Source organism: Ursus americanus, chromosome 9 (genome assembly GCF_024610735.1).
Source record: "Ursus americanus isolate L20-20 chromosome 9, mUrsAme1.1.p, whole genome shotgun sequence".
Classification (NCBI taxonomy): Eukaryota; Metazoa; Chordata; class Mammalia; order Carnivora; family Ursidae; genus Ursus; species Ursus americanus.
In genome coordinates, this window is record NC_142135.1 from 44,004,412 (window position 1) to 44,122,293 (window position 117,882).

The window sequence follows — 117,882 nt, forward strand, 5'->3', positions numbered from 1 at the left end:
GTTGTATTTTTTGGACAAAAGCACATTTCGCACATTAAACACATAGGAATAATCTTCACTTTTGCAAATAAGTATGCTTTCTCCCATATGCTACCCTCTCAGCTCATCATTCATTTTCCCTCTTTTGATAAAGATACAAATACAAGAAATCATTCATCATCTTCTCTACAAAAGAAAATAGAACTCCAAGGATACATGGCAACTGAAATTATTACATAAACAAAAAGGCAACTATGTTTCATTCTGCGGCTGACACTTCGCTCAAGAAATCCGGCCAGTGATGCCAGTGCTTCTAATTTTTCAATGAAAGGCAAAACCCAAGGATTTTCTGCAAAACTGCCCAATTTTTACTAGTTGAGAACTAGTTCAAACTGTTTTTAAAACATTGTTCAGTCCAAACAACAAAATAGCCAGGGCTGCAACTAGCCCATGGCTGGTTTGTGGTCTCTGGGCTGAGTCAGGTCTTTTATCACATGAATTCAGACCCTTATCCAACCACCCTATATCTTCCTAACCTTACATTTTGCCTGCAGAACCTGATCTCATAAATTCTTAAGCAAATCAATTATGCATAGCCATTATCCATCAAAAACACTGCTTGGCATTTAAAGAAATGGTGAAACAATGGATACATCCAGTAACTTATCTACATTATATGAATGTATCACCATCAACAGACACTGAAATATTTCAATGTGTAAAGGAATTTTAATAAGGAACAGTGTTTCAGTAATGGCCTATATAACCTGTCTCACAAATGGATAGAAAATCAACATACTGTTCTTCCTCCATTAAAACTAATAGTACTTTTTTTGGGGGGCGCCTGGGTAGCGCAGTCGTTAAGCGTCTGCCTTCGGCTCAGGGCGTGATCCTGGCGTTTCGGGATCGAGTCCCACATCGGGCTCCTCGGCTGGGAGCCTGCTTCTTCCTCTCCCTCTCCCCTGCTGTGTTCCCTCTCTCACTGGCCGTCTCTCTGTCACATAAATAAATAAAATCTTAAAAAAAAAAAAAAACTAATAGTACTTTTTTTTCATCACATGCCATCAAAAACAACTTGAAGAGTTTTCATTATCAGTCTGCACAGTTCTTACACATCCATATAGATGCACAAAGAATATCAGACTTTTATATCCCATGAGAAACCAGTGTGCCAGGAATTGGCCACCTGAAGTTCTTCTCCAAATAGAAAACTAAGTTAGCAAGTTTATTATGATTCAATAATTTAGTAAGGTCATCAACCTTAACTATAATTTAACATGTAAGTATCTGGGCCAGTGTGGTCCAGGAGAGAAAATCTTAAGGAAAGACCAGGTAATTGAGCTTAGAGAATGAAAAGATAAGGAGTAAGAAATAGCCGATAGTATATGTTATATAACATTAACTGTTTGTCTCAAAGACAGAGCACATTAAGTAGTATATAAAATATAGGTCTTGAAAAGTTACATTTCCCATTAACTACTAGGATCTAACAATATCTTCTCTTACATCATTAAATATTTAGTCTCTAGGGAGACATAGTGTCATACAATAAGAACCGACCAATGTGATAATCCCTTCCTTCTAAGACAATACTTTATCCTTGGGTTCATGGATGGGCAACAAAGAGATTCATGACATCCCTGAAATTATATATAAATGTTCAAAGTAATTAATAACACCAATTAGTTAAAACCTATTATTATGCTAGGAACTAGAATCAAAGGAAGAATTTGATTAGTAATTCTGAGTCTAAACAAATCCTATTTTTTTTAAAAAAAATTACTTTCAAGTAAGTCATTAGTAATTATTTGGCTAGGTCCTCATTAAATATGCAGTAAAGAATTATGGCAGTTCAATAAATTCATTAGAAAAGGTAGGGCAATGTTGGAAAAAAATATATGTGTTAAGGAGTCAGACAGATCTATGTTCTGTCCAAGTCCTGCCACTAACTAGTTACATGAAAAAGAACAAGGTGCTTAAACTGTCTGAGCTCCTGTTCCTTCCTCTGTCAAAGATAATAACAATCCCTACTTCCAAATGACTACCTTTGGGTTTTAGAAAAATCTGAAGAACATAGCACTTCCTGGCACCTAGTAGGTACTAATAGTAAGTTTCCTTCCTCCTCTCTTTCCTACTGAAGAAATGCTACTAATTGCCTAAAATATTCAGACCATTCATTCCTGGTAACTATGAAGGCCAGAGGTAAGTAACCTGTAAATATCCACAGGATACACAAACTCCTCAACGATATCAACCAAAAAGAACCTAATAGACTTTAACCCATACTTAAGCCAAGAAAGGCCCCAATTTCATATGACAACTTTAAAACTTTAAAATATAGTAGCAAAGAAGAATAAAAACTTCACCAAACCTAAGGTGTAAATTCCACTTCACAAGCACAGAGCTGAGCCACAATGGTAAATGGAGAACATTCTGAAGGGTAGTACTAATTTCCCCTAGGACTAGTTTGTGGTGCTGGGAAAAAAAAAAAGTCATGAAATCAAGAGAGTATCTTTTCTGACCTAAATAGGCTTGAAGAACCACTAAAAAGAATAACTAACAGGGGCGCCTGGGTGGTGCAGTCGTTAAGTGTCTGCCTTCGTCCCAGCATTCTGGGATCGAGCCCCACATCAGGCTCCTCTGCTGGGAAACTGCTTCTTCCTCTCCCACTCCCCCTACTTGTGTTCCCTCTCTCGCTGGCTGTCTCTCTCTCTCAAATAAATAAATAAAATCTTTAAAAAAAAAAAAAAAAAAAGAACAACTAACAGATTTTGGGAAACCCACCAAGGCCCTCAGGTAAAGAATGTGACCACAGCATTTGTACCCAGGCTTCACTTAATTATGTGCACCTGAATAAAATAGAGCTTTGCCACCTGAAAATATCCTCCACTACTCATGGCGTAGACAACCCTAAGGGAGGCCTGAGGATGAAACTGCGAACACAATAGCTCCCAGTCCCTACCTCTTGAGAGAGAAAACTCCCACTGAACTATGAAGAGAGAAAATAAAGATCAGTGTCGTAAGAATGTATATGACAAAATTCGCACTATTTAAGAGACTCTATAGCTTTCCTACTTCAGAGGAATTAAAATATCCTTTCTTTTATAAAACTGTAATAGTGGATAATAGCTTTTCAATTAACTTATGTATTAAATATAAAAATTAACAACACTATGTCTTCCCCCAGTTTTTAAAATTGGATCTTCCATGGAAAGCTCTGGAACTACTAATCTACCTGCTAAAATTAATTATGAATCTAAGTTAATCATTTTCATCATTATCAATATGACAACAGAAGATACTTTGGAAAAGAAAATCAGAAGCCAAAAAAAAAAAAAAAAGTGGTCGAGCTGGGGGATTAGAACAAATAACTACCAGTGAATATGTAACTTTGGTAACAGGAGAGAAATTTTTAAGAATTCTAAGTAGAATTCTCAATGGAATGTAAGAATATTGGATTGTATTTGGTTTTCTGGGTAAACATCTATTTTTAAAAAACAGCACGAGAGAAGGGCAGACATTTCAGTAATCTAAAAAAATGATTGGCTAAATAGATAAATCAATAGAAGTAATGATTTTTCAGAAGAGTATTGCTCTGAAAACCCAGTCTATGAATCAGACCTTGAGAAATTCTTCGAGAAAAGGATTATGATCCTAGAATTATGTACCAGTAAACTATTATTCTTATGTGAAAGCAAACATTTGTTCATTGAAGGAATGAATTAATACAAGATGAAAGAATTCTTTAAAAGGTACAAAGTATCACAAACATAACAGTTGTGAACACTTGTAGCAAATGCTGTTTCTCTTCACTCTTACTTAGGAGTGACTTCCAACTGCGGACAACTGAATTTTATTTGTTTCTTTTCTTAACGCTGGTTTTCTCTGGTTATCAGAGCCCACATTGATTGCAGACAAAGCAGGCCAGAAATTCTGGAGGATTAATGCCTGCCAATCCTGGAGTAGGCCTCAAGTAATAACTGACAAGTGGATGGATAAATATCCCAGCTCCCTCACCAACTTGGCAAAGATAACTCTGAAGTTAATTTTCTACACTGGCTCCTGGGAGTTCCCAGAGGCAGTAAGCTACAGTTGCTCCCAATGGTAAATTGCTTGCTAATGCACCCTTTAGTGGCCTCCCTAGTTTCTCTACCCAAAATCCCCACTCTCTTACCTATACTTTCTAGAAACTGCTTGCCTTTGAATCCAAGCTAAAATAACATTCCTGCTCCAAATAACTAGTCAAAATTTATAAAGAAAACTATAATACATGAAAGGAGATCACAAGCATAATTGGAAACTGAAAACTTCCTCAGAAGTTGATAGGCCAAGTAGGCATAAAATAACAAACAAGGAGACTTGAATAACAAATTACAGTTTTGATATAATGAATTATAAAGAGGAGAACATTATCAAACATCTACCTTTCCCCTACAGCACCAGACCAAGATGATACCCCAGACAAATTCAAAGAACAGACTAATTCTAAGTCATTTAAATTGTTATAGAAAATAGAGGTTTTCACTGTTGATTTTACGAAGCTAGTATAACTTTAATAAAAAACTAATTGACTTTGTATACCCACCTGTGAGCTCACAGCCACCCACATACTCAATAACTACAAAGAGATCTCATTTGGGAGTATAATGGGAAAAAAAATCCTAATTAAAATATTAGCAATCAACTCCACCATTAAATCTAAAGCATATTGACACATGACCAAGTCGACTTTATTCCTGGAAACCAAAGATAACTGAACTTAAGAAATTCAATTCTGTAGTTCATTATTGTTGACAGAGCCATAGATTAAAACCATGTATTTCTGAAAATGATTTTAAAAAGCATTACATGTAATTTATCTATTCCTATATTATGAATAAAAATTCCTTAATGTGATTCAGTCTAACAGGAAAAAAATTAGCATCATCGTACTTAATAGTGAAAAACTTAAAAGCACTTCTACTAAAGTCATAGATAAACAAGGATATTTGCTGTCATTTCCATTATTTGATATTGCTCTGAAGCTTCTAGTCAATACAATGAAACAAGAAAAAGACAGGTACATATAGATAAGCAAGAAAGCAAACAAATTATTATGATTTGCAAATGATATAATTTTCTACCCAAAAAAAGGCAAGAGTAAAAATTTTGAAATCCATAACAAAATTAGTGACTAAAGTACAATATTAATACAGAAACTTAGTAAATCCTAAACATCAGTAATAATTATTCATGTTTGAATGCAATCGTTGAATCCACAGTCCTATTGAAATATAAGCTACATTCATAGAAATAAACCTAAAAAGAACCATATAAAACCCCTGTGAAGAAAACTATAAAACTTTACTGATACACGTAAAAAGACTTTCTAAATAAAATTTAATAAAGACTTTCTAAATAAAGTGGATGATATGTCAGATTCTTAGATAGGAGAACTCAGTACTGTAAAGGTTTCAGTTTTCTCCAGTACAATCTATAAATTCAATGCACTTTTAATTAAATTCCTGAAGAACTAATAGAAATGGAATGTAGTAATGGTACTCAATATACCAAAACTATGGTTAATTTCATAAAAAAGTAAATTTATGAGCATAAGAAATTCTTTTTTGAGAGAGAGAGAGAGAGAGAGGGGCAGGAGAAGGGCAGAGAGAGGGACAAAGAGAATCTTAAGCAGGCTTCATGCCCAGCATGGAGCCCGACATGGGTCTCAATCTCACAACCCTGAGATGATGACCTGAGCTGAAATCAAGAGTCAGATGCTTAAAGAACTGAGCTACCCAGCAGGCCTGAGGATAAGAAATTTTCAAAAAAGAAAAATAAGGAGGATCCGTTCTACTGGGCAAAATTTATTAAAAGCTACAATTATTAAAACAATATATCATTGGAATAGGAATAAACAGAGAAATGAAAAAGACCAAATAAGATCCAAATCCATAAATACATGAAAACTTTCATATTATAGTGTGGCATTTCAAATCAGCTAGAAAAAGGATGAATAAAAATAATAAATAATTTTGCACAGCTGGGTAAACACTTGGAAAAATACTGAGTCTCTGCCTTAGACAAAATCCAGATGTATTATTTAAGTTCTTTTTAACATAAAACTATTATAGTCAAACAGAGGAGTATATTATTTTAATATGTAAGAAAAAATATGAGATCTTTCTTAGGTATAAGAAATCTAAAACTATAAAGTTATGTAACTATACATTAATTTAAAAGCTTTTAAGTCAAAAGCATTATGAACAAAATTAAAAGATAGCAGAAATACATCACAATGTATACAATAGACAAGCACTATCCCTGGTATATAAGATTCTAATATTATGTACCTCAGTAGTATGTTATATTAATACAGAACAGATTGGTGGTCAAAAGGTATAAACTTTCAAGAGGGTCAAAACGTATAAACTTCCAGATTTAAAAAAAAAAATAAGAGAAATGTAATGCATAGCATGATAATTATAGTTCATAATAATGGATTGCATATCTGAAGGTTGCTAAGAGAATAAATCTTAAAAGTTCTCATCACAAGAAAAAAATGTGTAACTGTGTATGGTGACAGGTATTGACTAGACTTATTGTGATTTCATAATATGCACAAATATTGAATCATTATGTTACACATATGAAAGTAATATTAATTTTACCTCAAAAAAATAATAAAATGCTTCTGCATAGCAAAAACAAAACAAAACAAAAAACAATATGATGAAAAAGTAATTTACAGAATGGGAGAAAATATTTGCAAACCATATGTACTATAAAGGGTTAATATCCAAAACATATAAAGAACTCATATAACTAAACAACAAAAAAATCTGATTAATAAATGGGCAAAAAACCTGAACAGATATTTTCCCAAAGATTTACAAATAGCCAATAAGTACCTGAAGAGATGTTCAACATCACTAATCATCAGGGAAATACAAATCAAAAGCACAATGAGATTATCACATCACACCTGTTAGAGTCTGAGATATCTGCACTCCTATGTTTATTGCAGCATTATTCACAATAGCCAAGACATGGAAACAACCTCTGTGTCCATCAACAGATGAATGGATAAAGATATGACTGATATCTCTCTCTCTCTCACACACACACACACATGCGCACGCACATACAATCGAATATTATTCGGCTTTAAGAAAGAAGGAAACTTAGCTATTTGAGAAATGGATGGAACTTGGGGCATCACGCTAAATGAAATAAGCCAAAGACAGACAAATACTGAGTAATATCACTTATATGTAGAATCTAAAAAAGCCAAACTTGTAGAAACAGAGAATGCACTGATCGTTACCAGGGACTGGGGAACAGGGAGGTAGGGAAGATGTTGCTAAAAAGTGCCAACTTAGAGCTAAAAGATAAAGAATTTCTGGAGTTCTAAGGCACTGCATGGTGATTAGAGTCAAAAGTACTCTAACTATATACTTCAAAGATCTTGAGACTTTTATCTTAGTATTATATCTTAAATAATAAAGATTATATCTTATATATCTTAATATCTTAATAAAATATCTTAATATCTTAACAAATATATCTTAATAAAATATCTTAAATATTTCCCACCACAGAAAAGAAATGATAATTATGTCATGTGATAGAAATGTTAGCTAATACCATGGTGGTAAATCATATTGCAATATATAAATGTATCAAATCAACACATCTTATACTTTCAACTTATACAATGTTACATGTCAATTAAATCTCAGAAAAAAATATGAAAAAATCCTTAATTTTAAAAATTCAAATAAAAATAATAAGAGCATATTGTCTTTTAACCTACCAGATTGGGAGTTTTAAAGTTTTAAGATGCATGGTTGTGAGACAATAGACACAGAAATATTTTTGATGGATATGTAGTTTGAAAACATCTTTCAGGAGAGCCATCTCATTACCTTTCAAGATTACATACTATTTGATTCAACAATATATGAGAAAATATTCAAGGAAATAATAGAACAAAGATGTTTATTGAAATGTTACAGTAGTAAAGAAAAAACAGAATGTTCATCATGGAAATAATATTAAATAACTTCTCAAAACAATCACTGTTGTATTAACCTGGAAAGGGGCCCACAAAATACCTTTAAGTGAAATAAGCACATGCATTCTTATATACATATTATGTATAGTTATGATTATATGTATAATTTTAAAGAATGGAAGGAAATACACTAAAACGTTAATAGTAGATAGCTTTATAAGGTGAGATTACAGGGAAACTTCAAATTTTTCTGTTTCATAATTTTTACCATGATTTGTATTACCAGGAAAGTATCTTCCATTTTTGAAACAAAAATGAATAAGAAATATCAAATTTTAATATTTTGGACAGAGTCATTTGACTCACATTTTTATTCCTGTCTTTCCAATGAAATCATTGACCTAAATAAATATTTATATCATCTATGAGCAGCAGTAATATAGGGGACTTTTTAGAGCTTGTGAATAAAATTGTGATTTAAAGCAAAGAAACTTTTAATATTGGAGCCACAATATCGCTGAGTTTTGATGGTTTTAAGAAAAAAATTCTAACAAAGCAACCTCTATAGCTCCAAGGTATCTGAAATTCTACCAAAGAAATTCTACATACAACAGGAAAAAAAATAATCAAGTTTATGTTTTTGATGGATTTGATTATTAATATTGAATAAAAATCAGCAGAAGATAAAATACAATCTGTTACTTAATATGCTATAGATAATGTTACAGGCTTTTCAACTAGTTTGGGCATAACTACTCATTTGCTCATTTACGTCTTCTAGCTACCCATGGAGGTAATTTACAAGATCAAAGGAATGTGAATTTTCATTAGATTGATCAAAAGCAGCTGGATTTGTTCTGTCAAAGACACACAGTTTTAATGGAAAGAATGTATGTAAAGGGGGACCTGCCTGGCTCAGTTGGAAGAGTGTGCAACTCTTGATCTCAGGGTTGTGGGTTCAAGCCCCATAGTGGGAGTAGAGATTACTTAAATAAACTTTTTAAAAAAGAAAGAACACGTGTTTGCCAAGTAACTATATTTTGTTAGTCTGCTCAAACATTATGAAAATACTGTAACATTTTCATTTATAATAAAATTTTACTAACACAACAAAAAGGCATGCACATTTTTTCATACACAAAGGAGTACATTTAACACATTAACCTATATACATTAACCTATATACAATTCTATGAAATCAAACCAAACAGCCAACCAAGTGCATCTTTTAAATAAATGTTCTATGCCTACCAGTGTAAAATATTTTTATGTTCCAAACATATACTTATCTCTTCAAACACAACAGTTAGTGAAAACAGCACTGTCTGCTACATAAATAATGTTTATGGTCTTTGAAAGTTCAGAGTTATATGCTTATCCTTTAAATCAAACTCAGGTTTCATCTTGATAGACTAATAAAAGGGATTTTTGTGAAAAATATAAAAAATATCTACTTGAAACAGTATATTTACAACACATTCTCCAAGAGCAAAAATATTGAGTGGAATATTTTTATCTGGAAGATATGGGACTCTGTGTTTGAATTCATTTTGAGTGACGAATAATTTAGTTCCATAAACAAACTCTTAGTTGATTTCTATTTAGTAAACTAATTTGTAGATGCAACCCCAGGTTACAGAAGCAATATTCCTAACACCTAAGTCTACTCAATAACCAAAGTGCCTATTTGTCATTTTGATTAAATAGTGGAAAAAGCAGCCAACTTGATGAAAAAAATCAGCTAACAGTTACTTGATTTTAAAAGCCAAAGCAATAGGTTTCCTGAGTAAATTTCCACTGTCAAATTTCTCACATTGGTTAACTCTAACTGTCTCAGGATAAAATGATTAATTAGGTTGGATTCTTGAGAAATATTGTAGAGGAATAGAAACCTGCAATAAATGTTCAGTTAGTGGAGTATGACAAAAGGTAGGAGAAGAAGAGAACATTCAGAGGAACACATGAAACTTCTCATTTAAATCTTTCAACAGCTAGATAAATCTTATTATCCCTATAGTACAAATAAGGAAAAAAGCATAAGAGAAGTGGAATAATTTTTCCAAATCCACAAAGGTGATAAATGCTGGGTTCAAGTTTTAAACCCTAGTTTCTAACCCCAAACCAGGCTTTTCCCTCTTCACCATGATGCCTCCACAGAGATCAAACTAGTCAGTAAGTACAACATAGACATTTTCAGCAATATAAATTTATTTTATCTCCAAATTTATTTGAATGCTACGTATGAATTACTCTATGTTAAAAAATTGACAAGGCAAGAAACAACAATTGTTGGAGAGGATGTGGAGAAAGGGGATCCCTCCTACATTGTTGGTGGGAATGCAAGTTGGTACAGACACTCTGGAAAACAGTGTGGAGGTCCCTTAAAAAGTTAAAAATTGAGGGGCGCCTGGGTGGCACAGCGGTTAAGCGTCTGCCTTCGGCTCAGGGCGTGATCCCGGCGTTACGGGATCGAGCCCCACATTAGGCTCCTCCACTGGGAGCCTGCTTCTTCCTCTCCCACTCCCCCTGCTGTGTTCCCTCTCTCGCTGGCTGTCTCTCTTTCTGTCAAATAAATAAATAAAATCTTAAAAAAAAAAAAAAGTTAAAAATTGAGCTACCCTATGCTCCAGCCATTGCACTACTGGGTATTTACCCCAAAGATACAGACGTAGTGAAGAGAAGGGCCATATGCAGTTCATAGCAGCATTGTCCACAATAGCTAAATCGTGGAAGGAGCCTAGATGCCCTTCAACAGATGACTGGATTAAGAAGATGTAGTCCATTTTTACAATGGAATATTACTCAGCTATCAAAAACGAGTTCTCAACATTTGGTGCAACATGGACGGCACTGGAGGAGATAATGCTAAGTGAAATAAGTCAAGCAGAGAAAGACAATCATCATATGGTTTCTCTCATCTATGGAACATAAGAACTAGGAAAATCGGTAGGAGAAGAAAAGGATAAAGAAAGGAGGGGTAATCAAAAGGGGAAATGAAGCATGAGAGACTATGGACTCTGAGTAACAAACTGAGGACTTCAGAGGGGAGGGGATGGGGGAATGGGATAGGCTGGTGATGGGTAGTAAGGAGGACACGTATTGCATGGTGCACTGGGTGTTATACACAACTAATGAATCATCGAACCTTACATCAAAAACCAAGGATGTACTGTATGGTGACTAACATAATATAATAAAAAAATATTATTAATAAAAAAACAACTAGTACAAGTAGGCAGAGCCCTACTTGTACTTTTTTAAAAGATTTTATTTATTTGAGAGAGAGAGAAAGAGAGAGAGGGAGAGAGAGAAAGCGAGCACGGGCAGGGGAAGCTGCAGGCAGAGGGAGAAGCAGACTCACTGCTGAGCAGGGACCCTGATGTGGGACTCTATCCCAAGACCCAGGGATCATGACCTGAGCTGAAGGCAGATGCTTAACCGACTGAGCCACCCAGGTGCCCAGAATATAATCTAATATTTGGAAATAATAATCCATCTCTTCCATGCACTTGGCTAATAATCTTTCAAATTCTCTATAGTGACAAAAAAAGAGAACAAAATATTAAGAAAATAAAACTTCCTATTTCAGGTATATCAGGTAGTTGATTCAACTTCAGAGTAGGCTAGGGAAAATTGCTTTATCTGCCTCAGATTCAGTTTTCTCAGCAAGACAGGATATAAAATATTGAGCATTTTATTGCTATCTCTATTTTTGCTAAAGAAACAAGAAGGAACTAAGTTAGACACTGGGAGAAATTATGACACCCAAAATAAAATATCTCCCTCTAAAGAGTTTTTTTTTTTAAACAAAAATAGGAGTTGTTCCTCTCCAACGTCACCAAAACTTGATGGAAGAAAAGGAGAGAAGGTAAAATGCCTGGCTTAACCTGATGCTCTCCCAGAACTAACAATTCCTTTAGGATTCCAGTTACTTCTTTTAGGGCACTATTAATACCCTACTGGCATAAAGAAGCTACTGCATCTTGTTATAGGGAACTATTTTTCCATTACACTGATTACTGCTTCTAGTACATTGGTTTGTTTTTAACTTCTTGTAAAACAGTACTGTAATCTCTATTATTCTAGGTTCCTATGGTTGCAGTATTCTGCCTATTTCCCAGTAAGCAATGTAATCTCAACTTTTTCCCATTAATAAGAAATCACAAGTTGGAGAAACTCACTTGCTAATTTGCACTAATGATGATAGGGAGCATTGACAATTACATTTTGTAGATTAGAAGATATATTAAAAAACATGATTAAAACTCAAAGATACTGTTTCACTAAATGTATTTTTCTCAGCAATTGCTTACTTTATTTACATAAGCATCATTTGCCCTAACAGGGCCACGATAGTGAAACATCACCAGTATTAATGACACTTTAAACCATTTAATCTTTTCTAAGCAATGATGTGAGACACCCTGATTTTAAAGTCTATGTATTTCTTTTCTCCAGCGGAGCAAGAACAGAAGGAAAAAGATCTAAATTCTACTTGTAAGGGAAGTTTCATTTTAAGTAAAGGTCATTAAATGCTGGAATAAGGATAGAAAAAGGTCAAAATAGAACAAAGAGGTGTTTTAACTACAGAATAGACTTTCTATCCCCTGGAAGGATTCAGTTACGGTTCAAGGACCATCATTTCCTATACATTTTAAAAGTCTTAGTCTGCACCAACACATTAAAGAATGGACCGTTCTTACTTCTTCAATTTATAAGCAAGAGAACCGAGGGGACTGAGACAGAGGGATGAAATGACTGCTCAAGACCATACCATTAATTTGGGAATCACCAAAATTAGAATTCATAGGTCAGACTTAAATTTTTTCACCTTGGAAAACACATTTTCACAGTTATAGCTGACAAAAAAATAAACTTGTGGTTTGGGGAACATGGGTTGGAGAGTTGATAAAAAATCACAATGCTATGTCATTCTAGGAAATATTGAAACCACATTTCTGTTTTTACCCTTTTCTCTTTACACAGGTATTACTCCTGTTAGTATTACTATATGAACCTTTATTCTTCGGAGACCTGATTATATGCCACTGGCACAGCTTGTTTGAATTTGGGAGTTTATATTAAATAAAAATGACTTTGAATTCCAAATTTAAAGATATATGAAAGTAACAAGTTTTAAATTTTTACTTCATCAAGTTTTAAAATTAACTTTTAGACCTAAGTCAAAAGAGTTGATTTTGTCTCTAATTTGATGGATGGGTCCCTAAAAGAGTTGGCAATAAGATTCATCTAATCTAAATTTGAATTCGTGCTGTTATTTGGAATAAAGATAAGTCAGACTGCTATCAAGGAATTCATCTAATAAGCGTTTTTTTTTAAGTAAAATTCACAGCAATGACAATGGGAAATAGGGAAAAAAAGTATAAAAGTATGCATTTCTTTACAAGGAGAAAATTATTTTAACATGTAAGACTAAAGTAATAAAAACAACAAGAAAATAGTGCTTTCACTACAAAAGAGAGAAATTAACAGGAAGAAAACTTCAGGTCAAAGTCATATGTATATGTAAAGTTACATATGTATACTGTTAAAAACAAGACAACTAGCCCCAAATGGAGTGCTTATGCTAAGCCCATGTTGCCAAACCAAGACTTAACTTGATCATAGTTTCAACTCTCCTGGAAATGTAATCTTATCAGTCAAGAATCACCCAATCAGCATTAGGTAGCTAATCTGCCTGATAGATTTCTGCCATCCTCTAAAGGAGAGTAACCTTACAATAACCAACCTGCTTTTTTGGTGTGTCGCATAACTTCCTTGTTTCTGCTTCCTTCTGCTTATAAAAGTCTCATTTTGTACAGCAACTCAGAGCTCCTTTCTGTTAGATTGGATGCTGCCTGATTCAAATCAATTTTTGTTCAAATAAATTCTTAACATTTTTAATATACTTCAGTTTATCTTTTAACAGTTCCGATATCAGAGGAGGGAACCAAAGGAGACTCTTGAAGGTCCCCAGGAGCAACAAGCAACCAGATGTAGGTACATGTCGAGCCCCTTGAGCTTGCTACTTTCTCACTGCCTCTGAAAGTCATGCGTAAGTCCCATTCAGATCCTAGCTCCACAACTTTTGCATTATGAGCAATCAGACTTTGAGTATTTCTTTTTCCAAACTGGGTCCGGAAACTGGCTGGAGTCAGACTGGGCCAACTTAGAAATCAGACTGGGTCCAGGGACAGAATGGGTCCAACTTGGAAACCAGACTGGGTCCAGAGATGGACTAGGTCGGACTGGGAAAGTGGACTGGACCTGGAGTCAGACTGGGTTCAACTTAGAAATTGGAATGAGTCCAATTTAAGCTGGACTGTATTCAGTGTGAGGCCTTGGATAAATAAAATTTTAAGGCTAAGCGAGCAAGTTAACCTTACCAAAGAAAATCTTGAATTACAGTGGCCACAGTAGAGAACTTTTAACCTAGATAAGCTTATCCATTTATGAGGTGCCCTAGAGAAAAGGGAGTCTCAGCCAAAGACTCACCAAAAAGTGTGGAAGGAAATTTATTTTTCCTCCTCTTCAGTTTCTGGTAATCAGGATGAGACCCACTGGGACATCCCACTTACTCCAAAGCCTGAAGACAGGATCCTGAGAAAACTGGCAGAAGCTGGCAAAGGGTGAGACTTCTCATCAAAGTCAGCTCTCCCAGATCTGTCTATGGTGCCTGCTTGAGAGAGGAAGGTAAAATTTCACGTTGTCCCTTCCTTTCCAAATTCATATTTTCAGACCATTGGAAGAGGTCATCAAGAAAACTTGACTGCTGGTTGACCTGTGAGCCTCACCCGGGTAATGAGAGTTTCCTCACTTCCTCCCCTGCCCTTGAAATGTATATTCTGCCTACTGTTCCCACGTTCAGAGCCATTTTCAAGGACGCAGACTTGAAAGAACAATGTGTTGGTTAAGACCATCTAGATGGGGACCTGACCGGACTCATGTTAAGTCCTCTGCAGAAACTTTTAAGATTCTGGCACGTGAGTGAGGAGATCTACTTGTCTTGCAGCCACCAAAGATAAGCTTCCTATTTAAGTTCTCTTGCTCATAAACCTACCAATCTGGAGTGCCCTACCTCTTTCTTTGGTCTCTCTTTGCTGTCCATGTATGGCGGCTAGTTTCAGATTTCACCGGGAAAGCTCCTGAGGTTTTAGATCAACAATTGGCAAGCTGCCAGGAGACCAAAGAAATGGGTCTTGGGGAAATGACATTTGCAGGGCACATCCCAAGTTGGCCCTCAGCCTCTCTGTGGAGAGGAGTGGCCTGTATGCTAGATGCTTGTGGACCACCTGAAAATGCCAGCCGGTCTAACGCACTTGTTTAAGGAATTGTACATAGCACACTGTGGCAAGGGAGGGAAATGAATGGTTGCCACAGTGGGCTGGCCTCTACCGTGGGCAGTTTGGTGGCCAGAGATACCCAACTAGAGGCTGAAACTTGAATTAAAATGTTGAAAGAAGAGCTGAGGTAAGAGAAAGACATGCAGAATCCATTGCTCTGCTAGTTTCAGGGCTGGCAGATAAATGGGAGAGCAGGAAAAGCAGTTGGAGACCTTACTGTGTCATTTTGCAAAGCAAGGAGGGTACAAACTACCTTGAATCAAGGTCTGAGCGCCTGTGACAAGGCCTGAATGGGATACTAAAAGATAGAATTCCTGGGAAAATGAGGAGAGCATGGAAGGGGGTATTGTGATGGACAGTGAAATGGACAAAATGCCCCGTGCCATCCAACCACTAATACAAGGGAAAGCAAAAGCACAGTAACGACAACCCCAGCCAGTGGGACAGCTCCAATTCAGGAAACATTCATGATGAGAGAATATATACTCCTGCAAAGCTTATTGATATAACTGCTAAATTCCAGGAAAAGGCCAGGGAAAGTATTCGGGCATGTTTGGTGTGCTATGGGGTGTGGGGAGACAATGGCATTTCTCTGACTGGGCAGGAAGCTGAGAAGATGGGCAACATTATCACATACCCTGCCCTCTGGCAGCAAGTGCATGGCACTCAAGGGACTCAAGAGACTCACTTGCTCATGGACTGGATTATTCTAGCCTGCAGGGAGTCCTGTCCCAATGAAGGGGATCTCCCTGGGCACGTGGGACCCTGAAAATCTATGGAGAAAGTACAATAAATTCTTAGAAAGTTAAGAATGAGAAAAGCATCTATAACCCTGCCTTTGAAGGTGCTGATCCAGCCACATTTACTTCAGGAATGAAAGCCAAGATATTCCAGTTTGCCCTGGCACCTAGTATGGGATGCTGATCCATGCTGAGCCCAGTCATGGAACAAGACATTTATGATATTGGACAACCCACTGCTGATCTGGGAGAAAGTGACAAATTCCAGGAATGGGTACGGGCTGTGGGAAAGATCCAAGACAAAGAGGGAACTTGAAAAACCAAAAGGCTATCCCAAACCCAGACCCTTTAAAGGGTCTGATCAACTCTTAAAAATTTTTAATGCCTCAGTTTATATTTTAACAGTTCACACCCATGTGTATGCGTGTACATTTATGGGTATATTTATATATGTAGATTATATATGGATATATATATTTGTACACATATAAACATACATAGTTCATATATATGTACAGATTAAATAGGTAGATAAATCCTGTTCATTCTAATTTTCATCACATGTCAATCCACTCTCACTGAATCCAAAATTTTATATTATTAGGACACACTTAATAATCAACAAAATTCTTAACCAGGCTATGATTTCTGGTCACTTAATCTTTGCCTGCATAAAACATTACTAATAATTATATAAGGTTCACAGTTTAGGTATAAAGTAATATTGAAAAATCTAGTCTTCTAACTATTAACAAACAAACAAAACTCCTCCAGCAATATTGCTCAGCAAATAAAAAGAAACCTATTTCAGTAGTTTCGCAAGGGCTCTCATTTCACAATTTCTGATCCCTGCAAAAGGAAATAATTCTTCACTATTTATACTTCACACCCACTAATGCTAATGAAAATGCCAAATTTTTCATATTACTGGAGCCCCCCAAAGTGGCCAGCTGAAAATAAGTGTAGGTGATAACATGGTAAATTAATCTCTTGGGGGTAATTCCACAGCTGAGTAACAAATTCTCACTGGCACATTCTAATTACACTAACTAGTTTCCCTATCATCCCAGATGGCAGCACAGACCTAGTTCAAGCTCACAGGGGTCAAGTGATGAACTAGTTAACCTCCTCAGGCTCTGTACTTTAGTTACTGCTTTTTTTCCATGTAACCCTTTATTGAGACGCCAGTCATATAATGTGTTTGCTTTTGAATCACATGTAATTGACCTATCTCCATATCGAAGCATTTGGAATTACACAATCCAGAATTTCCAGTACTCATTTCAGGGCTGTTATTCCTTATTAAAGATCCCTCTAGCGCCAGTGTGTTACTAAAATGACTATTTTTCTCAAGGGATAATTACGACCTCTTGGATACTAACAAATACATTAATGGAATTATATTACGTCCCTGTAAGCAAAACTTCATATTTTATTAGTTGAGATCCAAATGTTCTGAACTTGAAATACTTCTGTTTTAAATTAACAAACACATTTATTTTACATAAAGGCCAATGCCTTCTTTTGTCCTGAGGATTATCTAGTATATACAAAATTTATTTCGGCTAAATATTAGGAGTATTTTTGTAACTAGTCACAGTGATCTCAGTAAGCTGAACATAATGTAAACATGCTGATAATATAGCCCAGTCTTGAGTTCTTAAACACTACTCAAATATATTCATTCTATGTTTATGATGAATGTTCTTCTCTCCCTGTCTCCCTTTCACTCCCCCATCCTCCCCGTTACTCTTACAGGGCCTATGTAGATAAGAAAATTCCATATGTAAGGTCATGGGTTGGATGTTTAAATTGCGTTGCTCCAATGCCACAATCCCCTTCGGTGGGGAAGAATTTCCAAGCTGCTAGTTTCAGAATATCATAGAATTTTGGAGTTGGAGGGGACCTTAAAAGCCAGTTAGCCCAATCCCCCTTTTGTTTCCTGAATTTCATCTTCAATGGCCCATGATACAGAATATCTACCTACCAAGATTCCATTTCTGGAGAGTTTTGACTTTAATCTTTTTCTCACTTTAAAATTCCTAAATTTTCTATCCATTTGGCCTTCTAAAGTGACTTTTTAATAAAAGGCAAGATGGCAGGCAGATACTGTAGGACATTTTAAGGGCTGAAGAATCCAACAATCCAGAAATGCCAATGAGAGCAGAAAAAGAGAAAAGAAAAAAGAAATAAGAGGAAAAAAAGAAAAAAGAAAAGACAACTCTCTCTAGCCAACGGATCAAAAAGGGGCTGCCTAGAAAAACAGTAAACTTTTAGACAATAATCACCGTATTGCATGCAACCAAACATCACAAAGAAAAGAGAAACTTGTGGCCATACTCCACCCCTGCCAGGAAAGGCTAGGTGAGAAATATTGACTTCCATCGTCTACTGACTATAACAAGGTACCCCCTGACTGGGGTGGTGCTCAAGAAGGTGGAGTGGAGAGGTAGAACTTTCGTTCCTGCATGGCAGTGAGCAGCACCCCCCACAGTGCCAGTGCAGGCCTCACGTGCCCCAATGCTAGCCTCTACTTCCCTCACATTCAGCGGTATCAGTGCAGGTTTGGAAGGGAGCTTGAATTCCCACTCATCTTCAGCAACAACAAGGAACTCTACCTGTACCCTAGGCTGTCAACAGAGGCTGAGTGGAGACCTGAACTTCCACCGCCAAGTGCCAATAATGAGGCTACACCCCACTTTGCCCACAGGCACATTGTCAGAAGAGGTCTGTGACATCATCAGACTTAAGTGAGATTTATAGTCTCACTATAATATTTTTTTTACTTTTTTTAAATTATTTTTTATAATAATATTTTTTAATTATATTATGTTAGGCTGAAAAATCAAGATATAGTCTCACTATAATATAACCAAATTGTCCAGGATACAGGTGAATATCCCTTCTCATACCAAGAACCTAGAAAATATCAAAATGAATGAGAAAAGACAATCAACAGACACCACCACAGAGATGACCCAGATGATAGAATTGTCTGACAAGGATTTTAAAGTAGCCACATAAAAAATGTTGAAATTAGCAAAAACACACTGCCTAGGTGAAAAATAGTAAGTCTTGGCAAAGATATAGGAGGTATAAAGTAGAATTAAAAGAAACTTTAAAATCAAAAATAATCATTAAAAAAAAATTTTTTTTAACTCAGTGATAGGCACAATAGCAGAATAGGAAGCCAGAGGAAAGAATTCATGAATTTGAAGCTAGAATAAAAATTACCTAAACTGAGTAATGGGTAAAAAATAGGCTGAAAAAAGTCAAACAGAGCCTTGAGGTCCTGTGAGAATATAACAAAAGAGACTATAACAAAAGAGACCATAATAAGACATAATATTTATGTCATTGGAGTCCTCGAAAGAGGAGAAAGAAGAAAGGCCTGGGGAAGTAATTAAAAAAAAAAAAAAGGTAATAACAGCCTAAAATCCCCAAATCTAGTAAAGGATATAAAACCTATATATTAAAGAAGCTAAACAAGACAAACCCAAAGTAATCCATGCCAAGACATAGTATATTCAAGTTTCTGACAACTACAGAGCAAGAAAAAAATTGAAAACAGAGACAACACCTTACCTAGAGTGGAAAAACTATTGGAATGAGAGCTCATCTCTCGTCAAAATCCATGGAAGCCAGAAGTAGTAGAAAAGCACCTTTCAAGCACTGAAAGAAAAGATCAATCCCAAATTCTATGTCCAGTGAAAGTATTTATAAAAACTGAAGGAGAAAGGACATTCCCAGATGAAGGAAAACTAAGAGAATTTGTCACCCACAGACCTACTCTAAAAGAATAGTTAAATGAAGTTTTTGAAACAGAAAGAAAATGATGGGGGCGCCTGGGTGGCACAGCGGTTAAGCGTCTGCCTTCAGCTCAGGGCGTGATCCCGGCATTATGGGATCGAGCCCCACATCAGGCTCCTCCGCTATGAGCCTGCTTCTTCCTCTCCCACTCCCCCTGCTTGTGTTCCCTCTCTCGCTGGCTGTCTCTCTCTGTCCAATAAATAAATAAAATCTTTAGGGGCGCCTGGGTGGCACAGTGGTTAAGCGTCTGCCTTTGGCTCAGGGCGTGATCCCGGCGTTGTGGGATCGAGCCCCACATCAGGCTCCTCCGCTATGAGCCGGCTTCTTCCTCTCCCACTCCCCCTGCTTGTGTTCCCTCTCTCGCTGGCTGTCTCTATCTCTGTCAAATAAATAAATAAAATCTTTAAAAAAGAAAGAAAGAAAGAAAGAAAGAAAGAAAGAAAGAAAGAAAGAAAGAAAGAAAGAAAGAAAGAAAGAAAGGAAGGAAGGAAGGAAGGAAGGAAGGAAGGAAGGAAGGAAGGAAGGAAGGAAGGAAGGAAGAAAGGAAGAAAGAAAGAAAGAAAGAAAGAAAGAAAGAAAGAAAGAAAGAAAGAAAGAAAGAAAGAAAGAAAGAAAGAAAATAATGTAGGAAACCTGCAACCATAGGAAGGAAGATAGAACAATGGCAAAAGTAGATTTATGAGTACATATAATGAACTTTTCTCCACTTGAGCTTTCTAAATTGTGTTTGACTGTTAAAGTGGGACATTTAACATTGTTTTAAGAATTATTAATTGAACTGAACATGAGTATTTATTGGAAAAGTCCAGCTTTTAAAAAAAAATCAAACTTAGGAAAGAGCTTAACTTGAAAACCTAAAATGAAGTACGAGAACTCTGACACCAATAAAGGATTATATGTAGTTCAGTTGAATCATAAATATTCCAAAAAGGAGTAAAGAACTAAAATTAAGTGACTGACCATGTTGAGAAAATGTAGGGTTTGGAGGATGCTGAAGATGGCTGATGTCTGAGCTGTGAAGGGCTGAAACAGACATATGGGTTATATACCTGGCTCTGCAGCTATTAGTTGTACCCTGGGATTCGGTTTCCTGAAATCTGAAAGAACTATGCCCAACAATTTTAAAGATCCCTAAAAATTCTATGATTCTTAGTTTCGTCCCCCCACAGAACTCAAAACGTCACATAGTAAAATGAGCTGCTGATTCTGTGAGTATATAGTATATATACATTGGTGCTGGGAAGATAGGGTTCAGTTACAACCTACAAAAGGAAAGTTCTTAAAACTACTGATGGATTACAATAGCCAGTGCCTCTGCCTCCCTCACTCTCCAAAGTTTCCATCCTAGTATAAGATCACCAGTCAAGATCTAGTATATAGCAGTTGTGTGTTGGATGGAGTTGGCTCTAACTGGCTATCAAGAGCCAACACTTCAAGATTGAGGAATTTTGCAAGGCAATGGTTAAACCAATAGTAGCATGAAATTGGCTACAGCGGGAGTACTTAGACTACAGAAATGGACAAACAATATAAAACAGAGCATTTTATTCACACAACAGTTTTCCAGCACACCACAAAACAGCAAATCTCCTTCCATAGACTAGATTTATTCATATTCTGGCTCCTCCTTACCTTTCTGGCTTCATCTTTTACCATCAACATCTCTCCATTCCCCCACATTAAACCTTTTAGCAATACTTAAAATGTGCAGGGTCACAAGCACTCTATGCTCCCTCTTGCCTCTATGCCTTCATACATATTATTCCTTCTGCCATCACCAACACCACCATCCCCCTGCATCCACCACCATCACTAGGGCCCTGTATTTACCTTCAATTCTACTTTTACCTAGAGATTTCTTTCGTGTGCTTATATACCATCTCCTCCAGGAATCTTTCTCTGCCCCAACTGACTGAATTGGGTACCCTCTGTACTCTCCCATAGTACTTAACATGATCTTCTCATAACACATATTACATTGTGTTGAAATTCCTCATTTACTTGTCTGTGTCTCTAACTAAAGAATAAACCCCTTGAAAATAGAGATCTTCTGATTTACCATTGCATCCCCAGCTTCTACACAGTGGAGGGCACATAATGATTGTTGAAAAAAGCCTCTATTAACAAATTCCAGACAAGTATTTGCTTTTCAGTTTCATTATCTTCCATGGAAAAACAGTTCCAATTATATGAATGGGATAGATTAGAAAATAGGATTTGCTTCATGGAAAATCATTTTAAATTCAACTTCATTAGCACAAATATATTTCATAAAGAGAAAAATGGCTCTTTCACTACATATGCTTGTACATATATACATACTTAGTGCCTATTTATAGATAAAGCTCTCTCTACTCATCTTCAAATAATTTTTAAACAATGCTCATCATCATTAACATTATGATTATTGGTGGTTTAGTTAATTTGCATTTTCATGGCACCAAATACCATAGTGCTGGGTACAATATCTCTAAGCACATTCTAATTCTTTCCATCTATCTATTAAGATATTTGTTTACTGCTCATCACTGCTCTCCCTGAGCACACACATGATGTTTTAGGGGGAAAAAATTTTTAACAGCATTTTCTTTGAGGAAATTAATACCATAATGTAAAATCTCCTAGTCTGATTTAGCCCTTACTATACCAAAGCTCAATTATTCCAAGAAACAAAATAGAATTCAATTTTTGAATTTTCCCTCTGCTAGAGAACATTCTTAAATGATCTATTTCCAGATCTAGCAAAGGTGCTAGAATAAAATTTGTGTAAGGTGGATTCTTTTTGCTTTTGTTTTGTTTCACTACCCATTATCTTCTTTTATTCTCATTTTTGTAGGGGCCTTAAAACACTTTTTTTTTTTTTTTGTCTCCCATGAAATCATTTTTCCCCAGGAGATTTCCTGATTTTTTTTTTTAGACTACATAAAAGATGATATTTGTTTATTCTGTTTTAGTCCTTAACAGCATCATTAGTAGCACAGCCCCCATATTCACATTGCAAAACTGGTTATTCAGGGACCTTTGCCTCAGCAGATAGTGTGCTGTTAGGCTGCTCGCTTCACTCCCTAGCTTTCTCCTTTTTTATGAGCATGAAGTATGCTCCATGTGGTCCCTGGCTTTCTGGAGGTGGAGGCCCAGAAATCTGTTTATTTCACAAATAACAGAGAGTAATGGGGTTCTTTCTGCTTTTTTAACTCTGGGCCCAAATAATTCTAGTTTCATAAATGACCTTAGTGTCAGAAGACACTGAATTATCATCTACTACATCTTGAAGAGACTATGTACAACTATAGATATAGATGCAGATGTGAATATAGATCTAGAGATTGGTTTTGATGGTAGCAAAACTCATCTAAATGCTGTAAGAGAAAATACTCATAGCTAGTTGGAAGGGGATATCCTCAGAGTCACTGAGACTGCACTCAGTTTTAATAATCACAAAATACCTCAAAAACATAAAGAGCTCTTATCATGATCAGTTGCCCTCACCTCATGGTTTACTTCATGCTGGCATTTTCTGCAAAGCAGAAATCAAAAGATCATTCAAAACAGCACCTCTAGCTAACGAATTGTGACCCATGAATGGAAATTAACAATAACCATCTAATATTCATGCACCAATAAAATTGCCATGGAATTTTGCTATCATAAAGGACATGGGAATGCTTTCCCCAGTCAATTATGATGGATCAGGATTAATGCATCTTAAGATAAGAATCTTGAATCCAATTGAGCACTTTAATATGTTAACCTTAATAGATGCTTATTGTAACTGCTCTAATGACTAACTAGTTGATCTGGCCAGAACCCTACCAGGCTTTTACTTGTGATTCCTTTTTTAAACTCACAACACCATGAGATAGAAGATATCACCATTTTTATATATTTTAGAACTACTCTTAACCAAGGTCACAAAATTAAACAGTAGCAAAATCAGGACTTTAAGCTAGTCTTCCTAACTGTAAAGCCTGTGTTTTTCCTATTATCCTACACTTCCTAAAAAGGAATATGTTATTATATAATGAATAATGGAATAACAGTAAAAAGAAGTTAATTTTTTTTTTAATCTCACCATACACTGGAAGAATTGTCAGACTGGATAAAAAAGCAAAACCCAACAATATGCTGTCCAAAAGAACAATACCTTAGATTCAAAAACTACAGATAGGTTGAACGTAAAAGGATAGAAAACACATATAATGTGCAAAAGAAATCACAAGAGTGGAGTGACATATTAACATCAAATTGACTTTAAAATAAGAAATATTACAAAAGACAAAGAAGGAAGTTTTATAATGATAAAATTATCAATAAATCAGAAATATATAATAATCATAAAGGAATACACATTACGAACAGATTGTCCAACTACATGAAGCAAAAACTGACAAAGTGAAAAGGAAAAAGAGATAACTGAACACAAATAGTTGAATATGTCCATAACCCACTCTCAATGATTGAAAGAACATCTACACAGAAATTCAACAAATATATAGAAGATATGAACAGCAACATCTACTACTTGACCAAACTTACAATGTTAAAGCAGACCATCCAACAACTGTGGAATACATGTTTCTTTTCAAAGGCATATGGAACGTTATTTAGGATAGACTATCTGATGGGCCATAAAACAAGTCTCAATAATTGTCAAAAGACTGAATTTATACAATATATATTCTATGCCCATAACAAATTAGATATCAAAAACAGAACTAAAATAAAACTGAAAATATTTGTAAATTAAACAATGCACTTCTAAGTAATGCATGGGATTTAAAAAAATCACAAATAAAATTTTAAAATATTTTGAACTAAATGAAAACAAAAGTACAACATCAAAACTTTTGGGATGAAGCTAAAGCCGTGTTTAAAGGGGTATATATAGTTCTATTTATTTTTTATTTTTATTTATTTATTTCACAGAGAGAGAGAAAATACAAGCAGCAGGAGCTGCAGGCAGAGGGAGAAGGAGAAGCAGGCTCCCCGCTGAGCAGAGAGCTCAATGTGGGGCTTGATCCCAGGACCCTGAGATCATGACCTGAGCTGAAGGCGGATGCTTAACCAACTGAGCCTATTTATATGCACCCTATTTATAGCTTTAAACACCAATATCAAATTAAACTTCTACCACAACAACCAGAAAAAGCAAATTAAACTCAAAGCAGAAAGAAAATAGTAAAGATTAAATTAGAAACAAATAATAAAAATTAAACTAGAAAATGAAAACCAATAGAGAAATATCGATGAATTCCAATGTTGGTCCTTTGAAAATATCAACCAAATTGGCAAACCCTTACCTACACTAATCTGGAAAATAAGGAAGAAGATCCAAATTACCAAAAATAAAGAATAAAAAGGGGACATTCTTAGCATTCCTACCTAAATTATAAGCATTATAGTAGGGTATTATGAACAATTTTATGCCAACAAATTAAACAATATAGATGAAATAGACAAATTCCTAGAAAAAGACAAATTACCAAAAAAAAAAATTATCAAGGAAAAGCAGAAAATTTGAATAGGCCTATAATAAGTAATGAAGTTGAATTAGTAATGAAAAAGTGCTCCCAAAAGAAAAGTCTTAGAGGGGGCTCTATAGATGAATTGTAGAAAATACTTAAATAAGAAATACCAATCCTTTATAGATTCTTCCAGAATAGAGGAGAAAACACTTCCCAACTCATCTTATAGGGCTAGTAGGACTCTGATACCGAAGGCAAATAAAGGCAGCATAAAAAATATTTTTTTTCATAAATATAGATGCAAAATATTCAGAAAAATATAAAATATTAAAGTTTTAAAAATTAACAAAATATTAGCAAACTGAATTAAAAATATATTAAACAATTATACAATATGACCAAGTTGGTTTGAGCCTAAGAATTTAAGTTTGGTGGGGCACCTGGTTGGCTCAGTCTGTTAAGCATCTGCCTTTGGCTCTGGTCATGATCTCAGGGTCCTGGGATCGAGCCCCACATCAGGCTCCCTACTCAGCTGGGAGTCTGCTTCTCCCCCCTCCCCGTTCCTGTGGGCGTGTGCGCTCTCGCTCTTTCTCTCTCTCTCTTGTGCATGTGCTCTCTAATAAATCTTTAAAAAAAAAAAAAAGAACGTAAAGTTCTTTCCAAAAAATCAATTAACATAAATACCATATTAATGAACAAAGGACTAAGAACCTCATGTGTGGTTTGTGTGTCTATGAGGGTCATCTCAATTGACGGACAAAAAAGTATTTGCCAAAATCCAAAACCAACTCATGATTTTTTACTGCAGTATAGTTGACAATGTTACATTAGTTTCAGTGTACAACAAGGTGATTTGATGACTCTATAAACATTATGCTATGCTCACAAAAAGTGTAGCTACCATCTGTCACTTCACAATACTATTACACTGACCATATTCCCTATGCTGTACCTTTCCATCCCCATGACTTGTTCATTCCATAACAGGAAGCCTGTGCCTCCCACTCACCTCTGATAACCGTCAGTTTGTTCTCCACATTTATGGGTCTGTTCCTGCTTTTGTTTGCTTTTTCATTTGCTTTTTTAGATTCCATGTATAAGTGAAATCAAATGGTATTTGTCTTCCTCGGACTTATTTCACTTAGCATAATGCCCTCTAGGTCCATCCATGGTGTTGCATGGCAAGATACCTTTTTTATGACTAAATAATACTCCAACACATACACACACACACACACACACACACACACACACACACACACACACACACTCCTTCTTTGCCTAATACCAATTCATGATTGTAAAAACTCATATCAGGAATAAAAATGAACTTACTTTAACTGATAAAAGATATCTGTGAAAAAAATCTATAGTTAATGTCATACTTAATGGAGAGGAATACTGAACACTTTTCCCCTAAGGAACAAGGCAAAAATGTCTGCTGTCACCAGATCTATTCAAATTGTGCTGGAGATTCTAAGGAGTGCAACAGAGAGGGGGAGGAATATAAGGGGGAGTGGGAGAAGGAGAGGAAAAGGGAGAGGGAGAAAGGAAGGAGATAGAGGAGAAGGAGAAGAAAGGGGAGGGAGCAAAGGAGCAGGAACTGGAGGAGGAGCAAAGCACATATGCAAATAGCCTAGAGAAAAAGAGTCCCGAAGAACTGAAAAAGATTCGGTACAGATGGGGCACAAAATATAATAGAACAAGTGTACTGGAAAGAAATTTATTCTAGAAAAAAGTCAGATATCAGACATTGTTAATGACTTTGAAATTCTTGAACAGTACAGACTCATTTCATTGATTAACTCGTTATCCATTTTCAATTTCCTAGGACATTTTTTAAAGGCTAATTTTTTAATTCATTGCATCTATTGAGAACTTTCCACCTTGCATACGTTTAAATGTTACAAAGGTCCATTGGGGGCAAAAAAGTACAATTATAAATTCAAAGATATTAACATAATAGCTTTCTTCTAGTCAGGTATTAATTCAGATTAAAATCAAGATGTGATAAATTTCCTGCCTGTTAGTAGCCAAATATAGTTCCTTGAATATAGTTCCTTTTATCTGGGCCTTTAAAACCACTTTATAAATAACTGCTTAATCCAGTTGAAAGGCCAGGCAGAGAAGATAGAGAACAGTAAGCTACTCAAAGTTACTTTACAGACAGAAGTATTATGTCTTGGTGAGAAACCAGTAAAGAGCAGCCCAGCAAGATCTATACCTGTAGGGGAGCTGCTGATGGGGCAGCACTCCAACAGGAAAATACTGAAGAAGGGAAAAGATTTCCCCCTCAAAAAGAGAATAACATGCGCAAAGATATACTCCAAATATGCAGATATTTGTGGCTGGAGAGTTTGGATATTATGGGAATGGTGCTGGAAATAAGACTAAAACTATATTGTATGGGTGTTTGGATTCTAAGCTGAGGGATTTACATTCGATCCTTCTTGTAAATAGGTACCCACTAAAACTGTGTCAAGGAAATTAAATTTCATCAAGTTTAAAATACCTTTAAGATACCTGATTATCATGTCTCAACTTGCCAATTGTGGAATACTAGCAGAGATATTAAAAAGCAGAGATATTAAAATGTGAAACAATATGAAGTTTAGAATTGATGTAAGTTATCAATTGCAGAAGCCTGATGACTTTAGATATCTAAGGAAGACAAAAAACCTTGATAAAATCTGTCTTCTGTGTTTTATACCCTTCCTCTTCATAAATCAAAGGATTCTGTGTCTGAAAAAGTAAAAAGACTGTTAATGAAAATGAAAATATTTGAACGGTATTTACTAGTGTTCGTGGCTCAAGAGGTTAAATAATGGGTTTAATGAGGCCACTGACTTCAGAATTACCCTAAGTAGGCCAGTTAATCACCAAGAAAAATCATTTTTGCTCAAGGCCATAGCCTATACTCCTCACTCAAGTATCTATTTTGCAAATGCATACTACTCTCCAGAAAAACAACAGGCCATGGGGCGCCTGGGTGGCTCAGTAGTTAAGTGTCTGACTTAGGCTCAGGTCATGATCCCAGGTCCTGGGATGAAGCTGCATTGGGCTCCCTGCTCAGTGGGAAGCCTGCTCCTTCCTCTCCCACTCCCCCTGCTTGTGTTCCCTCTCTCACTGTCTCTCTGTCAAATAAATAAATAAAATCTTTAAAAAAAAAAAGAAAGAAAGAAAAGAAAAGAAAAGAAAAGAAAAGAAAAGAAAAGAAAAGAAAAGAAAAATAACAGGCCAAGCAGAATCACAAAATTACAGAATGGAAGAGTTGGGAAAGGTGACAGAAGTTAGAAAGTAAAATCCCCCCAGTGCATGTATCCCCTCAACAACCCTCCTCACAGCCTGCCATTCAGTCTCGACCTCCACATTCTTTCCTACTAAACTGTAACCCTCATGAAGACAGATACCCTGTCTTCTTCACCACTGTAGCCTCTTGAATCATATACTGAGCTCAATAAATATTTCTGAACAAGTGAGTGTCCTTGTGGGGGAATTGTACCACCCACGTAGCAGTGCCCATCTTCGGGGGAGAGCTCAAATCAAAAGAGAAGTCTGTTGAAACTGCACTAAAAGCCACCTCTGGTGCCTTCTGGTAAAGTCTGTCCCCTTTTCCTTATGTAAGTCTTGCAAATACTTATAGGCAACTTCTCCAAACCAAACTTTGCTATTTCATTCCACCCAATTTGCCACATACCATTGTTTCCAAAACTTTCTACTGTCCCCTATATGAACTACTTTCGGTCACTTCTTTTTCTAAACTATGGCACCCAGAATGAAATATAGGTCTTTCCCATTGTTGCCTAGCTAACCCAAAGTACAGAATTCTCCATGACTAAATCTATGCAAAATCCTCCAGTCCTTGGGAAAAGCACATCAAATAGCAAGATGATGCTGATGACATATCCTTCAGAGAATGTAAATGGGTAAAATCATGAACTTCCTCCAAGAAGGTCTAATTAATTTATTAAAGACACTTCCATGAGGGACTGGAATGCAAAGAGAAAGTGATGCACTATATTCCCCTTGCAGTTGGATCCGCACTAAAAGATTTCTGGGAGTTTTCTTTTCTGAATGGAAGCTAAGTGCATTCATTAAACCTGGGAAGTTCTGAGTATTCCAATCTGCATAGTGAATTGGAACTGCAGTAGCCTGAATATGAATGGAGATGAGGTAATTCAGTAACATGAAATGGGAAATGCAGTTTAATTACCCTAGAGAATATTTTTGCAAATAAATTACTTCTACTTTTATGACAATACCAGATTATGAACCCATTCACCTTAATGTTGGTTAATGAAGACTATAAAGCAAGTCATAAAAATGCTCTGTTAGCAATGCTGATTTTAGAAACTCCAATCTTATAGAAAAATCTTTCTTACTACTAAAATCCTTTGTAGTTCAAAAGTCCTAGAAATAAAAGGATTCCCATGCATTTTAGAAGATCCTTCTCACCTTAATTCAGGAACCAAAGAATTTGGGAACAGTAGTGAAAAGTATTTCTCAAGTTGCTTCAATCTACATAGAACATAAGCTTCTTTACTAGCACCATAAAGTAGAATTTAATCTAGAAATGGCTGAAAATAGTCTGAAAAGAGATTATCTTTTGAAGTGATAGCCTGGGACAATAGACCAGTAATAGTTCTGGGAAAAATATTGTCTATGGAATTATATTTCTGCTATTAAGAAAATTCCATATATATAGTGGGTGTGCACATGTACGAGAGGAATTTTTATCCCTTAGAAAGACAGAAGGTACATTTTAATAGTGAATGCAAATAAAGGGAAATAATAATCTATTTTTACTCATTAGATTAGCACAAAGTTTAAAAGGCAGTAACACTCAAAACTAATGAGTCTAAGTCATCCTCAGACTCTGTTCATTTGAATACGAGTTGCTACAAATGGGGAAAAATAATCTGGAAATGTGTGTTAAAATTTTAAATATGCACACTTCACTAATAATGTTACTTTTGGGGACTCTGTCCTGTTGTAATTACAAACACATGTATCTAAGATAAATGGATAAAAGGTGTTCATTGTAACATTATTTGTCACAATAAAAAAACAGAAATAATCTGAATGTCTATAATTACGGTTAATAAAAACATTTGACTCTTAAGAAAGTATGAGTTAGATGCTGATGTTAATATTAGAGGGATGTCCTTGAATTAGTAATAAAATTTAGAGTAATATACAGAATATAGCCTCTTTTCTGTGAAACTGAATAACAATAACAAATCCATATGTGTGTATTTGCATGTCTGTATTAGCATAGGATATTTAATACTGACTACTTCAGGGTAGTGACAGTACTAAGAGGTGATTTAAAAGGGGGCTTTAGATCTCCATAATCTACATTAGTTCCCTTAAAAGCCACTCCACATGAACATAAAAAGTAAAAAGTGTGCTTGCTATTTGTACACAGCTACAAGAAAGACACCCATTCCTTTCTCACCCTCCCACCATGAAATCACCACACCTAAACATTGCCACATGGAATTCTAAAGTCATCATAGCTTCAGAGAAATGAAATGGAAAAGAGATGGCTTTCTCATGTACGTCTTTTTTTTTTTAAGCCCATGTAATATTTTAAAATGAAACTCATAATAAAAAAAAAGTTGTGGTGGAACTATTTAAGAATTTATACTAGAGTGTGTGCCTTTGTGTGCCCATGCACCCATCAGGGGGGTTAAGAAGAGGGTTTCAGGAAGGAAATTAGTCATAATAAATAAAAGTATATAAATGTTTTCTTTTCATTGGCTTGTTTAACTCATGTGGTTTTGTTTTGGGTTTTTTCCTAGCCTTTTTGTCTCAGAACTGTACCCAAAGTCAAGGCATTGTTAGCATTAGGACCAGAAAGTGTCAGAGTGCTTCTTCAAATCATTCCATAGTCAATGCTTTCTCATACTCTTTTCCAAGTTTATCCCCCAGTATTTGCTTCCAAGTTCACATATCATATTTTTCATACAAAGATCATGCTGCTAATATGGTAGCAAACAGGACATTTCTTAGAATTAGTTTTCCAGGAGTTATGAAGAGCTTGCATCAGCTAATTGGTCTTTCACTCCCAAGACCATTTCACCTAATAACCCGAAGTGCCCTCCATGGAACAAAGTTTTCTCCGTGCTTGTTATCTAAGTAAAGCTAGATAACTTAAGCTTCAACTCTCACAGGCAGAAAAAAAAGGAGGCTTGGGGCACCTGGGTGGCACAGAGGTTAAGTGTCTGCCTTCGGCTCAGGGTGTGATCCCGGCGTTATGAGATCAAGCCCCACATCAGGCTCCTCTGCTATGAGCCTGCTTCTCCCTCTCCCACTCCCCCTGCTTGTGTTCCCTCTCTCGCTGGCTGTCTCTATCTCTGTCAAATAAATAAAATCTTAGAAAAAAAGAAAAAAAGGAGGCTTATGCAGGCATATTAACTTATGCATACTTCTATTATATCCACATGTACTGTCATCTGTGTGTATATGACCATATCCCCATAAGTCTAAGCTTCAAGAAGGCAGCCACCATGTCTTTTATTTTCCAATGTCTAGCAGAGTGCTTGACATAGTAAGTATCAATAAGTGTTCACTGGACAAATAGAAATACAAATAACTGAACATTTTATGAACATCTATTTCCTCCAAGAAAGAGTTACATTCTTCTTGTGAAAAATAAGAATAATAGTATTGCTCTGCATAATACTCTCAGGCACTAAATGTGAAAATCAGATAAGGTAACTAAAATGAAAATAATTTGTGTACTGCCAAGTATTATAGAAGAGAGAACTCCATTGAGAAGATTATTAAAAGAAACCAGCTTTCAAATAATGGATCTCTGAAAAGGATACGCATAAAAAACTCCATGAACCCACTACTGGGTAGAGTTGTAGTCTGAGAAACACAAATTTGAGGGTTCTCATACTTAATTACGCAAGACTAAGAAAAAATAGAGCTTGGTGAATTCACTTTATTTCACTTTAAGTCTGTACTGGCTATATTTGGGTTTTCTCTTGTTCCTTCATTTTGCTTTCATACCATTGTAAATCAGATACTTAAGATATGCCTTTAGAGGACCTCAAGGTCTCAAAAGATTCAAAACCAAACACTTTAGAAGTATTTATGTAAATGATAAATTATCTAAATTTATCACGTATTAAAATTGTAACATGTATTCAGTTAGGTGGTTTTTTCCAATTCTGATGGTCACTTCCAGTTCCTGAAAAATTATTCAACAAAGATTGCTTGGCATAGAAAGAAAACACATGTGTTAAGGCCTCCAAATGGGGTGTTGGCCAGGTCACTAACTCACCTACGTATAAATTTGGACCAGATTCTTGGTTTCTCTTTGCTATGGCTTACTCTTTCTAAACTCATAGGAAGTAAACCATAGTATCTCTAAGATCACTTCCTTCTCTAACATTTTAAGATATTTTTTATTTAATTCTATCACTTTACAGTTATAAGTCTACTTCAAGCTGAAAAAAAAAAAACCCACATAATCCTACTTCATCATGTTTGTGGGTCTTGTTCATATAAACCATCTTAAGAAACATTCCTAGGATGACTCTCCAGTACAACATAGAGTGGTTGATATCAATATATTAATTGTACACATTAATCAAAGTAACCTAATACTTGCCAAGCTTTCACCTGACTTTGTTTAAACGAATACTAAATGTCTCAGAGAAGTCTCTCTCCCCATCTCCCCCCCCCACACGCATTATTTAAATGGTTGTATTCTTTATCAGCTTTCCTCTTGCATCTGAAAATCAAAACCTCTTTATGTTATTTCACTATAATATTCAGCAATGAGGATACTTTATGGATTAGGAGAATGTGGGGGGAAAGGTATCTGTTTTCAGCCTTCGGTCTTTCAGCTAAGAATCTCCCACCACCTGCTGCTTCCTACACTCTAAAACTCCTTCTCCAGCTAGCTTTCCTGCGAGGAGAGGCGAAAACTGGGAGGGGAAAAAGGTTGGTGCGAGCTAGAGGCGGGAATGAGGAATGGGAGGCAGGAGGAGGCGTGGCCCAGTTCGGCCGTCAGGATAAATACTGAGAACTGGGTGCGGGGTGTGGAGAGAGAACTCCGGAGGACCGCCTGAGCCGAGCAGCACCGAGGACAGCTCCCGGCAGCGCCTGCCCACGTCTTCCTCCGCAGCCCAGATCGCTTTCACATACACACACATACATACACACACACACACACCCTGAGGTTCTTGCTCACCCCACACTAGCACTGACATACACACACGCATACTCATACACGCAGACACACACTCGGCTGTACGATGGCAGAATCCCACCTGCAATCCTCCCTGATCACAGCCTCACAGTTTTTCGAGATCTGGCTTCATTTCGACGCAGACGGTGATTATCTTCTCTTTTTTTAACTGTTTGAAGACCCCTTGTCCCTGCCCTTTTCCACCCTTTCCCCTCCCCTGAGCCTCCTGATCCTATTATCCCTTCTTTCTTTACTTCTTCCGCCACCCCCCTAATCTTATCTCTCCAGCTGGCTGCCAAACCATCAACTTGAAAGTTTATGTATTTTTTCTAGGTTATCCCAAAACCTTCAACTTTTTTTTCTCTCCAAGAATGTTAATAGTACGAAAGCGGGGGAGGAGGGGAGTGAGAGAGAACGAGCAGAGATTGGGGGACACTGCACCCTAAAGTTTCTATGGTTACACTTAACATCCGTACCATCCTCCTTTGCCCTTAATGGATCCAAACTTTGACACACGAAGAGGGCAGCGCTGCCGCTTCCGCATCCTTTCAGGGTTAATCAGTGTGGAGGCAAGAGAGCCTCGCAGGTGGCCAGACCTATAGCGGTCATGAAATTGAAAGGGGAAGAAACTCAGAATGAGATGTCTGATACCTGGGTGCCTCTTTGTCTTTGCAGGAAGTGGCTACCTGGAAGGAAAGGAGCTGCAGAACTTGATTCAGGAACTCCAGCAAGCACGGAAGAAAGCTGGATTGGTAGGTTTAAGTTTGCAACCAAGGAAAAAGACCTTCAACCTTAAAACATAAATATTCTAGAGTTTTCATAATAAGACAGCGAGATCCAGTGGTTTCCAGGGAATGTAGACTGAGGGAATGTAGATTTATTGACTGAGAAAGGAGAGAAAAAGCACCTTTCCAGATTGTGTAAGGGGAAAGATAAAAGGGGGAGAGAAAGAGATCCCCTAAAGGGAAAAACCTTACACTAGGAAATCAGAGCATTTAAAATATAGATTCTATACCTGTACTTGCTTTAATAATGCTTAAAAGAAAAGTGTGGGTGCATGAAATCTTTTAGCAGATCACCTCCTCTTCGATTGAGTTCTAGTAGGTAATTTTTAACTTCTCTTTAGCTGCGTGAGAAGTGGGGGGGGGGGGTTAGAAATGCATTTCTGCCCCTTGGTGGTCAGGAAACAGATCTGCAGATTATGGATCTCTTGTTTTATTGCTACTTATTGTGAGGTTGATGTGGTCGGACAGATAAGAAAATGTTCTGTCTTGACCTTTCTCACTGAGGGAAAGTTGGACAACTTGCAACATAATAATGAGCAAGAGCTTAAGATGTTCATTTCTGTTGAGAGGGAGAAACCCAAAAGTCAGAGATGTAAAAAGTAAAAACAATTTTAAGAATTTCATGTATTTTTAAAAAGCAAAGCTATACTCTGATTGGAAACAATTAATGGGGTCTTGAAAACAAGCATATTTGTGATTTAAGCCATTAGGGAATTAAGTAAATGACAATTATTACCAATTATGAATGACTTTCTGTGGGCATAAATTTACCTGTTAAGATCTTTTCAGCATAAAAATAAAATATACCTAGCTTTAGAACATAGATGGGATGATCGTACAGAGAAAATAGGATCAGAATTTTGCAGTGCATTGGAGTTTATGTAAGACTACATTTCAGAAGACAGTGTTGGATTTGGGCTAGTTAGAGGTTAAAGATCTTTGGTCTTTTAACTACTGGCTAGGGATTTTACATTACAGATATATATATAACTTTTATGTCTTTAGAGGAAAACATAGGTGTGTGTGATCCTTTAGCAGATCACCACCTTAAGCATTGATATAGATATTTTAAAAATATATGTTACTAATAGTTACCTTTTTGTTCTAAATTGAAAATTGTGTGATATACATCTCTGTACAACATATTCAAAAGACCACCAGAGGACTCTAAAAATGTATTATAATGCATTACAGAACTATCGGTTGCTAAAATCATGGACCAAATGGATTTAAAACCAGATAACACTCTGGGGATTGTTTTACACAGATTTAATATTATATAAACCTGAAAGTATAATAGAATGGGATCAAATAAAATAGAAAATGCTTTATATACTCTCTCTCCACACCCTCTCTCCTTATATATTACCATAAATAAATGCATGCAATATTATAGCTCTATAGATGTTTGACTAATAAAGCAAAAACAATTCCTTATTTCATTTAAAAATATATATTTAAAATCTGTTTGGAAAAATCTTACTTGCCATAAAATTTCAAATTAAAACATTTTAAGCCACTTCCAGTAGCTAAGTGATATTTTAATTTTTCTAGAAGTAATTTTAATATTGTGATTTATTTTCAATTTAGAAATTCAAATATTTAGAAACTACATTTTTTCAGATTTTTCTTTTCTTTTTCCTATTTTAATATTTGTACTTTTTTGTAAACAAATAACTTCATGTTAGAGTTCTAAAGATTTTAAATTTTTTTCTACAGCCCAGGCTCCAATTTTAGGCTATTGGCAATTCTAATTATTAGATATTAATCCAAAAATAGCAGACTTGAGCACAAGTACAAGATTATATCAAGTTGCTTAACACATTGATTGTTGAATATTTTTCTGGGTTATGTGTATAGGCTTTGGAGAGGTAAAAATCTAAATTGAAATCGGGATTGAGAGGTTCCTGTACTGGACAAATATGTCCCTGTACTACTGACCCCATTGTAGTAAACCTTTTACATATTTCTTTTTTTTAGAATATAAAAATTTTCATTTCTGGCCACAGGTAACAAATTTCATTGTATTAAAGGAAGCAGTGTTTGGCTTATTGTATTAATAATGTGAAACTTAAAAAATGTCACTAATATAAGTGAATATAACATTTTTTAAAAAGACTTTGTTTATTTGAGAGTGAGAGAGAGAGCACAAGCAGGGGAAGTGGCAAAGGGAGAGGGAGGAGCAGGCTCCATTGAGCAGGGGGCTTGATCCCAGTTCCCTGGGATCATAACCTGAGCTGAAGGCAGATGCTCAACTGAGCCACCCAGGCACCCCAAATGAATATAACATTAATGAAATATAATAACCCAAAATATTTTCAAAACTATCCTTTTATACTAAACATGGTATTTTGTCTTTAAATTTGCATTTTTATAAAGCTTTATTATTGTCATTGTCTTTACATTTTGTACTGTTTAAAACCTAGATTTTGACATAATTACCATCCAAGAAGCTCACAGACTGAATGTCAAGTCTGCTAGTTAAACTAGTGGTATTACACAATTTTAAGATTTAAAATCAAATTGTTTTTTGTTTACTTTAAGGTATGTGCAAAAATAAAAACTGATGGTCCCACTAATGCCAAGGGGTAAACTCTTTCCTTTTCTTACAGTTATTGCTTTAATAAAATTTACTAAATGCAAATTATGATTAATCCATAGAAGAGTTTTGTTTTAAAGACTACATTATATTATACACAACTAATGAATCATCGAGCCTTACATCGGAAACCGGGGATGTACTGTATGGTGACTAACATAATATAATAAAAAATCATTAAAAAAAATAAATAAATAAAGACTACATTATAATTAAATTGCTTGATTACCATTTGTCACCTCAGTTCTACTATGGATATTTACTTTGGTTCAAAAATGATTCTGCAACAACTAGTAGTAATGATACTCAGCCTCAATATAACTCTTAAACTATATTAACTACCTCTCCCTAAAGCAAACTCATGGGATAGATAATACCATTATCTTGTTAGTTATGATAAAAACTGAGACCTTAATATACTTTCCCAAGGACATAGAATAGGACATTAGTAAAGGCTGACCTATTTTTGCTTCAGTTAATGCAACAGGGCTATCTAAAATGGGCTATGTTGGAGACCCAAGGGTATAAATTCAACATCCTGAATACTAGTTCTATATTCAGATCACTAGTTTACAGTTCATGGCCCTCTAGTCTGTCAATATGTGAAGAGATTATGTAAGCAATAGAATAGATTGGACAAAATAGTTCAAATGAGATGAAAGCATTCGTTTTGTCTCTTAAACATATCTTCTTGTACAAAAATACACAGGAGAGAAAACATCTCAGAAAACAATGAAAACACTACAAAACCACTCCCTAAGTTATTCTGGGAGGCAAAGATCCTAAACATATAACCAATAGCTTACAATAAGGTTATCAAATTGTCTGTCTCTAATGAAAGTACAAATAGGTCATTTTTTTATCTGACTTAATTTTTTTTAATTGTTCAATTTATATATCAGTAAATGCCACTTCTGTGTTGGAAACACGAAGACACTGGAAACACTGAAGAGTGACAATGTGAGGCACTCTTCGACATTCACATTTCTTGCTTGTCCAAATGGAAAACACCTATTATTACTCCCCATGGATAAAACATGTTAAAATAAGGAAAATGTTATAGGGCAATTAGTTGGAGCAATATAAAAGAATCTTTCCTGAAGGAAGAAATGTTTAAAGTACATTATATTTGAATTCACTAACAGTTATGAATTCAGTAACTCTGACTACATTTTCAAAGTTTAGCACATTCTCAAAACTCATAGAAGATAAATCAGTAATTGATTCAGAAATGATAATCATAACCCTTTCATTTGAAACCAGTAAATACTGTGTCAGTTATATCTTCAATTTTCATGAGAATAGTTCATCGGTGTGCATAATTCTAAATGGTTTCAATTCCAGTTTTTCTTCGTAGAAGTTATTAACACCATCAGAAGCATAGTTGGTAGTTTTTTAAATAAACTTATCTTCTTTTACATAATTTTAGGAGTTATCACCAGAGATGAAAACCTTTGTGGATCAATATGGGCAGAGAGATGATGGAAAAATAGGAATTGTAGAGGTAAGGAACTTATGCATTTTTCTGATACACTTTTAATAAATGAGCTGCATTTTGTACTTGAATCCAACTCAAACAGGATATGGCAAGACCAATTTGGAGAGGCTTATTTTGCCTAAGTAAAATATTATCTTCTATTCAAAAGTATAAAATCAAAATGCTCAGAAATGAAAGAGGCCTTAGAGTTTGCTTAATCCAGAGCCTAAATTTAATATATCATGAAACCAAAATGTGGGGAGGTGAAATGATTTGGTCACATACCTGTTTGCTGGCATAGGCACAGTTAGAAGCCCAGGTCCCAGACTTCTGGATGAGCAGCTATGCCGTTACATTACCTTACCTCACTTGGATAAAACACCAACCAAGTACATGGTTCATTGGTACTTCTTATTCAACAGTGTAGAATTTTCTATGTATTTGTAATCCCTAGGACAACGGCAAAAGGCTGCATCCTGCTTCCTGAAATTCTATTTTAGATTGGCAGTTGACCTTAGTTAAAAACAAAGAACTTCACTGAAGTTAATGAATATTTTATGATGTGTTATAGGTAAGGGTTTAAGTCTCTAAAAGACAGAACTGCGGGTGTCCAATCTTATCTTCTGATGAGCACTATTCGTACGGAGGACCACTTTCGTTTATGAATCAAGGAAGCCAGACTTTGAGTATGCTCAGTTCTTAGGCATTCTCAGATTGTGTGCAAGAACTGTTGCTTTCCTTACTTGTACTTTTTGAAACTGGTGTCTCAGCTACTTTATCTCTGCAACCTATTAGAGAAATTGAGTGGACAGCTTTGTCAAGAAAAATAAGGTTTTATTTTTAAATATGCCAAATCAAAAGTATAATTGTATTATTATAATATTCTTAGTGTATTAAGTTGTGATGTATTCTGGCTGTCAACAACATGTAGTCATAATTTACCCTTGATTCAGAGAATTAACCTGGCTTTCAATTAATTGATTTTATAGGACATCTGTCATGTCAATGTGAAATACTTATTTTTACGCAGCTACTACAAAAGGAGTTAAGATAGGACATACTATTATTACCTTTATAATTAAAACATTTCCCCAGAGTATACACTTTCCCTCTGCCTATGTATAACTCATTACAATATAAATAGATAAATTAACAGTACTGGGACTTACAGGTTAACATAGAGGCCAACTAATCAAGATATGAAATCATTAAGGATAAGAAAACTTTTAAATGAACATAAATGAGATGAGGTAAATCTATTCAAAATGAGTTGGAAAATCTAAAAAAAATCAGTGAAATTACAGATGTGGTTATTTCAAAGTTTGGCATACTTTATAATTCCAGTAGAGAAAGGACCATCATCTTATATTTAACATACCTCACCTTAAAGGACTCCAATGGTCTCAGCTATTTTACTTAATTTCTTCAGTGATAGATTAAATAGTATAAAAAAGCATGATCCAATTCACATGCATTTCACACTTTTAAAAGGACTAGATGAATCTGTTTTGATTTTTACTATACATAATATATCACTTATGAATTATAATTTGAAGCCCTATTTGAATGAGAGGCTGGGGGTCACTAGCAGATGCACCGTCCTAAAGTTTGGAGAAAAAAAATTTCTCTAGAAGTTTGAGATAATAAACTATTATAGACAAGTTTTATGTGTGAGAAAAGATAGGTAACAGAAGAGGTTAAAGAAGTTAATGACGGCTAAAATGAAGAACTGAGGAACTTTTCTAGCAATCACAATAAGAAAATTTACATTAGTATGACAATATATAATTTCTAAAATACATTCTCTCATTTGATCCTCATAACAAAATAAAGTAAGCCTAAATATAATATGAGGACCTATTTTTATAGTTGGCTTCAATAGAATTTGACTGAAGTTAAAGAGAAAAAATAAGAAATAAATGGTGAAACAGCCAGTACCCAGCCATGTTCCTCAAACTACTCTGCCTTTTTTAAATAATAAATAATCTGTGCATTTTCTGCATTAAAAGGAAATAGTTTCGAGCTTCAGTTGGTTGATTACTTAGGGCAAGGCTTTGTGCATCCTGTTCAACCAGGCTAAACAAAGTATAGAGAAGTTATCCAGCCAACGCATTTGAAACATGATTCAGGCAAAACTCTCAGATCAGCTGAAGAAGAAAGAGTCTAAAGGGAGAACTTTCTAGTAAATTCTTATGTGTCTCACTTAACTATACCAGGACACAGAATTTTTTGCTGAATGGAACTCCTGGGGAAAAACTAGCTAAAATTCCTCATTTTAAGGATGAAGAAACTGCAACCCAACAGGGCTAAATGATGTGTCTAAGGTCCCAGTTGGCAGGGAGTGACAACACTGTATACAAGTCTAGATCTGAACCTGATTCCAGATTCTTTTCATTAATCTGAGTTACCAGCCACACGCAAGAGGAGAGGTGTTGATTAGTTTGAGAGAAGAGAGTTAGAATAGGAGAACAGAAAGAAGGATCACTGCAGGCATTCATAGGCCTGTTGATTCGGTCTAGGTTGGGTAAGTAGGAGTGAGGACAGTAAAGAGAGGTTCTGAAAATCATTGTAAAGAAGAAATTGAAAGTTACAGATAACATATTGAAAAAGAGGAAAGGAAGAGTGGGAATGCCCAAATTTATAACATGTCGCTAATATCACCAGGAAATTGTATAAAATAAGTCCATCTTTTCTTTTTCCAACTTGACGTGTATCACTTGATAAGAAATCCTATATACAACATGGGAGACAAATAGGCACACGCTAGCCAGCCATGATGGGATGGGAAACCCCATGTTTTCCAAAATTTGTAATAATCTACCTACTCACATCAAGATAATATAGCTTTAGTGTTCAAAGAGGAAAGAGGTTAGTTTTTCCTATATATTTAATAGGTATACTGATGGGCTCCTCAAAATCTAATCAAGGTAAACCAAATGATATTCATGTGGTAGTCTGCTTTCCTATTGGAAATGAGCTGAAGTGATTTGACTTTAATTGAAATAGGTTATTCAAAAGATCAGAAAATATAGTGGTTAATTTTCAAAGTTCTATCCTGAAGTGGACTGACCTTGCCAACAACATGCTTTTGCTATCTAGAAATATATAAAAAGAAGGGTAGTATATCGATGTTGTTCTTCTGAACTTTTAAAATTTCATGTCTTTAGATTTTAAAATTCACATAAATACAGTTCATTTATAAAGAGATTGTTAATATGAACTCAAAACAGGAGCACTGAAATTCTGAAATACTTTAACAAATACCATGACAGTCAAAAAATGTTCTAAATTTATTCAGACTAATAGCTCTATTGCAGAGAGGCTGATTAAAATAATTAGAAAGGAAGACTGAATGATTCAGCAGATAATGTGAGTACCAGAGAAGAAATTTCTAGTAAGTATAGATATTTCCCTTAGTTGGATATCAAATCTCTAAGCTCTTCACCTGATCCCTTGGGCAACATGTGGGAGCCTACCATCCTCTTCAATTTTTTTGTATGTATTTGTCCAGGTCAGTGCATTCACTGGCAGAGGGGGGCGGGAAAGAAGAAGAAAAAAAAAAGATCTAAAAGCTATTTTAATCCTAAAACCATAACATCTCTCCCAGGGAAGCAGACACTACTTTCCCTCTTTTCTTCCACAGTAGGATTTGAGCGTAATAGTTTAGCTATAGTGAATAATTTTTTATGGCAGACTACTTTTCCACCTCAGAATTTGGGGAAATGGACAGTAAAATCAGATCAAAAACATCCCTCTGGATAAATATTTTTAAATGATTAGGAAAAGGTTTTTGAGTAAAGATTTCAATGGAGGGTGATGATTATAGACAAAGGCCTCAAAAGTCCAGAAAGTCAGATGGTCGGATTTCAAATCTGGCTCATATTATAAACTATATGATAGCAGTTCATTTATCCTCTCTGCCTGTTTCTTTGTAAACAGGGATGGTATATAAGTACCAACATCAAATGTGATAAAGCGTATCAAACGAATACATCAATCCTGGCACACTGTAAAAGCTCAATAAATGTATTTGCTACAATTATTTTAAAAAACTGAAAATACTACACCATTCTTCTGAACGCCAAGACTTGTAACTACTTCTTATATAATTGCTCATATTCATATTATTAAACTCAACTAGCCTTAAATTTATATAAGATTATTTGCCTTCCACATTTCCTGGAATCATTTAATTGCCTAGGAAAAATACTTCTCTGGTTCCCAAATGAAAGAAGTGAAAGTTTGTTAGTATGTGTTGAAGGAGGTTAACAGTCAACATGAATGTCTTTAGGAGTTAAGAATTATGCCTCATGTGTGCTTTGACTTATTTAGCTCATTTGTTTCTGGTAAAATTGCCCTGTGTGTGTGCTCTCTTTGCACCTAATACTTAGCTTTTATCACTACATGTCCTTTTTTGAAATTGTTGGGAATAAGGTTTGAAATTCTCTGCCTCCCTATAAGGTTCGTACCCACGGTGACTACGAGTCCCCAGTATCCAGCACAGTGCCTACTAGGTTCTGAATCATAGCTACATGAGCTATAGCAAGGAATTTCAGCCTACTCCAAAACACAGGACAAGGGTTCTACAGTATGCCTGGGAATAGAACAAAGACGGAAAAACCCCTGTGACATGTTCAGTTCCCTGGGAAGCAGATCTAAGTTGAAAATGAGCAATAAGGAAATTTGTTAGGAAGTGCTCTTGGGACCAATACCTGTTGAAGGGAAATGAAAAGAACAGGACTGGGCAGAAGGAGGCAGTGGGCCATGATACGGTCTCAATAGAGGCTTCAGCTCACCCTACAGTGGGCTCTAAAGCTGCAAGGGTCCTTCACAGAAGTCCCAAATTGAGTGACAGGGCTGTGCCTTTTTCTCCTCATGTGGATCAGTCATAGGACACAGTGTCCTTGGGAAAGCAGCTCTCTTCAGCCTAGATATCTCCCAAAGGTGCTCCCAAAGTAACACTCCCAGCACCTAAAGGGAGCTCTGGGAAGAATATTGCAATATCCACCCCAACCCTACCCACAATTCATTAATAAGTTATTTGAATTATCTCCAAAAGAACTTTATTTACAGCTTATGCTGACCCTAGACAATAGTCAATTGCCTACATTCATAAGTTCACTAAGGTATTTACTGACATTTTTGCAGGTACTGGGCAAAGAAACAAGAGTAAGACACAAACCCTATCCTCAAGATGTGTGTAGTCTTCATATATCTAGGGGAGACAGGAACCAGTTCTCAACAGAAGTTCTGAGGGATTCTGGTCACAACTGTCTCTACGTATTGCCTTGCTATTCTTCCCTCTTTCCCAACCCATAATGAAGTTTTGGGAGTTCATAAAAGAACAGGCAGGCAGCCCAAGCATTAAGAAATTACCAAAAACCTTGGATCAGGCAGTATTGAATACTTCCATGGACAGCAGGGACTTAGCAAATCTGAGACTAAAGCAGCCTTACTTGACGCTTTTAATAAAAGACCTCTCCTTCTTTGTACGTATGCTCTAAGACTAGAGCTGGAGAGTTACTGCACCCGGCTCTGAAACTTGGAACACTGATTCCCAATATATTGATGGAAGCGTCAACAGCAGGACCATTACATTGTGAAACACACCTTTAAGAAGATTTCTTTGTGTTCACTATAGTAACATCCTATCCACACGTATTCATCACTTCTCTTTTATTGGCTGACTTGTCTTATTATAATCTTTTACACACTTGAAATGCATTTCTAATGTCTAAAATAGGATGGCTCTATATTCAGTTTAACATTAACAAACTAATAGATTAAAAATGTGCATGTAAATATAATCTCTTTTTTTAAATAATGAAACCAAGTAGGACCGAAATGGCATGAGAAAAGAAGTATACCTTTACATTATACATGCAGAACAATTTTACCATCTCTATATTTGACATTCTAGAGACCTCTAAACTTTATGCAATATGAACTTTAATTTCTGAAACAAAGATGGTTAAGTTTTCCCTTATTTTACATTTAGTAACTGCTTACTAGTTCATTTTTTTTTCTGTTTTCATGTAGTTAGAGGATTTTGGTAAGTGTAATTAAAAAAAAATTTCTTTGTTCAAAACAGTTTTGACATATAGAAATACACAGAGAAATATATAAATGAATATAGAAAATTGCGTGAAGATAGTAAAAACAAATACTATAAGTCATGTTAAGTAAGTAAAATTATCAACCAATCCCCAGCATTTCTACGCGCTGAGCACCACACTGAGTGTTCAGGAGATGCAGACAAAGCATGGTCCCCGCCCTCCCTAAACGCAGGGTCCAACAACAGCTTACAAAGTGGCATCTGACAATTGACATGCCAATAACGAAAGGAATTGGCATTAGCTATTTCCTATTTCCTAAATGAATGCTATGTTAACGCACAACTATACTAGGGACCTTTATTTCAAAATAAGAAAGTGTCTTCTGACTGAGTCCTATTAACATTCTAGTAAGATATATAGCCCTGTTCCTTAGTTTCACCTCCATATGTAGTGTCCATAAGCTGAATGTATCTGATTTGACATATTTTTATAGACCTAAAAACAAGTTAAAGGACATATTATATGGGCATAAAAAAAGCAGAGATTACTTGCATATAAGTTAAAATGATACATTTTCTATTAAAAAATTTTAATATACCTAAATGGATGAAATTTTTTTTAAAGGAGCAGGGGGAAGATAGACTTTCCTATAATTTGGCAGAAATTTTGGAACGGATATTGAACTTAAGGTTGATCCATACCACAGGTCCTCCGTCCACAGTCCAGGGATGAGGGTCCATGCCTGAACTTCAAGGAAATTAGATGAAACCTAGAATGTGTAGGTTTATTCTTTAACAGTGAAGACGTAGTGATTCTAATAGATTCTCAAGGTCATTTTGAAACCAGTGCATTTAAGAGACATTGGTTTCTACTTCAACTCCTTATTTTAGTGATGAGGGTACTAAGTTCCAGAAGTGGCTGAGGGAGTTGCTGGGGACCACAGCTAATTAGCAGCTGAGCCAGGAATAGAACACATGCCTGCACTGGGGCCATCAATCCAGCTCCCTCCCTCCCTGCACGACACAGATTACGGTCATCTTAAAATGGGATCTGGAGCCCTTTTATCCCCTTAAAAAAAAAAAAAGAAAAGAAAAGAAAAAAGGGGGGTACTGAAGTTATGAAGTGAGAGCTCAAGAAACAGGTCATAGGGTCATGAAATAGAGATCATAAACCCAAGGCCTGGATTCTGACAGTGGACATCCTCTTAGCTAAAGCCAACAGTCTGAGAACTGTTTGTTCCTACTACCATTCAGTTTCCACTGTTCATCGTGAGTTGTCTTTCCCACTTCTCCTTCCACTGCCTTACATTTGTCTTCGGTTTTGTTTTTTTGGTTTTTTGGTTTTTTTAAGATTTATTTGAGAGAGAAAGAGAGGCAGAGGGAGAGGACGAAGCAGATTCCCCACTGAGCAGGAAGCCTGACACAGGCAGGATCCTGGGATCATCCCCGAAGCTGAAGGCAGACATTTAACAGACAGAGCCCCCAGGCGTCCCTGTCTTCAGTTTATCTTCCCTGGTTTTCTTAGGCTTTCTCCTCCGATCTGGGAATGCATTTTTTTTTTCCTTCCTTCCTTTCCCCTACATTCACATTTCTCATGGTTTCTTTCCTTCTACATGGCATGTATGTCCCCACATATACCACATTCTGTGCACCCTGAGAAGAGCAACACTGCTCAGTGGCACAGAAGCGATGAAGGGGTCAGGCCACCAGCATGAATCTGCTTGGATGTCCAGCAGATGAGGAGGGGTCAAACCAGGGCTATGGGAGCTTTCTGAGCACACCTGCTGCTGCCCCCTCACTGACCAGACAGCCCCTTCACTCAAGGCCACCCAAGCACTGGAAAAGCCAAGGGCTCTCTGTGGGAACAAAGTATCAGAAAGGGAAGGTCCATCCTAACGTTTTTCCTCTCCTAGTTTTCTAGGCAATAAAACTGCTTCTAATAAATATATTCAAGAAAAATTAAGCACGAAGTAATGACAGAAGCTTGCTTCCCTTACAACTTTTTGGATCTTTTTCAGTTGGCTCATGTATTACCCACAGAAGAGAACTTCCTGCTGCTCTTCCGGTGCCAGCAGCTGAAGTCCTGTGAGGAATTCATGAAGGTAAAACAGCTCTGTCCATGAGGGAGGTTTTCAGAAAGCTACTTAGTGTAGGAAAATTGTTGGCTTTTTTTTTTTTTTAAATGTGTTTGGTTTTCCTTACCCAAAATTATTTACAGACATGGAGAAAATATGATACTGATCACAGTGGCTTCATAGAAACTGAGGAGCTGAAGGTAAGCAAATAAAAACCTAAGTTTTAGAAAAAATACTTTTTTTCCTTTTAAATAGAATTATGAACTCTGTAACTTTTTTAAAAGCCTCCCACAAAAGAAACTTATGTTGAGCAATGGCACATTTTCACCCACTCTTCCACATCGCTAATGAAGTACCAGATTTAAAAAGAGACTTGAAGTACTTCTTCAAATTCTATTTAGCAATGCAAAAAATTAGCATTTTCTGTGATATAAACAAATTGTTATACTAGATAGTCAGATACAACAATATACTAAGCCAAATAAGATGCTCCTTTTCACTGAAATTTGCCATTTTATTTTAGAAATTAAACAACTAACATAAATAGATTTCTCTCTCAAGAGAAAGACAAAGACACCATTGTTGGACACCTACTATATATTATGCACATTATTTTATCCAATCTTCGTGTGAGTTCTGAGATTAGTACTACCCTTGAGGAAAAAGATGAAGAGGAGTTTAGTGACATACTGAGGCCACACAGAAAGACACAGGGCTGCAGTGTTTAAACCCAAACTCCTCTGCCTCCAAATTCCCTACCCATTCCATAAAACCTCCTGCCTCTCAACAAGAACAACAACAAAGTCTTAATATAATCAAACTTCTGAAAAATTGTAACTTTGAAAATGAATTTGTCAATTCATCTCTCCCAGATGGACAGAGGAGCTGGTGGGGGAGGAGAGGATACAAAGGAGAAGGCAAAGAGACCTAAAAATGAAGTTATTCTGTCTGATTTTTTTCATCTTTAAATGGGGGTAATCATGCCTTCCTCTCAGATTTATTGTGAAGCGCAAGTAAAATTCTGTACATGAAAGATTTTGTGAAATACACAAGGCACGATAAATTATATTATTCATGAATCCAATGACTTACTAGTCTTTCAGAAGTATGTCAACATTCTTTCTTGCTTTTCCTTAAATCGACCGAGATTTCTCAGTCCAGAGACCCTATTTTGTCAATCTGCAGGATACAGAGTAACTAAAAGGGAGGCAAATTAATACTTATGTGGCAGGCATAGCATTAGGTGCTTGAAATGTATTTTAAGATTTAATCCTCTCAGAAAACCTGCAAGACAGGTATTATCATTCCCGTTATACAGAGAAACTGAAATTCAGAGAGATTAGATAATTTTTCAAAGTTACATAGCTGCTTACGAAAGACACTAGACTATCTGATAATGCTAGTGATATTTTTTCCGCCACAACACCACATGCTTCCAAGCTTCAGTCATCAAGAGCTACCTCTCCTCTTGTCAAGTGTGGAAAAAGGAATATCAAACCCAGTTTGTTCACCACAGTTTAACATGGCTTGAGTCACATATAATTTTAGAGATGGAACTCGGACATTTGCACCACCATAAAATTGCTAAAATACAGTCAACAGCAGCCTCTCGGAAATATAAACATTTCTAATGTGAAAACATTTTACACAAACTTGCAGCACAACCTAGAGCTCACAAGGTGACAGTTAAGCTATTGGTTTTTATTCCAAAGGACAAAAAATAATCTTTTAAAAATCATTTCAAGTTCATCATGAAAACCTTAGCTCATTTCTAAATACTGACCTTCTTTGTTCTACATTTTATTCTCAGAGATTCTAAATAGAAGTCTTCCTCTCTGGGGAATTTTGAAGATAAGTTGGTATTCTTTTTTAATGGATCTTTCAAGAAAGCTAATTTTAAGATCCATAATAGAGTAAAACATCACTTGCTCTCAGACACGACTTTGAATCTCAGCGTCCCGAGGTTCCTCCCAGGCTATTTTTGTGACCACCATTTTAGTCTCTGATGAGGCTTTTTAACCCAATTAATCTCTGACAAAAGACTCATAAGGCTCAAAAATAAAATTCACCCCCAATAGATAACTTTGAATTTTCCGTGTTTCACTCTGGATTTGAAATGGCATGTTTGAAATGAAAATACATTTAATCAAACCAACAAAAAGGTCTCCTTCCTCAAAAAGAGTAAAGTTAAATCAGCCCAGAACTGGTACATTTGGGAAGAAGATAAACCACTGCAGAACCAAAGAAACCCAATCCTTCAATATATCCAAATACAGTATCTGCTTAGTTTTCCATAACTAAATTCATTTTTGAAAAAAAAATAAAGGAGTCACAAATGAACAGCACTAGACAAAATGAATTTTATATGCCTAAGTGCTAACACTGTCATTTATGTGGCTTTTGTAAAGCTTTTGATTTATTCCTCTGTTTAAAAAAAAAATTAACTCCCTCCTAAACTCCAACTGTCAAAGTAATAATTATCTTTTTTCATCCTTCCCACAATAATCTCTATTTTAATATGATTCACATACCCTTCAAGGATTAGAGAACATCATCTGTGGCCAACTCTCTTAGTCTGAACAGTCAGCTGAAGCATTCTAACCAAGGTGTTTGGGATTGCATTCAGCCCAAAAGCCACCTGACTGACCCTTCAGTGAAACAAACTTCTTACTATCTGTAAGACGATGTGAAAATACAGTTTGTGAGGGCAGAAAATACACTTCAAATTAGAGGTAGCTCTCCATCTGGCTTACTAATAATTTTCATTCATGTTACAACGGCATAGAGGGGGCCCTTGTGTTTCTTACAGAAAAGTCAGATGAGCTTTTGTGAAGATACCATTATGTAGAAATGCATCCATTGGGCTGGCTTGTATATAAACTTGTACTCAGATTCCTACACAGTGCATAATCCAGATACTCATTTAACTGAGGTAATAAAAGCAGTGCAACATAGACTACAACAGATCAGGTCTCAGTAAAAGGCAGATATCATACCTGTCAAAGGCAGCATCATGGCTGGAATGCCAAGTGAACCAAGTGGAATGATCTCCCTTCTAAGGTCCTCTCCTCACTCAGTTCTATCCTCAAAGAGAGGCTTTTTTTGCATTCTTGGGACGTTCCATTTCAAGACACGCTGAAATGGAAACAGATTATAGGTTACATGGGACGTTTATCTGAGTGTTCTTTGTCTTAACAGAACTTTCTAAAGGACCTGCTGGAAAAAGCAAACAAGACTGTTGATGATACAAAACTAGCTGAGTATACAGACCTAATGGTAAGACTGATCTTGGAGAGACAGTAGCCAAGACCCTATGAAATATTACTGTGTTCTTGTTAGTTCTCAAGGCTATGGAGGATGAAATAAATAAACCATATGGGCATCATATGCATTTGGGTAGCATTTCACTTGAAAAGTTAAATCCGTAAGGATGTTTACACCTTGTAAGGCTGAGTGAGTGCTTTAAGACTCAACACATGAGCATTTCCTTTCTTGTGGAAGTAGGTAATTTTTATCTATCAAAAGATCATTCACTTTTCTTACAAAGCCAGTGTAAGTATATTACTAAATTATATAATTTAGACACATGTAAGTTACACTGTAGATATATAAATCAGATAACCAAAAACATTATGGAGGTTCTGAATCGGTTTTGATCACGACTCACAAAATCATAAATTTTGTTAGAATTTAAACAGAACTCAGGCTACTTTATTCATTGAGTGATTAAAAAAAAAATGGGTATTTTAGAATACTGTCTTGGTGCTTGGGTGAGGAGTTCCAAATGTACCCTGAGCCTGATACTGTGATAACTAGTGTAACCAAGATCTCTTACAGAATATTGATAATAAATCCAAGGAAACTCCTTCACACATAGGCCCTTAATGTTTTAGGAATGAACAAATTTATGAAGTTCTAGATAGAATAATCCAGTGCCTATGAAGTTTATTAATTTCAAGTGGGTAGCTTCCGCATTTTGACTCATAGCATAAGGACTATGAGAAAAAGTCTTTGCCAAACTGATTCAGCTATGGGACAATATTTTGGCAACATTTTTGAAATTCGGGCAAAATTTTAAATTGTCCAAATCAGTACATATATTTATACATGCTTTAAGTACTGTAAAGGTACAGTGAATTCTTAGCTTACAGATTTACATAAATAACACACAAAACAAGTGAATATTATAAAAATTATGTTCTATTAGATTGATAGAGGAGTTAGACTTTTTAGTTACCCTGGAAAGTCATCTTATACAAGGTTTGATTATAAACCTCAGTTATGAGGCTTATTTTCAACCTGTCAGCCTACTTTTATGTAGGGGGGGAATAAAACACACTAGAACTTTACTATTATCTTATTCACTATACAATGATATTATAAAGTAGGACTAATCTTTAATTTCAAAATTAAAAATTTTTCATTGCAAGGAAGCATCCTCTTTAATCCACTTATAGCACTAGCATACAAATGTGTCACAGTGGACAGATCTACGCTCCAAATAACTAATGGGAAATGGACAATAACCTACATTTATCAATTTTCTGTTTTGTGCCAGCCTTATGGGATGTCTATTTAAAGTAAAGACTCCTTTCCAGGTAGAAATTTGAAGCAGTCTTTTAAAAACCACTCAGATGGGAGTTTTCCCCCTGTTGGATTGAGTTGGCATATCTGATCCAATGTCATAAACCAGTTCAAATTTGAGAGGCAAATTAATCAAGAGCTAATTAAGATTTAAATATATATGTAGGGAAATATTCCCCTGTGGACACTAAATTGCGTTGTCAGGTGTCCAGTGTCTTGGTAGACAGTTTGATGATATCAGAACTTATGGTCAACAGTTTATAAAATGTATCAGTATCAGACCCTGAAAAAAATCTGCCTCCTACAAAGGATTCTTAGAACATTTCAAACCATAGACTGTTCTTTTTCTCCCAAAAGAGTGTTCACTAAACCTATAACCATTATGACCCTGATCACATTCCTTTTTGAAAAAACAATGTTGCTTTTTCCACATATGTAGCATGCAAACTTTATATATTTTAATGCATCTCATCTATAGTCCCTCCATGTATTATACTACAGCAATAGTTGCTACTTTCTAAAAACATTCATGCTTCCTGAATAAGGGTATGAGTGTATTTATATGGGTCTTGGTGTATGATGTGAATGTAAGTGTGATGAGGAGCTATCTAGTATCCAAGGGAAAATAAAACAAGTGAAAATTAGTCAAAAATTCTATTCTCTAAGAATTTATTCATACTATCTTCCTATTGCTTCTCCTTGTATTTTTAGGCTCTAAAAATATTTACTTTCATATAATTGTTTAGAGAGTTTTAGAGTATGCTATATACTGCCAGACACCAACTCTCCCACATTCTGACACATACACATATTTGCAAGAAAAATAAATTACGGTATTCTAGAATCTAGCTAATATCACTGTTACCCTATTTGACTATTCTATATTGCCCTGATAAACTTTGGCAATTGACCCAACTTATAGAACTGAAAATCTGCACTCAAAGTTTAATAAAAGCTAGTTTCTAGAATTTTGCTGTCTATATGACTGATTGATAACTCAAAGTACTTTACATTGAATTTTCTTCTCCTTCCTGCAATAAATCATTCTTCAGTGGCTACAATAATAACATTCTGTCTTTCAGCTGAAATTATTTGATTCAAATAATGATGGGAAGCTGGAATTAACGGAGATGGCCAGGTGAGTTAGGAAGTACACATATTATAATAAGTTCATCCTCGTCAAAAAAAATCTAATCTATTATTTCTCTCTCAAAAGGTTACTACCTGTACAGGAGAATTTTCTTCTTAAATTTCAGGTATTTCTCTTTTCCCTACCATAAACAGTATTTTCCTTGAAAAGGTAGACAGTGGGAGATTTGCCAAGGGATACACAATGAAATATATAGTAGCACTTTAACCTTTGTTCTCTTCTCTATCATCCAGGGAGTCAAAATGTGTGGGAAAGAGTTCAATAAAGCTTTTGAGTTATATGATCAGGTAAAAGTTCTTATCCATAATCTGATTGCTTAGAAGAACTTGGAAAATGCTCACTTAGGGGGGGTGGGGGGAGCCCTCAAACTCAAGGTCCATTTTAAAGGAACATGAGCTATTAAAATTACTCAGCCAATTTATTCTTGTCCTAGGAAATGTATTCTGGTATGTCCCAATTAGACGAAACTGGATTCAAATCCCAATGCTACAGGGGGCGCCTGGGTGGCACGGTCGTTGGGTGTCCCTTCGGCTCAGGGCGTGATCCTGGCGTTTGGGGATCGAGCCCCACATCAGGGTCCTCCGCTGGGAGCCTGCTTCTTCCTCTCCCACTCCTCTGGCTTGTGTTCCCTCTCTCACTGCCTGTCTCTCTATGTCAAATAAATAAATAAAATCTTAAAAAAAAAAAAAAACAATCCCATGCTACAGTTTATCTATTTTGAGGCTTTGAGTAAGATACCAAGCTCCTCTAAACCTCAATTTCCTCATTTGTAAACAGGAGATCATACCCACTTTACAGGGTGGAATGAGGATTAAGTTAGTTGAAAATATCCAGCAGAATCCTCCTCCATGTAATAGATGGTAATATCATGTATATGAGGAAAGTCATTTGTGATGTCAGTAATTACAGTGGGGGAGACTTTCTGAAGAATCAGTTATTTCCGTTTTATTACATTCCCCATTATTGTGGAGTTGGTTGTATACTGGCTTATTTCTGCTCCCTCAGGATGGCAATGGATACATAGATGAAAATGAATTGGATGCTTTACTGAAAGATCTGTGTGAGAAGAACAAACAGGTAATCTAGTTACCATGCCACTTACTTTTTAAGCAGACTATAAGGATCCATCAAGAAGCACCACACATCCGTTTTTGGAAATCTACTTTAAAGATTTATAGAGCAGAAGTAGGATTCAATTCTTAATCTGATTTGGTACTGGCCTAAAACAGTGTAACGGTGATAAATAGATTTTAAAACAACCTTGAGATTATTCACATTTGTGTCAGAATTTAATCTAGCTCTTAATGGATTGATGTAACAAGCAGTTTTCATCCTACATTTTACCACTTGACAGTGGTTAATTAACTTCCGTATTTAGCTGGATAACAATGCCATCTATATTCTTTACAGGATCTGGATATTAATAATATTCCAACATACAAGAAAAGCATAATGGCTTTATCGGATGGGGGGAAGCTGTACCGAACGGATCTTGCTCTCATTCTCTCTGCTGGAGACAACTAGAGTTGGTGACCATGACCATTTACTAGCGATACATTGTATCTAAAAAATAACTGTGCACTATAAGGGAGTAGGCTGTATTTTCTTTTGTATCTGTAAATTTAACTGCATATAGATGATTACCCAGGATGTGTGGCACATTCTTTTCGGCTTGTTTCTACACCGTTTGTACAATTTTTGTAACTACATGACTGAAAAAGGAGAAAGTCTTAGGCTTAGGCCAGCTGATAGACCCAACTGGAAAAAAAAAGTAACTGAACGTATTCTTGCTTTCATAAATATAGTTGGACAAGATTTCCCTGAAAATTCCACTAGGATTAATCTCTAAAATTCTAGTCTCTGATGTGTAAATGCACATTTGTCACTGAATAGGATAATTATACCTAACAAGTTACCATTTCAGACAATAATAGGTCTGTTCCACAAAATCATCTTAAGCTGTATTTCCGATTATTAGGAAGAATGTGCTTTTGCATCTAAAATACCAAAATATCGATCAATAGTTAGTTATTTGTGGCTCTATGAGGTTAACAGTCTCACTAGACAAGACTTAGTTCATTAATCAACAACACGTCTACTGCTTGAATCCATACCAGGCTAGTGGTTCAAGTTAATCTGATGACAAGGAAAGGTAGCACCAGATGAAACAAATCTGTCTAATTCTACACCTGTTTTTCCAAGAAGCCTACGGTCAGAGTGTATGACCTTAATCCATTTTCTAAACTGTTTCCACGTGTTGCAGATTATAATTATTCTAGTCAACTGCTGTTTTTATGTCATATTGTGTGATCTCTAATTAAATTATATATGCCGAGTATCCTGGTGTCTACTTTGCATACTTCCTGGATTTTCTTTCTATGTAGGACTCTCCATTTCCACCAAGGGTATCCGCTGCCTCTGATATTTTTTTTCTAGCTATAACAACTCTATTTTTTACTACATAATTAAATTTTAATGTAAAATTCATAGCACCCTGATTGTTGAATGTTATATCATCAATAATTTTGTGTATTCTGTGAATTCTATATATTTCGTATTGAGATCAGCATTCAAGATAGCTCTATTTCTATCTGCAAATAGTTTCAAATGAGTTAAAATAACATCTGAAAAGAAATACTAATTTAATCATCTAACTTATTTAGCAAGGGAGATTCTAAAACATTCTTTTGACCTACAACCAAGTCAGTTTCATAGATTTGTAGCTAGTACATCCTGTGCTGGTTACACTTGACTTGTAAAGGGGGGTAATTTGATGCTTGATTGTGAAGCAAAGAGCTAAGAGATATGTGTCTGTATGAAATTTATAAAGTTACCACCAAAGAGTTAATGGCTCTGAGACAGTATAAATGTCCCCAATTCTATAAATTCAGTACTTTTCTCAATTCATAGAAATCACAAACAAAATAAAAATGAAGTATCTCTTTCCCCCAAGGATGAACAGAAGACTTGCCAAAAAATGAAATTTATCAAATGATGTGTTAGATTGGCTTTGCTTCTAGTATGTAAGTGGAAGCACCGACCTTAGGTTGAATTTAAGAATAAATAAAGAGGAAAATAACTTTCATCTCTTGTATTTTTGTTTCTTTCTCAAAAAGTCAGTTGACATGTAACCAGTAATCAACCCAGGTGAAAATGTAGGATGCTCAAGTTATTATGGCCTAAGAAATCTAAATCTGCCTGATGCAGTAAATTATGGGATGCCTTAAGAGGAGCCTCAGACATCAAGATTTACAAAGAAACTTCAAAAAAAAAAAAAATCCAAGTATTTGGGAGTTCTTTGTCTCACTGACATGATCAAATAGTTCTTCGTGAAAGATTTTCTCCAAAGAAATAGGAATATACAGATTTCCTACATTCATCTGTTCATTACAGATGACACAGCTGTTCATTACTAACTGTACACCAAGATAAGAGCAAGTTTGGCACTCTTAAAATTGTAGCACCAAAGAAGAAAGAAAAACAACAGCAACAAACTCTGAGAGGAGTAGGTCTGGGGGACTTCCTAGAGAGCCAATAATAATGGTCATGAATCCAGCACCTGGCCTATTATGGTGAACTTGAACTCCTGAGCATTATCAGGGAAAGGAATTCTTACAGCTCAGCTAAATCAGTCATATTTACCTGTTAAGTGACAGGCCTGCCTCCTGGAGCAGGAAACAGAAGAGTAGAAAGTGAATCTGACAGGACAAAAGTAAAACAGCTCATACCTCATATCACAAGCCAAACTCATTCCGGGTATATTACCAATCCAAACGCAAAGGTATACAGACAACAACGTATCAGGATCTCTTTCCTCTATCATGCATGGGAAGATTGCTTAACAACCAGTTATGAAAACACAGACTGAAAAACTGGATTCCTTAACAACCAATTATGAAAAAACAGATTGGAAAAACTCAAGAACTCTGTTCCCCAAAAGTCACTACTCAGAAAGTGAAAAATCAAACACGAGCGTGTAAAAAGATATTTGGGTTGGTTCAAAACCTCAGGAGTTTTCCAGGTGAGATCTGAAAATTTTCCCCATATGTGGAGAGCAAGGAGAGACTGAAAAGAGAATCAAACCACTCCAACTTGTAGGTACCAGATTAATAAGCAAGCGAACTTACTTAGGAGGTTTGTCTCAGGCAGCCCCACAGGAGTAAACGCACACATCCATCCACCAGAATCTTAAAGCTTATATAGAGGCCTTAACGGGCTTCAGTCACGTGTATACAGGCCAGCTGATTTCAACAACGCATCACTGTCTCCAGGCTGCGTCCTTGAAAACCGGTGGAACCAACATTCCAAGGGTGGGGGAGGGGTGAGAAGCCTCTGTTTGCCCAGGTGCAACTCCCGGGTCAACCAGCGGTCATGTACTCTTGATGACCTCCTCCAACAATTTGTAACACATATAATTGACAAAGGTACATATCCAGAGATATATAAACATTACTCCAAAAGTATATTTTAAAAAGCATAACCCAGTAGATGTGTAGGAAAGTTGAACAAGCATTTCACAAATAAAAAAGATCTCTAAATAGCCAAAATAAATAAAAGGAATCAACTTTACTAGTACTCAGGAGAAATGCAAATTAAAAGAAATGGGATACTGCCATGCACTTTTCAGAAAGGTTAAAATTAAAGAGATTTTGAATGCTAAGTATTGGCGAGGATGCGGCACAATGGAAATTCTTACTGCTGGGTGGGAAGTTACGTTGAGACATTTTGGAAAGCACTTTGGCAGTATCTACTAAATTTGAATATACACACACACCTTATAACCCAGCAATTTTCACTTTTAGATTTTATCAACCTGACTGAGAAAGGCCTGTATTGCCACCAAAAGAAAAGAAGAATGCTTACAGTAGCATTGTATTTGGCATAGCTGAAAACTAGAAACCCAAATGTCTCCAACAGCAGAACGAATATGTAAGTTGTGGTATATTCATTCAGTGGAATGTTATGTAGCAAGGAGAATGCATAAACAATTGGTACACTGGTAAAAACCAGAAACAGGATATATGGTGTGTGATTCTACTTATATAACAATAGTAGTTTAGCTGTGGTGTTAGAAGTCAAGATAGTGCCTAGTTTTATAGAAGGGAAGTCACGATGGGAGACAAGAAAGGCTTCTGGATTCCTGGTGATGTTTTGTTTTTTACATGGGTGGTGGTTACACAAGTGTATTCATTTTGTGATAATTCATGATTTGTGTGCAGTAAGAAATCATACATCAAATAAAAAGTTTAAAAAAATTAATGGTGAGCAGGAATTTAGGGAAGCCTCTCTGAAGAAGCCATCTCTACAAAGATCAGCAAAAGCACATTCCTAGGACAAAGAAGCACATAGTGCAAAGGTTCTAGGTCAAACAACGCCAGGAAACAGAAAGAAAGCACTGCGGCAGAGCCTGGGTCCAGGGGACAGCATGTTTGAAGCAGAGAAGGCAAGAGCTCCTCTGCCAGGGTCAACTGAGATTTTATACCAAGCGCCATTGATTCTGTCTCCAAACATAAGGATTATTTTACCTCACAGTTGAGAAATGAAAGACTTCAGAAGAAAATTCAAGTTAAAGGGTTTGATATTGAGAATGAATTTATGAAAGTCTAATAAATAGTTTTATGTCCAATAAACAAAATAATAAAATTGATCAAGAGCAAAAGAAATTTATAAGCTTTTTCCCTTGAAGGCTTTTGCAATAGAACTATATCTCATAAAGACCCTGTTATTGCCTCTAGGTTTTAAAATATGATCGCAAGAAATAGTCGAATTGGGAAGGAAACGACATCGGCTAATTGAGTGACCTTAGGCAAGTCATAACTTCCCTGAGCTCTCAGTTTCCTCAGTTATAAAATGAAGGGGTAAAGACATATCTTCTAAGGTTTCCCAGCTCTAAAATTCTATTATTCAAAGTCACTTAAATTCTTGCCGCTTTAGTTTTTTCCATAAGAACAATATAACAACAGATGTTACTCCATACCTGAAACATTTCCTGGAGGTGTTTTCATATATTAATTGTAAGATTGGTGATATTGTTACCAACAGTCCTCACTTTAATTTACTGAGGATTAACTCTTCCATTAGGGTATGGAAGTAAGACCCTTCACGAAGATACTAAGTAGTATGACAAAGTAACAATTCTTAAGGTGAAACATTAATGTGGTTACAGCCCCCAAGGTGGTATGTCATTAAATATAGTGACTATTCATCAATACTGTCTCACACTTCCTAAAAACATTTCTTTGTTAGGAAGAAATTTCAATCAATTGATATCCTCATAATTTCTCTTCTCTGGCCTTCTCTTCCATGCTTACAAGCTTTTCTTCCTCATTCATCATTTATAATAGAATATAACAATGAGGGGGCACCTGGGTGGTGCAGTCAGTTAAGCATCCCACTCTTGGTTTCAGCTCAAGTCAAGATCACAGAGTCCTAGGATCCAGTCCCACATCTGGCTCCACACTCAGTGCAGAAATCTGCTAAAGTTTCTCTCTCCCTCTCTCTCTGCCCCTCACCCTTGCGCTCTCTTAAATAAATAAATCTTAAAATATATATATGTATATATATAAAATATATATAAATATATAAATATATGTGTGTATATATATAATATATGTAAATATATATATATACACACAATGAAGCAAACTCTAAGAGAAGATTAATAGAAGACAAATGTGTTTAAAAACTTGGACAAAACAGGCTTGGCTTGTGAGCTCCGCTGAGGAGCCGGAGGTTGGGCCGCAGTTACCTCCGCGTCCGCTCCTGATTCCTGGCCCCTCAGCGGCATGGCGTGCGGGGCGTCGTTGAAGCGGCCCACGGAGTTCGAGGCGGCGCTGCTGAGCCCTGGTTCCCCGAAGCGGCGGCGCTGCGCCCCTCTGCCCGGCCCCACTCCGGGCCTCAGGCCCCCGGACGCCGAGCCGCCGCCGCTTCTCCAGACGCAGACCCCACCGCCGACTCTGCAGCAGCCCGCCCCGCCCGGCAGCGAGCGGCGCCTTCCAACGCCGGAACAAATTTTTCAGAACATAAAACAAGAATATAGTCGTTATCAGAGGTGGAGACATTTAGAAGTTGTTCTTAATCAGAGTGAAGCTTGTACTTCGGAAAGTCAGCCTCATTCCTCAGCACTCACAGCACCTAGTTCTCCAGGTTCCTCCTGGATGAAGAAGGACCAGCCCACCTTTACCCTCCGACAAGTTGGAATAATATGTGAGCGTCTCTTAAAAGACTATGAAGATAAAATCCGGGAGGAGTATGAGCAGATCCTCAATACCAGACTAGCAGAACAGTATGAATCTTTTGTGAAATTCACACATGATCAGATAATGCGACGATATGGGACAAGGCCAACAGGCTATGTGTCCTGAAGCTTTCTTGCATATCTGGGTACCAGGTTTGACCTCAAGAGATGGCTGCTGTACACTTTTTGCAACTGGTTTGATATCACATTTCAGCTCCAACTTTGCATCCTGAGAACACTTAAACGTTTCTGCAGGTCCATTTTATACAACTTGAAAGACCTTAAAACTTTCTGGTTGCCACAAGCATATCTTTCTTTTCTGCTCATCCAATAAACAGCTGTGCCCTACTGTGATAGATTTTCCAAACAAAAATACCTGGAGCAGCAGTTTAGCAAAATATGCCCTCAGTGGCACTCAACAAATGGAGTTTCCCCAAGCACAGTTCTGTAAGAAGTGTGTGTGAGAGTGTGTATATATGTGTGTGTGTGTATTTTAAGTTATTATTTGTATTGTGCAAATTTTTTTGATCTTGGGGATTCTGGCTGTGAATTTGATGCACGACAATTATGGTTAAAAACATTTGCTTGGTCTACAGAAGATCATTAATGTTTTGTGACCATATAAGTTGTAACGGTGGATTGTTTTATGTTGTAGGTGTTATTGTTAAATACAGGGACTGTTTCCAGGCACAGAATATGAATCATAAGTTAGGATGGACATTAGATGTGATGATGATGACATAGCAAAGGTCTGTGGTCCTAGGTCTACAAACGCGTGGTGAGGAATTAGGACAAACTGGAGACGGGCCGCTTGACACATGGACTCTGCCTAGCCGTGTTGAAAAATACTTTGACTCCAAGCCTTAAAATACCCACGTGGAGTCTGTGCTCACCTCATTCACACAGAGAGCTCCCTGGACACTGAACCTCTAAAAAGAAAAAGTCTCCCTGGAGCAGGAGCATCAGGGTTTGCTTGGGAGCACAACAGAGGTGAGTGTGGGGCTGGGCCAGGCCCTGGTGGCCCTGCTACTTGGGAGGAGCCATTTTGCCTTTGTATCGGTTATTAAACACAGAATTTGGATTCTTTGGTCAGGCTCCCCCAAATTCTTTTTAAGAAGTGACCATGTTCAACTGCTTGAGCTTTGTTTTGGCAACCCCCTGCCCAAAGTTGCTTACAGACTGTTCTTCACCTTGTTTCCAAGGCTGTGGAACAGAAAGTAGCCTCTGTTTTGAGGAGGTGGAAGTTAAGTATACAATTATTTTTTACTGTGACTTGTTCAGGACCACATTTTACGAAACGCCTTGTTTCCTTTATTATTGTTTCTGGAAAGGAAAGTTCTATTAAAATTGTTTTAGTTTGAATATAGAATAGTTTTATTAATTAGGGCTTATTTTGAAAAATTCTGAGTTTAATTCAAGTGTATGCCAGTACCTTCCAAAGTAAGGTAATATTCAGAGACAGTTGTTCTGATCAGATGGCTTAGAGAAATTCTGGAATATTCATATTTGAAGATTCCTTATTAATGAATGTCTTTGACTTAAATCTAACCAAAAACTGCAACATTATTCTTTGTACATTTTCATTATATAGTGTTAACAAGCTTAGTTGCAAACAAATAAAATACTTAAGCTATTTGTTTACCTTGCCTTCTTAAAAAAAAAAAAAACTTGGACAAAACAAAATTTTTATAAGACCCAATTAAGACACGAATAGGTAAAAAAGGCAAACAGAACATTTCAAGTGTAGGAAAGTATTCAATATACCCAATAAATAAACACAAGCTTGAAGAGAAGCTATCCTTTTTTATTTATGAAATTAGTACATAGTTTGAAAATGAGAATATCCCATGTTGGTAGCTATTTGTTGAAACTGATACTATCACACACAACTTAGGGTGTTCTAAACCCATATAAATCTTAGGAATAACAACTTGAAAATGTGTTTCAAGGTTTTTAAAAGCTTCATAACCTTTGATTAATAATATTACTTCCAGAAATCTGTCATGAGGAAAAAATTCCAAATTCTAGAATGTTTCATACACAAAGATATTCATCACAGTTTTTTTATATATTATACTGAAAATAAAAATAACCTAATTCCGAGAATAAAGAATTAAGTGAAGTATGATATACGTAAACCATGAAATACAAAAAATCATCTTTATGAGAAAAACAGTATCTTATTTATCATACAAGCTAAACTGTTAAAAAAAAAGAGGAAAGTTGAAAAAACACTGGAAAAATGATGTTTATAAAGTTATAAAAATGTAAACACTGAATAGTAATTTAAACAAAATTAGGGATATGGTTTTATGGGTAGATTTAGTGGAGGGACAGAGTATATTCTAGAAAAAAAAAAGAAAAAAAACCCAAACTCAAAAAAGCTAAAGAGCCTACTGTGGGAAGAGAGCTTGGAGAGAGGACTGTGGTAGTACTCTTTCTGTGCAAATTATATAAACAAATTACTTTCATTAAATATAAAATTAAAAAAAGCCAAAGACCGAAAATAAATATACCAAAGTATTAACAGAAATTATCTTTAGGAAGTTAGTCTTTAATGTTTTCTATTCATTTGTATTCATTTCTCAAGTTTTCTATGATAACCAAGTCTTAAAAGTGATAGAATGACAGAAGGGCCCACCTTTCATTTGCATGTTTTATATTTTACAGTGTTTTCACTTGTTTCACCTCCCTTAATCCTTATGAGAACCCCACAAAGCAGATACTAAAATCTTGAATTTTGCAAGGAGAAGAATAAGAAGCAAAGAAGCTCATTTATATAATTACTGGCATACAAGCTCATTTATATAATTACTGGCATCTTTTTTTTTTTTCTGCTATACTATAAGAGGTATTGATAATTTGAAAAAGAAGATGTAGGCAGACAAGAAGAAAATGCATTAAGGATAAAATGAAGACTGTGCCGCACTTCGAGAGTGTGAAGAAAAGCCCAGTATGACTGAGAATGTCAAGGCCACTTATTCCAAACCTACAACACTACCCATTTACATACGCAATTTAATGTAAATTATGTACACAATTAACTGTGAATGTAGTAAGTGTTTCCATGTGGGGCTTACAGCATATATACTCAAACAGGAAAACTAGATTCCTCTGCAGATCTATTCAGAGGAGCTTAGATGGAGGTTGGTCCCCTCTCTTGCTAATTTGAGCAATGGAGACAGTCAGTCTAGTGAGTATGTTTATGAGTGATTCCTGTGAAAGCAAAATAGATCTTTTTTTAATATAAGCTCAAAATTATAACTATATATATTTGAGACTGTGGGTTTATTATTTGATTCTCAGGATGATAAGTTAGTCAAACCAAATATAAAACAAAATGAAATTATACACATATATATTTTATATGCTTGTTCATTGTCTCTACCTAGAGAAATCTACTCTTCTTTTAAAGCTGAGATGCAATGCTATCTCCTAGGTGTCACTTTCTCTACACTCTGGAGACAGAATGAATTACTTCTTCCTCCACGCTTTAACACGACTGGAATAATATTTATCACATTGCATCACGAATAATTATTTGTAGGTCTCTCTATCCTTCTAGATAATGTTTCAAGAAGGCAAAGGCTGTAGATTGTTCATGTTGTATCCTCAGTACCAAATAAAATGCCAGTCTATAACATAGGTCCCAGCAAAAGTTTGTTTGATGAGCTCTCTAAAGAAGATAATTCACAAGCCCAGTGAAAAGGAAATGCAATGGAAAGGCCGAGTCCATTAAATCAGAGTCCATTAAATTTACTGTGTACCTTCTACTTCCTTTTTTTTAGGCCCCATCACCATAGGCATGGTTTAATACATAACTCAAATGCTACTTCAATTAATATTCTCCTGATTTTTCCAGGTTATAATACGTTTCTTTCGCTGCACTTCCAAGCACTTTACCTCTACCAAAGCCTTCTCTTACTTGCCTTTTTTTAACTCTTAAGAAAAATTTTGAAGGGAAAACATCCCATCTTACATATCTCTTAATATACACTGTCTACCTACTGCTGGCCGGGCACACGATACACACTCAGTCCATGTTTGTTAAGTAACAATTTATTAGACTTGAAAATAATTCAAAAGATCATAGACTGTATCATTTCCATTGTAACCAAGATGAAGGCCAGAGTGGTCTTAGGAGCCTTTTGTCTTCCTGATGAGTCCTTCCATTACGTCCCACTGCTCCTTGGTGACCTAACACAAACAGAAAAAGGCAATTTTATGTGGTTCTTGCATATTTTTAAAGCTTGGTATCTTAGCTGTTAATATTATATTATATTCACAAAACGACATTACCTTCCTCAGACTGTTGAATTCCCCTGAAATAAATACTTCCTCTCCACCATCAAATCTAATGACCTGAAAAAAAAAAATAGTAAAAACTCTGAAACTAACTCCTTTTAAAAAGTGTCTGAACCATTAGCCATTTTCCTATCTTAATTGGATGGAACATCTCCTTGGCACTTTCAGTCAAAGCCCAAAGTTTGAAGACAAAAGTCATGATTAAACGTAACCTGATTTACTCATTTTAAAATCTTCTTTCCCCCATCTCCACAATTTCAAATTCTACCTGATATTAAAGATCATCTTAAAGGCATGTCTACCAAAGTAATTGGCATTTAATAAAATTAATTTATCAATGAACAAACTCCACAGGCTAAACAATCTATATTAATATTGTTATATTATTTACAGCTAAATTAATATTTAAATCATATTTATATGCAATATTGTCAGGAATGGTTCCACAATACGCCTTCCCACACCAAGTCCATCTCCCCAAGAAGTCAAGAGAACACAATACTTACTGCCCCGTTAATCCAAGAAGCATAATCACTACAAAGGAAAGCAGCAAGATTTGCAAGTTCTTCCACAGTTCCTAGCCGACCACAAGGAATTCTAGCGATCATTTCTTTCTCAAATGTTCCAGTTGGGTCAAGACGACTAAAGGCACCCTTAGAAATTAAGAAAATAGTGAGGTTGTATTAAACAAATTTAAGAAACAAGTTTGCATGAAATGGAATATTACTGTGGCAGCCTGTTCATACCTCAGGCCTTGTAAACAACAGATAATTTTGCCAAATTCTTCCATAGTCACTTCAGCTCAAAACAGGTCATTTTATCAATACTGACCTAAAAAAACCACCAGAAAATATAACCTTTTTACCTTTCTACCTTCATCTGTAAAATGAGACCTGTCTTTCACTACCTTACAAAACTGTTGGAAGCATCAAATGAGAAAATGTATATAAAAGTATTCTGAAATCCATTCAAGCTTAGTGTGGTGGACGTAGTGGTACTAATGTTGTTTGACTGAATAATCACAGAAAAGTGACCTAAGCAGAAAACCTTTAAAAGGAAATTCCTTTTCTTCTTTCTTCTCAAAATAATTGGAAAAGAAGAAAACAAGTGTGTAGGAATATTAAATTCAAGTAGATTCTAGAGGGGGGGAAAAAAAACAACCCTGTAACTTAATTTGCCAACCAATGTCTTTCTTCTGTTAATGATGTGAAGGTGAAGACCAAGATGAAGTAAGCACATGCACTGATTAAAAAAAAAAAAAAAAAGATTGAATTTCTCTGTACCAGTGCCTGGAAGTCTAGGTGACAGTTGTCTTCAATAAAACAGGTAAGAGACAGAGCAAGCTCTCAGGAGACTTCTTGTGAGCACTCCAGCTCTCCTGCCCTTCCTGGGCAGGTATAAACCTGCAGAGACGAAGGGTAGCAACAGGTCCCAGTCCTGACGCTGTTGGGATTGCCATGGAGTTTCTACACTTCAGTTTTAATCTCTTTAAAGCTTGTTACTTGTGTACAACTGATACCGCTACTGCTACACTGTAAGCTCCTTGATGGCAGGTACTCTTGTCACAAATGTTTCGTATCTCTCTCAATACCTTTGCACACAGCACTCAATAAATACATTTTAAATAAATAAATAAAATGCAGGTGATCTTTCCTAGAGACCGAGGTCCTAAAAAAGAGGCTTCTGTGACTCCAAGTTTCTCTTCAGAGAGTGCCCAGCATAGGGCTGCCCTGAATCATGTGTTTTAATGTATGCTTTTGAGTTATTTTTCCATTAATTGTATTAGATTCTTTATTACTGGAGTGACAAACAAGATAATCAAGTTTGACTCACTCAAGTAGTCCTTCTTTCCGTTTTCCACCCTTTAAACTGCTAAATAAACTAATGCACGGGGCGCCTGGGTGGCTCAGTCAGTTAAGTATCTGCCTTTGGCTCAGGTCATGAACCTGGGGTTCTGGGGTTCTGGGGTCCTGGGATCGAGCCCTGCGTCAGGCTCCCTGCTCAGCGGAGACCCTGCTTCTCCCTCTCCCTCTGCCTGCCACTCTGCCTACTTGTGCTCTCTCTCTCTCTCTCTGTTAAATAAATAAATAAATAAATAAATAAATAAATAAATAAATAAATATACAAACTAATGCAGCCATATCCACATTGATATTTAATACCCAGAACAACCCACATTCCAAATGCTCCTTAGCATTATTTTTTAAGGTATTCATACAACCAAAACAAGTTATCATACTTCACCTAAGCCTTCGGAGCTACAGGTCAGCTGAGATTGTAAATTCTTGCTTTACATAAAAACAAAAAGTGAGAGTGAAGTTATCTGAGGCACTGCGAGAGAACACAGAAAGTGTGGGCCTTCTGACTGTAACAGCATTAGTGATCGTTATGAGTTGCAATGAGTATCTGTAAGCATGATTGATTACAGGAGAAACGCACACCATCAGAAAGATTTGTAATCAGAGAGACGTGGGAGTTAAATGACATGCATAACTGAGTGAAAGTGAAAGGCACAGACATGAGTCAAAGAAAATGCTACCTCTAGCAAGACCAAGGCTGTATGAAAACTTTCCAGAACATCTCTTAAAATAAAAATATACTTACATTTCCATGAACTAAAAAAAAGATGTCAAAGTAAGAATCCATAAAATATGGTGAGGATTAAGAAATATAGGTTAATAACAGATTACTGAAGCAAATCAGACAAAATACCAAAATGGATGGCACAAAAGATCCCAGCAGATTAAGTTGTTGAAATAGAACTTATCAAGAAGTTACATAGCTGTTGTATTCCTGCCCACCTCCTTATTTATACTGACCAATGGCAAAGCCCTCTTCCCTACCACGAAGGCTCCAAACTCAGGCATCTCTGATAAGTCCTGCACACAACAGTCAGAATATTTCTATCAATGTTTCATTCCTTAATCATTCAGGAGATAACAGGCAAACTAAAACTTACTTTTGTTTTTATAGGCCCTGGTTGTATCACATTAAATCGCAGTCCATATTTACCCCATTCAGCTGCAAGAGACCTAAAAATTAAAATATCACCAATATTTTAATATTCTAAAATACTACACTATACGTTAAAAATACTAATAACCAGTCTCACTGCATGCTTACTATATGCCAGAGGCTACAACCGCAACAAGTAGCGACTATAATCATTCCCCATGCTGCAGACAAGGAAACTGAGGCACAGAAAGATGAAATCATTTGCTGAGTCATATGGCTAGTGAATTAACCTCAAATGGTCTAGCTCCAGAGTTTGTGCTTCAGTCACTCTGCTGTAATATCTACCATTTGCATCTTAGTGTCCTTAATCACAATGCTATACTACCTACCACTTACATTTTAGAACTAAGTCTAATATCAAAATACATTAAGTATCAAAATTTAGCATAAAGAAGTGAGATAATCATGCCCCTCCCCCACATTTTCTGGAGTTCAGTGCAACATGTACTATTTATATATAGTACATTGGATTACAATGTTTGCAACATCATGAGTCCTTTTAAGTAAGAGATGGATTACATAGATATAAAATATTAACCACATCCATGTTTAACGAGGCTTTAATACAATTGCTGCACTGCACTCAAAGGGAAATAGGAATCTAACAAAATCTTACTAAATGTCACGAAGCAAAATACAACAATAATAGCAAATACAGAAACTTAAAGCAATCTGTTTTAAAAGCCTACTTGATAGACAGGTCTAACTTTTAATATCTAACTCATTTTAGGACTTTTTATTCATTTGTACATCTGTGTGTGTGTATATACTGAATCTAGTTTTAAAATATGACTTAAGGTAACAGCTTTTAAAAATACATATAAACACAAATGAGGAAGATAAAATCATTTAAAGGAAAGAGAGACAGAAAAAAAGAAGGAAGCAGAAAAGGAAGAAAGGAATTGAAAAACAGATAAGGAACAATAAAGGAGCCAAGAACTGAGCTAATACCTAAATGTTTTGTGGCATTCCATACAATCACAATAGGTGGGTCACAAATTTGCATCCATTCTTTCCAAGATGCCATGCAAAAAAGGTAAGCCTAATCAGTTACACACTTTGCAGTGCCCATAAGGGAAAGGGAAACTAATTTCTCAGGAAAAGTACAACCGTTCCTGATAAAAAAAAAAAAAAAAAAAAAAAAATCAGAAAAATATTTCTTTCAAGAAGAATTCTAAAATGAAAATTGTGTAATACAGTAAGACAATACTGTATCCTTGCCATAAATACAAAGAGATTAAGTCTTATGAAACTATAAGATATCAATTAATATAGTTAACAAGATCACTGGAAAGGCCAATTTGGCAATACTCATTCTATAGGATAGGGGACAAGTGCTCCAAGTACAGTCTGTTAATCTATCTTAACCCACAGGGGCATTTTAGAGAATGGGTCGACTGCATCCCTTTCAGGCAAATCATACATAAAAATTGCTTCCCTGAGTGATGCTTTTGACAGAATCCATGGCCATACCTCCCCTTGGCATGTACTTGCAGTGAGCTGGCTCCAAACTGCTGGGGAAGTAGCAACTTCATGTCTTAACAGAATTACAGGTTGAGCAAGTTTACAGCGTCCTGAAAAACTAAGTAACCTAGTGAGGAAATCTGCCTAGAGGAAAAGCCATCCTGTCACTGCTCAGAGGTGCAACAGATACCCTTTGTCCAGTCCTAGCTCTCATTAAATTAGCTTATATTCTAAAGAACTACTGTAACATGATAAGAAATCCACCTCATTAGCTTATTCTGCATATTAAGATGCTAAGCACAATATCAATAATGCTAGCCATTATTGTTGTTAAATCAACATATGCTTATTGTGTACTTAGTTTGGGTTAACATTCTGTGTTATTTACCCTCAAAGGAAGGCAGTTTCTGCTCTCAAGAGAGCAGTCTTTCTCTCTCAAGAGAGGTCAGCTTCATAGTATAATAAACTAGTTACTTTGCTGGGAATTGTGCAATGTGTGCCATGGCTGCTTACAGGAAAAAGTACCTAAGTCTATTGAGAATGAGAGGGAAGGCTTCCTGGAGGAGGTGACATTTGAGTTGACACTTGAAGAAGGATTAGGAGTTTACTGTGGGAGGGCAAGGTAGAGGAAAAAATGGGACATAATAGGGCATAGGATGGAGAAAAAAGACAGCCCAGGCATATGGGCCAGTATGAGTGAAGGACAAAGGCACAAACAACATGCCATATTTGGGAACCTACAAGGCCTCATCTGGTATGACTGTGTCCTATAAAGTATGAGAAGAGGACTGACGGGAACTCAGACTGGAGAGGAAGTACACATTTACCGAGCATCTACTCCATGCAATATGCTACACAATAACAAAACAAAACCAAACCCAAGCAGCACAGAATCACAGTTTTAAAGGACACGACACTGACACCTCTAACAAGACCAAAGGTCCCAACAAGACAAATACTGATACTGTACAAATGATGCCAAAATAGTCAGGTTCTAATTCCTTATTTCCAAAGTCATCTGACCTTAAAAAAAGGTAATTACCTCTATTTACATTAAGATTCCACTTCTAAGTATAGTAACATGTCTTTTTATCTCAAACAAATGTGTATTACTGATTTCAATGTTGAAAAGTGTTCTGGGACTACTGGAAGAAGAGAATAATGATGTTTCGGCAGACACTGAGCACCAGCCATGCACCAGGTCCTGCCTGGTGTATACTGAGATGAATAAGGTATGGTCCCTCCCTCACAGAACTCACATCCTAGTGGGGAGGTCACATAGCTTTAACAATATGTTTGAGGGGCACCTGGGTGGCACAGCGGTTAAGCATCTGCCTTCGGCTCAGGGCGTGATCCTGGCGTTATGGGATCGAGCCCCACATCAGGCTCTTCTGCTATGAGCCTGCTTCTTCCTCTCCCACTCCCCCTGCTTGTGTTCCCTCTCTCACTGGCTGTCTCTATCTCTATCAAATAAATAAATAAAATCTTTAAAAAAAAAAAAACACCAATATGTTTGAAAGCAGCCTTGCATGTCCTGCTCTGTGTCCCTACCATATTGGTACATGACCTTCATTTTAGAACCTGTAACAATGGATAGCATTTATTTATTAGCATGTTAGTCTTCTCACTAGATTGAAATAAACAAAGTTTTAAGGTGCACAGAGTACAGAATAATTAATTCTGTTCTAAGGAAATGAAAGAAAACATCCTAGGGGAGGTGATGTGATGAGAGCCTTAAAAGTAGGGAAAATAGCACAGCAAATTCCAATAGCAGCCTAGCCCAGACAGAGAAAGATGAAAACGCACGGCATATTTAGGGAAATACAGAGCAGTTCAATGGAGATTAAAACACAAGAAAAATAGTATAAGACTATCCACTCAGGGGAGGATGAGAACTATTCTACTTCTATCAGTATCCTATCCCTGGACCTAGCACAGTGCCAGGCACACAAAAGGGTCACAATAAACATTTATCCAATTAATCAACGAATAAACAAAGACCAGGGACAAGTTTATTTAGAATACCATACTGAGGTTTGGCTTTTATTCCAAAGAGGAATGAAAAAATGATCTAAGATTTTAGCTAGGGAGTATCATAAGCAGACGTATTTTTAGAAAGATGATTCTGGTGGGAATATGAATAAAAAATAAAGAGGGGAGAGACTGGTAGCAGAGAAACACATTATAGGGTTATTACAGTAAGCCATGATGAGAACCTGCATTATAACAAAGACAGTGGAAAAGGCCAATGGGGAACAAATTCAAAAAGCAATCATATGCTTCTGAGAAAAGGCCACAAGATCTGACAAGTGGTCACTGGTTTATGTTAGTCCTATTAATCTGGCACAGCAGATACAATAAAAGAATGAAGGTGTGTTTAACAGAGATCAGAAATAGCACTGATAAAGATATATGGGAGAGCAAAAAGGCTATAGTCCTGTGCTATCTAATATGGCAGCTACTAGCTACATGTGGCTATTTAATCTTAATTTTAAAGTAATTAAAATTAAATAAAATTTAGTTTCTCTGTGACAGTAGCCACAATTCAAGGGTTTCATATGTGGCAATTGGATAGGGCAGATTTATAAAACATTTCCATCACTGCAGAAAGTTCTATTGGACAGTGTTAATAAAGACAAACAGGACTCATCCAAGAGATAGAATGTCTGTTTCCAAGTGAACTCATCTTTGCTTTACTTTTCTCTGGATGGAGATTAGAAAGGAGAAATCAAGCTCCATGACCTACCAAAGTACATTTTCTATCTTCGGTGATGGGATTAACATAGTAGTACTCACTTGCTCATGGCTTCCACTCCTGCTTTGGCAGAAGCACTTGGTACTACAAAACCTGACCCACTTTCAGCATAGATGGTTGTAATAGCCAGAAATGCTGCCCCTGAAATTTGAAAAGGATACAGTGTAATTAACAATAGAGCTAAGTCAATTCACATCAGGGAAACATGATTTACAAGAATGGGATCTGATTCAAGAGGATATAACAAAAATGCAGCGTGTTTTAGACTTCAGTAACTCTGAATTAATGAGAGAGAAATCTAATAAAATTGCTACGTCTTTCTAGTAATCTTGCTGCCATTCAAGATGGCTCAGTCTGTGCTTACTTGAAATTCTATGGCAGGTGAGTCAAGACTGTGACCCAAAACTCGGAGGCATGGCCCTATAACCCCCTGCACAATCAGCTGGGTGGGATTTCCATTAACTAAGCACCCACTTAAATAAGAATAAATCAGGGACACCTGAATGGCTCAGTCGATTAAGCGTCTGTCTTCAGCTCAGGGCATGATCTCAGGATCCTGGGATGTAGTCCTACCTTGGGCTCTCTGCTCAGTGGGGAGCCTGCTTCTCCCTCTGCCTGCCACTCCCCTTGCTTGTGCTCTCTCTCTTTGACAAATAAATAAATAAAATCTTTTTAAAAAATTAGAATAAGTCAGAATCAAAACTATATTAGCAGGGACTTGACTTCCAGCCATGATGGACTTGCCCTCCTCCTGTAAATATCAAGAAAACTGTATAAGATATATAATTATATGATACAACTACTTTCCGATACTGTACAGCAAGCAGGGAAAGACAATGATCCCTGAGAGAAGAAACATGAAATGAGCCCTAAGGTCACCCCAGATTTTTGCCTGAAGGCATTATACATATACTATATACTATAAAATACACTATGGTGTGTACTACAAACATACACATACTATATGTGTGTGTGTATATATATAGTACATATATCCATACTCTACACTATACATACTCGATACACACTGTATCCATACTATACACTATATAGACTGTGAGATAAAGAGGAGAAATACAAGCAAAACATAGCATTCTCACTGAGTTGAGGACACAGAGATTAGAGTTTGGGGACACTGAGGAAGTTGGAATTTGTGAGCAGAGTTCCTGCAAAGAGGGAAGTATGCAGAGATAGAGCTCCATAAATCTGCATAGTATCTCATCAAGTCTTTGGCCAAATATTTTAAGTCATCTCTAAACCCAACGTGGGGCTCAAACTTACAAGCCTGTGATCAAGAATCACCCACTCTCCCAACTGAGCCAGCCAGGCACCCAAAAGAGAAAATCTTAATAGCAATCAGAGGAAACAGAAAACAACATAAATAAGGGAACGGATATTAAAAATATTCACTGACATCATCAGAAACAATGTTAGCTAGAGAACAATAGAATGATATCTGGAAGGTGCTGAAAGAGGAAAAAAAAACCTGTTAACCCTGAATTCAGTACACAGCAAAAATATTCTCAAAAATAAAGCGATATTTTCTGACAAACAAAAGCTGCAAGAATTCAATGCCAGCAGACGTGCACTACAAGAAATAGTGAAAAAAGATCTTCAGGCAAAATGAAAATGATACTAAATAGAAACTCAAATCTTCAGATGGAATGATGACTGTCAACAACAGTAAATGTGTCAGTAAATATTTACATTTTGTTTTCCAAATTCCTTTTGAAAATAACTGAAAAAAGCTATATTAAAAAGTGACACCAAACTTACAGTAATCAACAGTGCTTGGGACATAATAGGTTCTCAATAAATTGACTGAATGAAAGTTTAAAAGAATCTTTAGCTGCTAAGAAATCAGTGATTTTCTATTTCTTAATTAGCTGCTACACTAGAAAATACTGCAAGTTTAATATTTGCAAGAGGACGAAACTATATATATTTTATAAAATAGTACATACCTTAAGAAATTTAACAAACTGCAAGTTTGAAAGACAATAAAAATAATTCAAAGAATATTTAGATACATTTTTATTCCTCCTTCAAAAATATTTAGTCTCTCATCCCCTCTGCATTTTCCAAAGTAATAACAAAACTCAGCACATCCTGGACAACAGGGGGAGTGAAAAGGGGGGCAGGAGTGCCATTTTGAGAAATAAGAATGGTTAGTTAGTCATTATGGTAACTCCTTTTGTATATCAAACTCTGCCTCTTTCAAAACTCTGAAAATTACTGTGCTTCCAAAATCACTCTGTGGAAAAGGAGGGATGTAGAACAATCATGTACACAATTACAGTATACTGACAACAGATGCTAACTGCATCACTCTTACAGCAAAATCATAAGAACTACTTAAAAAAGTGGTAATTACTTATATAAAGCAAATGCTGCAGTAGAAAGTGCTCTAACTTCTGATTCAGATTTAACCAATGTTTATTCAGGTGTGGGAGAGGAGGAATTAAACCGTTTTATATAATTCAGATACTGAAAATGAAAGATATTGTCCTCTTCTTTTTCCCTTTAGGTTTTATTTTCTAAACCTCGAAGATCTGGGTTACCCACTGCTTAGAATGAGACAGTGCTGCCTCTGAGCGTAAGAAGGAGGTAAAATTTTGAAACTGTACTATCCCAGCTGGGTTAATGCTGCTGAGTAGGACAACACGGCTGGACTTTAAAGAATGCACAGTGGTGGAGCGCCTGGGTGTCTCAGTTGGTTACGTGTCTGACTCTTGATTTTGGCTCGGGTCATGATCTCAGAGTCCTGGAATAGAGCTCCATGTCAGGCCCCGTGCTCGGCATGGAGTCTGCTTGAAGATTTCTCTCTCTCTCCTTTTGCCCCCGCCCCACTCATGCACACTCTCTAAAATCAATGAATAAATCTTAAAAAAAAAAAAAAAAAAGAACAGTGGTGCTAAAAGCTCAAAAACAAAAAATTGTCAGATTCCCAGGGTTAGTCACTGATATATTTTTCTTTTTGAAGAAAGGCCAATTCTTTATTTTCTTATCTTTTATTTTTATTTTTTTCATTTTTTAAAGATTTTATTTATTTATTTGTCAGAGAGAGAAAGAGAGAGCACAAGCAGGGGAGCAGCAGGCAGAGGGAGAAGCAGGCTCCCTGCTGAGCAAGGAGCCTGATGCAGGATTTGATGTGAGCCAAAGGCAGACCGACTGAGCCACCCAGGCATCCCAAGGCCAATTCTTTAAATTAGAATAACTTCCTATAGAAGAGGTTTGGAAATGCCAAATTTCTAACATCCCAGTGCAGACAAGCAGAAATGAATCTGTTATTAATTGAAGTCAAGTAAATGGAGAAAGGGAGCAATAGCCTATCATTCTTTTGTTGGTAGAAAATAGTTTATCAATTCTATTTTTGTACAAAACATACAGGAGAAATCTAGCCAATCAACACACAAATGCTGCCACATGGAAAGGGACTTTATCAAACTTTGAGCCTAAGAACATACAAACGTCTCTAATCGCCGTCTTCAATACTTGTCTATGCTTTTCCACCCACCTCTTTTAAAAATTCCACATATCCCCATTATTTCTTCTGTCCCAGCTACAGTATAATGATGGGGAGACAGGGGGTTGGTCTCTGCTGTCCTCTCTTTCCAATCAGACTTGTGGATGTGTGGGATCACACCACCCCCAGTGATGGTAGCCTTGATAAGAAAATCCAACTCTTCATCATCCCAGATTGCAAGCTGCAAGTGGCTTCATTATTTCAAAATGGGAAAAAATAGTAGCAAAGTAACACTAAAAATCACATTGGCTAGAGGAAACTGGCTGACTCAGTCAGTGGAGCACATGACTCTTAATCTCTGGGTTGTAAGTTCGAGGACCACGTTGGGTGTAGAAATTATTTAAAAATAAAATCTTTTAAAAAAATCACATTGTCTATTAAAAATAAAATGTAAGATTATGTCCAGTTTCAAAAGACTCAAAATTTTTAAAATCTAGTTTCAATCCAAGTTATGAAAACTAAAATAATAAACAATTTTAGCTCCCATAACCAACAGAGGTAAAATAGTATAAAGATATCTGGGCCTGAATACTGATTCTTCTATTTACTATTTGTACAGCTGTGTGACCTTGAACAAGTCACTTTCCTGCTCTGGGCTGCGTTTTTAACATCTGTAAAATAGGAAAATAGGCAGTGTCCAGCAAATGTCATTAGATTTTACGGATTACTCATTAATTTATTGTTGCCGTTGATTCTACCTATTATTCTTTTACCCTCGTGAAAAAAAGCACCATTTGAAACCGGTAATATCCAGCTTTTGTACCATCTGTAACTTCAATTGATGTTTGACTTCCCGGTTACTTTGCCAATTGCACTGAAATTTGACTCCTGGCCTTAAACCCACACAAGCATCTGTAGCCACATCTCAAACCCAACAGCTGTCATCATCCTGAATGAATTCAACAACCAGGGGGACAAGATTAGAAATCTCACAGTTCTTTGATCTCCCCATTCCCAACAACCTTCACTGCTACCCAACAGAGCCACAACCTGAGCTTTGCCATCATGCCAAAATACTGATACAGTGCCTCACTCTTGAGATCCTATCCTTCCAGTTCTCTCACACCCTCATACTACACGTGTTCCTTGACACCTCATTACAATTCTGGGTTTTTCCTCTCATACTCTCTAGGCTTATAATTCCCTCCTGCTCTAACTTGCTTATTTACCACTGAGACAATTACGTGAATTAATCACTGCCTAGCCACCATGATGTCTCAAGACATCAACTCCTCAATAACAGGACTGCTTTCTCCACTCTTACAAGGAAGGGATTTTAACACTGTTACAAACTGTGGGTGAATGCCATTGGAAAGATACATCTGCCATTTCACCTAGGCTCTCAACATCACTCATCAACTCTTTTCAGCATTCAGAGTAGGACCCTCCACCTGTGTCTTTGATTCACAGCTCCTGGGACTAGGCCATTCTTTCATTGGTTCTTTCTTCTTTTTCCTTTAACACTTCTCTTCACTGGACTCTCCCTCAGTCATTAATTGTGCTTCAATCTCCACTGAGAATGTATCTCTTCTTAAGATCCTTCAATCAAACTTTACTAATCTCCAGAGGGTAAACTCCATACCCCTTATCCTCATTTCTTACCTCTCTTGGCATTATACATTACACATAAGTAACACTGAACTTCTTATACTTCCTAAACATACATTTGAGGTATTGTTTGCAGCTTTAACTCTTCCACTATTGCCAGCAATTAATCTTGCTGCCAATCATGGCAAGAAGAGAAAACTGTGCTTCTCTGTCTTTTGGATTAGGGCACAGAAGACGGTCTCTTAGCCATTTTTCAATAGAAGCTCAGATTAAATTTAAATCTAAAAATCATCAGTGCTCTAAAAGTTTATCAAAGGAGGATTATATAACTTTAAAAAACAAAATAACTTCCTAAAAATATATTATTTACTAAGCAAAGACTTATTTCAGTTGAACACTTAATATAAACACATCCTTCATATAGGCTGAAACTTGCAAGTTGAATTACAATAAGTGGTATCAGGGCTCTGGTTTTTCTAGTCTATTTTAATTATAGGTCCTCATCTCAAGTTCAGACACTTTATGGTCCCCTTGTAAAAGAGGCAGTAAAAATACACTTTTCTTGGAGGAACCTAATATTTTAATAGCCAACACTTACTGAGCACTAGTTTGGGCCAGGCACTCTTCCTAACACTTTATAGGTACTAGTTCACTTAATCATCATAGCAATCCTTGGGGGGAGGTTCTATTATCCCCGATTTACAGAAGAAGACACTGAGGCACAGAGAAGTAACTTGCCCAAGCTCACACAAGTAGTAAGAGGTATAACCAGGATGAGAACAGACAGTATGATTCTAGAGCCTACACTCTTAACCACTACATAAAATTGCCTCTCCAAGAAATTTCCAATTACATAGTTTAAAAGAAAAAAAGATCCCTTTCAAAATTTCCAAATCATCTTACCTTTATATTATCTTCATAACACACCTAAGTAAGGTACATATGGTTGCTACAAGAAATTTTAACAAATGAAGTTTAAATGTTCCATCGAACTAGCAAGATAACTAGCAAAAAGTGATTTTAAAAAGGATACTAATGCTACCTTAATAAATTCCAACTGATGACTAGAAATGTTTTTAAACATTCTTTAAATGCACCTACTATTCTAAGGAAGGCATGGACACAATACACAGAAATGTAGCCATATGGTCCTAATATACTTTAAAATCTAAACAGCATTTAACTTGCGGTCATACTACTGAAAGATAAGAAAGCCATATTCTACTCCTAGTCTATGATTCCTTGCTTGTGAAACAAGCAGCACTGCTTCTATACCACTCGATTTTGTCAGAATGACTGGTCGTCTTCTTTTCTTCTAGTAGTGAACCTGATGGACATAACTGAAAGAAGTGTTAAATATGTCCTCAACTCCTCTTGTTTTTGTGGGTCTCAAAAATGTTTCATTTCATAAACAAAGCATCACCTTTGTGCTTAGTAATGAGTTAGGAACTCATGGGGAAAGGAATGGAGACAGGGAGGAAAGGGTTTGCACGTGGGATATGAGTAATGTAGCCCAGTAATGTTGCACGTGGGATATGAGTAATGTAGCCCATGAGTAATGTAAAAGCATTTCCAATCTTGATGGATGGGATAAGAAGACCTACAACAGGGAATAATAACAACATGCAGCATGCGTATTTTGAAATGCTAATGTGTGCACCATGGCCTCTCAACGGGGCATCGTTCACTGAATTGTGGAACTGGAGTTGGGCAGGAAGATTCTGTACGGCTTAGCGATAAATGGTTCCAGTCAGAGTACATGTAAAAGAACAGACAAACAAAGGGGTGGTTATGGAAGGAAGTGAGATTGGACACGTTGAGGGCACTGGATGACGGAGAATGAGGGGAAAGTAACTGGCCAGGAACAACAGCAATGGATTGGAAATAAGACTATTTTAAAATTTATTTTTGTGTTTACAGTTCACACACTAGGTAGTCTAGGACAGCAAGATCACTAAAAACCTTGGGTTTTATGACAATTTATTAAAACTTAGCATATGAAAGGTATAAAGTATTTTACCCAGTTCAAAGCTTTCAACTATTTCTTCATATCTATTGACCAAAACGATGCTATCTTTTTTTTTTATTATTATTCTTTCTTCAGTTAGTGAATTGGTTCAATTTACTCTTCCTCTACACAAGGCTGCTGGTAAGATTACCTCAGAAATACTTCCAGTGACATCCATCTAGTGACAATTTCCTTTGGAGATATTTCTTAGTTATTTTCCTCTTTTCCCTCATTTTACATGAATAATCTGCCTAAACAGTGACCTTTTACTCCCTCCCTTTCCCCTATACAGGGTTCATATGGTTCAAGCTGTCTTGGACTGCTTCTTACTATCCCTGACTCTTAGATAGCCCAAAGCTCCGAAAATTATCTCCACCAAATTCTTTAAATTATCTAGGCTACCATATGTCTATTCAGATGCATGAAGAAGCACATGCACATTGGTAAAACAATTTATATTTTTCATGAAGGTTTTGTATCTATCAGTTTGGTTTTTTACTACATTTTGGAGAAGTAATTAATTATGCAATCTGTTTTACAGATGAGAAAGCTGAGTAAAGGTAAACACATCATAACTACCCATGTGTCCAAGTATCACATGTAAACTAGGTGACTATGACTTAAACGGAACTACAGTTCCTTCTTTTTTCTCAATAGACTTTAAAAATATTATGTCAATTATAGGGGCACCTGGGTGGCTCAGTCAGTTAAGCATCTGACTCTCAATTTTGGCTCAGGTCATGATCTCAGGGTCCTGAGACTGAGCCCCACGTAGCTCCCTGCTGAGCATGGAGCCTACTTAAGATTCTCTCTCTCCCTCTCCTTCCACCCCTGTCCCAGCTTGCACGCACACGTGCGTGCCCACACTCTCTCTCTAAAAAAAATAATAAAATAAAATAAAAGCCAATTGTCAATTTTAACAATGATAGTTAATGCTTATTTGGTATTTAATAAACCACAGTTTCTTACCTGTAGAACTGAGAATTTAAAATATCTACCTCATATATTAAAAAAAGACTAACTTTGAGCCACCTGTAACTATATGGGAATAAAATAGGTCACATCTTACAGTGTAATTGCAAGTATTAAATGAGTTAATAAATGTTTAGCATTTAGAACAAAACCTGATACAAAATAAGCACTCAATAAATATTTGGTGTTAAAAAAAAAGAAGTAAAAATGAAAGGAAAGAAGGAAGGAGGAAAGGAGGGGGGAGAGAGAGAGAGGAAGAAAATTTCGTTACAAATTAAAACATTTCCTTATAAATAATGTTTTGTTTTTTGCTTGTTCAGTATTCTAACACCTGCTGGGTCATCTACCTTTATTTAATAGTTACAGAAATTGCAGTAATGACTACAGAATTCTCATATGATCTTATGTGGAAGGAATTCTAGCTTCTTGGTATGAAGTAATCCATGTGACTCAGTTACCAAAGCTAGTCCAAAATCAAATAAAATATCTGGGTAGTCTATCCTGTAATAAAATTTAAGAAAAAATTGTTTTATTTAGATAGAATCCAAACAAATATGTTTTTTAAAGACAATCATGGATATGTGGCCAATATTTTCACTTGAATGTCAAGTAATTTAAGATTCTGATAAACAGCCAAATAGGACGTATATCATGCCATGTTGAACATTCATCTAATATGTTTTCTACAGAGGCACAAGAGACATCTTTTGGATGTAGGTTAAACATGATATCAATTTCAAAAGGCAGTGCTGTAGCCAACACATCATCTGTTCACAAAAAACAAGAGCTGAGAATTGCCAGAGCAGGGGGAAAGGAGATAGCAACATCTGCATGTAAACTCCCCTCAAATACCTGGCTCCTCCCTGAGCTGAATGGGCACAGTCATGGCTCTAAGACACTCAATTAAAAGTAATATCTGGAAGCTGAAAAAGTGAGCCTTAAAAAATTTTTAGCAAAACAAATCTAGCAACATACAGATAGGATACTATATCATAACCAAGCAGGATTTAGATTCATAATGCAATGTTGGTTTAAAAATTCAAAAATTAATAAATGGAATTTACCATACACTAATGGGGTTTTAAAAATGGGCATCTCAAGAAGATAGAAGATTTGACAAACTGAATGCCTATTCATGATTTTTTTTAACTGTCAGCAAACTAGATACAGAAGCAAATTTCCTCAACTAATAAAGAGCCATTTATGAAAACCTGCAGGTAAACTCGTAATTAATGATGACTATCTGAGTGCTCTCTTCCTGCTATCAAGAGGAAACATTTGCTTTCACCACTGCTATTCAGCATTGTACTAGAGGCCCCTCTGGTAAAATAAGGCAAGAAAAGGAAATACAGATTAGAAAGGGAGACATAAAAACTGTCTTTTTTCACAAACAATTATCAAGAATATAGAAAATCCTAAGGAGTCTACTGAAAAAGTTGTAAGAACTATTAAGTGATTTTAGCAAGCTCACAGAAAAAAAGGTTAATATACAAAAACAAGCCCATTGTATTTCTAAATACTAGAAGCAAACAATTATAAAATTTGGAAAAAAGTATCATTTAAAATAGCACCAAAAATATAAAAGTATTTGGCAGAAATTTAACAAAATTTACATAAGACCTACACACTGAAAATAGCAAAACATTGCTGACAGAAATTAAAGACCTAAACAAATGGAAAGACACAGCATGCTGGTAGACTGAAAGACGATATTGTCAAAAATCCCACTTCTCCCCAATATAATCTATATATTTACCACAACCCTCCTCAAAATTTCAGTAGACTCTTTTGTAAAAACTACTGAATTCTAAATTTATATGAAAATGCTAAGAACACAGAACAATGAAAGCAATTTTGAAAAAAGAATAGTTGGAGGACTCAGAATACCTGATGTCAAGTTAATATAAAGTTAAAGTAATCTATATATGATATATGACAGATACATCAATTGAACAGAATAGAGAGCTCAGAAATTGACCTACATTTATATCAACTGATTTTCCACAAAAGTACCAAAGTATTTCACTGAAGAAAGTATGGACAGATATATGCAAAAAATTAACCTTGATTATTATCTCATACTAAATGCAAACATTAAATCAAAATGGATAACCTAAATGTAACAGTGAAAGCTATAAAAATTCCAAAGAAAACAGTAGAGAAGTTAATTGTTACCTTGGGTTAAGGAAAGATCTCTTAGTTATAACTCAAAAAGTATCAGTCATAAATGAAAAATTTCATTAAGTTGGACAACATCAAAATTAAAAATGTTTCATCTTCAGAAGACATTCTTAAGAACATGAAAAGACAAATCATAGACTGAGAAAAGATATTTGCAAAACATATATCTGATAAAAGATTTATATTTGGAATATATAAAATAACTTTTCAATTCAATAACAAGAGACAAACCTAATAAAAAAACGGACAAAAGATTAGAACAGACACTTCTGAATTTATACAACTGATGAATAATCACACGAAAAGATGCTCAACTTCATTAGTCACTAGGGAAATATAAGTTAATATCACAAATAAGGGACCACTACACAAACTGAGGAAGGCTAAAATGTAATAGAACCAATCCAGTGTGGGCCAGAATGTGTCATAATTGCATCTTATAAATTGCTGTTGGGAATGCAACCTCCTAGAGCCAATTTGGAAAACAGTTTGGTGGATTTGTCAAAATGTAGTTTCTTCTGCTCATCAAAAGATACTGATAAGGAAATGAAAAGCAACAGATTGGGAGAAAATATTCTAAATACATACTATATCTGACAAAGTATTCAGTCCAGATTAAACAAAGAATTTCTAAAAGTCAATAATAAAAAAGACAAACAACCCAATAAAAATGGATTACAAACTAAGATAGTGGGGGTGCCTGGGTAGCTCAGTTGGTTAAGTGTTTGGCTCCATTTTGCCCCAGGTCATGGTCTCAGGGTCATGAGATTGAAACCCTTGTTGGCTCCACGCTCAGCATGGAGTCTGCTTAAGATTCTCTTCCTCCCTCTCCCTAACCCCTCCCCTCCCTCATGCTCTTTTTTTCTCTCTCTCTCTCTCAAAAAAAAAAAAAAAGTAAGATAGAAGTAAAAGATAGCAAGAGGGAATCTTTGGTGGAAGTAGAAATGTATGTTCTATGTCTTGGTTGGGGCAATGGTTACCTAAGTGTATAAGTTTATCAAAAGTTCAAATTGAACATAAAATCTGTGGATCTCACTATATATAAATTTTATCTCAATTTTAGCAAACTAAAATTAATACATTCAAGTTATGTTATGTTATGAATTACTCTTTTCTTTAATCAACTTATGACAATTCTTGATTTCATACTGTTGGCATCCTGGTATATGAAAGTACTTTGTAAATTAAAAAGTACCAAACAGGTATAAAGTATTATTAGAGCTACCTCAATAAAGTATTTCCTATATGTCCTGGGGCACCTGGGTGGCTCAGTCAGTTAGGCATCTGACTCTTGATTCCAGCTTGGACTGTGATCTTGGGATGGAGCCTGGAGTCATGCTCCATGCTCAGCGAGGAGTCTGCTTGAGATTCTTTCCCTCCTTCTCCCTCTGCCCCTCCCCCTATACTCTCTCTTTCTCTAAAATAATAAATAAACAAATCTTTTAAAAAAATACTTCCTACATGCCCTAAAATCACCTCTTGTGAGTTTCTCCTTTAAAAAAAGATTTTATTTATTTATTTGAGAGAGAGAGAGAGAGCATGAGAAGGAGGAGGGTCAGAAGGAGAAGCAGACTCTCTGCTGAGCAGGAGGCCCAATGCGGGTGGGGCTCGGGGATCTTGACCTGAGCCAAGGCAGTTGCTTAACCAACTGAGCCACCCAGGCACCTCAGCTTTTGTGAGTTTCAAGAGGTATCTCTTGTTTCTAGTGATCTAGGGTTTAATGGAAAAATTTAGTATTTATCCTATCTTTTGTGATTAGATTTAAATAAAACCCCATATTAGTCTCTCTTTTAAAATCTCTTCTCATTGCAAGTTCTCTCATTCTTCAATAAAATTAGGTATTCTTTTTTATATTGTTCACTAATTTTTACATTGATACATGATATCCTAGAGATGAGTGGATCTCAGCATATTTTCAATATCCTTCACAATAAGAATCAGCCACATATTTACTGATCTTTGTGGTTATAAGAACACATTGGGCTAATGTCTTTAGGAGTTTCCTAAATCTTTTATTTGTTCATAATTACTAATTTTGCATCAATGCTACTTATAAACATACTTTAATAATGTCCTAATTCTTAGCTTCTCTAGCTATGGCCACCACTCTCTTAATCCTCATCAATAATTCCTGCAAGCAAATGTTTATCTTTCAGTTGCTGGTACCCTTATCTTTTCTAGTCTGACTTCCCTAGATATCTTACCTTGACTGACTTCTTAGATTCCAGACCACCAAACATACTTCTGACGACAGATTACCATAGATTGCCTGCCCCCTGAACTGACTTCCTCTTTGACCAACTTTAGAGATCATTAGCACCTGAGTTCCTTAACTATTGCTCTAATACTATTATTTAATATTGCTCTAATCTACTGTACTCTCCAGAGCCCAGGGGTACAAGTCCTTCAAACTCCATCAGGTTATGGCATCAATAACTGACAGGAATCTTGGAAGAATAAAAACTGGCTTCCATCTTTTAAAAAGTCTTAGCTAATATATTTTTAATGAAGCCCATAGAATTTTAATCCAATGTGATGAATAAAAATAGATCATAGTCTGTTAAAATGAAAGACAATAATGAGAAAAGAAGGGAGAGTCAGACAGAAATCAAAAGTTAGCGGAAGAAATAAAAGAGACAATGAGACAGAGAAACACAAAGAGAAGAGAGACTGAGATGAAGAGGAAAACAGGGAACCAAGAATGAAGAGCTGACAGAGAGAGACGAGAAAAAGAGAAATGAGTAAGAGATGAGGAGAGAGAAAATCAGACAGAGACAGAGGAGAAAGATGAGACACAGAGGTCAAGGATTCTTGGACAGAGAAAGGAAAGAGCCAGCCCATTCTTCTCTGTCTCCCTTCCCAAACATCCATCTCTTCTGGAAAAAAAAAAAAAAATCAAAAACAAACCAAAAAAATCATGGAAACTCCAAATAGAACTGATATACACTTTGCTGTAGTGGAAATGAGTGACACGGGGCTTCGATTTCAGTGAATGCATGGAGAAATGATGGAGGTTAATACATGCACAGAAACAGGTGGCACCTCTCTAGTAGCCTTCTGCCTGTTCCTACATCCTTCCTCCAGCTGGCTTGAGAATTACCCACACAGTAAAGAAGAAGAAATTGAATCCAAAGAATTCTGAACCAGAGAAAGGAAACTGGCCAGCTCCATGCCTTTTCTTCTCCCCTTAAGACCCAAAGGACATCCTTCAAGGAGCACAAGGACTCTTCCTTCTTTTCCTTGCTCAGAATACTCTCCACCCCGAGAAATAGGCTTATCTTTCAAGTCCCAACCCACCCTCCTTGTTCAGGGACAGAGTCTCGTCCACCTGTCACGTGGGCATATAGCACAGGACTTGCTACACAAAAGTCATCAATAAATGTCCCTTAAATGAACAAATATACACTGATTCGAGACATATAAGTACATACACACACACACATATATTGCACATATATGTACTACTTATATTGCATGAACTTTTATAAAGTTTGTACACGGTACTAAACAAAAATGTTCTAGTAACTTCCCTCTAGGTCTATATTCCCCAGTGTTCTCAATCACATTGATGTCATCATCATCCAAACAATTCACTCAGCACAAACTCTCTCATCTAACCAGTAAGGCCTGCTGATTTTGTCTGCTAAATGTATCCTAATTTATCCCCTATGTCATGTAGGCACATGACAAAAGAAAAGTCAAACCCTTTGGAATGGTCTCCCTAATCTTTTCCATCCCCCACATTGTTGCCAGTATCCTTTCCAATCAAGTCACATTCTTCATGAAACACCTTCAAGAGAAATCCGTAAGGAAATAACTCCCCATTTCCTTTAGAATTAACATCAAATTTTCTATTTTGGTACTGGGAACTTACCCAATTACACCCAACCCACCTCCCAACAATCATTTCCCACCATTCTCCCTCCTCATCTCTAACCACATCAAATTTGTCATCAATCCCTAAACCCTTGTTTTTCTCCTTTGTCAGGCCTCTTTCCATGGACATTTACATTTACTTCCCACCCTCCTTCCAGCCTTCTTCTCCACACAATCCCTAAACCCTCATTTTTCTCCTTCATCAGGCCTCTTTCCATGGACATTTACATTTACTTCCCACCCTCCTTCCACCCCTGCTTCTCCACATCTAGATCTTTGAAAATTCAGCCCAAATTGCATCTTATTCCTCAACCTGATAACCATCCCTAGGGAGAGTCAGTCATTCCTGTCTCTGGGTTTCCAATACACATAAAATATGTATTTATTATAGCTTATCATAGCATGTGGTAATTATTTGAGTATCTTTCTTCTCCATTAGACTATGAATTGTACAGGTATTGACACTGTCTTATTGACTTTTGAAAATATCCCAGGGCTTATCACAGAACCTGTGTGCAATAGGGACCCAATAAATATATGAAAAATTAATAAACATACCTTTCTGTGCTTTAATTAGTTGCTTTCCAATTTCTAGTGTCACATAGGCAGTGCCATTTAGAACAATGTCAGTTATGGTCTTCCAAGCATTAGGAGAGAGTCTTTCAGTGGGAGAAATAAAATTTCCTGCTGCATTGTTTATCACAATCTAATAAATGAATAAGGCAAGTTATAGAAATTTTTAGATAAGGAAGAACATTTTCCCTGAAGAGTTTTTACTTCTGAAACTTATTACTCCAAGTAATACAATAAAGCTAAAGTTGATAGTCTGCTATAAAATAATACCATGAGATTTGGTTTGGTTTTACTTTTTTTGAGCCTGTGAAAATCTCCTGTGTTATTTAGCAAATTTCAGAATCCTAATCTCTGTCTCGAAATTAGGGGAGAATCCATGATTAAGAAAACATACACAGATTAAGAATATCTACCATTTCTCTATACTGTATTTCAAGGAATCTCAAAATGTCTTTTAATTTCTGGTGCTATTTTGGCTTAATTTACCCAATGAAATTCTTGGTTGATAACATGTTTCTTCACTATCGATAAAGATTCTACTTAGTTCTATTAGCAGATATTATTAGTCTGAAAATACCTTTAACTTAGAACAGTGCTCTCTTTGAGACTACTGGAGGAAATTGCTTCTTTCCAATATGTGAACCAAAAAACAGCACATCTCAGGTTTTCAAAGGGAAAATTTGGAGTATCTTACAGATTTCTTTACTTGTATCATTCTCCTCTACTGATAGAGATAATCAAAAGTTATTAGGAAAAACAAAGAGCACGAATCATTTAAACTAGATATTGTGCTCTTGGATAACTGCTCTTATTTCATAATCTTATTAAATAAACTGAAATCAAGTTTGTTCTATATGACTGTAAATGCATTTTTAAAGGATTTCCGAAAGGCAATGGTGTAGCAGTTCACCTAATCTGTTCCCTGCTCTGAACAAAGCTGGCTCTTTCCTAAGGACAGAAAATAGGTGCCTCTCAACACAGCACTTGCTCACATCAACATTTTATTTCCTCAGTGCATCCTCAGTGCATCCGTAGTGCATCTTGGTGGCTGTCATCAACATCAAACGCCCCATACTTTGGCCTCATCACTATTACACTTACATCAGGATGTCCTGCAACTTTGATCAATTCTGACACGGTGTTTTGTACCATTTCAGGATTCCTCACATCACACTGAATTGAATGAACCTGAAAAATATCAGAGAGAAAAAGGAATCCTAAATTTTTCAGACTTCTTAAACCAAAAACATGAATAAGTTATTTGAGCATGTTTTAATTCCTAAATCTGAATTAAATAACTCTTTTTAATGTACCTTATTTCCAGTTTGAGAAGAAATTTGTTCTGCAGTCTCTTTTAAAACATCCACGTTCCTAGAAAAAAACACATGGTACTTTGCATGAGTTCTGAAATGACTTCATATTTTTTTTCTTTTTAATTCCATAAATTAAAAAACAAAGAAAATCTATTGCTTAAACAGATGCAATCTTAACAAAATACAAAAGCTGTATCTACAAACAAATCAGTTTCAATTAATTCACTTCCTAAAGGTTAAATTAGTAAATTTTTATATATCTAATACTCAATTATTGAATTATTTACTTTTAAACTAGTTGTTTTATATCTACACACAGATTTAAAGTTATTTCCTTAATACAAAAATACTGATTCAAAGGGGTACATGCACCCTGCTGTTTATAGCAGCATTACCAACAGTGGCCAAATTATGGGAAGAGCCCAAATGTCCATCAACTGATGAATGGATAAAGAAAATGCAGTATGTGTATGTGCATGTGTGTATGTGTGTATGTGTGTGTGTGTATCACTTCTTTATTTATATACCTATTTTTATATACTTATGTATTATATATATACATTATATATATATATAATGGAATATTACTCAGCCATCAAAAAGAATGAAATCTTGCCATATGCAACAATGTGGATGGAGCTAGAGAGTATTATGCTAAGGGAAATAAATCAGTCAAAGAAAGACAAATGCCACATGATTTCACTCTTGTGGAATTTAAGCAACAAAACAGATGAATATAGGGGAAGGAAAAAAGAGAGAGGAAGGAAAACCATAAGAGACTCTTCTAACTATAGAGAACAAACTGAGAGTTACTGGAGGGGAGGGGAGTGGGGGGTGGGCTGGATGGGTGATGGGTAATCAGGAGGGCACTTGTTGCGATGAGCACTGGGTGCTATATGTAAGTGATGTATCACTAAATTGTACTCCTGAAACCAATATTACACTATATGTTAACCAACTAGAAGTTAAATAAAAACTTGAAAAATGAATAAAATAAATGAAATTATTTCCTTAATTACAACAATTTCTGTTCCCTTGCCCAAGCCTGCTTTAGAAAGAAAATACATTTGTGATATAATGTAAACTTACATTATACTATATAAAATCTGTTATGTATAAAATTTATGTTAGTAGACTTTAGACCGAATTTAAGGATATAAAAGCATTATATGCATTGTTTCATACTCTTGAAAGAAACATGAAAAATAAACCATAAACATAAATTATGTAATGTTACAAAGAAAATAATATTTTAATATTTGTAAAAACATTACAATATTTTAAAAAATGTTCTGACCAATTTGCATTAAAGGAAACGTCTGAAAGAAATTCCTTTGGCCCTTTGTAAACTACATTGTCACTTGTCATTCAGATTCTCATTCAGTCTATCTAAAAATTTTACACTATTCAAAATAGGAAGAAAGTGTAGATTTTTTTGACCAGTCTCTAAAGTTCTAGACTTACAAAGTTAATATGGTCCCAGGATATGCCTCAATAAGAAATTCCACCCACATGGCCTTATCCTTCTTACATTTATCACAATAGATGTTTTGAAACATCTGCCCATCTTATAGAAAATGGAAGGATTATATCCATTATCCTAGTTCAAGGCTAACTATCCTTTGAAACACTAACTATAATCACTCCTACTGAAAACAAAGCAGCCTCAATATAGTACTTTTTAACTTAAGCTTCAGGTACAAGAAAAAATATTCTATCACTGAATTTGGGGAATGTATACATTATCAGTTCCATAATCAATCATTACTGAATGTGTTGACTATCTCATGTAAACTTATTGAATACTGTACTGAAAGTGAAAAACAGAAGGGTTGTATGGGTACAAAATGGTTGTGTTATCGATTGTTTACCCTCATGATTGAGTGGCTGACCAGGAGCTGCAATTCATTGCCAGCATCATGAAACAGCATCTTACCACATATCATTAGCCTGGGAAAAGTTCCAAATTCAAAATTTCAAGTACAAATTCTAGTGAATTTGTATCACTTTCATACCATTGTAAAGTTGAAAAAATCCCAAACCGAATCAATGTAAATCACAGTCCATCTGTATGTATATCTATCATTACAAATTATAACTGATTTTTCCAAGGAAAAATAATCTAAAGGATATTTCACAGAAAATTAAGATGAAAAACAAAAAACTGGTAAACAGTGTTTTCAATATCATGGCACAGAATTGTTTTATAACAGACTCTTGCCAGGCAATTCGCTGAGCATGACTTACCGGCTGGCAATCACACACTGAGCACCTAGGCTGGACAGAAGAGCTGTCATTCCTTTACCAAGGCCAGTACCTCCCCCAGTAATAAATGCCACTTTTCCTTGAAAACTATTAGGCAATAACATAGCTTTTTGAAGGGGTGGGAAGAATTTTGACTGAAAAACTTCATTGTTTTGATACAATATTTTTGTTCCATAACTGAAAAACTGAAACAGAAAAAAAAGATTAAATGAAATTTTCATAAATGCAATTCCACAAAATAGATGAATTTCAAAAAAACTTACTCTTGAATTTACAATTAATCAAATTCTTGGGTTAACAAACTCACTGTAAACATATCGATATTGTATTTAATCAATTATGACCCTTCTTCTACTGGAATGTTAAGTAACATAATGGAATGGTTAAAAGCATGGGCTTTGGCGCAAGACTACATAGGACAGAATTCTCTCACTAGTTGTATAACCTTCAGCAAGTAATTAACCTCTTTGTGCCTTGGTTTCTTCTCTAAATGGAGACAACAAATAGAACCTAACTCATAGGACATTGTAAGCTTCACCTGAGTAAATATAAGTAAAATACCAAGACCATTGTTTAGTATATACTAAGCACTTTATAAATGCTAGTAATATTATTTACAGGGGTTCTGCTTAAATTTAACTTTAAAAAGCACTATCATAGCAAGGAAACAGTCAAAAAAACTACAAGGCAACCTATGTAATGGGAGAAGATATTTGCAAATTATGAGATAAAGGGCTAGTATCCAAAATCTTTAAAGAACTTATGAAACTCAATACCCAAAAAATAAAAAATCCAGTCAAGAAATAGTCAGAAGACATGAACAGATATTTCTCCAAAGAAGACACACAAATGGCTAAGAGACACATGAAAAAATGCTCAACATCACTCCATACCAAGGAAATACAAATCAAACCCACAATGAGATACCACCTCACACTAGTCAGAATGGCTAAAATTAACAACTCAGGAAACAACACATGTTGGCGAGGATGCGGAGAGAGGGGAACCCTCTTACACTGTTGGTAGGAATGCAAACTGATGCAGCCACTCTGGAAAACAGTATGGAGGTTAAATAGAGCTACCCTACGACCCAGCAATTCACTACTACATATTTATCCAAAAGATACAAAAATAGTGATTTGAAGGGACACATGCACCCCAATGTTTATAGCAGCAATGTCCATAATAGCCAAAATATGAAAGAGCCCAGATGTCCATCAATAGACGAATGGATAAAGAAGAGGTGGTAGATATACACAATGGAATATTACTCAGCCATCAAAAAGAATGAACTCTTGCCATTTTCAATGATGTGGATGGAACTAGAGGATATTATGCTAAGTGAAATAAGTCAGTCAGAGAAAGACAAATATCATATGATTTCACTCATATGTAGAATTTAAGAAACAAAGCAGATGAACATAGGGGAAGGGAAGGAAAAATAAGACGAAAATTGAGAGGGAAGCAAACCATAAGAGACGCTGAACTCTAAGAAACAAACTGAGGGTTGCTGGAGGGGAGATGGGTGGGAGGAAGGAATAATTGGGTGATGGGCATTAAGGAGGGTACTTGACATAATGAGCAATGGGTGTTATATGCAACTGATAAATCACTAAATTCTACCTCTGAAACTAATAAAAAAATAAAAAATAAAAAAAGATCCTAGTTGAAAGATGCATTCTTAAAAAAGATGCAAAAAAAAATAACATAAAGCATATTCATCTTTTAACAAGAATAATTTGGATAAAAATCACATTCCATGTTTGAACCACTGAAAAAAACTATTAAAATTTCCTCATAAGGTTTATGAAATCAAATGCCTCTTCCTATGTATGTGTAGAACAGATAACTATTAGTTATATTTGAAATAGGGGGAAAATAACAACATTTTACACTAAAAATATTTGTATTGCCCTACTTATGTTTTACAACTCACATTCTCACATTACTTGTGAAAATCTCTGCCATTCTCACATTTAATTATAAAAACAAACTTCAAGTGTTGAACATAACAAACAATAAAGAGCTAATTTCATTGAGTGCTTACCATGTGTCAGGATTTGATATCAAACCAGTTCATTCTCACCACCCTATGAAATAAGTATTATTTTTACCCCACTGTATGGGAGGGGCTCAGAGAAGTTAAATATATTGCCCAAGTCACAGAACCAAGATTCAAATGTGGTCTGACAGGCTCCAGAGCCCTCCCTCAGCATCACCTTATATATTTCCTCTCTACTCACTTAACTTCTACAAAAGCTTAATGATCACACCATAGAGGCACATGATATTCCCCATAGGTCATGGTTGGAAATTAAAACTCCAGAATCTATCATTTCCTGCTAGAATATTCCTGTAAGCTAAGTGGGCTGCCATCAGTTGGTCTGGGATATCTAGAAATTTATCCTAAAGAAACAACTGGTAACGTGGTCAATGATTTAGGATAAGGCTGTTTATCAACTGGAAATTACACAAGAAAATGCATATGATATGATGTTAAGTGAAAAAAAAGTATACAATATGTTCTTAACTATAAATAAAAAATATATGCTTAGAAAAAAGACTAAGAAAATAACAACAGTAAGTGATAGATTCAATATTTACCATGTGCCAAGGTCTACTAAAGACTTTCAATGCATTACGTCACAACAATCCTGTAAGGTAAATTCTATGATTATCCCCAATTTATAGATGAAAAAGCTGAAACATAGAAAGGTCAAGTAACTAACTTTTAAAGACAAATAATAAGTAGAAAAGACTTGACTCTTTCCTTGGCTGTGCAGAAGCTTTTTATCTTGATGAAGTCCCATAAGTTCATTTTATCTTTTGTTTCTCTTGCCTTTGGAGATGTGTCATGAAAAAGGTTGCTTTGGCAGATGTCCTAGAGGTTGCTGCCTATGTTCTCTAGAATTTTGATGGATTCCTGTCTCACATCGAGGTCTTTCATCCATTTGGAGTTTATTTTTGTGTATGGTGTGAGAGAGTGGTCAAGTTTCATTCTTTTGCATGTAGCTGTCCAATTTTCCCAGCACCATTTATTGAGGAGACTGTCTTTTTTCTGCTGGATGTTTTTTCCTGCTTTATCAAAGATTAGTTGCCCAAAGAGCCAAGGGCCCATTTCTGGGTTCTCTATTCTGTTCCATTGGTCTATGTGTCTGTTTTTGTGCCAGTACCATGCTGTCTTTGTGATCACAGCTTTGTAGTACAGCTCGAAATCCGGCATTGTGATGCCCCCAGCTTTGTTTTTCCTTTTCAACAGTTTCTTGGAGATTCGGGGCCTTTTCTGTTTCCATACAAATTTAAGGACTATTTGTTCCAGTTCTTTGAAAAATGTCCTCGGTATTTTGATCGGGATAGCATTGAAAGTATAGATTGCTCTGGGTAGCATGGACATTTTAACTATGTTAATTCTTCTGATCCATGAGCATGGAATATCTTTCCATCTTTTTATGTCTTCCTCAATGTCTTTCAAGAGTGATTTATAGTTTCTAGAATAAAGGTCCTTTACGTCTCTGGTTAAGTTAATTCCGAGGTAACATATGGTTTTTGGCACTATTGTAAATGGGATGGATTCCCTAATTTCTCTTTCTTCAGTCTCGTTATTCATGTATAGAAATGCAACTGGTTTCTGAGCATTGATTTTGTATCCCGCCACATTACTGAATCGCTCCATAACTTCTAATAGTTTGGGAGTGGCTTCTTTTGGGTTTTCCACATAGAGTATCATGTCATCTGTGAAGAGAGACATTTTGAAAGAAGAAAGACATTCTTCTTTGCCGATTTGGATACCTTTGATCCCTTTTTGTTGTCTGATTGCTGTTGCAAGGACTTCTAGTACTATGTTGAATAATAGTGGCGAGAGTGGGCATCCTTATCGTGTTCCTGATCTTAAGGGAAAGACTTCCAGCTTTTCCCATTGGGAATAATATTTGCTGTAGGCTTTTCATAGATGGCTTTTGTGAGATCGAGAAATGTACCCTCTATTCCTACACTCTGAAGGGTTTTAATCAGGAAAGGATGCTGTATTTTGTCAAATGCTTTTTCTGCATCAATTGAGAGGATCATATGGTTCCTGAGACTTTTCTTGTTGATATGATGTGGCAAAAATAGATAAGGCAAGAAACAATTGTTGGAGAGGATGTGGAGAAAGGGGATCCCTCCTACATTGTTGGTGGGAATGCAAGTTGGTACAGCCACTCTGGAAAACAGTGTGGAGGTCCCTTAAAGAGTTAAAAATTGAGCTACCCTATGACCCAGCCATTGCACTACTGGGTATTTACCCCAAAGATACAGACGTAGTGAAGAGAAGGGCCATGTGCACCCCAATGTTCATAGCAGCTTTGCCCACAATAGCTAAATCATGGAAGGAGCCGAGATGCCCTTCAACAGATGACTGGATTAAGAAGTTGTGGTCCATATATACAATGGAATATTACTCAGCTATCAGAAAGAACGAGTTCTCAACATTTGCTGCAACATGGACGGCACTGGAAGAGATAATGCTAAGTGAAATAAGTCAAGCAGAGAAAGACAATTATCATATGATTTCTCTCACCTATGGAACATAAGAACTAGTATGATCGGTAGGGGAAGAAAGGGATAAAGAAAGGGGGGTAATCAAAAGGGGGAATGAAACATGAGAGACTATGGACTATGAGAAACAAACTGAGGGCCTCAGAGGGGAGGGGCATGGGGGAATGGGATAGACCAGTGATGGGTAGTAAGGAGGGCACGTATTGCATGGTGCACTGGGTATTATACGCAACTAATGAATCATCGAACTTTACATCGGAAACTGGGGATGTACTGTATGGTGACTAACATAATATAATAAAAAAATCATTAAAAAAAAAAAGACGACTCAAATCCAAGATACGTCTGACTTCAGAGTCCATCCATTTCCTTCCTTACACAGTTATTATCTCTAGATGATATATGATTACTTTTCCTTTTTGTTTGGTTGGTATTTAGTATTTTCAAAATCTTTTCAATAAGTATGATTTGCTTTTATAATCAGGAAAAAAGGTTTGAAAGACAAAATTTGAAAACATGTATAAAATAATTAGTGAAGATAAATCTGATTATGTTCCATGCTGGTCATTGTATTTCCTTTAGCTTCATGTTGACAAAGCATTCTCTTTTTGTATCCTTTTGCCAAAGCATAATAATCCAAGCAACCTACAGTAATAATCTTTCTCTACATAAATGGCAGTTTTACTTAAGGCTGCCACTGCCTCCAGGACTATTACATTAAGATGATGAATCAGGAAATTTACACAAGTAGGCTAGTGAGTTTTTCATTTCCCATTAATAATGAAAAAATGTGTTCTAATTTTTCAAAGGCTCTAAAACGAATTTTTATTTATTTCGTATTGATTTGTATAGGGAATATGATGTGGTACTTTATGAGAGATAAATTAAGTAAATAAATAAAATATTTGTATATACGAACATTTTTTTTATTTATCTTAAAACATTTCCCAACCTCTCCAATAATAGAAGAAAGAATATAGAGGCAAAAATATAATCACTTTGATAATAATTCCTAGTAAGTGTCTATAAGGTGTCAGGTTACTACATAGCACAGGTTTACCTGTTGTATTTTATTTGATCTGATCAATAGTGATTTTTCCCGCCAAACCAAAAGTGAAGAAATTGATAATGCTATTTTAATTCATATTACCTTCTGATAATTCATAGCATATATGCTATTATTCAAACTATGTGTTTGCCTAAAAACAAGTTGTTCATTTCAATATTAAGACCCATAGAGATGAACACACCTCAAAGAATCATGTTGTATTCAGTCTCCTATTTCTACAGAGAAGGATCCTGAATAACCTGAAATAGCATTTTGGCCATTTCTTTTTGACTCACAAAAAGTGACTTATACAAAATAGACTTTTTAAGTTTTCAAGTCTTGCTTTGTGTTTTTTCTAGAAATAAGTTGTCTTTTGAAAATAGATATAACACCTTTCATATAAAGATTGATATCTCTGGACATCTTTATTTTTTTTATTTTTTATTTAAATTCAAGTTAGTTAACATGTAGTGCATTATTAGTTTCAGTGGTACAATTTAATGATTCATCAGTTGCATATAACACCCAGTGCTCGTCACAATCAGGTGCCCTTCGTAATGCCCATCACCCAGTTACCCCATTTCCCCCACCAACCTCCTCTCCAGCAACCCTCAGTTTGTTCCCTATAGCTAAGTCTCTTACAGTTTGCCTCTCTCTCTGTTTTTATCTTATTTTATTTTTCCTTCTTTTCCCCTATGCTCATCTGTTTTGTTTCTTAAATTCCACGTATGAGTGAAATCATACAGCATTTGTCTTTCTCTGGACAGCTTTAAAATCTAAAATTCTTAAAACTCTCTAACATCTTCAATTTTGGCAAACATATTTACTTATTAGAAGTTCTAAAATCTCCACCCCCCCGGCAAAAAAAATCAGCTAGCATCTGCCTTCCCCTCCATACTCATGACTCTCCCACATCATATAAACAGTATCTTCCTCTGCCATGTGGTCCTAAATGATAGCATCTAAACTAATGAAAAGGGATCATACTTCTAATCCTCAGAATGGCAATTCTTTTAAGAGTCTTGACTGTGTCTCCCCTAGAGGATGAAGACTGTATAGCATTGAGATTTAATCTTAAATTATGTAAGTATTTTGGCTGTTCTCAAATGCTAGAATAAACACCTACAATAAAGGCAGATTGGTGACCCAAGACAGATGTTTTGTTAGGCCTGCCCAATGTTTTGAAATTTTTGAGCCCATATTTGGGTACCAGGAGAATTAAGATAAAAATCAGAAGCTCTACCAACACTTAAGTCAAGCTTCTAATAAGGCTGAGTTAATGCCCCCTTGAGACAAAGGCCTAGCTCTGCACAGTCCCCACACACAGGTAAGTGAACCCTTTTCACTGCGTGACCACTGTCATTTATAGGGCCATCCAGAACTTGAGGCATTTGAGTGCATGACTCCTCATCTAAATAAAACCCAAGAATCCAATACAAAATTGAAAGGGGGATAATCGTTTTTTCTTTTTTTCACATACCAATGTAAAAATAATCGTTTAATGTTTAGGTATACTATTAAGAAAATTGAGTTTCACATCTGTAAAAAATCACTATTAACAGACCCTCACACAGAATTTGTGGAGCTAAAGAAGGTAATATTTAAATAACTTGTAGCGATCTTACCATCATTGTCACCATTACTAATTGACTGGACCTCCACATTAAAATCCCATACCTCAAAAACACTGATGTCCATGGGATGCCTGAATGGCTCCATTGGTTAAGCGTCTGCCTGCAGCTCAGGTCATGATCTCAGGATCCTGGGATTGAGCCCCAGCTCAGGTTCCCTGCTCAGCAGGGAGTCTGCTTCTCCTTCTCCCTCTGCCCCTCCATCCCACTCCTGTTCTCTCTCTCTCTCTCTCTCAAATAAATAAATAATCTTAAAAAAAAAAAACAAAAGGGGCGCCTGGGTAGCGCAGTCGTTAGGCGTCTACCTTCGGCTCAGGGCGTGATCCCGGCGTTGCGGGATCAAGTCCCACATCGGGCTCCTCGGCTGGGAGCCTGCTTCTTCCTCTCCCTCTCCCCTGCTGTGGTCCCTCTCTCGCTGGCTGTCTGTCTGTCACATAAATAAATAAAATCTTTAAAAAAACAAAAAACAAAAACACAACACTAATGTTCTCTAGAGTCAAAAATACAAAAATTAAATTCTTTGGCATGGCATTCAAGCTGGACAACACGGCCTCAGCCCACCTTCCTGGCCCTACTTCCTACCAGTTCCACCGCTTAGAGGTATACTCTATGCTCACCAACACCTCAGCATTCCTGAAACTTGCCACCAACTTTCTCCTGGCCTTTGTTCCTGATTTCTCATCTGCCTGAACTTCCCACTTTGTCAACCTAGCAAAACTAGCCTTCAAAACCAAGCCAAAGTGTCAAAAACCGTTGACACCTTTAAACGTGAGTCTCTGTTAAAAATGGGCCAAATGAATCCTTCCCTCCGTCAGGATCTGTTTTTTTGCACCAGACAGTGAACACCCAGGAAAACAGAACAGTCTCCATTCATTACTAAAATAGGGTTTCTAATACCAATTAGGCATTCAGTAAATGCTTGTTTTATTGACTGTAACCTGACTGGCCAGGCTCCAATGCCATCAAAAGTGCATGAGGGCAGACAAGTAGAGTCTTATGGAGCTATATGGTTACAAATCCAGCTCTCTGCCACTTGTTTCATTAAGTCACTTTCGATGACTCTAAATTATGCCATCTTAAAACTTAGTTTAACCCAAAGAATCCAAATCTACTGATATACGATTAACAAGTTATTTGCAAATAGAAAAACTGGGCAAAGGCCTTAAAAAGATAGTCCACGTGCAAAAAATACAACCATATTTATAACTGAGTGAATTTACTTAAACAAAGAAGATATCATTTTTCTCTCACAAGATTGGTAATAATACAAAAAACAGCTTATTAAAGTCACTCTTACAATCTGTTGATACGAGTTGGGGCAACTTCTTTGGAGGCCAATTTGGTAACATACATCAAAATATTATCTAAACTGTACACACCCTTTGACCCAGCAACTCCACATTTAGGAATTAATCCAACAGATATACTCATTCATTAGGGTGGGAGGGAGAAGCTATGTTCAAAGATATGCACTAAGAAGAAAATGAAATTAACAATCTATTCACAATCACATCAATGGGAATTAAATGCTTACTAATAAATTCAATAAAAGTACAAGATTTATAAATTAAAAACTAAAAAACATCATAAGAGATTAAAAAGGACCTAAATAAATAAAAAGACATCCTGTGTTCATGGATTGGAAAACTTAATTTTGTTAAAATAGCAATACTCCCCAAATTGATCTATAGATTCAATGCAATTCCTATCAAAATCCCAGTTGGCTTTTTGCAAAAGTCAAAATTCACTTTTAGGGACTCAAAATGCAAGGGACGCATAGTAGTCAAACATATATGAAAGCATTGTAATCAAAAACACTAGAAAACAATCTATCAGCATTTTAATAGGGGATATATCCAACCAATTAGGGCACATCCATATAACAAAATACTGTGTATCTCTTAATAGAATATATTCTATTTTAATAACAATATGTAGTTATTCAATCACTCAACGAATATTTGTTGAATACCAAGAATGCAAGGCATTACATGTTAAGGGAAAAATCCAAGGTAGGGAAATATATGTAAAATGTTCCCATTGTGTGGTGTCTTTTAATGAAAATATTTTCATACATATGTTGATATAAGAACAAAAACTGTTGGAAGGATCCACAAGAAAAAATTCATAGCTCTAACCTCTTGGGAGAGGGACTTCGTACATAGTCACTGCATATCCTTTTGTTCTACTGTGTGTTGGGTATGTTCATAAATTAATTTTTTATTAAAAGTAGTTAACATAGGGGCACCTGCGTGGCTCAGTCGGTTGAGCATCCAACTCTTGGTTTCAGCTCAGTCATGATCTTGGGGTTGTGGGATCAAGAGCCCAGCATAGGGCTTCCCACTCAGCAGGAGTCTGCTTTCCCTCTGCCTCTCCCTCTACCCACCACCCCTGCTCAAGCGCTTTTTCTCTCACTCTAAAATAAGTAAATAAATCTTTTTAGAAAATAGTTAACACAAAATAAAATCATATATGCAAGCACACAATGTAAAAAGGGTATAGAGGAAAACAAAGTTACAAGAACACTGCATATGATCAATGTTATAAGGATGTTATTTAAAGTGTAAGTGCTATATATTTCACACTTAAGTGTGAGCTATATACTTATAAGGAAATGAAACATGACCATATCTATTTATTTGGGGGGGGAGGTTCTAAGTACCTCTTGGTTTAGGTTAGGTTTCAAAGGATGACTTTGAAAAATGCATATTTTTGCATTCCCAATGCAACTCAACAGTCTGTGCGCACAGTAAGCCTCCAGTAACTACTTGCCGATGTATTTTGTCCAGTTGTTAGGAGGCACATGTCTGTGCTTTGCCTGCACTTTTCAATGTCTAGACCACTGCCACTTCAGCACAGCAGAGGTGCCTCTTAGTTGGAAGCATCTGGAAATACAAGAGGGAACTGGGCAGGATGTTCTACATGACGCTCCAGACAGAAACAGATAGTGCTGCAGAATGAAGAACTGTCCCACCCACGAATACCAACAGCGATCCTACAAACTGTAAAAGAACCGAAGAGCCCAAACTCTACCCACAGCTCTGGCTTGCCACAGACCATGTTGCGCTCAAGCTCTGTGCATGTGTGGATTGCTTGAGTACCTCCACCCTCTCCTTCACTTAAAGCAGGGCACTGCACAGAAGCCACTGATACTCTAAGCTTCTGCTGAACACAGACCTCGTTGCCACAGCAACTTGAAGGTAAGGCTGAGCAAATATAAAGGAAAGTTAGCTGGACTCCAACTGCAGTGGCTAGGCTGAATGATGCAATTGTTGCCGGTAGCAAGACAGAAATTACATTTTTAAGTAATGATACACCTAATCGCAATGAACATGAGTCTTTGAAAAAGTAGTTGCTCTGAGCTTCAGAGCAACTTCCAATTTTTATTACAGTTCTTACCAGCCTGCAGTTAGATGTGGACCAAAGAGATGCTTCACCAATACTTTCCAATAAAGGGAGATGAAATCAAGGAGATAAATTAGCAGGCAGTTTGAAATTTTGAACTGGGGTCTTCACTCCTGCTTACCTCTCATTTGGGTAATCTCCTTAATGCCCATCACCTTAGCCATAACTAACATGACTATCTTTTTTGAACCAAAAAATAGAACCCCTGTTCTTGAAAAGGTTTTGGTTTGATTTGGGAATTTGCATATATGAAAATATATTAGAGATAAACATATTATGATTTGGTATATAGTTAACTCATTTATCTATTTTTAACAAGTTTTTAAGGAGCATCTCCTATGCCCAGGCACTGTTCTAGGAAACGGTAATACAGCAGTGAGCAAAATAGATACAATAGTCTACCCTGAAAGATTATTTTTGGAGGAAGGGGAACAGATAAATTAAATAATATATATACTTACATAGTATATTAAAAGCTAATACATGCTGTGAGGAAAAATAAGGCATAGAATAGGGCAGAGTGTTGCTATTTTAAATAGAGTGATCAGAAAAGGTCTCACTGCATTGAATTTGAACAAGGACCCAAAAAAGACGAGGGAATGAGTGCCACAGTTCTTTCAGGCTGAGGGAAGAATAAATGCCAGGGCTCTGAGATGGCAGCATGACTGGCAGGCTGAGGAAGAGTCAGAGGGCCAGTGTGGCTGGAGTAGAGAGCAAGTGTGGGATAGACAGGAGGTGAGGTCAATCAGCTAAATAAGATTGGATCAGGGGCACCTGGGGGGCTCAGCAGTTAAGCATCTGCCTTCAGCCCAAGTTATGATCTTAGGGTCCTGGATCCTGGAATTGAGCTCCCTGCTCAGTGGGGAACCTGCTTCTCCCTCTCTCTGCCCCTCCCCCTGGCTCGTGTGTTCCCTCTCTTTCTCTCTCTCTCAATGACTAAAATCTTTACGAGGAGGAGGAGGAGAAGGAGATGATGATCATTGGATCATGCAGGCTGAGTCAACCACACTATGTGGACTAAACTTTTACTGAGTCTAGTGGAGAACATCTCTGAAGTTTTCAGCAGAGGACTGACAGGATCTGCCTTATGTGTTCAGAGGACTGCTCTATACTATTCTGCCTGCTCTGCTGAGAAGGAATGTAGGAGGCAAGGTTGGAAGCAGGGATTATGCTTTTGTAGCAGGTCAGGCAAGAGGTGATGATGGCTTAGACCTGGATGCCATCATCAGAAGGAGTAGGAAGTTAGCAAATGAAATTACTTGCTGGTAGGAAAGTCCCAGAAAATGAGGATGTAATAAATTATCACTGTACTTAATATTGTCTGGTCCAATTATTTCTTGCCTCAAAGCCCAACTTCAGCACACATTGACCTATTTCACTAAAGGGAGATAAAGAGGTCCACCACTTTCTTGAAAAGATCAAGCCCATTCAGCTGAGAGAGGCTTCTCCAGCTCTCTCCCCTTTACTTCAATATTCTGTTACTCTTTGCACTGCCATTGTGTTTTAGAAAGTAAGATTTAAGTCTGAGCTAAAATCAAATGGAGATCAGTCAGACAGAAGGTATTGGTCTAGGGGAGAAGTAACGAAGGCAGCAGAAATAAAGACCACACTTTCCACACATATTTAACATGTAGTCTGGCCTGAATTCAGAAGCCAACCAGCTGGAACTGGTGGGCAAGAAAGGGAGAACTGAAGATGAGCGAATTCTCTAGTTTATGTGGCTACCTGTTGGGTGCTGCTATAAATGACAGGATTGACATGGGAAGACCCATGTTGGAGGATTGAAGACAGTTAAGTTCTATATTGGAAACACCATACCTGCAACACCTGGGGGACATTCAGGTGAACATATCTAACCTGAGGTTGGAAATATAGTTTTGCAGACTAGAAAATAATTCAGGGCTAAATGTAAATGGCAACATTATTCAATAATTGTGAAAGCCTGCAATTCTACCACTGATGCATTGCAACGTGGGAGTTTCTCCAGACTGGAAAGGACCAAAGTATAGCTGCCCCTTACTCTTAACTTACTTATATTTACCCAGGCATTTCTTTTTTTTTTTTTTTTTTTAAGATTTTATTTATTTATTTGACAGAGAGAGACAGCCATCGAGAGAGGGAACACAAGCAGGGGGAGTGGGAGAGGAAGAAGCAGGCTCCCAGTGGACGAGCCTGATGTGGGGCTTGATCCCAGAACGCCAGGATCATGCCCTGAGCCAAAGGCAGACGCTTAACGACTGAGCCACCCAGGCGCCCCTACCCAGGCATTTCTGATTCCAAGGTCAATCTTCACCTCAGGAGGAGCACAGCATAGGACAGCTGAGAATGCTGATCATTTTCTACCTAGGAATTTTCTTTAAAAACCAAGGGTTGCCAAACCTTGATGGAATGCCTTCTATTATGAACTGTAGGCAACCATAACTTTAGAAATTCTCTCCTCTTTGATGTGTTTTATAATGATCTTTGTGGAGATCTACATATATTTTTAATATTATAAAATTAGCTTTATAGTTTTGGGGTGTAGTTTGTTTTGAAATTTCTTCACATGGATATTTGAGCTCTGAAGCCACCATTCATCCATGGGACTTCCTCTAGTGACTCCTTCAAGGCCTCTTTCTCTTCACCTGATACATCCAATCCATCTCCAGTCCGATGTATTTTACCTCCCAGTCACTATCTTTCCTTTCTATTCACTGCTTGACTTCAAAGGCCTGAATCTCCCATCACCCACAAATACAGAGGTCCCACTTTATATCATCTCTTGTCTCTGACCTCCAGTGTCTCCTCTCTCCAACCTGTACGCGATGCTGCCCTCCAGAATACTGCAAACCTGCTCATGGTACTTTTCAACTTAAGATTGATCTATGGCTCCTGGTAGCTTCATAAAGTCCAGATTCCTTAGCTTCACACAGCATGTCAAGTCCTTGTGACTTGACTCTTGTCCATCTCTCCAGACTCTTTTCCCTCTGCTTTACCCCCCTGAAATCTGCACTCAGGAAAACAAAATACTCAGGGTTCCCCAAACATAAACTGTTCCCTACCTCCCTATCTATACCAAATTGATCGCTACATCACTCAACATTCATCATTCAAGGGTAGTTCTAACAGTTCTGATGCCTTCCCTAACACTCCCAGACAGAATTAACATTCTCATCTCCATCCCTAAAACCAGCTCCCCCTGGTAAGTGCCCTCTCTCAGTGGCATGGCCCATAGCTCAAGGGCCAAAGACAGAAATCTGGGCTTCATCTCATACCGCACATCCAAACCACAAAGTCCAGTTTGTTTTAGTCTAAATAGTTCCAATGCTGCCCTTAGTACAGACTCCTATCACTTTTGTTTGGACTTCTGGTCTCCCTATCTCAAGTCTTACCTGATAATACTACTCCCCTGCTCACAATTGCGATGGTGCTATATCACCTCAATATAGCCCAATCTTCCTTCCTCACCCCCACCACCAATCACCAAGGTCTCTCAATTTACCTCCTAAATATCACTTGACTTTGAGTTTCTCTGCATCCACAGCCATTCCCTGAGGCCACAATGGAGAAAGGAGTACCCAGATTTGACTACATGCCTCTGTTTTTACCCCTATTCCCATGCTGCCAGGACAAAGCTCTCATCGTTAATGTGGCCCACTGGCTGCTCATTAGCTTCTGCTCATTAGCCTCTCCCCATCTGCCTCCCTACTCTCCACCTATACATTTTAGCCTGGCCCTTCACAGAGGCCTCTCCCCCACCTAGAACTTTCTTACTCATATTCCTCCCCTTGGCTAACTCCTATTTATCCTTCAAGTCTCAGCCTAGATGTGTACCCCAAAATATATTCCCATAAAATTGTACACTCCTCCCACTGGGAATGGGAAATGCTTCTTCCCCAATCCCAATGTTTCCTTCCCAGAGGGGAGCTCAGTTCATGTAACTCTGGGCTTCTTTCCACACCCTTAGTTTCCCAGTCTCCAGAGACAGTTTATCTGACTGGTAAATTTTGAAAGAATAAGTGGGCACAAACAGTCCTTTAGCCTTCCTCCTCTTGAGAGTTAGCTGCCCTCAGAGAGCAATTCTACTATCCTTCTGAGGAAGCAAGTCTATCTAATTCAGGAAGTCCAGTTAACAGGGCCAGTTGGCTCTCACGTGGAATGGTAATAAGTGATACTTTGGCCTCTGTCTTTACTCTTGTTTTTCAAACAGAAGAGAGATGCTTTATTTTGGGACCTCTTCTGAGGTCAAGAACACTCATCGTAATACCATAGTATACCATAATGTCATTCGATTATAAGCTTCCTGAGAGCAGGATTCAGCTCTTTCTCATCCTCATAACCCTAGTACACTGCCTAGCACACAGTAAATGCCCAATTTGCCATATGAGTGAGTGAAGCCCACCATGCCCTGACCCCAGCAACCTCTCCAGTCTTATCTCCAAGGACTTTTCTCTGACCCTGTATTTTAAACTCCACAATACTAAACCACTTTTTTTTTAGAAATAGGCTATGCTCCCTCACTTCTTGATATATGCTATTCCTTAGGTCTAGATCACATTTGAGGCCCCATATATTCCAACTCCTCCTTTAAAAGTCAGCCCTGGAAGCCACCTCCTCCATGAAGCCTTCCCTGCCTCCTCTACACACACACCATTTTGTTTATATATGCATTCTAACATACCTCTGCATCTTCAGTCTACTCATATCCTGTGTGATCTACTAGTTTTTTCAGACATTTATATATTCTATAAAGCATAGCAAGAAATACACTTTATATTGCAACACAGTATACACATTCATTCATGTAACAGATATTTATTACATGTTTACTCTATGCTACTCACTCTTCTAGGCCTAGAAATAGAGCAGTGAACAAACAAGATATAAATCCTTGCCTCCAAGAAGCTTATATTCCAGAATTTTAGGTTGGGTACAGAAAGATTTCTTAAGCTTTCCAGATAGGAAAGCTCAGAAAAAAAGAAAACTCAAAACATACAAGGGAAAAAAAATCCACTGGACTTTCATTTTTCTCTGACAATATTCAGTGTTAGAAGACAATGAAAACAATGTTGATTCAGTTCTAAGGGGAAAATAAACATAATACATCCAAACAAAATTATGCCTATGCACCCATCCTTTTTACCAGCACAGACACCTGGAATGATGTTCACCAAACATCAAGCCTGGTTATTTCTGGGTGGTCAGTTTAGGGTCCTGTGTTACATTTTTTTAAACTATATTAACTGAATTCATAATGGTCAGATAACATTTTTATAAAAATCCTAAAGTTATTTTTCTTGATAAAAACAAAAGGAAAGTATGGCAATGTGCACTGCTGCAGATATCTAATAATTAATCCACAAAAGGATGAATGGTAAATAATTAAAAAAAAAACAGGTTTCACAAAGTAAACTTATCCTTACTATATAAGATGAATTCTCGTATTTCATATTCTATTCTAATTTATTTTTCTTAAACTCATTTTGCTCCACAAAATTGATTTCCATGTCCACTCATGATTATCCAAAGCTTAAAAATATGTATGAGGCTTAATGATGGTAGATACCTTTTCAACCAAGTATCTCCAAAGAATACCCAATATTTAATAGGCACTTAATTAGCATTTCCTGATAAACAACTGAATGTGTGTACATTTTCCTAACTGAGAGCAACTTGAGAACAAAGGTCATTTTTTTTTTTTTAATCTTTGCAACCCCAGCGCCGGGCACAGAGCCAGTTCTGTAAACTGTTTTATAATGATCTTTGTGGAGATCAAAATCAATGTTTGTTGCACTGAATTGAGGCCTACTAGCTAAACAGCACAATTTTAATATAACACTTCATAAATACAACGTTGAACAAATGAAACATTTCTCTTGGTTCTTGGTAACAAAAATACTCAAATTAGGAGTTTTAATTATAATAACTAGTATTTGCCCACAAAAACATGATGTTCCCTGGAACAACCTCCCACTTCACAGATGTGAAAATGCTTCTCCCAGGAATTCAAACCCAAGGCTGCATGTGCCAGGAAAACAAAACACACCAAAAGGGGCTTCTGTTGGCTCTGAACCCTGATCCTGAAAACTTCTAATTTTCTTTAGCAAAAGAATTTCAAAATTGTCAGATTACAATTAATTTTTAAATGAGTTCATTTTCTCCCTCTCAAACTGTATTGTCTAATGGTTTCAGAAGTGCTGGGATATGGTCTGTGTGACCTTATTACTACAGTCCTAATGCTTTTTTGGAGGGGGAGGCAACGACCTCTGAAGACTTTCTACCTCACAGAGCTGTGGCACAAATAGAAAGTTCAAGAAGATGCCAGAAAACACAGGCTTCTTTCACAATCACTTATAATCAAAATCTTTACAGGAAAACAGTATCAACAAAACGTTAGTGTTTAACAAATATCACTTTTTAAAGAAAGTTCTCTTACTTGAGAGACTCACCATACTATTTCCTCATGTTCACATTTGGAACTACTGTCCCCGTTTTTCAAAAAGAATGCCATTGCTGCCCATTCTGTTGGACTAAAAAAGGTTATTTTCATAGCTGGCAGAATAATTTTTCTACCTGGCTAAGGAAAGTGAACTTTTTGGTTTAGTTTATAAGATTTTTTAATTTGCTTGGGGTAAAGGTCTGTCTTAGCTATTACTGCTTTTTTCTTCTCTCTTCCCTTCTCTTTCTTACCCTCTCCAGCTGTCTTCACTTGCATTTTTTATTTGGACTATGGGTCCGGTGGACATACATAAGTTGACAAAACAAACAAAAAGTTCTCTCTCCCAAATCATGAGGGAGATAGAAGTGGAAGCCAGCCTAAGATACATCTCTCCCAGCTTAATCTCTAGGAAGGGGAGTCCAGATGGCTGGGTTTGGGTTTTTTCTTCTTATAAAAATTTTTAAGTGAATATGTTTGTATTAATGTTTAATTTGCACAACTAACACATGAATGGATTTTCCTCATAAACAAGGACTCATACAAGGTCAGTGCTCCCTGCGGACCCCACTCCCAGCCCAGGTCCTCTCCCATCCCTCAAAGGGCCAACGTGTGCAGTGTCCTCCAGTCTTTCTACCTATTTACACACAATTTTCAAGTTTCCAGGAACATGAGAACTTTGAGAACCACAGCATGCCCTTCACACACGCACCTTCTCGGACAGCAGAATGTGACTTTGCTCCTTCCTAACCCCAATCCCCCGGCTCCCGCTCCCCCCGCGTGTCCCCGCGCCCCGGAATCCCGGGATCCGGATCTTCGCTGTGCGCGCCCCTGGTCGCCGTCCCGGAGACCTCCACGGGCAGGGCGCTCGCTGGGGGCGAGCCGAGCCCTCAGTCCCTCCAGCGTCGCCTTACCCGCCGAGGACCGTGGCCCGGAACAAGGAAAACTCGGCCTAGCAGCGCCATCTTGGACCTCCAGAACTCGGTCTGGAAACCCGCGGGGCTCGGGGGCAGGGAGGGGCTCTGTAGGGAGCAGGGCGGGCCGGGGCCGGAGCTGGGCCGGGAGCGGGGGCGGGGCGCTGAGCGGGAAGCCGAGCCCCGCCGTGCCCGGCGCGGGGGCGGGGGCGTAAAGGGGAGCGGGACGCAGAGGGCGAGGCCGGGGCTGGAGCCGCGAGAGGGAAGCCGGGGCGGCCCGAGGCTGGAGCCGGGAGAGAGGATCCCGGACGGGCTTCGGTGCCTGCGACGCCCCACGCCTCCACCCCTAGTCTAATTCGTGGTTGGTGTGGCGCTGAATCATCAGAGTAGTAACATCTTGGATTTAAAACTCAGCCTCCCTTGTCCAGGGGCGAAGCGCTTGAAATCACAAAAGCTACTGCCTTGGGGGGCTTTGACTTTTCGGGACACGCTGCCCCCTATCGCCGAGAGGCAGCGGGGCTTTGACCTGGGGTCCCACCTTTGTTGTTTTTTTTTTTCCGCAAAGGGAGTTAATACACACGTTAGAAGCCAAGGCGTACCTTTAGTTTATCATTCTCCATCTCAGTGTCATGTTCCTGTTGGCACGCCGCATAACTCAGATCACATTTTCTCCCTCACTTCTAAAATGTGTCTTTTCATACCTGACTCAGCATTATTGTGAAAATTGAAAGAGGATGGATGTGAAGCCCCGCGCTCAGGCTGATGATCTGAACTGAGTTTACAAAGTGGTGAAAAAGAAAAACAAAAAGCAGACATTCAGAATCTGGCCTGGCACTCACAAGTAGTCCATGCTATGTTTTAAATATAAACCATCTCACACAATACCAGCCTCACAACTTTACACCGAATCGGAAGGTGAGACAAAGCAAGCCAACTTTTTAATTTTGTCTAAGCACAAAGAGAAGATCACGGTAGTCACCCACAAAATACCTAACGACCTGTCTCTTGGCTAAAATGAGTGACTACTTCTTTACCAATATCAGCTTTTACCTCATTCTAGTATCCCCTCACTCTAGGTAAGATTTCCTGAGATCTTCCTTCATAGAATTGCCCTTACTTTCTGACAGCATCCAACCTAGAGTGAACTGCCTACTTCCTTAGACCATCTCTCTAATCATCCAACCAAAGTCCAAATCTATAACAGATTCTTTCTAACACCCTTTACTTAGACACCCCATGGTTTGCTGTGGGGTGTGTCCTTCCTTGCTGCAAAAAATAATGAACTTAATTGGTTCAATTGTAGGTGTGTCCCTGGTGGACTCTGGCTGGAGGGCATTGACAAGGCCTTTACAGTGTTAACTGGTTGTCTCACCTTAGGTTCCCCCAAAGCAGATCAGAAAACAAGGATCAGGTGCAAGTGACTCATTTGGGAACTTTGGGAATCACCAGTAAGAAAGAGAGGCAGGCAATAGAGGGTAAGTTATTCAGCTAGCTAACACTGTGGGCAACTAGAGCTAACACCACAGAGGAAACTCTGGAGAAGATGAGAAAACATGCTGCTATGGACTGAATAGTCATAGTTTGAAGCCCGAACCCTCAAGGTAATGGTATTAGGCGGTGGGGCCTTTGGGAAGTGATTAGATGAGTGCCCTTAATAAAAGCGGTCCCAGAGAGCTCGCTCATCCCTTCCAACATGTGAGGATGCCATGAGAAGTCGGCAGTCTGCAACCCGGAAGAGGGCTGTCACCAGAACTTGACCACGCTAGCATCAGACTTCCTCCTTCTGCAACTTCGAGCAATAAATTTCCGCTATGAGTCACCCAGTCTATGGTGTTTTGTTATAGCAGCCTGAACAGACTAACAGACTTGCCTCAGAGAAATCTCACCTGAGAAATGAGGGAGCTGGAGTATTTACACACCACTCCTTTTTCAATGACTGAGGGTTGCTAGGTATAGATATTGATTCTCCAGCCCTTCTCTCCTGTGGCCTTGGCATCAGGGCTTCAGTGAAAGACCTCAAGAAAAGAAATGCAGGCACTGTAGTTGGTATACATGCTGCGTTGAAGTGGTAAGGCCCAAGGGATCTAATAGTGGGATGCCCCATTGTCAACCACCCTCATTTAATTCTCACAACTCTGTAAGGCTTATATTATTCTTTTCCCTACTTCCCAGAAGCATATACCAGAGTAGGTGAGGAGCTTGCCTCAAGCTCCACAGCCTTTATGTGATGGGGCTGGTATGTGATTCCAGCAGTCCAGCGCTAGAGCCTGTGCTGTTTACCACTGTATGTTTTTCCTGTTAGAATGTAACAAATTACCACCAATTTAGCTGTAACAAAAATCTGTCCTCATTTGTTGATGTTTGACTGCTGGTAGCTTTTAAGACTCACCACCACCCCCTTCTTTTATGTCTTGGGTCAGCTGGGCAAGCAGACAGGAAAGCCCAGAAACTCTGTCCTTTGGCATGGCAGCCAAGCCCCTTCTCACACATGGATACCCGCACTCTAACCCCTAAGCAGCCCCTAACCACAGTAAAGCACCCCCCGTAGCCATTCTTTTTTCCTCACTGTATATTAATTTTCCAGGGCTGCCATAGTTAAGCAGCACAGACTCAGTGCCTTCAACACCAGAAATCTATTTTTTTCACAATTCTGGAGGTTAGAAATCTGGTATCAAGATGTTGGCGGGAGCCTTATCTCTAAAATAGATGATTTGATCTATTGATCAAATTCTAAGGTATTAGGGGTTAGGACCTCAACATATGAATTTGAAGGGGACACAATTTAGCCCATAATACTTACTCTCTCAAACCATTTTTAGATCAGCTCAGAAGGTCTCCTCTGTCCTCCCAAACAGTCTCACTACATAAATAATACTTTTATATCTCGTAGGGTGTATGTGTCTTTGGGGGGGGGGGCATCATCAGTCTTGACGTCCAAACTAAATTTTGGATAGAAATCCATCTTGTTTCCATGGAGATATTACAACATGAGTGTCTTAAAACCATATATATTCATTGTGTCATATTTTGTATGGGTCAGAAATCCAGACATGGTCCTTGACAGTCCTAGACAGACTCTAGGAGTATCCAGGTATGCTCGGGCTCTCAAGAGACTGTAATCCAGTTGTCCACTAGGCCATGTTTTCATCTGGAAACTCAACTGGAAAGGAATCTGCTTCCGAGCTCACTGAGGTTGTTGGCAGAATTCATTTCCTTGTGCCCATGTGACTGAGGCCCCAGCTTTTGCTGGCTGTTGGCCACCCTCAGCTGCTAGAAGTCACTTACAATTCTTTTCTATATGAGCTTCCTCAGTGTGACTGCTTATTTTACCAAGCTTGCAGGGAGAATCTCTCATCTCAGAGAGGATCCAGTCCCTCTTTTAAGGATAACCACTGAGTGAGGCCCACCCAGAATAATCATAATCTCCTTTGATTAACTAAAAATCAGCTGACTTAGTACCTCACTTACATCTGTAAAGTCCCTTCACCTTTTCTGTATTCTGTAGGCTAGAATCAAGTCACAAGTCCCATCCATATTCAAGGGGAGGGGATTACATCTGGGGTGAATACCAGGTGCTAAGGATTATGGGGACCTCCTAAAACTCTGCCTACCACAACCACTATGCCATACATGGGAAGGAAAGGCGATTGCACACATTTTAGGTAAACCCACACTTTACCACCAGTCAGAGGAGAAGAGCTGTAAAATACACTCAGGCAGGCTAGGCACTGGGCACTTGGCTTAACTGTTTCTGCACCAAGCTTGGTACACCTTGGCAGAGAACAAGCCAGCGAGGGAAAAAATAATCACTGTGAACTGAACACCAGAGAGGTCTCCCCAAAAGCTTGTGTAAAACCTGGGGCCCTTCTCATGATTTTGAGAGGGAAGGAGAGAGCAGGGCACAAAAACGAATAAAAAAAAGTAGGAATGAAAACAGTTATTTTAACCACTAATGGTACGATATCTTACTTTTGCAAATTTTACTAAAAAATACACGCCCTGGCACCTTGGAAGGGCTGTACACTTAAGGGGCACCGAAGTTTACCAGCCTTGGGTACATCCACCTCTGCCCTTACTACACGTTTTCATAGAGCTCTGAATTCTCCTGTTGTAGCTCTTAATACAATTGCAGTAGCATCTCTCTTTTATATACTAGGGTGTGGGGAAAGTGTCTTTTTTTAAGCCTTCTATCCCCCACATCTAACAAGAGCTCGGTACATAGTGAGCCCTCCACAAATATTTGCTGAAAGAATAAGCACTGAGGCCGTTGCCATCTTCTAAAGGCAGTACCACAAATACAATTAGAGAACTTGTAGCACTGCTAGGCATGACTAAAGAATAGACTGGGGACATGAAAAAAAGAGGCCACTCCACTGTAAGGAGTTACTTCAATTAGGCAGGCTCCGTGCGGTTCGACTTCCATGCCTGAGGATATATTACTCCTGAAAGCTAATATTTCTCAACTTTTTCTGTGTGCCAGGCAGTGCTCAGCACCCAACATGTGTCCTAGTCCTCACAGGCATCTGTGGTATACTATTATTATCCCCATTTGGAAACTGAGGCACAGAACAATTAGGCAAACTGCAAAGCTAATAACTAACAATGATGGAGTTTGAGCCAGCCCAGGCTGCCTCTGGGGCTCTGGCTTTCAGCCACTGCATTGTTCTCTGTGTTAGTGGGGCTCTGACGTGGGAGTCAGACTGCTGGGCCTCAGGCAGAGCTATAAGGCTCACTAGATGTGTCACAGTTAGCCAATTAAGAAGTTTTTCTGGGAGCGCCTGAGTGGCACAGCGGTTAAGCGTCTGCCCTGGGCTCAGGGCATGATCCCAGTGTTCTGGGATCGAGCCCCACATCAGGCTCCTCTGCTATGAGCCTGCTTCTTCCTCTCCCACTCCCCCTGCTTGTGTTCCCTCTCTTGCTGGCTGTCTCTCTCTGTTGAATAAATAAATAAAATCTTTAAAAAAAAAGAAAGAAGTTTTTCTGTTTCATTTCCTTATCTGTGAAGTGCAGGTATTAAGAATGCTAACCTCAAACGGTTTTACTCAGTTTTGAACCAAATAATATATTTAAAGCACTTGCAACAGGGCCTGGCACATAACAAACCAATAGAAAATGCTCACTATGATCTTGCACTTAGAGACTGAGCAGTAGGTAACCCAGAGTTAAGGGAAACCTCTGAAATCACTATATAATGGGTTTTTTTTTCCTCATGGAACCACAGGCTATAACTATTAAACAAATTCAACAAGATTTTTTTTTTTTTTTGAGATTTTATTTATTTGAAAGACAGAAAGAGAGAGCATGAGCAGGGGGCAGGGCAAGGGAAGAGGGATAAGCAGACCCCCCGCTGAGCAGGAGCCCTATGCAAGGCTCTGTCCCAAGACCCTGAGATCATGACCTGAGGTGAAATCAGACACTTAACTAACTGAGCTACCCAGGCATCCCAAATTCAACAAGATTATTACCCAGAAGATAAACTATCTGTGGAAGAAAAAAAAGGGAAAGACCTACAAAATGCCTTGCTCAAGCATTGTCTGGAAATTACACTCAGTGCTCTTTCATATTTTTGTTAGAGAGTTCTACAGACACCTATTAGGAAGTGTCCAAAATAAGTTTACAAAGTTGTATTTTGATGAAATTGAGGCCTACAGCTTCTGCCCCAGGGGAGGAGGTTGAAAAGGGTGATCATCAGTTTCAATCAGCTTGGCAGTTTAAGCAGTGTAGGTTCTCAGCCATCCAGGGAGCCTCAAAGGTGGATCAGAAACCAGCCCCCTGTCGCAGAGGCAGGGCGAGACTGAAGAAAGAGACAGGCTACTCCATGTTGGTAGGTAGCAATTTTAATAATAGCAAAAGGAACTTATATATTAAGCTTGTCTTGGGCAAATGGACAGCAAGACAGATGGATCCCTGCACCTGCCCTCCAAATCTTAAAAGCTTATAAAGAGGCCCTAACTGGGTTCAGTCATGTATACGGTGCCGGCGTTTTCAACATCACGTCACCTCTCAAGGCTATGTCCTTAGAGCAGCCCCTGGGAGCAGGAAAGCAAGTCAAACCCACGTTCCAAGGGCAGGTAAGGGGGTGAGGAGCCTTTGAAGTGCCCTGGTCCGGCTCACGGGTCAATTGGTGGTCATATCATTTTCAATCACATTCCCTAACGAGGGATACACATTAAAAAAAGAGACAATCCTTCCTATTGAAAAAAAGGGAAAAGACTCCCCCTTTTTTGGAACATTTACTTCAGAAAACTTGTCATTATAAATTCTTTCTTGAAATGTATATAAATCCTTTTTAAAAGGGTAAATAAAGTTCTGCCACCTTTACAACCCAGCAATGTCTTTCTCAAGGACCTGGGGCCATCTCCTTGAAATGTAACCATCAAGGAAGATAGGGCCATTTCCTACTTCAACCTGCAAAACTATCTCCTGTCATAAAGATTTGAGAAGGGTCACGGGAGGCTTGAGAAGTTTATTTGTCCTTTGAATAAAGACAATTAGCTAACACAACAGGCACTCCAACTGCCAAGTGAATTTAGGATGAACTATGTGTGACAAATGATGCTGTCAAGTCCTCTTATTCAAGGACTAGCTGTTGTTTACCTTGAGAACATGTATGGAATGGGTTTTATCTGCTTACCTACTTAAAAGGGTGAGATTTCTCTCAGCAATCTCTTTAGCAGATTGCCTGTGATTCTGGTTTATGCTTATTCAATAATAAAACAGTTTCCTTTCTCTTCTAGATAGGGGTGTCGGAAGATTTTGTTTTACTTATGTTTTCCCAATAGCAATGAACTTCAACCTGCAGCAAACCCTTTGGTGCCCAGGTCTAAAGTCACATAGTTTACATCAGCTCAGGCCTGACTGCCAGGGTAATAAAGAACCATGTCTTCCAGAAAAGTCCAGAGAGTTGTTTAGCATTGTCTCGGAGAGGGCATGAGCAGTCCTTTGACTGGTTTCTGTTTCACTCCTGAAGAATAGGAGGAAGGCTCCTTGAAAGGGGGACCTCATGAGTACTTTAGGTGGGAGGTACTGGCCATGGGACCAGTAATATTTTTAAAGGTACAGATCTGAGTCTGAGAAAAGGGAACAACAATTGATAATGTTCCTACCTCTGGTTTTCGATCCAGCATTCACTTCTGGCTGCACAGCGAGGGGGGATTGCTAAACTATAGTATCAGCTGGAAAGAAAAGCCAGCCTCAAAGTAGGTTAGTAAATGCTTTATTCATCATCTTACTGAGGACTATAGCCCAGGAGACAGTATTTCTGATTGGTCTGAAAGAACTGCTCCAAAACTTGTCAGTTTACAGGGGATTATATATAAAAAGGGGAGAGGTAGATGTGCTTGCAAGCAGTTTTCCAAGGTCTGCACGTCACAAGGTATAATTTGTTCAGTTGTAAAACTTAAGGTTTATTATTTCCACATAGACACATGGGAGACCCTTAGGTCATCTTAATACATTCATTACATTTCTATCATATCTGATAAAAATATTGCCCACATGCCTCCACTTGACTGATTTTCTGATTCTTCTTGGTTTTGGTTTCTCCTGGAGCTCATTTGAAAGGGTCACGGGAGTGGTATCACTCACCTACTGCAGTTTTAGTGCACAGGTAGGGCTCAGAGGACTTGGTCCAGGCTGCTCCTGAAGGGATCTACAGAGATTCTGCCCCGAGAGCGGAAGATATGATTGTCATGACTCTGCTACAGACTGGCTTTCTGCTACTGGGCAAGTAAACTTTCATCAGCTTTATTTTCCTCATCCTAAAACTGGGTGTTAGTGTAAACTATCTCTAAAATCACTTGTAGTTCTAAAAATCTGTGATTACAAATAAATTAGATTTGGCAGAGTAATTATAGGCCACCTGGTGTGGTACTAAGAAGGTCATTGTGAAATGCTATTAAGATTTAAAAAAAACTGGTAATATTCTTTCTTTAGCATATTAGCTCTTGTGTATCTCTGGTGTTCGAGTACCTCATCTAATTTTACATATTTTAGGTGAATATTACGCTTCATATTTTCAAAGTGCTTTACAATCATTAATTAGCTTCTTGAATGACCTCTGGAAGGGAGGCTTACCCATGATCCCAAACAAAGGCTTATTTTTTTTTCTCATACTGTAAAGGCAAGTCTTATACTTTGCAATTTGAGATCTTGCATTCATTTCTTTTTCGACTAAAAAAGTAAACTATACTTCAACAACCAATTTGATTCCAGTAATCCACTGATGCTTCAGGTAACTCTACTAATAATTTATAGATTAACTTGATATATACTGTTTTACTCCCATATAAAGATAAAACAATTAAGACACATAGAAGTTAATTTTTTTTTATTCTAGTAAAATATAAAATAGAAAAACTACAGTAAAATAATTCTAGTAAAATAAAATTAGGGTTGAGCTACAAAAATAGAACTCAATTGTTCCTTACTTACTATCTGATAATCTTCAGACTAAAAAGGATGCATGCTGAGTCATCACTAGTTCTCCACATGCTTCTCATTTCTCCAAACCACACCTACTTTCACAGTTCAACGTAAGTACTAGACACAGGTGCAAAAGTGTTTCGATGAGTAGTTAAATTCAATAAACAGTTACATCAGGTATTCATCACTATGGTAAATATTAGAGATATAAAAGTGATTTAGACAGTAGGGACCGAAAAATGATTTAGACAAAGCCCCTACCCTTAAGGAACTAGAAAGGAAGGAAAGGAAAGGAAACCCAGTATTTGTTTAAACCCATGATGTATAGTGTAGTGTCTCATTTAACACTAGCAATAATACTGCAAAGTAGATATAATTTAAGCTCACTTGTATGTAAGAGGAGATTGAGCCACCTTTATTGTTGTGTGTGATCCTGAGACCATAAAGTCCTAGTTCTATTAAACCTATATTTTAGCATAACATTAGTTAGAAATTAATAACCAAATTAATGAAATTTGGGGAAAAGACAAGATGGTCTTTTATTTATCTTTTTTTCCAAGTTTTTACTTAAATTTTGGTTAGTTAACATACATTGTAATATTAGTTTCACATGTAGAATTTAATAATTCAACATATAACACCCAGTGCACATCACAACACATGTACTCCTTAATCCCCACCACCTATTTAACCCATCCCCACACCCACCCCCTCTCTGGTAACCATCAGTTTGTTCTCTAAAGTTAAGAGTCTGTTTATTGGTTTTCCTTTTTTCCTCCCCTATATTCATTTGTTTTGTTTCTTAAATTCCACATATGAATGAAACCATATGGTATTTGTCTTTCTCGGACTGATTTTGCTTAGAATAATTGTTTCTTACTCCTTCCATGTTGTCACAAATGGTAAGATTTCATTCTTTTTATGGCTGAGTATATATATACCACATATAATATTCCATTATATTCCATGATAGTCCATATATACATACCACTTCTTCCTTATCCATTCATCTATTGATGGAAACTTGTATTGCTTCCATAATTTGGCTATTGTAAATAATGCTGCAATAAATGTAGGGCTGGGTATATCCTGCTGAATTAGTGTTCTCATATTTTCTGGGTAAATACCTAGTAGTGCAATTGTTGGATCATAGGGTAGTTCTATTTTTAACTTTTTGAGGAAACTCCATACTGTTTTCCAGAGTGGTTCCTCCAGTTTGCATTCCCACCAACAGAGTAAGAGGGTTCTCCTTCCTCCAAATCCTTGCCAACACCTGTTGTCTCCTGTGTTCATATTAGCCATTCTGACAGGTGTGAGGTGATATCTCATTGTAGTTTTGATTTGTATTTCCCTGATGACAAGTGATGTTGAACCTCTTTTCATGTGTCTGTTGCCACCTGGATGTCTTCCTTGGAAAAATGTCTTTTCATGTCTTCTGCCCATTTTTTTAAACTGGATTATTTGGTCTTTTGGGTGTTGAGTTTTATAAGTTCGTATATATTTTGGATACTAACTTTTATCAGATATGTCATTTGCAAACATCTTCTCCCATCCTGTAGGTTGCCTTTTAGTTTTGTTGATTGTTTCCTTCTCTGTGCAGAAGCTTTCTATTTTGATGAAGTTCCAATAGTTTATTTTTGCTTTTGTTTCCCTTCCTTCAGCAGACCTATCTAATAAGAAGTTGCTATGGCCAATGTCAAAGAGGTTACTGCCTGTGTTCTCCTGTAGGATTTTAATGGTTTCCTGTCTCATATTTAGGTCTTTCATCCATTTTGAACTTATGTTTGTGTATGGTGTAAGAAAGTGGTCCGGTTTCACTGTTTCGCATGTTGCTGTCCAGTTTTTCAAACACTATTTGTTGAAGAGACTGTCTTTTCTCCATTGTATATTCTTTCCTACTTTGTCAAAGGTTAGTTGACCATATCATTGTGGGTTCATTTCTGGGTTTTCTATTCTGTTCCATTGATTTATCTGCAACATAGCCTTTTAAATGTTTTTAAGATAAGGTGAAGGAATCAAAGAGAAAAATGGAAAATATGCAGGAGAAGGAGGTAACTGATAAAGCAAGGCCTTGGGATAGATGAGAGGGGATAGATTTAAATTGAGCACAAATGGAGGAATTGATCCTGAACTGAAGGGTCAAATCATACCCTGAAACCAGAGAGAAGAAGGTAAGGATGAGGTGTAGGTATAGATTTTAAAAGAAAAGA

General features: G+C 37.0%; 2 protein-coding genes and 1 pseudogene across 5 annotated transcripts; 2 read left to right on the forward strand and 1 right to left on the reverse strand.

Moving 5' to 3' along the window:
• Positions 1-33,384: 33,384 nt before the first annotated feature.
• On the forward strand, positions 33,385-55,349 carry CALB1 (calbindin 1). Its single transcript, XM_045805999.2, has 11 exons — positions 33,385-33,685; positions 34,215-34,291; positions 38,353-38,427; positions 46,474-46,557; positions 46,674-46,730; positions 49,729-49,806; positions 52,197-52,252; positions 52,331-52,370; positions 52,498-52,551; positions 53,270-53,341; positions 53,675-55,349. The coding sequence occupies exons 1-11, from the start codon at positions 33,607-33,609 to the stop codon at positions 53,786-53,788; spliced, it is 786 nt and encodes a 261-aa protein (XP_045661955.1). The 5' UTR covers positions 33,385-33,606; the 3' UTR covers positions 53,789-55,349.
• A 3,619-nt stretch (positions 55,350-58,968) lies between these two features.
• Positions 58,969-60,750, forward strand: LOC123797900 (akirin-1 pseudogene; annotated as a pseudogene).
• A 2,792-nt stretch (positions 60,751-63,542) lies between these two features.
• Positions 63,543-107,406, reverse strand: DECR1 (2,4-dienoyl-CoA reductase 1). Of its 4 annotated transcripts, XR_015725801.1 has the most exons (11): positions 107,249-107,406; positions 89,285-89,487; positions 87,038-87,095; positions 86,826-86,912; positions 85,710-85,857; positions 71,082-71,181; positions 66,766-66,838; positions 66,051-66,685; positions 65,090-65,209; positions 64,553-64,637; positions 64,325-64,459 (listed from the first exon to the last, which is right to left on the reverse strand). XR_015725801.1 is itself a non-coding variant. In XM_045806001.2 (10 exons), exons 1-10 carry the CDS (start codon positions 107,297-107,299, stop codon positions 63,639-63,641), a joined length of 990 nt encoding a protein of 329 aa, XP_045661957.1. In that variant the 5' UTR covers positions 107,300-107,405; the 3' UTR covers positions 63,543-63,638. The 4 variants fall into 4 exon arrangements, 2 of the variants coding, with proteins under 2 accessions (XP_045661957.1, XP_087720878.1); XM_045806001.2 differs by lacking the exons at positions 64,553-64,637; positions 65,090-65,209; positions 66,051-66,685 and adding exons at positions 63,543-63,698; positions 63,801-63,863 and having other exon boundaries at positions 64,313-64,459; positions 107,249-107,405; XR_015725800.1 differs by having other exon boundaries at positions 64,553-65,209.
• Between the last annotated feature and the right edge of the window lie 10,476 nt (positions 107,407-117,882).

What these genes read in the sequence shown, in the direction of transcription:
- CALB1 (XM_045805999.2), top strand. Translation starts at nt 33,607, where the DNA reads ATGGCAGAATCCCACCTGCAATCCTCCCTGATCACAGCCTCACAGTTT. An exon ending in GAAAAATAGGAATTGTAGAG is followed by an intron (nt 38,428 to 46,473) that starts GTAAGGAACTTA and finishes GATCTTTTTCAG; the next exon opens with TTGGCTCATGTATTACCCAC. An exon ending in TAGAAACTGAGGAGCTGAAG is followed by an intron (nt 46,731 to 49,728) that starts GTAAGCAAATAA and finishes TTGTCTTAACAG; the next exon opens with AACTTTCTAAAGGACCTGCT.
- DECR1 (XM_045806001.2), bottom strand. Translation starts at nt 107,299, where the DNA reads ATGGCGCTGCTAGGCCGAGTTTTCCTTGTTCCGGGCCACGGTCCTCGG. An exon ending in CTTCTCAAACTGGAAATAAG is followed by an intron (nt 86,913 to 87,037) that starts GTACATTAAAAA and finishes GATATTTTTCAG; the next exon opens with GTTCATTCAATTCAGTGTGA. An exon ending in AAGTTGCAGGACATCCTGAT is followed by an intron (nt 85,858 to 86,825) that starts GTAAGTGTAATA and finishes TTCATTTATTAG; the next exon opens with ATTGTGATAAACAATGCAGC.